This window comes from Triturus cristatus, chromosome 12, assembly GCF_964204655.1.
Source record: "Triturus cristatus chromosome 12, aTriCri1.1, whole genome shotgun sequence".
In the NCBI taxonomy this organism is placed as follows: Eukaryota; Metazoa; Chordata; class Amphibia; order Caudata; family Salamandridae; genus Triturus; species Triturus cristatus.
The window spans coordinates 686,678,510-686,822,688 of NC_140595.1; the positions used below are offsets into that span (position 1 = coordinate 686,678,510).

Consider the following 144,179-nt stretch of genomic DNA (forward strand, 5'->3'; position numbering starts at 1 on the left):
TTGGCGGTGTACCCCACGGCTCATTTCTCAGTCCCACCCTCTTCAACATCTACATGACACCACTCGCAGACATAAACAGATCACATAACATCAACATCATCTCCTATGCTGATGACACCCTACTCGTCCTCACACTCTCAACGAACCCCACCGAGCCAAAAAACGACTTCCACAACTGCATGAAGAACATAGCGACATGGATGAAAGACAACTGCCTCAAGTTGAACACGGACAAGACTGAAGTCCTTATCTTCGGCAGACACACCGCCCTTTAGAATGACTCCTGGTGGCCGCTGAAACTCGGACCTACCCCCATACAAAAAAAATATGCTCACAACCTCGGCAATATACTGGACAGAGAACTTTCCATGAGACACCAAGTCAACTCCGTCACATCTGTCTGCTTCAACACCATCCACATGCTCCGAAAGATTTTCAGATGGCTCCCCACCAGCACCAAGAAAAGGGTGACACAAGCCCTCGTCACCTGCAGACTCGACTACAGCAATGCACTCTCTGCTGGCACAAACTCCGAACTCATGCAAAGACCCCAGACAATCCAGAACACAGCAACCAGACAGATACTCAACCCGCCCAAGAGGACACACATCACCTAACACCACAAAGACCTCCACTGGCTCCCCATCCACAAGAGATGCCAGTTCAAGCTCATGACCGACGCATACAAACCCTCCACAACATTGGACCACACTACATGTACCAATGCCTGACTTTCCACCAACCCACCAGAAACTTGCCCGCCACACCCTGCCCAGACCACAAGAATCTGCCATAGCCAGAGGATGCTTGTTCACTCACCTCGTCGTCAAAGCATGGAACACCCTCCATCTCCACCTGCATAACTCACCCACGATCAACCACTTCAGGAAGAAACTCAAGACCTGGCTCTTTGACTGAGACCTAAGGCACAGTGCCTGGGGACCCCCCGGGGTGATAGGGTGATAAGTAGCGCTTTCTAAATATTATTTGATTGATTGATGGACTGGAGTTAAGATTGGAGTGGTGTAGATTGAAGTGGAGGGGTAGATTAGGGTGAAGTGGGTACATTGAAACGGAGTAGACAGGGTGGATTGAACTAGGGTAGAATTGAGTAGAGTAGAATGGAATGGAGTGGGTTTGATTGAGGTAGATAGGAATGGGATAGACTGGTGTGGGGTAGGTTGGGGTATATTGGATTCGGGAGTGGAGTAGAATGGGTTGGGGTAGATTTGAATGGCTGGAATAGGGTAAGGTGGAGTGGTGTAGGTTGGAGTGGGGTAGATTGTGGCAGAGTGATGTGGGGTAGTTTAGAGTGGAATGGGGTAGACTGGGGTATACTGAGTGGAGTAGATTGGAGTGGAGTAGACTGGGTGGAGTAGATTGGGTGGAACAAAGTGAAGTAGACTGGGTGTAGTGGAATGGGGTAGATTGGATAGAAGTTGGGTAGATTGGAGTGCAGTGGATTGAAGTAGACTGTAATGAATTAGGGTATATTGGAGTGGCTTGTGGTAGACTGGAGTGGGGTAGATTGGAGTGGAATGGGGTAGATTGGAGTAGAGTGGGAAAATGGGTGTGGAGTAGAGGGCCGTAGAGTGGAGTGGCGAGATGTGTCAGTGTCTTACAGTGGAATGTCGTGGAGTGGCATGACATGGCATAGAGTGGAAGGGCATAGAGTGGAGCAGAGTACTGTAGGGTGAAGTGGTGTAGAGTAGTAGTGTAAATTGGAGTGGCTTTGTGTGGAGTATGCATGGTATGATAGCGCACTGCCATTACAGACAACACATTTCCAATCAAAATGGCCATTACATGTGTACAGGCATACAGTTTTACTGCACACACAGGATATTGTGTGGAAATGTCATCACCTAGTGTATTGGTCCTATTTAAATATTTGCTTCCACCACACTTCAGAATTACAAAAAAAATGTGCTTTATTTCTACTTTTCTCATTCTGATTTATTCTGAAATATAAGCACAGTTCATTTTTGTAGTGTGCTACAAAAAATAACATCCTACAGCATGTCCTCTCGCAAGGGTACTCAGCAGGATGGATTGTCACATAAATTCTCTCACTTTGAAGTCAGTAAAAGAAAGACAACCACCACGCTCCCTTGGAAGACACAACTTGGCATTTGACCTCTGACTTTGAATGCCCAGCAAATGTGACAAGGTAAGAACAAAATGTAAAGGCCTGTTGACAGAAAGCGAGTTTGTGGAAGAATACAGTAAACTAGGTATGGGCAACGTGAGGGATAAACTCAAGCTGGACAGCCTCAAGCAAATATAGGCTACAAATAGAAAGGCAGAAAATCGGAGTTACAAACCACAAAACGGGCAGAATGCAATCCTAGGTCAACTTTCTGAATCCCTCCAAAGTGTCTTTAACAAACCAGACAGCTGTGCTGTCTGGTAGCCTGCGACCTAAAAAATGGCTTAAACAAACCGAAGACATCGAGCACAACTTTTAATTTTCCTCCTTTTAATACAGAAAAATAAAAGGTAATTGCATCCACAGTCACACGTAGCAGTAAAACTGCCCTGTTACTTTAGGGCAGGCTAAAGACCTCCATAATCCCACAATACAGCTGATTGACAGCCACTAGTTTTTTTCCCCCGCTGCGAGTAGGATCCCTAAGCATATGGTTATATACTCCTTTGATCTGCTATTCATACATATATTTATTTTGAATGGCATTTTGTACATTTCACATAACCAACCGAGTGCTATAAAAATTTTCTGACAGGTGAATGTTGGAATTAAATTGTGCTTTCCCTGTTCCCCTCAGACCCTGTTTCTCGAGCAATAATGTTAATTGAGTGAGACCTAAGTGGCACATTTGAAAGAGATAAACACGGAATGTGGTGGCACGCATACAAAGCAGCACATAACCTTTCACAGATGTGTGTCAGCAAGGGACTGTGGTAGATGTAGGACTTGCATTTTCCATTTAATTTTTCAATCTTCTTTTAGAAGTAACATCCTGGCCAAGTATTAATGCGGTCACTTGCTACCATTTAAAGAGTACACTATAATTTCCTTAGATAATTTCCTGACGACATGACTTTTCATTGTCATTAAAGCACTTAAGAGGAACTTAACCTTGTTAGCTTGTGCCGACCTTTAATGCTTCCAAACAGTTCAAATGGTTAAATACCAAATTACTTGTTCCAGCAAGGGAGCAATCCATTGCGCAGAACTCTTTTGAATGGGGTTCCTCAAAGGTTGGTTCATGGTCCATTGTTCTTGTTTATTCACACCTTTCCTCTGTTCTCTGCAATCACTTCCTTTGAGATGCAAACCCATTTCTGATGATACGCAATACATTTTCTTTCCCTCTCCCCGGAGGGATCTTCCTAGTTGTTCTCCAGCTTGTTAAAACCTGTTCAGGCTCATCTTCTTTCCATCAGTCTTTCTATATCCTGCTATTATTATTTTCGTCCTCCGACTATTCCTTTCACTCCACCTGTCCATGATCTTGTATTCCAATTTCTCCAACTGCTTTCATTTAAGGAAATACTGTGCTTCCCACAAGACGATGTCGTCTCCAATTGTTCATCAGCAAAGCCAAATGGTCTGCTTTGATCACTAACCTTTTGACTTTGTCAATGATCATTTTGTCATGGTTTTTGCGAAACGGTATTGTTGTAGAAGCTGGAGGGCACCAATCAATCTGTTTTCCTTGTGAAAGTGCAGAATGTTGTCATTCACAGTCAAGTTAGCCATTGGCTGAAGTAGGCTGAGCCACTGCCCTACGCTGTATGCTGTAGTGGGCGGACGGAAAATGGGAATGACACAATAACAGACCAATGGATGAAGAGAGCTGGCTCAGAGCCCCTTTAAGTATATTGTACATATAATTTTAGTAAAATCAAAGAGTCGTGATTCTTAGCTCTTCACTAATCTTCTCCAGATCATGGTTCTTTTTAGTCTCAACTACTGCTTCTCACCTAATCCGTTCTTTATTTGTACTTTTTAAATATTTTTCCTTCTGTTTCTATCTTCTCAGTATCAATATAATTTCCCTTACATTGTGCTTATGTGTTAATAGACAGTCCTTTATCTCTAATATTACTACGATACATGCTGTGTGTCACAGTGTTAGAGCGCCGTCTACATCTCCTAAACACACCTCCGTTAGCCTTGTGGTACCAAAGTTACGCAATGCCCGCTTTGCCCTCATATCTTGCCTGCTGGTGGCTGGTTTAAAAATAATGCTTAAAATATACGTACCCTTAATTGCCATGCCTATTTCTACAGTGCACAGACTGCGCTTTTTTGTGTGCCAGGGTTTTTGTTAACGCCAACCACCAAAGAATGACGGGCATGGTTCCCCTCCTCCAGCTAAAACACCATAATGAAATCACCAAAACTTTAGTGCTGTCAAGACTGGGCTACTGGAACATAATCTACAGCAGCGCTCCCAAAAAACAAATCCAAAAGCTGAAGAGGTTGCAGAATAAAGCAGCAAGCCTGCTTGAATATGAAGAGCTTTGGCTACCAATAACCAAAAGAGTCAAGTGCTAACTGCTGTGGTAGTTGCACAATGACAACAGTCCAAACTATCTACAATAATTAACACTGCATTACAACCCCAATCATGACCTAGCCTAGAGTAAGAGAAACATCATTACACAATGTAGGTTCAAGCGGAAGACTCGAGTAGGCAGAACTGTGAGGGTCACTTGGCCCAGATATGAGGAGTCAACTAAACCGATGTGCCTTAAACAAAACCCAAAACAGAAACCAAGCCTCTTCATACAAGGCTTAAAGAGGACAACAGATTGGGCCACACTCTCCCATCATGCCATTCCTGTAGACTACCGTAAATGTTGGCAACCCCTTCTCCAGAGTGCCTTTCAACTACCGACTCACTGAGAAGGCATTGGCTAGGGGTATCCAACTTTTCTGTAATAAGAGGTACTTATGTTCAGTGAAAATCATCCCGAGCTACCAATATCATTAGTCTTGTAATAGTGACCACATCAGAGAAGATTACAGTAGCGGCAACCATATATAACGTTACCAGCGGTAAACACGTCAGTGCATCAGGCAGGGTTGCCAGCAGTAATGTAAAACAAAAAATGCTTTGCCAGTTTGGAATGCCTCTACATGGGTAATACCTAACGGCCATAGTTGCAGTGCCCCTGGCAGCAAGGTATTAATGTTAGTAATACGTCTCCTCAACCCCTCAGGATTTATCACTCAATATCAGATTTAAATATATTTTGGAAATTCAATAATTTTTCACCAAACATGAGCTAATGAAATCTGAAAACATACAAGTTTTAAATTTTAATACAGGCTTTTTAATTTTGGTATACTTCTATTAATTCAGCCCAAAAAAACCGTATAATTTATTCGGCCGGGCAGTAAACGGGAAAGTTACTTACTGGTAGTAAAAGAGCTACCAGTAGTTGATGAGCTACTCGTTGAAGAAGTCTGTGATGGACTATGTCTAGCACTGCGGAAAGGTGGCTGATCACAAGCCAGATGTATACACATTAGTAAAAAAATAGATAGAAGTGAAGTGTACATCAAATAAAAAGGGAATGGACAAACTTCCACTGGCCTTCAGAAGGAAACCTACATATGGGTCAGAAAGAACCACAGAAGGCTCAAGAATGCAGGCTATCGAGTACTCCCTACCGCAGTGCATCCCATGTGATATGGATTTATACAGTTGTACACTCAGCCTTAAAGGGGTCTTGCTTACCGCAACCCTACCTGGAAATGAATTGCAGAAAAACTAACTAATTGCTTACAGTAGTTCAAGAAACCTAAATTTTCTTTTTTTTTTTTAGTTTTATAGAGCACGTACTAGACCTTAATGTATCGGAGCGCTTTACATGAGCACTAGTTACGGTACAGACAAACACATTCATTTTTGTTAGGCACGGGGCGATGAAGTGATTTGCCCAGAATCACAGGATGTTGAGCATCCCTGCCGAGATGCGAACCCAATTCCCAACCTCCGAGGTTGACCGATCTAGCTGTTAGGCCATATCCTTGACCCATGTTACATTGCACTCTAAAGCGCAGCTGAAGCAGCCACTCATATATGCATTTGAAGGTGTCCCAACTAGTGTCAGGTTAGCACTTTTCCAGAAGCATAAGAAACCAAGCAGATTCTTATGACTCCACACTCCCTCTCATCTCAAAGGTACTCCAGGTAAGTGTGGGACTATACTACATGGTGTAATGAGGGGAGACTGATGGCTCTGGAGTTAGAGATTGTAAAGATGAAATTCTGTAAGACCATGATAAGACTATATTGAGCTTGACCAACAGCACAACAGTTTGAACAGAGTCACAAAGAGTGTGGTTTCCTACCAGATAAAGTATCAAAGAGGCTCTAAAGGTCGAAGAAGTGTTCATAATAGGAAAATAAACACAAAGTTACTGACCTGTAATCCCAGTTCTTCTCCAGGGGAATCCTCATCATAGTCACAAGCACTGAATTGTCCTACCCGTGTGTGTCTGATCCTGAAAGTTTATCAAAAGTATATAAAAATATATATATCCTTTCTACAATGGCTCCACTCTGCGCTCTTTTTGGGGGTGCATGCTGCAGCAGGAGAGCCTCCCCCTCACATATACAACCAGTTTTCCACAAATGTAAAAATGCGCACACTCACAAGCCTTTCAAAAAAATATTATTTCATAATGAGCAGGACAGTGTTAAACGAACACCCCTGAAGCGTTTCGGCCTCCCTGGGCCTTGTTCACAGGGCAGGTCCTTTTGCTATGTTTGGTGAGTGGTCACATGAACAATGCTGTTTCCTATTGTGGCACTATGGGAGATGTAGTCTTTCATGTATTGAGTGCGCAATTTGCTATAAAGTGCTATGTGCAAATGACGACTTACAAATGAATGATGAAAAACCCTCAGGCACAGGCTATATCTTTTTCATCATACCATCCTTCCTATTTCATTCAGAGCGACATATTAAAATTATATTGTTTCATAGATCGAAATGATTTCCATTTGCTTCAATATCCACATGCATATGTTACAAGAGCTAAAAAATATATATACAATTGCACAAAGCTTTTCAGTAGAAAAGTGCACCTAAACAGAGGGAAAAAACTACGGCGGTGAGAAGCACGCCAGACACTACGCTGGGCTTAACAGCCATTATGAAGTACGGCTGCATATATTAGGAGCGGTTCTAAAAGATGTGCAGGTTCTAATGTACCAGCACATTTCCTATACAACCGAGGATATTACATCACGCTAATCTACATACCCTCATGACTTTTTGAGATTGGAAACTTATTGGATAACGACTCGATCCTTATTTGGATCAACTTTCTGATACACAGATTAGATCAGGGCCGGACTGGCCGTAGCGGGCACCGGGCAATCCCCCGGTGCGCCGCAAGGGTGGGGGCCGGTTTTGGGCCCCTGGGGGCCGTTTTTGTTACAGGGGCGGTTTTGCAGCATAGCTGCAAAATCGGCCCTGTAACAAACTCTGCTGATAATCGGCCCTGGCAAAGAGCTCGGTGGCAACCCAACCCCCCGCGAGGGGTAGAGGGGGGCGGCCGAGCACTTTGCCAGGGCCGGTTTTGGTTCCCAGTCCGGCTCTGGATGAGATATGAGATTGCTACTTTTGTTTGAAAAAATTAAGTTTCGCAAGGCAACTACCATATGTACTCTTTCTTCAGGTCGATTTTGACTTATGAATGCCCTGAAGAAGTCCTACGCTACAGGGCGAAACGCGTTGGCTGTTGCTTTTTAAGAACGAAATAATAAAGAAGAAATTGTCTCAATTTGCGCCTTGCTGAGCCATAACTATTTATATGGACTTGTTCACTTTAAAGTGGTGCAGCTCTGATCTAGTTTATATAGAGGAAAAACACTTCTCCATAGCCCAGCAGGGTAAAAGTAATAAAAGAAGCCAATTAGAATAGTTGAAATATTTATAACACTGTGACTATAAACATCAAAGAAAAGAAATGAAGGGCAACGTTAGCAGTCAGGATGCCATGGACATGTGCGATTGCAGAAGAATCCAGTATGAAACGGGTGCATTGAAGGAGAAAAATGTTTTTTACTTGCTGTTTGCTGCGGCGGTTGTTTGGTTCTTATCAGGCAAAGGTGCTGACTTCCAGTGCACCTCTTTGGAACCTGTCACTACCTGTTTTCTATATTTCCCTTTGCTTTTTTACACCATTGGATCACCCGATTAAAACAATATAAGCATGCTGGATCATTCAAATTAGAGAATTATTGTTCCTACCTATAGAACTTTTAATACCTGCCCTGTGTTCCTTGTCCCCCAGATGTCAGGTCTTCCTTTTTCCTTAGAGGATTTTGACCTTTCCTCTGTCCTGTGCGAGATACTTTTTGACTAGTTTGCGCACGGAACGTTTCAGGGTGATCCGTCAAGAGAGCTCCAGACAAAGGTAGGCAGGGGTCTCAAAACACATTTTCCCCATTTATTTTTCAATTGGAACGTTAGACACAGCTAAAGCCTAAACCGCTGAACGGGTTTACTCCAAATTTAGCAGAAAGCTAAATCTTGGTCCAGAAAGAGTGCTTTTGTGGTTTGGTGTAAATCAGTTCAGGTGTTTTTGAGCAGTTAAGACACAAAAAAACCTGCATAGTTCATGCCGTGGAGGCTCAGTGGACCCAAGAGATGTGCTGAAATCTGATTAATGGAAACCACATCAACAACAATGTAGTGCCCCTCTGCCCCATTTGAATGCCATGTGGCTCGGGGGGATTGGGTGACAGAGGCCTCTATTGGCTTGGGGGGGGGGGGGGGGGTTGGCTGCCTGCAGGGCCAGGCCTGTGGCCAACTCCCTGCTGCGAATGGCGGAAGGCCGTACACAGCATGGAGTTGGCTGACTGCACGTTGGGTTGGCCACAGGGTCTGAGCACAGGCCAGGCCCTGTGGCCTCCCTCCTGCTGCGCATGGCCAAAGGCTGTGACCAGCTATGGGAAGGCTGCATGCGGGGGCTGGATGCAGGGGCTGGGTGCAGACCCTGCGGTCAACCCCCTGCTGTGCATGGATAAAAGCGTGCACAGTGTGGGGTTTGCTGCCCATGGGGGGCTGGAAGTAGAGCCGTCTGCAAGCCAGGCCCTATGGCCAACCCATGCTGCATATGACTAAAGCAAAAACAAGCATTTGCAATGCAATAGGTCTCGCATTAGGAAAGTTTGAGCTATTGGTATTGTAAATTCCATACTTTGTCTTTATGTGTTGGTTTTGAAAATAGCTAAATTAATAGCTTTGTCATTTACAATTCCAATAGTTGTAACTTTCGCAAATGTGACACCTATAGCATTTGTAAGGCAATATGTGTTGTATTTACGTGACTTAGATGTATTGATATTACAAATAACAATGGCTTTTAATTTTTTTTAATAATTAATACTTAAATAAAAGTTATTGTAATTTATAATGGCAATAGCCTAAACTTTTGTAAATAACTTTTGTGAAGATTATGTTTAGTGTATTTTATTGTGACAAAGTGAAATATTAACATCTTTTTGTGACATTTGTAATAAAGCTTGAAACATTGACAGAACATATTTGAACCAGTTGTTGTTGAATAGTTGCACAGATTGATGGTGTGGCGGCGACGAGTGAAGCTGTGGCGGTCAGTGATGCTGTGGTAGCGCATAGTGATGTTGTTGTGCCCCTGAGTGATGCTGTGGTGGTGCTGAGTGATGCTGTGGTGATGTGATAGATAGAGTGAGTGCGATAGATAGAGGGAGGGCGATAGATAGATAGAGGGAGGGCGATAGATAGAGGGAGGGCGATAGATAGAGGGAGGGTGATAGAGTGAGGGAGGGCGATAGAGGGAGGGCGATAGATAGATAGAGGGAGAGCAAGAGATAGAGGAAGGGCGATAGATATATAGATATATAGATAGATAGATAGATAGAGTGAGGTTGATATCTAGATAGAGAGATAGAGTGAGTGTGATAGATAGATAGAGTGAGTGAGTGTGATAGATAGATAAGAGTGAGTGCGATAGCTAGATAGAGTGATAGATAGATAGATAGAGAGTGAGGGCAATAGATAGTGTGAGGGCGATAGATAGATAGATAGATAAATAGATAGATAGATTCTGTGTGATAGATAGATAAGTATTTAGAGTGATGGTGATAGATAGATAGATAGCTAGAGGGCGATAGATAGATAGAGCGTTGGCGATAGATAGATAGAGTGTGGGCGATAGATAGTTAGATAGCTAGATAGATAGATGTGTGGTCTGTGTGAGAGGGGGGCAGTGTTTGTGGTCTGTGTGAGAGGGGGGCAGTGTGTGTGGCCTGTATGAGGGGGCATTGTGTGTGGTCTGTGTGAGAGGGGGCAGTGTTGGTTAGTGACTTGTCAGTAAACTGTATTTCTATTTTCTTTAAAGGCTGTATTAGTATTGAAAAAAAATACACAATCTGACAGTGGCTCACGTAAATGACTGCAGTGCCTTGGAAGTAAACTGTATTCTTATTTATTTGAGGGTGAGGGGGTGCAGAGTGTGAGGGGGATAATGTGTGTAGGGCAGTGTGTGAGTTGGCATTTTGTGGGGTCTAATGTGTGTATGGCATTGTGTGAGGCAAAACAGAATAAAAGGATAAAAGTGCTGTTTGTAGAGAGAGTGACTTTTTGTTTGTTTTGCATGAGAATGTAAGCAGGAAACTCAGACAAAAGCATTCGTGTTTGGATGCGCAAAGCAGAACACAGAGGCTGGAAACTATTGAAGACTAGGGCAGACAGCAAAACACAGAGAGGCGAGACAGGATAAAAGTGCTGTTTGTGGAGCGAGTGATTTTCTTTCTGCATAAGAATGTAAGAAGTAAAGGAAACAATGAACGTGTTTGGGTGCGTAAAGTTAAATAAAAAAAACATTAAAAGTAAATAAATATAATAGACACATGCAAAACTCATAGGCACGAGGTCAAGTAGTCAGTCGCACAAAGCCCCCAAAAAAAAATGCGAGAAAGAGAAGGCGGGGCGGAACTACACGGAAGGGGAGAGACGCGTGGGCGGAGAGGAGCCTGTGAGAACGCGCGACGGAGATCAAAGAAAAGGCGTGCGACCATATAGAGAGTGAGGGGGTGTGCAGCCTGGTGAGATGAATGTGTGTGGCAACAGAGGGAGACCGCGGCGCGCACGCACGAAGTGTATGGTAGAAAATGGAAGCTCTAAAAAATGCGCGTGGTTGTGGAAGTTGTTGACAATGCGCGTGATTGTGTTCACATGCGTGATTGTGTTCACATGAACTGTACGCGATCCGCAGCTAGGTAGACTTTTCGGACTGCTTACTATAATCTCGCCTATCCATCCCTGCGGGATACAATAGGCGAGACCTAACAACAATTGATGGACAGAATGCAGAACAATATCATACATTCACCCCAGTACAGAGATCTGGGCCTAAATCCATCGTTTTTTTGCTCACCATGCCATTCCAGTTTTAACCCAGCCATATGCAAATCAGTCTTGACCCTGTGACTCATGGGAACAGTCCAGCCCGAACTGCCAAGCCAGGTCCTCCCTGGACTGGAAACAAGAATCCTAGGACCGGTTTCGGGGTTTCACCCCTCTTCAGCCAGGATAGCTTGATTCCAGTGGCATGGAGAGCAAGGGACAAACGTCTGAGCATACCCGACCCACTCGGGGTGACAAATGCAAAAACAACAATTGATGGACAGAATGCAGAACAATATCATACATTCACCCCAGTACAGAGATCTGGGCCTAAATCCATCGTTTTTTTGCTCACCATGCCATTCCAGTTTGACCCAGCCATATGCAAATCAGTCTTGACCCTGTGCCTCATGGGAATAGTCCAGCCCGAACTGCCAAGCCAGGTCCTCCCTGGACTGGAAACAAGCATCCTAGGACCGGTTTCGGGGTTTCACTACTCTTCAGCCAGGATAGCTTGATTCCAGGAAGTTGAAGCAAACATCCCTCACCCTCTTCCTACTGGCTCCAAAGTCTGCCGGACAGCCATGGTCCTCAACGTTTTTGGAGATGTCCATCGGCCCTCATGAGAAGCTTCCAACAGGCTGGACTTTCTCACACAAAACCATGGTAATGTCAGACACCAAGTAGCTAGACCTGGCAAATTGGCTCCTGAGGTCCAAGAGTTTGGTTATCTTGGCCTACCTCAAGAATGCATGGACATACTCAGGGAAGCCCGTAAACCCACTACACGTACCTGCTGTGTTGCTAAGTGGAAGCATTTTGTCTCCCACTATACTCGAAAACACATAAACCCTCTTATGCCTATGTTACAATACATTATTTGTTATCTCCTACACTTACAGAAGTCGCGGTTTGCATACACATCAATTTGGCCACCCCTAGTTGCTATTGCTGCACAAATGCAGAACACGAAACATTCCTTGCTTAATCTCGGTAATTAAGGCTTTTTTGAAAGGTCTTAAACACGTCATTCCACCAAGAGTACCTCTAGCCTCAGTCTGGACTCTCAATATTGTCCTCACCAGTCTTATGGGGGCCCCCTTTTGAGCCACTACATTCATTCCCTGTGCAGTTTCTTTCTTGGAATGTTGCCTTCCTGGTAGCCATAGCATCTCTTAGACATATCAATGAACTACAAGCCCTCACACTGCAGGAACCTTTTTTCCAGGTCAACAATGACAGAGCGGTTCTTATAACCAATCCGAAGTTCTTACCTCCCCATTCCACCTCAACCAGAAAATCAAACTCCCAGTCTTATTTCCTCCACCCAATTCAGTAGCTAAACGAGCACTCCACGCACTTGGTGTCAAGAGTGCTCTCATGTAGTAAATAGATGGGATCAAGCCCTTTCGCAAAACACAACAATTTGTAACCTTCTCATCAGGGTACATCCAACCTGACACCTTTTGCCATTTTCTGCTATTTCATTTGATCCCCTGGGACTGTTCTGATAAATGAAAATGACGGGCGCAACTCTCTGCACAAGTTGCGGCAAGCCAATCAAGGCTTACCTGTTGGCGCGCGCATTTGCGAATAGTCGCTAAATATTCGTGAATTAGTTGGGGTTATAGATATACAAATTTGGATTTCCTTATATTTGTCGACAACTACTGAACGGGTTTACACCAAATAACAAAAAGGACAATCTGCAGAACATAATCTAGCTTTCTATCAAATGCAGTGTAATTCAGTCTAGCGGTTTAAGCTGCAGACGTGTCTAAAGACTCTATGAAAATGAATGTGGGAAACACACTTTTTTTTTTTTTACCCCCTCCTCACCTTTTTCTTGGCCCCCTGCTTGACGGATCACCTCGAAACTTTCCATGCACAACTAGAATTACCGGTGCACTTTTTTGGGAACATTCGTCAAACTGCACCAAAGTTATAGGCAAGTAAAAAAATGCTTTTCCTATGGAACCAAGGTCCTAACTATAACTACGTACTGGCAACCGCCAGTAACATTATACTTATCTCTGGTAACTATAACTTGTGCCCTAAGGTAAAAATAACTCGCACCCACGCTATGCACTGTTCTCTTATCAATTATTTCATTGCAATTATTGCAGTGATGTAATATGTGGGGTAATTAGCAGTGCATGGCACGGGCACCAGATATAGTTACCAGAGACAAAATAAAGTAATATTTTTTTACGGTACTTAAAGGCAACACACTGCCACACAAGGCCTTTGGCCGTGTGCGGCAGGGGGTTGGTCACTGGGCCTATCCCTCTGGCCAAATGCCTGTTGGCAGCCAACTCTATGCCATGCACAGCCTTCGGTTAAAGCTTTATTTGTAAAAAAGATAAGTGCCAGGGCTCTTGTCAGGAGGCCACTTCAGCTTGCACAACACATTGCCCCTTCCATGTTGTCATCGATAGTAAAAACACTACTAGTAATCATCACACTTCTACCAGTGTGACAGTTTTGGATTATTTCAGGCCCCCAAAGCTATAGGAATGGCGTGGCTGGCTGGTAATAGTAATTTTAATGTGTATTGAATTAATAATTCACCGTTGTTAAGCTAATTTCTAAATTAGTGAAACAGTGCCACCTTGTGGCAGACTGTCACAAGCACGGGTATTGAACAATTAAGTGTCAGTGCCGAGTACCTGACACCACAGGCTTAAACTAAGCACTGCCTTTCGTCATACGCAAAACACATAAGATGATGGACGGAATGTTGCAGAGATCTGGGTTTAATCCATCGTTATTTTGCTCACCACGCCACCCCAGTTCAGACATGGCCATATGCAAATCAGTCTTGACCGTGTGCCTCATGGGAACAGTCCAGCCCGAACTGCCAAGCCATGCCTTCCCTGGACCGGAATCAAGCATCCTAGGACCGGTTTCAGGGTTTCATCCCTCTTCAGCCAGGATAGCTTTCAAATGGTCATAAAGAGCCTCCCCGCTGTCCCTTAACAAATTGGGTTACATAGGACCACAAACAAAAAGCGTCTCCTAGGTCAAATCAATCTGCTGCACTTATGAACAGTGGACCGTATGCACTTTATTAATATATTGTTTGGCACCGTGTATAAGCAAAAATAAAACTGTGTTTTTTGTATATGATCAAAACATTGGCATGTACTCTTACCTCATGAGGTGTCACTGAACCATTTGTGCTTTTTAAAAAAAATATACCCAGGTTCCGGTGCTAGGACAGACTGGGTTTTGGTCCTGTGTTTCTTTTATCAGTTCAACCACAGAGCATTGCCCGTTGACTGGGATTTGGACACCTGCCGGGGACGTTTATTTATGTTCTCTTATGTAGTGAAAAAATCTATGTTTGGGGAACCCCATCTCTGAAAGTAAAGAAGTAAGATTTGAAGGAGGAGCTCCCATTCATCCACTAGTTGCTGTGTCCTGCTGAGCAGATCTTCAAAGTCACTGTCCACTCCCTGAAGATACTCCGTTAGAAGATGTTCTTGGTGCTAAATTGTCCGGCACCAGATTTGCTGTACTAAGGTTGACAGCTGAGGGGAGTGCGCGGCCCCTTGCTTTTGTAGGTAGAACATGGCGGCCATGTTGTCTGTGCGCAGCAGAACTAGCTTGCCTTGAATCTCCTAAAGAAAGGCTTTGAGGGCTAGGTGAAAGGCTAACAGCTCCAAGTAGTTGATGTGGAGTCCTCGTGGACGAGGAGGCCGCAGACCCTGGACTGTCATGTTGTTGAGAAGTGCTCACCAGCTGGCTAGAGATGCATCCATAGTGATGGTCAATTAAAGAACTGGGTCAGCAAAGGGCCTGCCCCATAACAGATTGTTGCTATTCTACCACTGCAGAGCGATGGGCGCTGGCCCCTACCAACACTAGATCTTCCAAGTGACCCCCCCCCCCCTCCTTGTGATCACTGATCTGACAGGCACTCTTGAAGCACGGGCATCTGAAGCCATGCATGAGGCACTATGGAAATGCACTAGGCTATCATTCCCAGGAGGCGCATTACCAGGCGAACGGGAAGTGTCTGTGTGGCTGGAAAAAGAGGAAGAAGCTGTTGGGATGTCTGTACCTTTGTGTCCACAACCCGGGACACAGTGATCGGCCGTGAGGGTTCCCTGGCTTACACGCCGAAGATCTCCCACGTCTTTGGAATTATCCGTTACTTAACAGTCTTCCTCACGGCGCCCCGCTATGCAGGCTACAGATACCCTGCTCGTCTATTATTGATTCCTGCACATTAGTGACTTATAACTCTGGTCCACCAATCCAGATCTTTGTTAGAACGTGCCGGATGTTCCTATTCACGGCACGTCTGATACCTACAGAGCAACCCAAGTCTACTTGAGTGTTAAGCCCAGCCGGGTTGGAATTATCACCGGCTGAGCGACGACCAAGACATTCATCCTTTATATACAGCCCTGAGGAAGTCGCGGAATAATTTTCCAAATGCGACGAAACACGTGTCGACTGGTTTTCTTCTGTTCGTTGGCTCTAAACTAAAGAAAAGTTAAAAGACAGAACAATATTCTACACATCGGAAGATATTTCTCTCATTTATGGCTACTACACTGTAGTTCTTGTATTTACTTACATACTGTTTACCTACTATTATGTGTGCCTAGGTTGTAGTTCTATGTTATATTGTGAGGGATTTACCCACACAAAATTGAGGGGTTACAGGGCTCATCCCCTCACCTAGCTGCACCATACTGATTTAGTTTTCATTCAGACATTTGCGTCTATTAAGCAGAGCGCCAAGTAATTTCCCTGACCACTAAAAACCCTTCGTTAGAGTATTCTCCGTTAGTAGAGGTTCTTGGTGGTGAATTGTCCGGCACCAGAATTGCTTTACTAAGGTTGACACTTGAGGGGAGTCCACAGCCCCTTGTAGGTAGAACATGGCGGCTATGTTGTCTGTGCGCACCAGAACTAGCTTGCCTTGAATCTCCTAAAGAAAGGCTTTGAGGGCTAGGTGAATGGCTAACAGCTCCAAGTGGATGACGTGGAGTCCTCGTGGACGAGGAGGTCGCAGACGCTGGACTGTCATGTTGTTGAGAAGTGCTCACCAGCTGGCTAGAGATGCATCCATAGTGATTGTCAATTAAAGAACTGGGTCAGCAAAGGGCCTGCCCCATAACAGATTGTTGCTATTCTACCACTGCAGAGCGATGGGCGCTGGCCCCTACCAACACTAGATCTTCCAAGTGACCCCCCCGCCACTTGTGATCACTGATCTGACAGACATTTTTGAAGCACGGGCATCTGAAGCCATGCATGAGGCACTATGGAAATGCAGTAGGCTATCATTCCCAGGAGGCGCATTACCAGGCGAACGGGAAGTGTCTGTGTGGCTGAAAAAAGAAGAAGAAGCTGTTGGGATGCCTGTACCTTTGGGGCACTGGGGTAGACTATGCCCATGACTGTTTAAGACTGACCCTCTGAAAGGTAGGACTTGGTGCAGTTCCAAATGTAACTTGGTCGTGTTCACTGTAAACCCAGGCTGTGTAAGAGGGAAAACGAGGCCTGGGTGTGAGCTAGGCATTTTTGTCTGCTTGCGCCCTTTATCAGCCAGTCATCTACATAGGGGGAAGATGGGACTCCTGAGTTGAACGGCTACCACTGCTAAGCACTTACTATCGAATTGGTAGTGTTGACCATCTATCATGAAGTGCAGGTAACGCTGATGAGCCGGATGAACGGGGATGTAAAAGCATGCATAGTTCAGATCTAGGGCGGCCATGAAGTCACCTTGCTGCAGCAGGGGGATGACATCATGCAGAGCGACCATGTGATAATATTCCAACAGGATGTATCTTTGATCAGGGAGGTCAAGGATTGGTCTGAGGGAGCCATTCTATTTAGGAATGAGAAGTATAGGGAGTAGATGCCTTTGCTGTGGTGTGGAAGGGGCACTGGCTGTATGGCTCTCTTGTGTAAGAGAGCCTGAACCTTTTCTTGTAGTATAGGGAGATGTTCTGGGCTGAGGGTGTGGGTACAAGGTGAGATGTTATGTGGGGTTGAAACAAGTTCCAGGCAGTATCTGTGCTGGATTATACATATAAACACATATATTTGTGATGATCTCATACTGAGGCTGAAACCCCTCAGGTCACCCCGCCTGACTGGTGTAGTGTGATAGGGGAGGGGTATATGAGACAAGTCCGTTTTTGGAGGTAGAGGCTCCCTTACGGGGAGTGCCTCTGCCACTGGCCTTGGAACTGTTCCCTCTGAATGTGCTCCATGCATAAATTCTGTCACCCTGCCCTGTTGCCGCCACTGGTAGGACTTGGCTGGTGAAGCAGCTTTGGGCCCACTTCTTGCCTGTGGCTTCCAAGAGAAGCCCCTGCTGAAAGGGACCTTGAGGGCACCCATCACCTTGGTGGTTTTGGTGTACTTTTTTTATTTTGTCTTGCATATTGTCAACTTGCGGTCCAAACAGTTGGTCCCTATCGAATGATGGACATGGCCTACCCCATCTCAACTATTTCTTCCCCTTTCTTGTAGTATTGGTCAGGTAGTCGTTGGAGGAGGCTCTCTATCGCCTCCCGGTGAGCTCTATCATAGTGGGAGAGGAGGCCTACCGAATTGGCAATGCACCTATGTGCGGCTGCACCTACTGCTACTCTTTTACCTGCAGCATTGATCCTTTTGCCCTCCTTGTAAGGAGGCAGAGTGTTGCCCACAGCCTGGCCTGCTGCCCTCGTGATGGTGGTGACAACCAGCGAGTCCAGAGGGATGCAATCCCTCATGTAAAGAGGATTGGAGGGTGCTTGTTTGTATTTTGTTTTCAATTCGGGGTGTTATCACCCAGGATTTAATCGGGTTGTTGAAGATCTCAGAGGTAGATTTTATCAACCACTTGAGCATAGGGAAGTACTGGAGAGAAGGCACTATTTTGGAAAGTGTTGTGCCATCAACCTCAGTGGTGACATACATTTCCACCTTAAGATAAGCAGCTGTGTGTTTGAGAACGCTGTGGTATGAGTTGTGTCATCTGCGAAGGAAGCCCATAAAGGAATGTGGTTGAGAGCTGGGTACCCCTGAGGATCCACATTGTAATCCTCCAAAGAGTCTTCAGTGAAGTGTGGGTAAACTGGGGAAAAGTACTCAGCAGGAAAGTAGGGACTATCACTGCCTGTATCACAGTAGGACCCTGGAGACCCGAGGGGAAGCCATAAGACGTGAGGGAGCAGGTGGTGGCAGGGGTGGAGGTTTATGGTGGAGAGGAGGGAGAGGAGGAAGAGGAGTAGAAGGAATAGAGGCAACAGCTTTGTCCCTAGGAGGCCAGTGGAGGTGCAGAAGTGTTCACAGGCCGAACGTCCTTCAAGACAATCCTGCATTTTTTTAGGCAGAGTCTTTCCGAAGCAGAGATCTTGCCTGTGCGTGGATAGATGATGATTTGCGACTGCCTCTCATTCAGCTGCTGTTGCAGTCTTTCGAGGATAGGCCTTTGCTCAGACTTTGTTGAAGACGGCTTCGACTGCGGTTTTGACCTCGACGGAGGAGTCGGCCTCGATGGTTCAGATCCAGCACGTGCTTTCACACGCAAGGCCTTGCTTCAGTGTCGACCAGAGGGTAGTGGTACACCCGATGGCTGTGGCATTACACAGGGCTCGACACCCATCCCCCAGAGGGGTGCTGCTTGGCTCTGGCATATTGCCATTTTTTGGGGTTTGGAAGAGGCTTGGGTATCGACTGTACTCAAGTGTGATTTGCTTTTCAGACGAAGTCTGGGGTCGACAGACGTTCATGGAATTTCCTCTGGTGCCTCTACATCGTCTTGAACCTCTTCGGGCTTCGAGATGTCAGAGCTGATGATATTGGGACTGGGTTGGCGGGTGGGACAGTCAGGTGATTCACGTGATTCTTCTTCCTCCCTGAAGATATTTGGCGTTTCCGAAGAGGACCTGCAAATTCTGCTGTGAGATCATCATTGGTCTAGTCGCTGACGCAGGATTTTCTTGCACCTGAACGCCAAGCAAGAATTGCATTGGTTCTCATTGTGCTCTGGTGAGAAGCATAAGTTACAGGTGTCATGGAGATTGACCCAGGGGTATTTGAAATGGCACTGTGGGCATCTTCTGAAGGGCCTCTGTTCCATTACTGCATGCGCATTGACATTCTCTGAAGATGGTCGAACGGGTCCTCTGCCCTGAAAATCCTCGAGGACAGAGTCTCCTGGTTGCTCGATGATGATGAACTCAAGGAATAGAGCAAGCGTTGTATAATGAGAAAAGGTGTTAAACATTTTGTACGCAATGGGAAGGAAGACAAAAGACTTCGGGTCGCAACAGGAAACATTGAACTTATGGGGATAGAGAGCAACGTAGATACACATCCAAACCCGATGGCGAAGAAAAATAATCTAACAATGGAGTCAGTGCCCGTGCGCATTCACAACTAAAGGAGGAGTCACAGAAACCTTGTGATTCGAAAGACTTCTTCTAAGAAAAACAAGTTGCAAATGTTCGAGCCCAAGAGAAGATGGCAGGAATATTAAGAGTATGCGTATTTACAGCCAAACATGCTATGAACTAAAAGTTCAAGAGAAAGGAGCAACAGTTGTCTCATCTAATGAGTCACCAAGATTGTATTTATCTTCGGTGCATACACTGTAAGAGCAAGCTGAAACAAAGACAAAAGAAAGGTCAATACACAGATGATCCAGAGGTATCAAATGGTAAAGGGAAGTCTGGAACACAAGTAGACACAGGTTCCAAATCAGTATAATGGAAGTCAGCCACCTAGTCAGATTAGAAAGTTTAAACTCCTTCAGGAAACTAGAGCAAATCAAAAACACATTTCTCCTTCAGTGCACACTTTTCATACTGGATTATTCCAAGATGCCCCTATGGGTGTCAGGAAGCACTAGCGGTTTCCTCATTTAAAAGTGCCCAACTTCTGATGTGCATGTAGCATTGTTCAGAGGAGGGCCAGCAACATCCAAGATAGCTGCCTATGGGGCTATGTGTATACTAGTGCATTTTGAGAAACTGGAACGGAGTTGCAGCAGGACATCAGACAAGTGGCACAACAACCCACAATATACACGGACATATTAGCTGAATTTCTAGTCCTCTACAAGCGGTGATACAGTCTCAGGTGGCAGGCTTACAAGTGCAGCAAATCGTGGCATATGTAGGATTACTGTGATTTGTTCCCTTGAAGAGTTGGCTACATGAATATGTCTCTAACAAAGACTATATAGTAGATAAAGTATTGCAGAAGCAGGTGCAGGCAGATTGGTGTACAATGTTCAATATATACTGCTGGAAAATGCAGATACCATTTCTTTGGAATTGTGGTCACTAGTAAGGGCCCCTCTTCGTTACAAACTAAATCCTGAGTACTGTTAAATCAGATAAATATATTCTTATATCATAAAATAATATATTATAATAATTATAGTATATTATTGCATTGAACTGTGATTATTGCCAATTAGTTTTTCAGTATGGGAATGTGATTTATAAAGTATCCACATTTTGAGATTACCATCTTGTGTCAGAATCTGAACCTTCTACTCTGTATGGCAATCTAAATAAGATAATAAACTTACCTAAAGCATTTCACACTGGTTAGGACAGCTTGGGAAATCAAATCCTAGAAAAGTTCGGCTGTTAGGGTAAAACTCCTCTTCATGGCTTTATGAAGCTGTATCGCACCCACTATGGTACGTCCTAGAGAGTAAAGTATGCTGTCCCCGTGTGAGCTTGCCAACCCTGCCAGTTTACTGGAGGTACTCCCTTTAACATTTTGCTTTTTTAAGACATCAAAGCTGGGCTCTGGTTTCGATAGTCACCCAAAATGAACCCTCTCTTATCAGTCTACATGGCTGACAGTGGCAGCAGTATATTTTGAGTTAGTTCAGACTCCTGTAACAGTTGCCCCTTGACTTCATCATTTATGATGGCATCTCTCGAAAATGGCGAGAGTGTGTATGCTAATTTACTGTGTTATGAGTGGCCTGATGAGTACTGGAGACATTTCAACACCAAGTATGTGTGCTGCAAAAAATAGTGGTTTCCATTTTGGTGTAGTCCTTTTGGACATCTCAGTCTTCACATGCACATCTTCTTGCCGACTCTTCTAAACTGGGTATGCTGGGAGAAGAGTCACAGTCAGCCAGTTATACTTTGAAGTGGATTGTGTCCTCTGCCACAGTAAAAACCACACCTTCCACTTTTTCTGTTCCAGGCCAACATCCCCCGATATACAGCTGCCCTGATGAGGTCATTCCACATCCACAGAGGAAGCCTACGCCAATCTGAGAGGAGCTGCAGGGCAGATAACTGGCACGTTTAGACCCCAGATGAAGGTAAGATGCTCCCTGGGGACTGGGGGAGCAATCTGACTTTTAAAAGGTGCTTGACTGACTAGACTCAGCCATCAGAAGAGAAGTGTGAAGGCCTCCCCATCTAGTCCTTTGTTCATTGTTTGACTCCAGTATTAGGAGAAATCAATTCCTAAAAACCAAGAGTGAACCATTTACTGTGGTTGTGCCTTTGTCATCCAAGTACCTGCATGATCGGCTTGCTCTTGGACTTGTGGAAAGAGGGCTGCCCTATCTGCCAGAATCAGAATCAGAAGCTGGACTGCACCAGCTAGGTAAGTGACCTGATACACAAGGAGAAAATCAAGGACCTCAGTGGAACAGTTGTCCACTGACCATGAGCTGTGATGTTGCTCCAGCCCAGTCGAGTCCGATCCAGCTGCACGGGATCAAAATGCTGACATTTGGAATGAGGAGATGCTCCTTCACGTGCACATTCGAGAGGCTGATCCTTCCTTGTTCTTGAAGGTCCCCTCAGCCACTGGCTTCCTATAGCTACCTCATCTCCACCCTCTAAGGTCTAATGAAAGCTGGACTTTGACCCCTGGTCAGGTGTGTCATCCCACTGGCTGGAGCAGGCTGTCCTGATTCCCAAACTATTGAAATCAACTTCCGATCTGCTCTGATTCTAGAGCTATTGCTGGCTGAAGCCAAGCTCAAGATTCCATGCCAACGCCCAGTAGCCGAAGGCTACCATCCCTCGTGGTGCATGCTGTGAGTGCCCTCAACCTGATCCCTCCACCCACCACCAGAAAATCTTGGCCAGGACTGGTGGTTCACAAGAGTCATGCTCCCATGCCGGAACTAATACTTGAGTGACACTTAGGAAGCATTCGCGTCTTGTCAGGCACTGTCTCCAACATTGAACGCAGTGGGCACTGGAGTCTAGACGCCAGTAAACTCCAAGTCTTCCCCATGCCACGCTACCGATTTCTTTGAAACACCTACATAAAACATTAAGAGTGGGATCCTGTTTATATGGGTAGCGGCCTATATGAGTAGAGAAGTTACAATCCTAAAACAAATTATCCTCAATTTCCACCTACTAGTACCAGACATATCAGTGACAAATACTACAACATAGTATCTTTCTTTCTGTCACCTCACCACCACTGGCTAACACTGCAACCAATCCAAAATGCTTCTGATTTCCCAATAATAGTCAATGTGGGATATGGGATTTAATGTTTACCAGATTTCTAGTGCCCAGCAAAAAAGAATTTAAAACTTGTGTGGGGTTTTCGGGCTCAGAAGGTTTTCCTTGTATGTTAAGTATTCTTTTTACTTACCTTTTATCAATGTCCTGTACGGACAATCTATTTGTTAACTGTTATCTGTTGTATTACAGTACATTCTGAGTTTATAAGTCCCTCTACCTAATCTGGTAAATGTAACTGCTCGACCCTGACACTCTGAGTTAGCCAAGTGCTAAATGATAGTACTTGGACATTTCAATTGGAGAGCAACAGCATTGTGGCCCTTGGGCAGCAGTGGTAAATGTTCCTAATCCAGAGAATGGGTGTCCGCAGCCTCTAACTGCCCAGAACCAGAAGAAAAGGTCTTGCATCATTGCAAGAGGTTGTATAATAAATATGTCACAATTTACATGATCCCTGACAATGCAGGTGACCACAAACCTGCAGCAGAGAAGATGACCCTACAGTCTCTGGCAGTTCAGAGGCTCCTCAAAAAGGCAGACACTTCAGCTTCAGAAATAGCTGTGCCCACATTGCTAGACAGTGCACATTCACTTATCACATGCAGCATATTATTCTGTAAGAAAACAAACACGTTACCCAAAAAGAGACAAGACATAACCCCTGATAAATCACCATCTTCACAAGACATACAGTGCAGAAACACCATCATAACACCTGACACAGCAGAGACCTCAATGAACAGAGATACTAAGACTTGCAGCAGAGGAGCAAATATGTCCAGACCCACACAGTGCAGACAACTGAACAGCCATAGAATAAGACACACCAACCACTTATGGTACAAAATGAAATTATATGGATAAAGCACATTCAGTACCAGGAAGAATGTCCTTGGGCTAGCTGCTAGACAAGTGATAACTGTTGCACATCTTGGACAGAATAGCTGGTACAGAGACCCGACAACCATGACACTGTAGATACCAATATGCACCAGGGAGAGCAAATGATAACACAGATGCCATGACCTTTGAAAGAGAAGACATTCCTGAAACCTCAACGAAGCAGAAACACCACAGCCCTGATAAAGGCAGAGACCTAATAACTCAAGAGTAGAGAAACCTCAACAGCAGAGATCTCACAGTCATGACAATGCAGATCTCAAAACCTAAGCTAGAGATCTTACAACTCCTGACAGATCAGAAACCTCATGACCCCTGACACAGTTGAGACCTCGGACAGTACAGAGATTCCATGAAGATGTTAGACAGGCCCCATTCCCAAATCACAAGGAAAGGACACCTAAAACTCATGGAAGAGCAAAGGGTCCAGAATGCCCAACAGGATCTACCTCCCGAAACCCAACACATGATGCCTGATAGCACAAACATTGAAAAAGAGCAGAGAGGTCGACAGACCACCAACAATGCAGATAGTTCAACATCCCCAATAAGCCAGACCCTCCATGACACACAAAGGAGTGGAGAAAGCTAAATATGCAGATAGTAAGTAGAGATAATTATCAGCCACCCATGACATTGCAGAGATTTCATGTGCTCCCTTCCCCAGAACCCCAAAACTTCTACGATTCTTGAAAGGCACAGAGACCTTTGAAAGTGCAGAAAACACTGACAGTGCAACTGTGCCATCTCTTATGAAACACAATCCTTCAATACACGGCTATAAACCAATGCCAGATTTACTTGCAATAAAATAAAATAAAATATATATATATAGATGATGCATATTTAAAATATACTAGAAAGCCAGTCTTTGTCCAGGATAGATTTCACAACTTTCCCCCACAGTGTTCTCCTCAGATGGAACAGTCAGGATGGAAATGTGAGTAGCTTAATTTACTCCTACAATGATTCAAAGGTCAGTGTCTGCCAGCCAAGATTTACTCTTCGGTTTGTGGAGTCTAGCAGTGTTGCGTCAGATGCTTGTCCTTTGTACACTGGTAGTGTGGCCTCAGATGGTCGTCCTGTGTGTGTTCTGGCAGCGAACCATTTAACTCCAACCCACCCCCTCAGGAGGGTCTTGCTAGTGTGGCATCAGATTATCTCTTCTCCCAGTATCTTGGCACTGTGGTATCAGAATGTTCAATATGCTTGTGTCCTGGCAGCAAAACATCAGATGCCCTTTCCCCCCTTGGTGTGCAGGCAGCTTGGCCTCAGATTGTCTCTACTGTTTGAATCGTGGCATAAAAGAGCTCCTTATGGTGGTGCCCCTGCAGTGCGGCATAAAAAAGGCCTTCCTGATTCTGTCCTGCTGCTCAGTATTAGCCTGTTCCACCTGTCTCACCTTCCTAGCAGTGTAGCTTATGCCTCCTGGCAAAGGATGCCATTTCCCTGTACGTCCTAACAGTCTGGCATCAAATGGCCCGTTTGTGTGGTCATCCTGCTTGGGAGGCAACTGTATCAGTGTCTTGACAGCACAGAATCAGAAAGAATTCCCCAGATGGGCACCCCGGCAGCACTGCATTAAAGTTAGTGTATCCTGGCAGTGAAGCATTAGAAGGCTCCTTGGGTGAGTTCTGGCATTGTGGCATCATCAGATGGCACCTCATGTGCGACTCTCCTTACAGCAAAGCATCAGATGACCCACATTAGTCGCTATCATGTCTGTGTGTAAGATGGGGGTGGTCACTGGCCTCACTGGTGGGAATTTGGCAGGAGGAAGCCAGTGGTTGGTGAAGCCTGTAGGAAGACAGTGCCCTTGCCAGGTGAATCTGGGGCATGTGAGAAATCAGCTGGGCTGCTTCGGTCCACCAACATTCGGACACTGAGGAAGTAAATGGAAGAGATAGGTGAGATATTGAACCATACCACAGGTACTGAAACAATGTAAGAAACACAAGCTCCGGTAAAGCAAGCACAGGCATCTCAGGTCACTAAAGATGCAAGAATTGCAGGCTCAATCAGCGTCAAGCAACAGGCAAACACTACAAGAGCCCAGAAATGTAAGAGGCGCATGCTTCATAGATCACCAATAATATATGAAGTGCTGGAACAAAAAGACCCCAACAGTGTAAGAAGTGCAGACTTCACAGATCTCCAAACATACATAGAAATTGTAGACACCACACAAGCGGAATAAAGGTGCAGATGCCCAACAACGCAAGAAGCACAGTGTAGTGCTAGAGGCACACCTATGTTTGGAAACATGATGATCTTTGACTACCATTGTTTTAATTAACTTTTGGCGCTTTACTTTAGCCCAGCTTGAATGTACAACATACTTTTTCCCTGCATGTGCTTTTTTCCTTGAAGATGTCTCTCGTGTAATCTTGTAGTTTTAAAGTGGGAGCTGTCACACAGCAGAACAGTCTTGCCAGGAATAGAACGTGTGGGATGTGCATTTGAAAGGATGAGAGAGAGAGGTGTGGAATGTACTTCTTGGTCTCGAAGTGCAGTGTTATAAGCAGTGGTGCTCAAATGTGCATTATGTTGTAAAATGGGAGATGAATTGTGTGAGGCTGTAGGCAGTGGTGTACAAATGTGAATTGTGTTGTACATTGGGAAGTATTTTGAAGTTCTTACTATTGGCTTTGACATGCCCTCATGTTATCTTGAATTCTGACTTTGTCTTGCTTGAGATTTTTGCGAGCACAGGCACGCCCCCAAATCACTCAAGTTGTTTAAGTTATTCCCGTTCAAGGTTGTTGTGTTGACTGTACTGCCGGAGACTTTCGAAAGCCGTGTTAGGATAAGGGCTGGAACATGTGAGAATGCAGAAGGAACGCAAGAACTCCTTTGCCTTTGGAATGCTTGCATAGAAAGTGGCCAATTCTAATACGTTTCCTTGGCGCAGAGGAAGGCCTCTCGGAACCTTCTGGTGTGTTTTGAGACTATAAAGCTGGGGTTTTTTGACTTAGAAACTGGAATTTGAGCCTGAACGGTGGAAGCGTCTTCAGTGCAGGAACCTGGTTGCTTAATCTCTTGACCCCGGCTGTGAATCCCCCTGTCTGGAGTGGGCCAAGATGACGTTTGCACCACGTGATGTGTTTTATTTTTTATTGTTGCCATTGTGGTGTGTGACTGTGTGTGCACATTCAAGTTACCAGGGGCTATAACTGTCCTTGTGATGTATGAGTGTCTGTGTGCACTGGCGTGTGATCAAGTATAAACTGGAACATTGCACGTAAGAGGACACACCTAAGAGGAAGGCAATATGCTGAAACGCGTCAGGTGCCTCTGACACGTGATTACCTGTGCTAATTGAAATAAAGCACCTTTGTCCAGGAACCGGGTTTTGGCGCATTTCTTGTTTGGATGTTATTTGCGGGAATTGCTGTCTCCCGTATTTGCCATGACCGCCCTGCAGGGTTGGGGGTCTCCGTCGACGGCATCTTGTGGATGATTTAAGTTGGGGGACATGACCCGCTCTCCCCATCACAAGCCTAAGGAATGCCAGCATTGTGAGCAGGGGTGAGAAAGGGAGCAAAGCAGGGCGTCTTGCCTTGTAAAGCAGGTCCTGGACTCAGCGCTGATTTTAAACTGTGTGGCAACTACGTGTCTAGTTTAGTGCACCAGTCTTTTCTCCCCCGTTGTGCCTTACTCACCTGGTGATATCGAGACTTTGAGACAGTAATTGTTAAACATCACGAGGATTACACGGAAAGTATGCTGTCTCACGAATTGCATGTTGGGAGTTAGAGTGTGGCCATCAATGAGGCGTGTGATCAAGTATAAACTGGGACATTGCACGTAAGAGGACACACCTCAGAAAAAGGCAATATGCTGAAACGCGTCAGGTGCCTCTGACACGTGATTACCTGCGCTAATTGAAATAAAGCACCTTTGTCCAGGAACCGGGTTTTGGCGCATTTGGCTATATGGATATAGCCATATATATCCATAAACATTTGAATGTTGCTCATTTGACATCTGGGAAAGCCTTTCTGTTAGAGAGCATTGCACAAATAAAACCCATGCCTTATTCTTTATTGTGATTCATTTTAGAAAGTGAAATCCCTTTTCAGGTGCTGTTGGGTTGTTTTTATTGCTTCGTCGTGTTTGAGCCTCCGTGTGGGAGGGCAGTATTTTCTATTATCCGGGAGTGCGAAGCAATACACACAGTTAACATAACTGCTCCACTATCACAGAAAATAGAGAAATTACAGCCATCACCGGTTCCCTATTAAGGAGAAATCAGGAACAAGTGACCACCAATACAAGAAGCACAGGTGCCAGATACTGCAAGAAGAGGAGACATCAAGATATGCATAACAAGGCTACAAGCATAGACACCACAGGTGCCTAAAATCCGATATGCAAACATCATAGGTGCATAGCAACACACTATAGGTCCCCCCCCCCCCCTTTAATGCAAAATCAGCAGATACCGTAAGTGGGAAACAATTACATCAGTACAGGCACCAAAGAACGTCAGCAGTGAAACGAGGGCAGTTGTCCAAGGACCTCAACAAAAGAATTGCAAAAACCACAGAACGTCACGTGTAGGCACAACGCGTGTTCAACAATGAAAATAATACAGGCACCACAGTTCCCCAACAGTGCAAGCACTGTAGCTACATAACAATGGAATGAACACTGTTCAATAACGCTGAAAGACCGGGAGCTACTGAGGGAATCCAACATTGTAAAAAGTAGAGACTGACAAGGTGTTACGAAGATCAGAGGCACCACCTCAAAACAACCACAGTACGTGACAAACAAGCACCACAGGTTCACAACAAAAGAAGCAGCTCAAATACCACACATGCCCAACTATATATTGAGCTCAGAAATGGCAGGAAAACAATAGGGGAAGGGGCACAGGCACTGCTGAAGTCCACCAATGCATTAAGTGCAAATGTAGACATTTGAGACTGGTTTACACCTTGAATTTATCTGATGTGTGGTACTCCCTTTTCTCTTTCTGATGCTCCTAAATGGGAATGGGTAATTGAAGATTCAGTGGAATAAAGTGGGATAATAGGTTTTAGTCTCTAACAGTTCTCCCAAAACTCCAGAACTGTGAAAGGTTTCCCTTGGAGAAGAAGTCAAAAAGAAGGGACTGAGAAGTTGTTTAATGTTACAAAGTGGGTCTGGTATATCCTCCCACATACCAGGCCTCCAAGCAAACCTTATAATGACTCCCCTACTTAGATATGTGAACCTAGTATCACAGAGATGTCTGATGGTTAAGAGACCTCACTGATGGTATCATCTAAACAAAGACAGTCAATTTCACCTCACCCCTACCAGTGGCACACTTCATTATTGGTTTCTTCTCACCACTACCATTCTGTTGGCATTTGGTGGTCTCCCTTGGGAGCTTTTTGTAAGGTAAGAGGTCTGTGTTCTGTTTGGGATAAATAAGGACATTGTTAGTTGTCAATCCTTGGATGTATTTTATAATTTTCTAACACTCCTCCTACAGCTTGATAAGTGGACAAATGTATGTACAAGTGTGATTTTGGAATAGCTGGGGAACCTCCTGTTCCTGCTGTGTTAAACTTCTTAGTGTTAAATTTGATGTAGACACTACTAGGGTCTCCGTGCCATGGTCAGTTCATGCTTTAACATTTCTAAACTTTGCAAACATTCATAATTTCTTTTTTAGACTCATCCCCACTCATTTCTGGAGTTGTTTGGTACAATTCAATGCGTCATATGCTTTTTTGCGGGATATCTGCTGCTGCATTGTGGAACACCACACCGGAAACAAATGTACTTAAATTTAGGCAAGGCTTCCAATTCTAGCTTTATGCTTTCTAAATGTTCTATCTGACAGTAATTATTGCCTCAAAGAGAATTAATGTTCCCCCATCGGGCCTTGATACCTTGGGGTGATTTGTGTGGGTGTTATAAGTCCCCAAAACACAAATAAAACAAACGCTGGTGTTAACATCATTGTCATGGTTTCAGTAGATTCATTTCCTTCTCCAGTGACAAGATATGATTTTTATTTGTCCAACAAGGAGCATGATAAAATGGCTTGTGAGACCTGACTTGGAAAAGGGCTAAAGACAAAACACTCCAACCCAACTTCTTTTTGGCTGAGTTGTGTAAGATACAAAGGAAGTATGAATTCCCCAGTGAAATTACTGGACAACTGTAACAGGCACTGGACTACCCAAACCGACAACTTCCAAAGACTAGTGTGAGCATGCACACCTCATGGCGCTTATACATAAAGCATTGTGGAGAGTAAGGTGGCAAATGTGGGTAGACTGCACTTGGATGCTCTCCCAGGTCTCATCGGAATCTATTAGGTCTACTGTGACTGATAAAATTCCAAACATCTCTTCATTAAAACCCAGGCAGCTGGCTACTGTTATGTCTGGTAAAATGTCTTACATTTCTGGTTATAATCTTACTGCACTGTGTGCCCTTTCAGGAAGGTGTGCTTTACTAGGTATTTACACCTTTAAAACCACTTTTTGTCAGCCGTTTTAACTAATGGATTGTCTGCTTCATGAAGTCCTCCGTATCTGAAGGCAGGATGGTGGTCAATTAAAATTCAATAAAGACAATCTGTGAAAGGCAGCCTAGCAGACTACCAGGTGAAACTGTAACATTATCTTGCACAGTGACTCTCTACAGTTTTAATTTGCTGCACTTACTCTCTAATTCCGTCTTCAACTCACTCATGACTTCCTTTATTCACATAAGTGTTTGACATCCTGACGCAATTCCTACTTTTTATTATTTTTCTCCGGTATCTCTGTACTTTTACTTTGCTGCACCTTCTCTATAAGAATATCTTATATTGTTTTAGGATGATTTTTACTCTTGCAAGTGTCTGATTTTCTTGTAATGCTCCATAACATCCTGTGGTTTGTTTTCCATGAGCTTTTTCTTCAAAGACTCTTGAACTCCAGTAGTTTCTTAACATCCCAGGTTTTTTCATTTTCCTAGGTTTACTAACTCTACAATGGTGTCACTTTCTTTGCCAATAAATCTCACTCTAATAAGGCTGATTTATTACCAGAGATGCCTACTCCTGGTCCAAGATATTTCTTGCAACAGGGTGAGGTGGATTTTTATCTGTAAGGAGTCACTTTTATGTCCAGTGTGGCCAATTTACAACTGCTTATCTCTGCGTTACTAATAAACTGCTTAGCTTTTTGGCACAACCTTTCATTTCTCAGCTATAATCATGCATTTTACCCACACACTTTGTCTACCATTTTGGGGACGCGAACTTAGTGTTTAGAATATATTGTTATTTTCTGTAACAATATTTCTGGTGGATATTTTGGCCCACATTACTAATTAAGAGCATCTTGTGGTTTGTTTTTCATGAGCTGCTCACCCTCTTTTTCTTCTAAAGACTCTTCAACCCCAGTAGTTTCTTAACATCCCAGGTTTTCTCATTTTCCTAGGTTTACTAACTCTACAATAGTGTCACTTCCTTTGCCAATAAATCTCACTCTAATAAGGCTGATTTCTTACCAGAGATGCCTACTCATGGTCCAAGATATTTCTTGCAACAGGGTGAGGTGGATTTTTCTCTGTAAGGAGTCACTTTTATGTCCAGTGTGGCCAATTTACAACTGACTATCTCTGAGTTACTAATAAACTGCTTAGCTTTTTGGCACAACCTTTCATTTCTCAGCTATAATCATTACCCACACAGTTTGTCTACCATTTTGGGAATGCAAACGTAGTGCTTTAGAATATATTGTTATTTTCTGTAACAATATTTCTGGTGGATATTCTGGCCCACATTACAAATTAAGAGCTCAATTACGATCCCTATGCAAACTCTTTTTTGCACAGGAACCAGAATTGAGTTGTGTGATAATTATCAGACTCTCACAGCTCACCCCCCACCCCCCGATACAGTCTGGAAGGTTAAATCTGCTGAAATTTATCAAGGTCCAGATAAAAAGAAAAACAAGCCTAATTTGTTGTGTTAAAAATCTATTCTACATGTCATGCCTCACTTTCCGTCTCAAAACTCAGAAATAGGAAGTATTTAGAACATGAGTGAAATTGCTCACCGTGGGGATATGGTATATACTAGGTGTGCTAAATACCCCACCCTATTTGTCACAACTTGCAGTAAGTGAAATATCTTCTTACAATTTCCTTGTGAATATCCACAAGCACCAGACTAGACCCAGAGACATTGTCCACAGCAATAGCTCTCCACCATCGGCAGTTACCACTAAGTGGCTCCAGCCATGGCCACGCCCATTTAGGATGTGTCGACATCGCTACACATAAGACGTTGACTTGTGTGCTGCCGACAGTTCCTGGTAATTTTTCTGTGCCGCAACAAGGAGTGCGGAAGGAGAAAAATATCTAGCTTTTATAACAGCCATAAAAATAGCACACTATATTTGCATAATTTAGTATCTTATTTGTCACAATACTAACTCATCAGGAGAGTAGGCAGGTGAGTCAGGAATCTGCAGTAAGAAGTAGTATACCTCAGATATTTTAGATTTTTTTTTACAGAAGGTAAGTAAATTCTCTTCTGATAGAAACGTCTTGCCCCAGATTTCTCACCTTATAAATGAGTCCCAAAGCATTAATTCCCTTGGTAATGAGACTGAGTACAGAATCGGCAAAGAATATGTCATTATGTGCTTGGGATGTTAGAGAGTAACATTTTGAAAATATATGCATGGAAGAATAAGTGACCACCCAACAAATGTAAGCTCCCGAGGGACCACTGGTGAGAACTGTGGAAGCAGCCATAGCCCTCGCGGTTGGGCATGTGGAAAGGGTATCTTGGCCAAGGCAGGGTAGATCTTTATACCAAGTGTAACCCAAAGCACAATGATGTGTTTGGTTATCACTGTGCCTTTCTTGGCTGCAGCAACCCCCACAAAAAAAAGAGGTAATTTACTCTGTCTTGGCATGTATTGTTGATGTAAAAAGAAACTGCATGTCTGGAATCCAAGCTGTGTAGTCTCTCCTCCTCCCTGGTGGGATAGAGAGGAGGAAAGATGGATGGAAGTGTGACAGATTGTCCTATGTGGAAGTCTGACACCACTTTCGGAGGAATGAAAGACAGGCGAGTATGAGTTGAGGTTATAGCCACAAGGAAGACTGTTTTCGGTACCTGAAGTCAAACTGAGCAAGAGTATATCAGCTCCAAGGAGGGTGCTTTGAGCACTGTTAACAGAAGTTTAAAATTACAAAATGAAAAAAAATAGATGGAGTGGGAGGAAAGATGTAGGGCAAATCCTTTAGAAAACGCACAGCTATGGGCGACTTAAAAAGGAGTGCTGATCAGGGAGACAGATAAAGTGGACTGGGCAGCCAAGTAACACTGGACAGAAGCTGCAGTCTCGTCATATTGGTCAAGAAATGATGCACATCATAGAATGCTGAGACTGTGGGACTGAAAGGGATTAAGACCTGCGGACTTGGATCAGTCAACAAACTCAGTCCAGCGTCCCATGAAGAGGGTTTTCTAGCAGGTTTCTTGGTGGCTAAGATAACATTCCTAAACTCTGGGAACAGGCAGGCGGACTGTAACTAGCAACGCTTAATGCCTATGCGTGCTACTGCAGCATCAGGGAACAGGGATGAAGGACGTGACCATCCAGCTTTGAAAGCTGGTACACTCTGCAAGGGAGAGGGAGCGTAGCTCAAACTGAACAGTGTTCCTAATCCTACTTCCTCAGTCTGGGGTAATCAGATCATCCGGGCTTGATTCTCATGTACCATCTATAGAACGTTTGACATAAGGTGGATCAAATGGAATGCGTAAAACAGTCCCCATGGTAATTTTTGCCTGAAGGCAACCACCCAGGGAACAAATCGGAGGGACATGAGTAGCACAAAACTGAGGACACTTCCTGCTCTGGGTTCTATCAAATGTATCCATGCATGGACACCTCCAGATGTAGAAAATAATTTCTGTCCCTTAGGATGAATTTCCCACTCATGCTTCTCTAAAGACAGACAGCTCAGAGCATCCGCTTTCACACTGAGGCCTCGGAATCTGGTAGATGGGCCGCTACTGGGATGATGCCCTTTCTTTGGACCTACTATCTTACCATATCGCCTACCAACACATGGTCCAAGACACTATACTAAGCAGTCCGTTGATATAATGGACAGTGGGAGGATTGTATGACAGAACTTGAATGGTGCTCCATATGGTGCTGCATTTATGCAGGTGTTCCACTAATGTGGACAACAGCGCCTAGCTGTGAACTCATCCCGTTTGACACCCCAGTCCAACAAGGAGGTGATAATAATCTGCAAATGTTTGTAGATCTCCACCTAAACAGGGACTATAATCTGATGCTGGACCCACTGCTTCTTTAAGCACCAATGAAGGGCCATTGTTTGCCGTCTGGCTTGTGGTACCAGCAAAATGTTTGAGGACATCAGGCCTAACATGAGTAGTTCTTACAGAAGTGGGATCGAGCTAGAAACATCTGCAATCCTTTGTGGAGGTGGAAAAGGCTTTATAGATGTTGAGTGTAGAAGGTCAACCTCTATGTAAGAGATGAGGTGGGACTACAGGGCACGGATCAAAAAGCCTGCTCCGAATCTCCCTGGGGAGGTACCAAACCAAAACTGTCTGACCCAGAAAGTCATCAAAAGCTATTGCAAAACATTCAAGAAGTCAGAACTAAAATATCTAATGTGACACATTGCAAATCTGCCACCTGTGAATATAAGGTTTCCAAAGCTGCTGACGAGTGTCTCATCAAAGTTCCAGAAAAGATTCCTGATAAACAAGTATTTAGGTCATCTTACAGACCACCTGTTCCAGTGGAGGGGACTGGAGCTGCTGTTGTTGATGGCATTCTTTAGCTCCAGCCCTGTCCCAAAAGGAGCAGTACATTTGGTTGCTTGCTCGGATTGCTTATGAGGGTTGTCACTGATGAGACTGTTGCACTCTGGAGAAACATCAAAACTTCCTGTACTGTTGGTAGAACTGCTTTGCTGGGAAAACCCAGCAAGCATGTGTGTTCTTGAAGCACTCCCAGGAGGAGTCAGCCCTCCCTTCCTATGCTACGCATCATCAAAGGGCATATCCACAACGGTCACATTAGAAGCCAGTGGAATGCATCCAAGCTTTACGACGTCGGTAACAAGTTGTGGTCACCATATCCATAGAATCCATGATTTATTAGAAGACATCAAGGCCCTCATTGAACAGATCAGAAAAGGGATCTTTAGTGTTATCAAGGCTGATGACGGTTCTTTTTGCAAGCTCCCACATATCGTTGACATATTGGCCTATACAGGAATTTGCAGTGTGGAGGACTTGGCTGCCAGAGGCAATACACATTCAGCCTATAGAGTTCAGCCTTTCAAGCTCTTGGTCTGGAGGATGCCAGAGAAAGGTATAGAAGTTCAGCATAATTGAAGAACTTTGGACCACAAAGAATTCTAGGGACAGATGCAACAGCAAAAGTTCGGGATCACAAACATTTGCTCTCACAAGGAGCAGGGTTATTTATTGAGAGATTTGTCAGTGACTACCGGGCCTGAGAATTTCTCCTAGGCTGTTAGAAAGTCTTCAACAGTGCCTCACTGAAATGTAGGAGATACTCAAACTGCAGAAGAGGGTTGCAGGATTTCAGTTAAAATATTAGACTTGGTCTTAGTAGTGGAAGGATTTAATTTCAGCGCTTCAGCTACTTTCCATACCACTGAAGCAAACAGAGAGACTTTGAGTTAGATTTGTAGAGTGTGCTTTATCATCCAAGGGGTAGCCAGGCGCTGGGCATGTGAGTAGGAGGATCAGGCTCCTAGCTGAATAGCCAGGCCTTTCGTTTCTTGCAGGATTCGAGAAGGGATGGGGAGGTCCTGGTGTTGTCATTCCAGGATTGGGCGACGATGTAGGAAAGGAAAATGCTACTTACCCAGTATGCATCTGTTCTTGGCATGTAGAGCTGTAGATTCACATGCTTTGCACAGCCTGCCTTCTAGTGTTGAGTCTGGATGTTTGCACATTGTTTTTCTTCGAAGAAATCTTTTCCAGTCTCGAGGTAGGTGACTCCTCCTTTTGGTGATAGTGCGCATGGGCATCGACTCCATTGTTAGATTGTTTTTTCGCAGAGGATGATAATGGAGTTAGCAAGAGTAGTAGAATAGAGATGTCCATGTTTATGCATCTAAGTAAGATATCACTGCAACAGGTATAGGTACCCGGGGAGGGGGGGTGGGCGCATGTGTATCTACAGCTCTACATGCCAAGAACAGATGCATACTGGGTAAGTAGCATTTTCCGTTCAAGGCATGCGAGGTGTAGATCACATGCTTTGTAGATGTCATCTATGGGGATGTTTCCTAAGGAAGCCATAGAATCCCCTAGTTTGCGAGTGGAGTGAGCTCTCGGGGGAATTGTTAATGTTCGTTTTGCTTTTGCATAGCATGTCTGAATGCATTTGACTATCCACCATGCAATACCTGATTTTGAGGTGGGATTGCCTTTATGAGGTGGGGCAAAAGCCACTAAGAGTTGTTTTGACTTACGGAAAGATTTTGTCCTTTCTATGCAATAGAGTAATGCTCTTTTAACGGTGTGTAGAGCACGTTCTGCCACAGAATCTGGTTGAGGGAAGAACACAGGCAACTCAACTGATTGGTTAATATGGAAGGCAGAAATCACCTTGGGTAGAAATTTAGGATTAGTCCGAAGAACCACTTTGTTTTGGTGTTCTGGTAAAAATGGTTCCTCTACGGTTAGTGCCTGAAGCTCACCTACTCTCCTCAGTGATGTAATACCTATGAGGAAAGCGACTTTCCAAGTGAGGAATTGCAGCTCATATTTGTGCAATGACTCAAAGGGTGGACCCAGAAGTCTGGTGAGGACAATATTTGGGCGCCGTACTTTTCAGCGGCAAAAGTTTCGGTTCCGAAGCTTTCCGCTCCGAAGATTTACTCTTCGGTAGCGTGGGAATGGCCACACCGATGTGCTTCGATTTCGATGCCGAAGGTTTCTGTTCGGCATCGGGATGAGCCTGACTCGACCCCGAGCCGGAAGGCTTTGATTTGTATATCGGTGCCGGGCGGGGCATCTGAAAATTTTTCTCGGTGCCAACCTTGGCCCGAGGGCAGAGGAAGGACTGGAGCCTTTTTCTTCAACACATGTTGGGACAGGGGGGTGTCTGTACTCACGGTACGCTGACCCGGTGTCACTTGCTCTTGTTCTTCCATGTCGGAGTCGGCTTCGGATGCGGAGATGCGTTCCCCCTCTTCTTCGGCTCCTTGTGCGTGGAATTCTTCCTGGTCGTTATCTTCACCGAAGATGTCCGGTGCGGAGCCGCTTTGTTCGTGCATTTCGTGACGTTGAGCCCGACGGTCATGGAGCGTCTTCTCGGATCGAAACGATCGGCACACGTCGCAGTCTTGCTCGTCGTGTTCTGGGGATAAACTGAGATTGTACACTTCGTGCAAGTCGGAGCGCGGAAAACTTAGCGCGAAACCCCGGGACGTAATTGCTGTTAACGAGCCTGACGCTGGAAGGCCCAATGGCCCTCCACGAACCTTCCGATCGAAGACTTTGACTCGAAATGATATGCAGAGAATGGGAAATGAGATTGAGATACAATACAGTTGAGGATAGTGGATTGCGCGTCGAGGGGCACCCGAGGAACAGTGTCGAACAGGAGTGCCGCAATTCACATCCGGATCCGATGGCAGAAAAAACAATCGAACAATGGAGTCGATGCTCATGCGCACTATCACCAAAAGGAGGAGTCCCCTACCTTGTGACTGGAAAAGACTTCTTCAAAGAAAAACAAAATGCAAACATCCGGACCCAACACTAGATGGCAGGCTATACAAAGCATGTGCTCTACAGCTCACGTGCCTCGAACATGAGCGTCCTCCTGACTTGCTCCTGTGGATGCAAGGTATTTGCATGGGGTGGAGTGATTCTGAGCTCAGTTGCCGGGTGGGCTAGTGGAAGTTGTGGCAATGGTTGAGGTAGGCAGATCTGATGTTGTGGAGGGGTTTGTAAGCGTGGGTGAGCCGTTTGAATTGGCATCACTTCTGGATTGGTAGCCAGTGTAGCTCTCTGAAGTTGGGTATGTTTAGGATGAGTCTGCCAGCGGCGTTCTGGGTGGTCAGAAGTCTTTGTATGAGTTGATTAGTGATGCCGGCCGGCATAGAGTGCTATGCTGTATTCTAGTCTGCTGGTTACAAGGGCCTGGGTGACTGTGTGTCTGGTGTCAGTGGGGAGCCAATGTAACATCTTGTGGAGCATACATAAGACGAAGAAGCAGGTGGAGGTGATGGTGTTCACTAGTTTGGCCATCACAAGTCTGTTGTCCACATTGATGCTGACATTTGTGCCATGGTCGCTGGGGGTGGGTGTGGGTTTCATGTCTGACCAGGAGGAGTCCCATGTTGAGCTCTTGCTCCCAAAGATCAGGACTTCTGTTTTATCTCTGATGAACTTTACATAATTTTGTTTCATCCACTTTGCTATGTTTGACATGCAGGTGTTGAAGTTGGTTCTGGTGGTGTGATTGTTGTCTGTGAGGGAGAGGATGAGCTGGATATTGCCTGCGTACGATACAATGTTGATTCAGTGGGATCTTATGACATGGGGAGTGGCGCCATGTAAAAGTTGAAGAGCATAGGGCTCAGTGAAGATGCTTGAGGGACTCTGCAGATGAGGTGCTTGGGTTCGGTGGTGTGGGGGTGGAATCAAGACTGCAAGATGTTTAGTAGGTGATTTTGTTCAAGATGATCAGAAAGTTGTTTGTTGATAGCTTTCTCCACTACTTTGAATGAGAAGGGCAAGAGTAAGAAGGCTCCGTAGTTGCTGAGATCCTTTAGGTCTGGTGTGGATTTTTTTCAGGAGAGCTATGATTTCTCCATGTTTCCAGTTGTGATTGAAGGTTCCACTTTGGAGGGGGGTGTCGATGGTGGTGAGGTGGGAGCTGAACAGATTTCCTTCTAGATTACAGATATGGTATGGTAGGGGAAGGAGTTGGTGGGGGCTCCGGAATGGATTGTTCTCATGATTTTGGCAGTGTCTCCTGGGGTGAGGGGTTTCCAGTTGGCAATGGTGGGCAGCTGGTGGATGAGTTTTTTGTCTCTTGCGTCAGGGATCAAAGTTGCTGTAGATGTTAAGAATTGTTCTGTTGAAGAAATTGGAGAGGTTGTCACAGAGGTTTTGCAAAGGGGTGATGGAGTTAATGGCGGCTGTGGGGTTGGAAAATTCTTTGACGATGTTAAAGAGCTCTTTGCCGTTGTTGAAGCTGTTTTCCAGTCTGAGAGCTAGGGCTGTTCTTCTTGCCTCGTTGATTTGTGTTTGGTATTTCTAGACCCGGACTTGTTTTTCTAGCGGTGTTGTCCCAACTGGTTCTCTGGCTTCTCTCCAGCTGTGGGCAGTGAAGGTGTTGGTCCAGTCTGTGTGCTTTAATTTGTTCCAGCTGAGATTGTAGGTGGTCTTGACAGGGCGGGGGGGGGGGGGGGGGGGGGGGGGTTTGGTTGTTGGGGTGCGGGGTGCGTCGATGAAGAAGTGGACGACTGAGTGTTCTGTCCAGGTGAAAGGAGTGAGGTGGCTGAACTTGATCTGTTCACTGGCTATGAAGATGGTATCGAGGGTGTGACCTGCATTGTGGGTGGGGCCCTGGACGATCTGAGTAGGGCTGTGGAGATGCGATCTCTTTGGTCTTTGAGATAGAATCTGAGGTCACTGAGTGGGATGATTTAGTTCGAGCTGATGGTGATGAAGTCTATGAGGGGATTGCTGAAGGTGGCGCATGGTCCGGGTGGTTGGTAAGCTAGTGTGCCTTTGATGGAGGTGTGATTGCCGGTCTGAATTTGGAAGGGCATGTGTTCCATTAAGATTGTGTCCTCGCCGGTGGAAGCGGTACAGGTGATGGAGTCCTTGTGTTTGACGGGGAGTCCTCCTCCTAGTTTGTTCGGTCTGTCCTGGCAGGAGATTTTATAACCCGGTGGAATGGCTGTGGCGATGGTGGGTGCCGATGTGTGGTTTAGCCATTTCTCTTTCAGGAAGATGTCCGGGGTGTGCATCTCGATGGTGTTCCAGATCTCTGTGGCATGTTTGGCGTGGGATCTGGTGTTGAGGAGCATGCATGCCAGAAAGGGTGAGGCCTGTGTGCATGTCGGTGAAAGTCAAATGGCAGTGAGTGCATAGAAAGGGTTCTAGCGGGGCAAAGCTCAGAAGGCGTCATTCGGTGTGGCGTGCATGCAGGCTGGAGGCTGTAGCGTTCGGTTGGACCAGGGTCCGTGGCGCTGGGCGCAGTCCTGGCACGGACAGGCGCAGTCAGGGTTTGTCTTTGATGAGCTAGCGGCGCGATCGTGCAGTGGGCGCAATTAAGTATTTCCTGTGAGGGGGAGGGATGCGCGGGGGCGGGGCTAGGGAAGGACAAAGCACAGGAGGCAGGAGAAGACATGCAAGGAGATGCAGGTAAGGAGCGGGGGGCAGGAAAACAGGCTTGAAGAAAAAGCAGGCACTAGAAAAAGGGAAAAAGAGGCACAAAGAGAGTGTGGAGAGTTGAAAAACAGGCACAAAACGAGAATGGAGGGGGCAAAACAGGCAAAAAGAGAGAGGGTGGAAAATGGGAAAAAAGGTCACAGAAAAGGGTCACAAGGAGGCATAAAGGATGAGCAAAGATAGAGAGTGTAAAAACTGTCACAAAGAGAGAGCGAGAGTGCAGAGTGAGGAAATGGGCACAAAGAGGCCCAAGGGAGGAGAGTGGAAATTCAAAAACGGGCACAAAGAAAGAGAAAAGGACGGCGAGTAGGGCGAGAGGAAGGAGCAGAGAGCGAGCAAGAAGGCGCGCAAGAGCGAGGTGGGGTCTTGAGGCAGCAAGGCTAGGTCCTTAAGGATCTTAGACTGGTCAGAGGATCAGTCCAGTTACGTGGGAGCTGGGGCCTAGGCACCGGGTGAAGGGTGTCCGGAGGGAAAAAAGATGTCCCTTCATGAGATGATTTTAGACCAGTGGTTGTTAACTTTTTGATTTCTGCTGACCCCACTTAATCATTGCTGGAATCTGGGAACCCCCACTGAATCATTATTGGAAGCCAGGGACCCCCACTAAGTCATTACTGAAAGCAGGGGCCACCAGTTTAAGCAATTTTGATGATTTGAACCGAAAAATGATACACAAAAATACAGACAAAAGCATTCATCAAACAAAATAAAAAATGATTAATTATTTTATTTTGCTTACAAATTTAGGAAGCTGGCTCTTTATATAATGGACCCAAACAAGTTACATGGTGTAAAGAGTCCAGGCACCCCTTGTTGGTTTAAAGAGGCAAAAATGATGACACTAAATGCTCTCTTATGTGGTAGTGGGGGTGAGCAGTGTAGGCATATCAGAGGGTAGTGCTAAGCATTTGTTCTACTCACAGACGAGATAAAGGAGACACACACTCAAGAACAAATCCGAGACCAATTTAGAAACATTTGTCATATTTTTATATACATTTTGATACCAAGAACTTCGTTATCAAGTAAGTACTTTCTAAATATTGGATTTCACAGGTAAGTAAGCAGTTCACTTAAATGCATCTTAACGCAACAATGCTTTGCTTGGGTAAAAAAGGTATATGTTGCATACAATTATTCATGGTCGGTTTCTGTGAGGCTCCTTTGGGACTTAGGGTGATGGGGGTCAAGGTCCAAAGAACCACCAGCAATTACTCTTTACCTGCCCTGGGGCGTCCAAGAACAGAGGTGTTGGTCAGAATGGTAGCTTTGCGGGCTACGCAGGTGGAAAGAAGCGGGGTCCACCTAGAAAGAGGCGGCAGAGGGAGACTTGGTGACAAGTCCGAGAGCTCCAACATGGGGCTCGGGTTGTCGGTACCCGGCCGGGGCACTCGGGTGCAGACTGGATAGGTCGGCTGGCCTCTGTGCATCCTAGGTCCTTGCGGTTGTTGGTCTAGCCGGCTGAGGGTGCAGAAATCAGGACAGCTGGCCTACTCTGGAAGTGGGTCTCTGCTGTGCTGACGTCCCCCGGTCTCAGTGCTGTAGAGTCCCAAATGGACTTAAACAGGCCTGAATTGCTGTAAGGGGTTCAAAGCTTCGGGTATTGGTGCTGTGCAGCTCTGGTCAGTCATGGTGTCCTCTCACTCGGTGTGGGGACAGATCTGACCATCGGGAGCACAGATAATTCTCTTGGGAGGGTGCTGCATCAGGCTGGTGGGGGAGCGACAACACGGTAAACTGGACTCTGCTTCTTCGGTGCCTGCAGACTGCGGGGAGTAGCTCTTCTACTCAAAGGGAGATTGCTGGCAATTTGTGAAAGACTGACAGTCTACCGGGGTTCTTGGTAGGTGCACAGCCGCAGGATGAGTCACTCGATCTCAACTGTCGAGACTGGTGCAGGCAGGCAGGGTTTGGCGCCAAAAGTTCACAGCAGTCTACAGATCTCATTGTCTTACAGCTCTTCCTGGTCTTCTTCTTCTGGATCTGTCAAATCTAAGTTCGTGGCAACAAGGGTGCCTCCTAAATACTCAATTTAGGGGTGTTAAGGGGAGTGACAGGTAGCAGCCAATGGGCTACTTATCTTTAGGACGACTACACCCTAAACTGTGGGAAGTGGGCATAAGCCTGTTCCAATGAGCCTAGTTCCACCAAAAACCAAGATGGTGTAATTCTAAGGTTTGTGTTCACCACAGGTAGCCCACCATAGGAGTGGAACTAGCCTGAAAGGGAACACACCCCCTGACTAGCTAATTTTCCTACGTGTCCTAGTGCCAAATGGGCTCGGGGAAGGTCTGTCTGTGGAAGCTTTGTGTCGCACATCAAAGGTGGCAAAGGCCTTTGAAACCTCCTGCCTTGATATGCGGATTACTTGGTCATCCTGCTTGGAGGAGGTGACAACACCTCCGGCCAGAGTAGGCATTGTTTCTGTCCTCAAAGAGTGCGGGCTCTCACCCGCAGGGGGTCAGAAACCTGTCTGTGGTGACCAGGCTGGTCTACACCAGTCAGCCAGTACACTAGTAGTTGGTAGGTTTTCAGGGGTACCTCTAAGGGGACCCCTGGGTGCATGTATTAATAAATCCATCATTGGATACAATGTGGGTTTAGTAATACAACATTTTGATACCAAACATTTCTAGTTTTAGTGACGCCATCATGTAGCTGGGAAACTTGTGATTACCAGTGTCCAGCACAGGTACTTAAAATGGCTTCCCTGTTCACTTGTATTATACAAGAATCGACTTAGATGCCACAGGGGCATATCTGATCATGCAGATATGTCCACACATGTAGAATAGTGCACCCTGCCTTAGGGCTGTAATGCATGCTGTAGGGGCGACTTATCTATGCTGCATGCAGTGTCTGCAAGCATGGCACACAGGAGATGTGCCATGTCGAGTCCTCACTTTTCTCTGCATCATGTCACGCAGACTGCAATGGCAGTGTGCCAGAGTGTGCCGAAGGGTCCCTTAGGGTGGCACAATATATGCTACAGCCCTTAGGGACCCTCTTTAGCCTCCCTGCCTTAGGTACCAGGGGTACCATTTACTAGGGACTCACAGGGGGTGCTAATGGTATTGCCAATAGGGGGAACAATTGTACAGTTTCAAGGAAAGAGATCTGGCACTGGGGACCTGGCTAGCAGGATCCCAGTGCACTTCTGTCAACATTTCATTGAATACCAGGCTAAAACTGGTTGTGACAATGTAAACAATGGGCACTTTCCTACAACAAACAAATATCAGGGGATAAAAAAATCAAAATGTTATTTTTAATAGGAAGGTTGGAGCTTTTCTAAATTCAACTGATGCCACCGATCATCCATATTATATTCTGCTTGAACTTACACTGCTTCCACAAATCGATCTAAGGATTAGTCTCCAATTTCAAATTCCTTCACATAAACCGAACGTTTTAAAATGTTCAGTTGTGCTTCTGTATTTACATACACTTTATTAATCTGTTCATATTATTTAATGTTTCAAGCAGTCGCTGACCTCCTGGGTAGGCTTTGTGGACTTCTAGGGATTCCCATACCATTAGTTAAGAACCACTGATCTAAACCACAGATGTCTTTTTAAATTCAAGATAAAGGGCAGCAACAAAATGTAAGCGGGGAAGAGGTTGTCAGCGTTTGAGTGATCATCCTTTGTGCAGTTGTAATATTTGTCATGCATGGTCAGGGCATCAGAATCGGACCTGAAAATAACTACTATCCAGTAAATCTCAGGGACTTTGGGAGGTGCTCAGCCAAAGGTACATTGTCAAACAAATGTGCGGCTTTTTTCCCTGGCCACTCGGTCTCTGCTGAGGGCAGATGGGGAAGTGAAACTGACTCCCTGAGCAGAGTTGGCAATGGTATTGAGGACAGCATCAAATATGCAGGGATTGGTACCCTGAAAGGCATTTTCTTCCTTGGAAGCAGCACCAAGGCTGGAGCCTCTTGAGATGCAGAACTGGGTGGCATCGGGATCAGACCCAGAGAGTCACCAAACCTGCAGTAGAGTGGGGAGTGGCCCAGCGGTCACAGGGCCACCCTGAAGATCTGCAGCATGGCCTTCTGTTAAGAGCTTGACCTCAGCAAGTTTGGACGAAGGAGTAAGAAATTCTTACTTATTCTTTTCAATATTGGAATTGGCTTCAAATTCAAGAAAGAGACCAGCGGAGGAGGAGCCTAGCGCGCAACCAAGATGGCCGCGTAGGTGCGAGGCTCCCGAGGACCTCCGCGACCTCCTATGATTATCCTGAACATATCCTGTCCCAGATGAGGGGACTGTGTTGGTGAGCCCGAGCTGAGGTGGCGCCCTTTTTCCGCTTCCAAATCGGACCTCGGACACCGACTTTAGCACCGATTGAGGTTTGCGGCCTTCTCCTAGCCGAACCCCGGATTTGCGTTGTGGGGCGATCCAGTGACGAAGTGAATAACAGCGGCGGACAGGGCTTGGTGGCTCGCGTAACCCGAACTTTCACTTTCGCTTTCGCACCCTCCTTGCTGTATATGCGAGGTTGGGTAGCGGGGCTTTGTGTGTTGGGGTGGCCTCGCTGGGGGACCCTGCCTGCCCGCCGGCTGTGATCCGCCCCGCAGATCTGGGGTGGCACCCCACCGGAGCCCGTGGACCGGCTTGCCCGCCCTTCACGACGTGGCTGGTGCGATCGGGAGACTGGGACCATGGCCACGAAACAAGATGGCGATCGGGCAAAGGTAAAATCGACCCGGCGTGGCGCAGCCCATCAGTGCAACAGCATGGATCGCTATACCCTCCAGAAGGGATCTCCTGAGGTGCCACGCAGGTCCCCTGAGGGCCCTACTGATGCCCCCGATCTGCCCACGGATCTGACTCTGCGGGATGTCATGGGCGCCATCGCCGAGATGAAGGCCTCTGTGGGCCAGCGTTTTGACACACTGGCGCAGAAGATCGACTCGGTCCTCGTAGATGTTGGCCTGATAAGGGCCGATCTCTCCAAGACCAACGACCGAGTCGATTCTTTGGCCCACACCGCATCGGGCCTTACGACAGATGTGGCGGCCCTGCAAACGGAGGTGCGCCGGCTCGCTCGGGCGAGTGCGCTGATGGATCGTCGCCTGGAGGACTCCGAGAGTCGGGCCCGGAGGAACAACATCCGTATCATCGGGGTGCCTGAGGGACGTGAGGAAGCGGCGGCGGACCTTTTCGTGGAAGACCTGATTGTTACCCATCTCCAGCCACGGGGGCTGAGTAAATTCTTTGCTGTGGAGAGGGCCCACAGGGTTCCCGGGGGAAGGCCTAAGGTCGGAGCCGCTCCGAGACCTCTCATCGCCCGGATTTTTAATTTTCGGGACAGAGACGCTATCCTCCAATCCTCCAGACTACAGGGACCGATTAGACTTGACAATATGGACATTAATTTCTATCCTGATTTCACCCCTGCGGTCCAGAAGCAGAGACTGAGCTTCCTTGGTGTCAAGCGCCGTCTTCGGGACCTAAATCTCAAATACGCCATGCTTTTCCCAGCTAAGCTGCGAGTGGAGGTGGAAGGTCGCACACACTTTTTTGATCGCCCCGAAGCGGCCGGGGACTGGCTGGATACTCTGTCTGGAGATCGGGATCGGGGTGGCGGGGGGGGAGCGGCCGGGGGAGAGGGCTCGCCGGATCAAGACTGAGGGACTAATATTAGGCCTCGCTCGGGACAAAAATGATGCCACTTTTGACTATACGTCGGATTGCTTAAGTTCCCCTCCTATGGAGGTTGTGTGGGGTCTCTTGGGGGTTCTCCCTCCTCCTCTGGGGGTCTAGTTAGTTTAACTATCTATGGGGCGACAGGCACACTGCACGTTGGGGGGGCTGTCTGGGCTCATGCAGGGGTGCAGGGAGGGGGGAGTTTTGTTGGGGTGGGTGGGCAGGGATGGGGTGTTGTTCGTTATTATCACAAGGCAACCCTTTTTTTGTGTTGGTTCTACTGTGCTCTCGGGGGGACGAATGATGGTTGCTGTGTATGATGGGGGGTAGGGAATTAACTTTGTTGTCTTGGAACGTCAATGGACTGGGGGACAGGATCAAACGAGGTGTGGTCCTACAGTATCTGAAGCGACTCTCGCCTGCTGTGGCCTTCCTGCAGGAGACACACCTTATTGGCAATTCCTTCTGCGCCATGAATCGGCGTGGCTACCGCCTCGTGGCCCACTCGGGCTTCACGTCAGGCTCGAGGGGTGTGGGTATCATGGTAAAGAACTCGCTCCCTTTAGAAATTGATGAGGTGCTCCACGATGACAGGGGACGTTACACTGTCTTGGTGGGGAGAATGGAGGGCAAAGTGGTTGTCTTTGTGTCAGTGTACGTCCCACCGGGGTTGCAGTCGACCACCTTTGCAGATCTGGGGCGCCTCCTCCTTGGCCTTCACGGGGGGGCTTCTGGTGGTGGGGGGGGATTTCAACGCGGTGGTTTCTGGGACTGTGGATCGTCACCCCCCTAGGGACCTCCCCCGGGCACAGGCGTGGCTATCCGGCCTCTTGGATACACTGGGATTGGTGGACTGCTGGCGCTTAAAACATCCCACGCAGCTGCAATACACTTTCCACTCGGGGGCCCATGGTAGTTTCTCATGGCTTGATTATGTCCTTGTCCCGGCGGCCCATGTCGGGAGGGTGGGGGAGGTGCGCCATTTGGCACGGGGTATCTCGGACCACTCCCCGCTATTGTTGCATTTTGATGTCTTTCCGAGGGCTGAGAGCAGGGTGGTCCCAATCAATTCCTGGTACCTGCGCGACCCCACCATTCGCGCTGACTTGATTAAATCCCTCCAGCGCTATTTTGAGGAGAATGTGGGGTCAGTGCCTTCAGCTATCTCCCTGTGGGAGGCCTTCAAAACAGTACTTAGAGGGGAGGCCCTATCCCTTATTTCCCACGCCCGGAGGCGCGAGCGGGAGGAGGTGACCCGGGTGGAGGCTGAAATAGCTGAGCTGGAGGGTAATCTAGAAGATGGGGTGACGGATGCTGCACTACATGTCCTCCAGCTCAAACAGGCGGCTTATAGGGCCCTCGTTACGGAGGCGGCCAGGGGCCTTAGTAGAGAGCAACAGGGGCGACTGTATGATGTGGGTGATAAGGCGGGTAAACTGATAGCGTGGTTGGATAAAAAGGAGAGAGCGAATCGTGTGGTCCCGCTGATTGAGAAAACGAATGGTGTGTGTGTAACTGAGCCAGAAGAAATTGTCTCCTGTTTCGCGGAGTATTTCCGCGAGGTGTATTCCCCGGTCTCTTCTTGCTCGGAAGAGGATTCCCGTGCCCTGCTCAGGGATATCGCGCTGCCTTCCCTGTCCGGGGAGGACAGGGTGTCGCTGGACGCCGCTCCCACCTCCGACGAAATCGCCCTCGCCATACGCTCGGTCGCTTCTGGCAAGGCCATGGGCCCGAACGGTATCCCTATCGAGCTGTATAAGCTGCGACCGGATACATTGGCGCCTCACCTCCGCGCAATGTTCCTCGCGGCCCACTCGCTGGGCTCCCTCCCGCTTGACCAGCGTCTGGCTACAATCGTGGTGATTCACAAGGAAGGGAGACCTCGGGATCGGGTTACTTCTTATCGGCCTATCTCACTACTGAATGCGGAGCCCAAAATTCTCGCTAAGGTACTCGCCAATCGGCTGGTCGGTGTGGTGGGAGATCTGGTTCATCAGGACCAGTCTGGCTTTATTCCCCATCGCAATACAGCCCTTAATCTGCGGCGTTTGCATGGGGTGCTTGCGCGCGTCCCATTTATACGGGAGCCGGCCATTTTGGCGTCCTTAGACGCCACCATGGCGTTTGACACGCTTGAGTGGCCATACATCTGGGCGATGCTTGCGAAGTTCGGATTTGGCCCAGGATTCATCAGTTGGGTCAAATTGTTGTATGCGGGCCCATTGGCGCAGGTGGTCGTGAACGGAAGAGTATCGGCCCCGTTTGAGCTGGGCCGGGGCACGCGACAGGGCTGTCCCTTGTCGCCGCTTCTTTTTGCGCTTGCCTTGGAGCCCCTGGCGGAGTGGCTGCGATGGGAGCCTTCCATCCGTGGTCTCCGTTGGACCCCCGAGTATGAGGACCGCGTATCCCTATACGCTGATGACATCCTTCTGTACCTAGCCTCCCCACGTAAATCACTTATAGTGCTAGTTGATGTTTTACACTCGTTTGGTCGTAACTCCGGTCTTGTCATCAACTGGGCTAAATCGTGTGTGTATGTTCTCTCTGGGGAGGCTCCTATTCTCCCGCGGGGCTGTCCGATCCAGATCGCCCCGCAGGGATTTCGGTACCTGGGTGTCTTCATTACTCTGGACCCGGAGGCCCGGTATGAACGGAATCTGCTTCCCCCCCTCCAGCGTCTGCGGGTAGATGTCGCACGCTGGTGGCGCCTGCCGCTTTCGCCGCTCGGCCGGGCGGCATTGTTCAAGATGATGTCTCTGCCGCGTTTTCTGTACGCTTTGCAGAACACTATGGACTTGGTCCCGGCGCGCTACTTCCGCGAGGTGGAGAGTCTGCAACGCCGCCTGTTCTGGGACGGGAGGCCGCGTATTGCTCTGGCTAAGCTGACGCTCCCATGGTTTGACGGGGGGATTGCCCTCCCGGATATTAAACGGTACTATTGGGCCTCCCAGCTCGCTGCCATTAACCATGGCCTCTACGGGCCCGCCTTAAACCCGGCATTTGAAATGGACAAGATGCTCCTGCCAGGTGGCGACTACAATCGAGCGCTCTACTCTAGCGCGCCCGACGCTCGTCTGACGGGCCCCACGCGTGTCATGGTGCAAGTCTGGCACGCGGCCAATGCAGCTATGGGGTGGAAGGACCGTTTGACCCGGGCATCACCACTATACGCGTCTGAGCGGTTAGGTTCCCTGTGGACCTCTAAGGGCTTCGAGAAGTGGGACATAATAGGTATCAGTAAAGTGGGGGATCTTTGGACGAGGGGAGGATTTAAAACGTTCGATATGCTGCAGACGGAATTTCAGTTGCAGGGCAGTGAATACTTTCGGTATTTGCAGGTCCGTCATGCGCTGGGCTCCGTCTTCTCGGACGTTGCCTCCATCCCGGAATATTCCCCCTTGGAGGATAGAATGCTGGATGGGCACGTCCCGGACAGCACGATCTCACTTATATACAAAAAGCTCATAAACGACCGCTCGGGCCTGTTGACTGCCCTTCGTGCGGCTTGGGTTGCCGACGGGCTGGAGTTGGACGACGAGGACTGGACCTCCGCGGTGGCCTCCCCGAAGGAGGTGGCCATACCGGCTCGCCTTCGCTTCGTCCAGCTCAAGATACTCCACCGGGTCTACATGACGGGGCCAAAGCTTCTGCGTATGGGCTATGCTGGAGATGGGTTGTGTAAGCGTGGGTGTGGTGCTTTGGGGACCTTTATGCATATTTTGTGGGAGTGCCCGGAGGTAGAGGGGTTCTGGCGTGGTGTACATGAGGTGCTGCGACTGGTTACGCATGTGGCGCTGTTGCCTGAAGCGAGGAGATGCCTGTTGAATGTGTGGGAACCGACTGATTACTCGGTGCCGCAGACGTGGTGGGTGACTCTGGGATATATGATAGCCAAGCGTGATATTGCTCAACTGTGGGGATCCCAGAGGCCCCCGACGGTCTCGGCCTGGAAAGAACACATGGACTGGTGCATGTTTCGCGAAAAGGTGGTGTATGTGGCGAGGGGTAAGCCTGGGACATGGGTGAAAGTATGGGGCCCCTGGAACGCCTACCGAGGGGGTATCTGCGCACCACCGCTGCTGCCTGATGCCTCGCCAGCCCCATCCCCTTAGCCGACTCATTCCCCCGCTGCCGGGCATTGGGTTCCCCCAGTCCTCGCTTTGTTCTCTTCCCCCTCCTCACACTTCTGTGTATAGTTGGGATCCCCCCTCTTGGGGAGCACGTGCTGCTATTTTTGATTGTGGGTTGCCTTGTGGGTGTGGTTTTAATTTTTGTTGTTTTTAATTTAAAATGAAACCGCATAATGGGGCCTGGATGATGTGGCTTTGACATTGTTACCTACTGAGAAATGCTCCTCCTGTAATACCACGGGTTCCATAAATGTATGTCGTATGTTCCTACCATTGCTAGCGGCCGGCCGGAAGGTTGTGGGCCCATACTTGTATACTTTTAAGACCTGTAATAAACGGTTTAAAAAAAAAAAAAAAAAAAAAAGGAAAGAGACCAGCATTGAGGTTAGGTGTCAAGTTTACTAATGGTCCCAGGAATAGGCCAGTTTTCTAAAGGTGGAAGATGACTTTTCATTCCCATGGAGTTTTTAGTGTGTTTTAGGGTTAGATGTCTTAGGAGGTTGTTCACTATCAGTTGACTTACCTGATTTGGATATGGACTGCTTACGCATGTTCTTGCGGCTTTGAAAAATTACTTGGCCTTTCTCTCCCAGATTTCTTTCAGGTGCATCACGGAACAAAAGTCAGGGGCCTAGGATCTGTGTTTGGATCTGAGACACCACGTGGAAATGTCATGCTGGTCCATCGAGGATCACCACAAAGCAGTTAACAACTCCAGTGCCTTAAGACCCTCACAGGTGATTGATTGATTGATTGATTGATTGATTGATGAGGACATTTGGTTTTGGCATCTCCTCTAAAAGGGTTTTATTTTTCAAGGAGATATTTAACCTACTTACTGTCAAAATAGAGAAACTTTGTCAGTGATACAATGAAAAGAGCTATGGACCTGTGTTGATGAATTGCGGGAAAAAGGAAGTTAAGCTAATCGGCACCTTACATGTCCTGATATGACTGCATCCTAGGCTGGCATAGGCACAGATTCAGCCGCACAGTGCCACCTGACAACATTGGACAGCTATTCCTGGGGGGAAAACGTTCTGGGTCTAGTCTGATGCCAGAGGTTATTTGTAAGGTGAGGAATCTGTGGGAAGAAATAATTTACCATCACCCCTTATTTTAGTCCCCTGTCTACATACCTCTCTTGTGAATTTGGGCCAGGCAGATGGACTCCTGCGACAAACAACTTGTTAGGAGGGGAATCCATTTCAACACCCCCTGAAAGGGAGAAAGAGAGACCGAATTAAGGAAAGAATGTTTCCAAGGTGATGGGAGGAGAGTCAATAGAGTGAAGGAGAATGATGGTGCCCTTAGTTCAAAGGGGGAAATAAACTATAAAGAGAAGGGAGAGCATAACAAGGAAAGTAAGTATAACAGGGTACTAGGGAGACAGAAGATAAAGAATGCAAAAAAAGTGAGCAAAAAATTGATAAGAGAAGGAAATTAGGGCAGAGAAAGAAAAGGGCTAAGGGAAAAAGTGGAGTGATATTAGAACAAAAGCAAAGGCAAGAAAGAACTAAATGAAGCGGATGGGAGCAAGATAGAAATTTAACAGGAAGTAACACTGGAGATCATCAGAGAACTATTAGGTAGTGTAGGAGTGCTAAAGAAAGAGCACACAGTGGACCATCCACACTCACCTTTCCTCTTCAGTGGAGTCTGAGCAAACTGCTGCAGCCCAAGCCTGGCAACTGTCCTATGACAGAAAACAAATACCAGAGACCATGAGCAATTTACAGGTGGAGAAAGGGAGGCCCTGCACTACATATCTCCCCCCTCATACAACTGATCATCGACCATGGAAAACACACGTCTACCACTTCAAATTGATGCACATTCTAGCACTTATTAAAGTGCATGGAGACAAAGTGACAGTGCCTGGAGAGAGATGGTGAGTCAGAGTGGAAAACAATTTGGCAGGGGCTGACAGATGAGTAAGATGTATGTCACGTTCAGGATTTGAAGCTATAGCCAGAATAGAATGATCACAGCTCAGGGCTTGGAAGTCAGTGGAAATTTGGTCCAAAACCAACATAGCTTCAGTTGAGATGCTGCACACACAGACCTTCCTCTCACGAGGCCCCAGCGGTGCTACTTAGAAAGCTCCAATGCCAGAAACTACAATTCTCCAGACCATTGATGCCAAGATGCTGGAATGTAGCTAGATGTGCCTCTTCAACATCTGTTGAGTTCTATGACTACACACTGACTGACAGTGGAGGCAGGCACGCAAAGGCCAAATACATTTTTCTTCAAGCCACAGGTTAATCAATAAAAAATATTACCCCATCAGGATAAATGATGTAGGTCGGCACAGCCAAGATCTAAATTTATCTCCCAACAGTGCAAGGCACCAAACACCTTCCCTCTTGCAAAAAACACAACAAAGTACCCAGGTCCAACAACGTATGGAAAAACACTACTCCAACAAACCATGGTGGACATAGAAAATATAAACATCATAAAGCATGATCAGTGGTGAATCTACGGACAACCAATATATAGAGGATAACCCGCAAAACCACCATCATGCCCCCCAATTACTAATTAACACACCGAGGGTCATCGAGGGCATACTTTCACAACAACACCCACACAGGGAATAACATGGACTGTATTCACACAGGCAACAAACAGGAAACACAAATCCTTTGTGAGGCTAAGTCAGACAGAGAACCCTCACCAACTAATAGGCAAACAACCCAATGGAGCCATACCCTCCACAACTCCCTAGAAATGGAGCCATGAGCACACAAACACGCTGCATCCCACACAGAACAGCAACCTATAAATCCCAAATATAAGCACACAGAATATAAAATAAGAATTGTTCCACAGATAACAATAAGCATTAACAGAACCACTTACATCAATATCTATACCTCCTCCGAGAGGTAATAAAAAACATCAGGTTAGAAGAGAAAACAGTAGTAACATTTGTTCTAAGGGCGGCCAAGTGAAGATGAATCTCCGAACAAAATGAAAGAATTCAGCATAACAAGGTCATCCTGTTGAAGTAAACAGTGGAAGGTTCCCGGAAAAACAGAACAAAAAGTAATATAACCAAGACCAGGAAATGTTGATGGCAAAACATGGCACTAGCAGCAACTCATGGGCAAAACTGAGAACAAGCCATATACAGCTAACCAACAGAATGGGGAGGTGGCGGGATGATAAAACCAATCCCACAAATCAACATCAGTGAACAGCAAAAAAAAGCCCAATGCCCTCATGATCCATCAGCCCAAGTTCTCCTACTTTATGAGTGTGGGTGCCCCGGGGTGACCAATCCCCTTACCTGATCAGGTTCAAAGTCTCAGAATCGAGAGCAAACGAGAGAGGCAAGGAGTCCAAGCCCAATGTAGGCTTCTGGGTTTGGGTCTGGCTGTTTCAATTACTGGCTTTCTTTGAGCACCCTCTTTCAGAAATTGACTTGAAATGTTTTCAATCGTGTCATAGCACATCTCAACTACAAATGCGTAGTTCTTAACCTTTGGACTTCCGTCAGCCCTCAATTAATCATTGCAGGAATCAGGAGACCCCCCACTGAGTCACTATTAGAATATGGGAACCTGGCTTAAGCAATGTGGATTATTTGAACAGTAAAACAATATACAAAGATACGGCAACAAGCATTCATCATATGGTGAAATATTTGATTTAATTCACAAATATAAAACACCTACATTTTAATTTTAATGGGAATGTAGGACCTTTTTGTGAATTCAATTGAGGTCACCAGTCCATACTATATTCTGTTTGATGCACTCGCACTGCTCCAACAAATCAATCTGAGGATACCAACTTCATTTTTAGCCTCCAATTTTAAATTACTTTAAATTTACAAAACGTTTTAAAATTTTCTATTTTCTATTTGGCTTATTTATTTATATACACTTGATTAATCTGTAAATATTATTTAATTTTCTAACCAGTTGCGGATAACCTGAGAAGGCGTCATGGACCCCCATGGTTCACGTGACCACAGGTTTGAAACAGCTCATTAGTGCATTTAACCCAGGCCTACTGGTTTTGCCAATGCTCGTTATTAAATGTTACAATATTGGACTTTGTTTGCTGAAGAAGCATAATAATTTGTCTGTGGAAACCGACATCTGCTGTAGGCCAGAACAAACTGGAGGAACTATATGTGGAAAAGGGCAGTCCACACACACCCCATTAGATGCTTTGAGAATACCATCCACCACATTGTAGAACCATTCAGAAACCAGGAATTACCCAGTGCATTTTTATGGAGCCCTAGACAAGGATACTGTAAATAGTTTCAGATGCCAGAGAACATCTAAGGCCTATACCAAGTCTTCGGATTACCACAAGCTTAAAAACGAACTACGTGCCAAGACACACAATTACTACTTTATAGAGTTACACAGGAGCTACCAGAGAGTCAGAAAGTAAGGCTTCTACCAAACCAAGCAAACACCAGGTGATCCTTGAAAAGGCTCTCAGAAGCTAAATCTCCTTAAGCCCTCCTACCCTTTGTTGCTTCAAGACGCAAAAACACAAAGAGCAGGCTCTGTTAATATTAAACCTTAAATACCTAAGCATTCTGTTCTCTTCGAAGACAATGAAACAGGACGAGGGAGTAGCATCTGCATTCATGTCGATTAGAAACTAGGTTTATGATTTATAAAGCGCCTGGCTGCCCTAACAGGGTTCCCCAGTGTTGTTGATCAACCCCCATTACACTTAAAATAGCCAGGTTTTTAACAGTTGTCTGAAAGTAGTCTTGCTAGTGCTATGGTGGAGCTGAGGAGCAAGGGAATTCCAAAGATTGGCAAACTGAAAATTAAATAATTGATCCCCCATATCCGTCTCTTCTAAACTAAATGGGAGCTGGTGGATCTTGGTGCTCTAGTAGGAAGATGGCCGGATCAAATGTCTTAGATACCGTGGGACAGATCCTGAGAAGGCCTGGAAGGAAAAACAATGAGACTTAAATTGAATCCTATTTTTCACTGGTAACCAGTGAAGGGTGGAGAGCTGGGAGGACACAGATTTTTTTTTCAGGAATGTGTAAGAGTAGCCGGCTGCAGCATGCAGCATTATGGATGGGTGTCACTATGGGTGTCACATGCAACTCTGACCACAAGACTGATGGGAGTACAAGCTGAAGTCCAGCAGTTACCACATAGCGGTGCCACGGATTCAAGACTCTGTTCCTTTCACAACAATGTAGAATACCACTTACATGAGTTTGGAGTAGAGTGAGACTTAACAGGAGCTATGTACTGAGCACTGAACCTAAGTGATCGGTGCCTTCCACAAATATGTGAACTACTATGCGTGAGAGAGCAATTGGATGGGACACAGGAGGTAGTCAGCACAGCAGATGCCATTGTGGCTTGAGTGAAAATCACATCTACTTCTCTCACTATCATATCAAGGAATCCTCCTTTACTCCCACATAAACCCACTAAGGCTACACAGATTTTTTATTTTTGGGTAACACAATAATCAGACATCATACACTCTTTCAAAGAGAAACAAAGTGTCCCTTTCTTGTGGTCATTCCCATTTTTTTCCTTACTGGTATTGCTGTTTTTTTAACTTTGCACTCTGGGGCACTGCTGACCAGTCCCTAGTGTATGTACTCTGACCCTTAAACTATGGTAAGACTGGCCAATCCCCAAATGGCCTATATAACTTTCCAGGAAAGCCACAGTATATGGTGCAGAAAAATACATCAATGGCATGGAAAGTTCAATCCCAACAGCGCATATTGTGAAATCCACTAAGCTGACTAGGGAACCCTGGTGAGAACCCAAAATGTGTGTATACTATGTTGTTTGTATTAATGGTGATTTTGTTTTTATACCTTCTTACCGTAAAGCCTCAGCTTTATCGTATATGCATTGTAAACACACTGCTATTTTGTTATTCCGAAGCGAGAACCACAGAAATTGGTGAAGTGAGACCTTTTACCTTAGCTCAATTTATCAAGCGTCAAGGTCTTCTCCCATTCTCCAGAGCAGAGCTCAGAAACTCCTCAGCGCCACCCTAAAGTACTGTTTTATCATATCTTCTCTCCTCAGTTCATTTGTGTCAAGTAAAAGTATATAAATGTAGCATGAAATATGTGTGATTTTTATCAAGTGCTCCAACTGACCACAGGGTGAAGCTCTGGTCTATTTATTTTTTTTAAATAATAATAATCTTTATTGCTTAGTTAATAAAAACCATTGCAATCAGATTCATCAAACGACACATATAAGAATGCTTAATTGATAAAAAAAAAACATTTCAGTCAGCAGCATTGTTGAATTGCATGAGAAAAAGTGCCTAAAACCACCCTTTTTATAAGTAGAGTTCATTAAAAAAGTTTGAGTAATTACAATTATTCCCCAAAAATACGAGAGGAATATAAAAATTGACATTTATTGCGTGCAATAAAGTGCAAAAGGAGGCGTGATGAAGTGCAGAACGTTGAATTTGGAGTCCATTCTCCTACAAGTTCCTAGGGCAGTGCAAGTTTCTGTAAAGTTAGCTTTGAGAAACATTGCCGGGCTAGCATGGCAATCAGAAGGTGGTCCTCCGGAAGAATGTGTTGACTAGTTGCAATCAGCTACATCAGTTCTGGTCTATTGAAATGGCATTTTGCCCGTAATCTTTTTGTCATAGTTGCTGGCTATTTTTCATTAAGCATATATTAGACTTCTATGCGCTGTGACTGTTTCTTTGACCGTGCTTCTGGCCTACAAGTGCAGCCTGACTGCTGCGGGTTTTAAACCTTAAGGTGAACCTGTCACAGTAACCTTTTTTGACAGGAAGTAACCCCACTTTTAAATATTAAGTAAGTCATCCCTAAGAAGGCCATGTAGACCAAAAGGTAGGGTGCCTAGTATTTAAAAGTCCAACTTGTAAGAATTCCATGTTGACATGTTCCCACAATTACTAACCCTTGAAAGCTGTTTTCACTATTTAGGGCTGTAGCTGTTCCTATGATAAAAGCTAAAGCACAATTAAAATATGATTTTTGCTATCTTTTGTTTTGGATAAGTTACAAATTCATTCAACCACTGTTATTGATATTTAGCAAAAATCCAATTCAACTGTAAAGTTTGATTTTTGATTAATATGCTCTAAAAGTAACTTTTAGAAAGTTTGTTTGTCTGCCTGAAACACCAGTAGGTTAATAAGCATTAGCCTGCCAACAGCTGCCCCCGGTCAGTGTGTTCTCCTTCATGACGTGTGAAAACTGCTCCGAGAGCAGAAACAAAGGCCCTGGACTTTTGACAAAAGACCTCTGTGTGAGGAATGCGACTCAACCAGGAATGGTAGCTGGAGAGGGCTCAGAAACTTTATTAACCTGAAAGGGATCAGGGTGAACCTTGCCTAGTCATAGTGAAGTGTAATGTGAGCCCTGGGGAAGAGGAATCTATTGATCCTTTGCCCAAATGTAGCTAGCCTGGCTTAATTTCAGTGGAGGGGGAGCAGATCCCAGAACCAGTTTGGTGTGGTGAGGAAGAGAGGGCTGCTCATTTCCACAGACATTGTCCAGCTGTGTCAACAGCCTCCTCCTGGGGCAGAAGAATTCTGCCATGTTGGATTACAACAAGAATAGTGTACTATGGGATAGTTTGCAAGGCAAACAGTGTGTACAGAAAAGGGGGAAGATTTACCACTGGGACCTTTTTACCCGTTGGCCCACACCTACTTGCTAGTGATTTCCACCAAAATGTCACCTCACCCTCAGTTCATCAGAAAACAACTAGATCGGTGGAAGAAAAGCAGCGGACTGGAGCTACTGTATGTCACCTGTGTGGGGACCTCAAGAGCTCTACCTGCACACAATTGTATACCCTCAACCAAGAAGTATACTCCAAGGGTCTGTTGGGTGACCTGTGTGGGAAGAGGCTTTTTTGTGGAGAGAAAATCTGGTCGCAACTGAAACTGGACTGAGCCCCGCTGGTGGCCTCAGCTGAAGGGAGTTCAGGCTCCCAAGTTTTGCCCGAGGTCCTGGAGCCTCAGAAATGACCAAGAGGAGTTACTTTAAAAAGTTGAAAACATTGAGACTTAAAAAATGCTCAATCTGCGGAGAACTGGGAAGAACCACCTAAGGCCATCGGCCTAAAGGACAACTTTAGCAGGTAAGAAAAACAGGTTGGTCCCACTCACTGATTTCTGCCACACTAAGGAAGAATTCAGCATATTCTCGCGTTTAAGGAATCTGGTGAGATTTGCCTGGCTAAATCTTTCAGGTTTGCATCTTAGGGGGTTTTCAAGCTCCAAAAGAGGCTAAACCCCAGTGTAAAAATCTTGACCAGGTGAAGGCCTGAAAACTATCCGGCCAAGGAGAGGACTTCAGCAGCCATGAAATAAGAATTTTTCCACTTGGAGATTTTCCTGCCAAAACAAACAGCAGCAGTGGGACTTTGGCCAACGGGTTTCCAACTCAGAGTTGCTCTCGTCAGAAAAAGATTTTAACCTTGCCCCACTGGAGGATTTGAACTTCCATAAAATGGAGTCAGAAATTAAAAACCTTGACCAGGACGACATGCTAAGTGCATCGGACCTCGGCTCCATCGCTGCGTTCTGAAAGTGCACCTAGGTCCTGGCCAACCTTAAAAAAGCTTTGGATTTCTTAAGATGATTTTAAACATTTTTTTTTGTAACTGTAATTGATCTTTAGAAATTGATTGTGATATGTTATTCTGTTTGATTGTTTTGATATTGCTAAATAGTTAAGATATTTTCTTCAAGGTTAGCCTGCCTGCTCTGTGCCATAGCCACCAAGGGTCGAGTATAGGTTTCTTTTATTGAACTTGGGTGCTAGACATGACAAGAGTTTGGACTTTATTACTTGGGAAGGACTCTCATCCTCAAAACTAATAACCCATTTTTCTTTAAAAAGGAATAGAGCCCCACTGGCGAAAACCCTTCTCTCCTCATAGGAAATCAAATAGGTTATGACCAGGAAATTTCACAAAGCTACAATTAGCAAGGCTAAACCTTTAACTTAGTTTCAGAACTCGTCAACCTAGGTTGTTTGAAATTCCAGATTCCTGCCTCTCACATTCCTTGTTAGGAACATGTGTGCAATTTTTCTCCATAAAATTAGCTTATTCATTATTCCTTTCCTTCCCCAATTTTTGACGCATTATCTACTGACCCTTAACTATTTAACTATTCTACTACTAGATCAAAGTTAATATTTATTCAACTTTATTACTAGTATTCTTTCTGATACACCTCTTGATTCAAGCCCTGCTAATTTTTTCAAGCTTGACAAGGAGGAAAGACAAGACAAGTGCCTCAGTCAGAGGATATAAGCAATTGTTTGCTTATCAGTTAGACTATTTCTAATTTTCCAGACAATGGCCATGGTTTCAGAATGGCCAAGAAAGCTACCATCAATCCCAAAATGTGTTCCAACTATCACAGTATTTCCCATCTATCCTATTTTCTAAGGTTGTCAAAGCTGCTGTTTATGGATATCTACCAACATTTCATAAAATAACTTGACCAACCTCAAGCATGTCAGCCCGAATCAAAGCTCAGAACATGTGCCAGTAGCAGCTCTGGATAATCCATGCTGTAGCTTAAGACTGTGAAAACCAGTAATTCTGGCTCTTCTCGATTTGTTCATCGCTTTTTACACCTTCTCCCAGTTCCTTTTGCTGTCTGTTATACAGACAACGGAGAAAGTGGGACAGGGCCCTTAAACGTGATCATATTTATTTTTTGGAAGGCAGTGCACAAGCTGTCTCTTTGTCACTCTATCAATCACCATGTCATCCAGAATAGAGTTCCTTAGAGCTCTGTCCCAAGTTCCACCCTTTTCAAAATGCCCGATGCTGCTCCCTTGCCTCATAAGAAGGCATGCCTTTGGCTTCTACGGTTATGCTGAAACTAATGTGGTTGTTCATCTCCATACTCGCTTTCAGAAGGGTCTGAAGTTTCCACCTTGATGTTGCAAAACCAGCAGAAGTTTAACTCCGATAAAGTGAGATAATTGTTTTGAATTCTTAGACAATAAGATAAAAGTATGTAATAACCTGGAGGGTAGGCTTTTCCGCAAGAAAATTGCAGGGAACAGTTTATTACATGCAGGCAGTGCTATCCCAGAAATCTGATTGAAAGTATACCCTATGGAGAACTACTCAAAGCAAGGAGAAACTGTAGTTCGGAAGAAGGATTTAAGAATGAAATGATGGAGATGAGACAAAGGTTCATAGAAAGAGGATACTTTCTAAAAGTGATTGATCAGGCGTGTAAAGGGCGATGGAGATGAAAAGGGAAGCTCTATTAATACCAAACGTCAAGATAAAGAGGAGCAACCAATCAGATTTATAACTGAATCTAGCACCCAGGCCTGGGAGCTTAAAAAAAGCCACAAAAAATGTTGGCAAGTTTTAAAAACAGATTAGATCTTTACCAAATCCTTGAGTGAGAATACTTAAGTAACATTAAGGAGATGTGCATCATTGGAAGATGTTTTATATAGTAATTTGGTACAAGATAAACAAAATACCATTTACATAAGTGTTTGTGGAGAATGCAAGGCCTGCAAACACAGTGCAAGTTTCAAACATGTACAATTGTCTAAGAGAAAAAAAGCTTACGTTATTACGAAACACCTCACATGCAATTCAGATTCCTGTGTGTATTGTTAAAGCTGTCCATGCTCATTATTTTACATCAGAAGCACAATACATATAGCTAAGTAAATTATTTTAGAATATTTGAGAGCAATTGTGAATGAAGATAAACAGTATCTAATAGCTAGGCATTTTAAGGAACAATAGAACAAAGCTACAAGCCTGCTAAAGTTCTGTGTACTGGACAGGGTTCCAATTTTGGAAAGAGTGGGCAACAGAATACAAATGTTGTGCAGATTAGAGTCCAAACTGATAGTAAAATATGAAACGAAGTATCCAACTGGGTTGAACAGAGACGAAGAATTAGCAGTGCACTTAGGATAGATTAGAACTAAGTCTTATAGGCCCACATGCATCAAAGCAAAAACCGGTCGCAAACGGGCAGATTCTCAGAATCTGCCCCTTTGCGACCGGTATTTTTGCATTTGGGATGCATAATCCCAAATGCAAAAATCGCAATTTAAGTAATCTCTAAATTGCGATTACTTAAATTGCGATTGCATTTAAGGAATCTCAAATTGAGATTCCTTAAATGCAATGCATTAAAGTAAAAATATTAGCGATTTTGCTAATAGGGGGAGCAAATTACCATGAAGTTGAACTTCATGGTAATTTGCTAAAACTTTGAAAAATGCACTAAAGTGCATTTTTCAAAGTTCCATTTCACACACACACACATGCCCTTGGGGCATGTGTGTGTGCAAGATGTACTCATATACAGATTTCAGGGGTGCAACAGGGTGTCCTTTGGACACCCTGGCACCCTTGAAATTGCATGAGCAACTTGCGATTCTCTAATTGAGAATCGCAAATTGAGAAAGTCTTCCCATTCATTCCTATGGGCCTCTAGGGAGGTATTCCTTAATTGCAAGTCGCAATTTGCGAGTCGCAATTAAGGAATGTTTAGAAATCGCTATTTTGTAAGCGATTTCTACATGCATAGCCTTTTGCTATTCCTTATTAGCGAATCCTTATTTTTCGCTAATAAGGAATCGCAAATGGCATTGTTGATGCATGTGCCAGATAGTTCTATATCTTAAGAAGGAATGTATGGTAATAGGTTTATGAGAGTCTATGAGAACAAGTTTATTTGTTTTAAAGTGAGAAAAATAAGGTCATGGTTGACTGTTTTAATATTGTAGGTAAAATGGAAAAATGGGGGGAGAAGAAAGAAATGCAAAAGAGCAAATGTATATCCAGGTTGACTTGAGAAAGCAGAGTAACAATGCATTGAAATTAACTACATGGAACTGGTTTGCAGTGGTACAATAATTGGTGAAAGAATTCGAATTATGAAAGACAGTAAAAACAACTGAGTTGGCTTCAAGGAGCACACTGATTTTGGGAATGAATAATGAGCATGAGACTGTAGTAACAGTTGAGATAATTTAGAAATATTCAATGCCCACTGGGCAGTAATATGATTTGAATGAAATTAAGTTATAGAATGATACTGAATCATGCAATTCGATATAGGTGTGTGAATCCTAGATAGGTATTTATTCTTTTTAAAAATATTGAAACAATGTAGCCAGTTATGAATGATATAGAATTGACATGCATGCAGTATAAATTGCTTAAGTAGTGATAGTGTTTTCAGCTTGGAAAAGTATAATACAATGAAATGTGTAGGACTTGTAACAGAAAGAATAATGTTATAAGATGGCCACCATGAAATTGCAGAGAGAATGACTTTCCATGTAGTCCTACTTCGATGGTGGTGGGGTGTCGCATGTTTATATGACACTAGGAAGTAAACGCAAATGGCCCGTGAACAAGAAGCGAAGACTTCGGAACGCGCAAGGCGTTAAATTGCTGCTTGGTTGAATAATTAAACACAAAAAAGTAAATGAGCCCTGGCTGTCTCCGTTTTTCTATGTGGACAACATTTAAGAGGAGAAGATTGTGGTGAAGAGTTAAGAGGTTAGCCACCCCGCCGAGGGCTCGCCATCTGAAGAGGCAAGAGAAACGGCTACTTTTGTGATGGATATATTATATATCACTTTTCACTAATGTCTGCCTCTACATCTCTCCTCTAATACTCACCACTTAATGCAAGTAGAAATAATCACTTTTCTGGACTCCTTTTGTTGTCTTTGTGGTTTATTAAAAATGAAAATGTTTTCAGTAAAAACACAATAGAGATTTTCTTGAAGCACTGGGAAAAATAGAGTGATGGTGGACTTCCAGGTAGGATGGTGGCTGAGAGAGGCCCATTGTGTTGAGCTCCTCGCCGACCCACTCACCCCGGGATGCGAGCGACCCCGACGTAAGCCTCAGGGAGCACCGGGTACAGTTGACCACCGAGAGTGTGGAGATACCCCAGAGCACAGCTGTGACGCCGGAACCTAATGCTGGCAGCCGCGAGTAGAGTGCTGGGAGTGGCTTGCATGTGGCACTCCTGAACCGCGACCTGGAAGACATGATGAGTCGGAGGGCCCAGCATTGGTGATCACACTGGTACGGCAGAAGTGGAGGAGCTTGTGCTCACTGTGTGATCTCACTGGCGAGGGGCCTGCAGTCCAAAAAAAAGCTGGGCATTCGGTCAGAAGCAGACCGGACACTTTACCAAGCAAGGTAGTACCTGACTGGACCCACAGCCTGGAGATGGGGGATGGGATTGCTAGCCAAGGCAGACTCAAGGACTGAGTGGAAGACCACAGACGTTTCAGCAGGGCTGAACCGCTCCAATGAAAACAAACATCAAAACCTGCCTAATGGAAATGAAAATTAACTTAGACAAACCTTTTCAGGAGGGCCTCCAAAAGGTGTGATATGAAATTGGGAAAGATGTATCTGACATAAAAAATGACCCCAAATTCATGGGACAATGGCTCGATTGAACTGAGGAATTCATGAACACTGTAGATGACACTGACCAGGTAGTCATGAAAACAAATTGCCATTTGAAAGCGTAAAGTGGCTGATGGCTAAGTGTGAAGACTTAGAAAACGATTCTAGGTGGGAAAACATTAGGATTTATAACTTGAAAGAAGGAACAGAGGGCGGCGATATGACCAAATGTGTTACTTAACAGTTTACTGGGTCCTCCAGGGTCCCGTGGTAAAACAGTATGGACTATGAGGATGGACGTTAGGACTTCACATGCTTTAACAGGTGAGGGGCAATGATTCTCATATTCTCTTGTAGTTTAGACTTAGAGGGGCGTTTTGTTGGCACTACACTGACCTTCTACGTTTGTTCTACATATACCATTCTTGCTGACCTTAATTCATACTTCTGATCTCAGTTGCATGGGAACGTGTGTGACCCCTACCCTCTTTGGGGAAACTGTTTGACTTAGTTATGTTTTGAGGGCTACAATTCATCACACAACACTCACCAGGGTGGTTGCATTGGACATTTATCCTTAGTGGTTGCATACCTGATATAGCATCACTAAACTGTTTACTTTGAACGTGAGGGGCCTTAACTCATCAAGGAAGCGATGCGTGGTTTGGGGTTATTTACGACACCAGCAGGCAGACGTTTGAAATGCAGGGGTTATCCCGCTCATCATTGGGTCGCAAGTGAAAGCAAGACAAGGAGTGTAGAAGCCTGATGCTGCCCTCCTTGTAACTCTTAACATCCTTTCACACTTATTAAAATGTATGCTCCAATACCAAACAGGAGAAATTTCTTTCCCATATCCTTACTTCCTTAGTAAGCGCTGCAGAAGGTGAAGAAATTCGGGGAGGACACTTCAATATGATTTGGGATGCTGAACAACACAGAGCACCACACACTACATATGCAGAGAGCAACCTTGATAAAGCGGAGGGCACACTTTGATGAGATGGGCATAATAGACAGTTGAAGGCACCTGCACCCAGGAAGCACGGACTACGCATTCCACTCGCAGTTGCATAAATCATACAGAGGCATCAATATGTTTTTCATATCCAGGGACCTGGTGTGGAGGGTAGTAGATACACAGATCAAAGGAGGTACCATCTCAGACAATAGTCAGGTTGATCAAATACTAGAGGACACTGAAATGGAAATGGGAGGGAGAACATGGATATTTCAACCCCACCTCATTTGAGACAGGGTACATAGGGAGGAACTAGCCCAAATCATATCCAATTATTTCACTGAAAACAACACTACCTATAATAATCACTGGGATGTGTTCAATCAACCTCCAGAGAGCGGCTATATCCCCAAAGTCTAGCAAGCGCAGGGAGGAAAAACATAAAAATAGCGCCTTTTAACTAAGCTAGAATGGAGTGGATGCTGCAAATACACGCCCGCCCTCAAAAAGCACAGAAAGAGAACACAAAAAGAGTTCAGGGGCAGCTTATGGTTTTTGGAACAGAAAAAATAGAGACAATACTACTCAAGCTAAACCAACAATTTAATGAAAAAAAGAAATAAGATTGATAGGATACTGGCCAGTGAACTGAGGGCACACAAAATGAGGGTGCACATCCCTGCTCTGCACACAGAGGGTAGGAAGTTTAAGGATGAAAGGGGAAAGAGGAATACTTTCCTTGATTGAGATTTCCTTGGGTCGGGAATATATGGTGGCTATAGCTCTCACTGCCCATGGTCCTGCCAGACTGGAGAACACAACTGGATCAACCCACTTCACCACAGGATATCCTAAAAACCCTTAGATTCCTTAAACCACACAAGGCACCAGGCTTGGATGAACTAATAGGTGCTTTTTATAGAGATTTCTCTGCACTGCTCCTGCAACTCCTAACAGATGCATTCAACTCATTTCAAGAAACGGGGAATCTGACACCCACCATGGAGGTGACTGATGTGGTTAAAATCCCTAAAACAGGGAAACCCACCGATGAGGACAAATTGTATAGGCCCATAGTACTTTTGAATAAGGATGTCAAGATTGTAACCAAAATATTGGCAGACAGTCTTAATAAAGTTCTTCTAGGCCTTGTTGAGGCAAACCAAGTAGGCTTTTTCAGAAGCAACAAGATGCATACAAGGTGCAAAAAGTGGCCCATATTGCAGAACATTGCAGGAACAAACAGATTCTGGTCTTCTGATGTCACTTTATGCAGAGAAAGCGTTTGACAGGGTGAACTGGAAGTTCCTGAGACACATTTTGGACAGAACAGACTTAGATCCACATTTCAAACGCTGGATATGGCCCAACTACGTCCAGCCTGAAGCCAGCATACAAGTTAATAGGATCTCCTCCGACAGATTTACACTATAGAGGGGCACCCACCAGGATTGTCTGCTGTGACCCAAACTTTTCACCCTGACAATTAAGCCCCTTTCTATACGAATACGATCACTACCTGAAATAAAAGGTGACTTTTGGTGGGGAGGAGCATAAAATCAGCTTATTTGCCGACAATGTTCTCCTGACCCTAACGGTGCCTGCAATCTCAGCAGAAGTCAGGAACTGCTTACAGGAATACAAGAGAGTCTAAGGCTTTAAGATAAATACAGATAAGTTGGAATTCCTAAACACCTCAGTCTCCAAGCATCAGGAATCGAGTCTGAGGGAGACCTGCCTAAAGAAGTGGGTCAAACACACGCTCAAACACTTGTCAATTTACATCACAAAAACAGTTGACACATGGACCAGAAGTAACTGGCCACGCATGAAAGCTCAGGTGCTGGCTCACCTGGCTAAATGGAAAGGCCAATTTATTTCCTGGATGGGGAGAATTAATGGGGTGAATATGAAGATATTACTGCGTGTGATTAATCTAGTTCAAGTTATCCCTACGATTATACGGCTCACTGAACTATAAGTACTACAGCAACATATTATCAAATATGTATAGGGAGGTGAAACAGTGAGACTCCTAAAAAGCAATACTGACGCCCCCCTTAGCGCAGGGAGGTTTAGCACTCCTGAATGTGATTAATTATTACCAAGCCACCTATCTCAGAAAAGTGGTAGACTGCTCAGCACAAGAATCAGAAAAGTGAGGGAACTCTATGGATGGAGGAGTGTCAGGCGAGGATGTCTGGGATTTACCATGAATATTTCGAACATGGCGGCCCAAGTCGTTGTATGTATCTGATGTGACAAGACAGTCTTGATGATTTGGGACAGTGTATCTGCTTCACAGGGCCTATCCACACCGATTCACTTGGACACTGAATTCAGACCAAGGTTGGATATAGGGAGGATTGGGTTATGGAAATATGAACGAAGCGTGACATGTTCAACAAAGGAACAATGAAGTCTACTGAAGACTGCAAAAGAGAATTCAACTTGGATGAGATGGATAGAATGCAATTCGATCAAATACGGCAATGGATCACACATCTGGAGATTAAAGAAGCCCAAAACCCTGAACTCCATTTGAAAAATTGTTGGACACGTACTACACCACAAGTGTCTTATTGCGACATTATACCAAATCCTGACGGAGAGATCACATGGACCCAAGTATTCCTATCAAAAGTCCTGGAAAGCCGACCTAGAAAGAAACTACAGAGCTATGGAGTGCCCTTCCCATTGGTATAACCTCCATAAGAACTTTAAAAGACTTCAACAGAGGGAGGCGTAATACAAACTGCTTATGAGGTAGTCTGATGCCCAGTAAACTTAAGAACATATATCCTGCCACCTCGAACAGCTGCTTTCCTCCACATCTAGTGGGAATAATCCACACTTCAGTTGTATTAGACAGAAATACTGAGCCATATAGACCCTATCTTGGGTGATCGTATACTGAGATACTGGTCGATGGCACTGCTGAATATGAAAAGTGATCATATGAGTGTGCTTTACAGACTTTGACAATTCTTGTAAATGTTTGCTCAGTTATAAGAAAGCCCATGATGGTTTAAAAAATAACCTCATGAAGTGAGCAACAGCGAAGCCCCACAACCTTTCCTATTGCGGCGTTAAAGAACAAAGCCATTAAGTGAAAGATAGTATAACTTCTCTCTGCCCCTCAAGAGCACAGGCCACCTAGGCCAGTTCCAAGGGAAAGCAAAACTGAGTAGCTACCTATTAGTCCACCAGCAGAGTGTGCCACATTCTCATTAAAAACTCCAAAGTTCATACTCTGTCATTTTACAAGCCCAGAAACAATGATTGCACTGTCCTTATCTGCACCAGAACTACACTTACACATCTAACATGCCCCCCAACACAGAGGGGCTTTTGTGCTTCCCAACAACACTCTTGTTTATCTATGAGCAGCAGTGTGCAGATCCCGGACACGAAAGAGGAGCCTGATAGGGAGATCTAAGAGTATGGTTAAAGAGGTGCAGAAGCTGGACATGGCTATTACTTTGCAGGAGCCAAATAGGTCTCATGTGCTGTTCATCAGAGTGGGAATTGAAAACACAAATAACACAGAGATGGATAAAAAATATTCAGTGGGCCAGACTAGTGCCCCTTCCCATTAAAGAACGAAACCCTGGAAGGAAACCCCTTGCTTTATAACCAGGTGTAGCATCTGCAACTATAAAATGGAATCCCTGCTACATTTGCTGTGCTGTTGCCCCGGCGAGTTACAGGGCTGCCAGAAGCTGCTCAGACCGATGTGGTTATCTAAAGGAGCTTGGACCTGTAAAGAAGCGGCGTCGGTTCTGTTCTCCTGCACTGCACCAGCAGACTTGGCCAGATTTGGGAGATACTTGGCCGAGCCGCACATCAGACTTATCGAGAAAGAATGTTCGGCAGACACCAGAGGAGTTTGAACAGCAGCAATCAATGAAACAGAAAACAGACTCGCTTTTAAATGTTTACATCATCGATTTAAACAACGCATGGCACCTTGTCACTTTAAACCCAGCGGCGCTCACATATCATCGGGACTAACATAGAGGTATTTTCTGTCCTAAAAGTTGGTTGTACAATACACTTTGCCATGGAATTTGATATTAATTTTCTTTTTTTAACTAGTAATGTTGCTTATATATCGGTTTTTAATATGAATAGTGCTTTTCTTACAACTGCAATCGGACAGAATTCTACTTGTGTTCTTTTTACAGATGTAAGATATATCGCAAACGAAGTAATTGCACAACAAAACAAAATGTCATTCCTTCAGAGGCGATTATCTTTCACATTTTGGGGTGGAGTATTGTCAACATATTACTGAAATAAGCAGTGATTCCACTCATCGCATGCCAATGTGCAGATTTCCAAGGACCTGCTTAAAGGAACCTTTTAAATGTGCTTAACCAGATTCTCTTGTAGCAAGTTCAGATAGCCTTGGATTCAGCAACAGTCAAAATACACGATGCACTTGGTTTTGTTACCCAGATGAATTCAGCAGGTGCCCCTGGGGCCTAGCCTGCTGCATCACAATAACCTAGTGGTCTTTAGAGGCATAGGGTAGTGGATACATCCTAAACATTATGCTTTATAACCGACAGGTCTTGCAGAATTAATAGAAGAGAACCTGGGGATTCAGGTTCACGAATGGGCTGTCACAGGCCCAGAGTGGTTGAGTTTAGAAACTAGAACAGCAGTCAGGTCTGGTAGAAAGCAGGTCAATAACTGAACATCTATCCAATCTCACCTGTCAAAGTTAGGAGCACAAAGCGATGAAGAACTGGGATTCTCTCCACTTGAATGCGGACCCCGATGCTCCTAGGGCAAAAACATAGCTCAGTAGGGAGAGACACAAGAAAGGAGGAACAGAGAGAGAGTAAGGCCAGATATTTGCATTCCCTGAAGAACATCGTAGCCCTTTCTCACTTAATTGTTTAAACAGCAATAACAAACTTAAGACCTAAGGTTACATAAAGGTAGTAGGTTCAACGAAGATATAAGTAATGGGACATGGGCCTCATGAGTAGACATTTCAAATCAAACAGGGTCATACGTACAGGCACACATTCACATATCCAGGGATGTCTCCTCAGAAGCGGGTCAATACTATTAGCAGAGTCTTTTCAGGCCCAGAAGGTTTGATTAAAGAAGGCGCTCAAAGCCCAGGGCTTGGTTTGCTCTGTGTGAGATGAGAGGGTTTCTACACAGGTTGAATAGTATGCAGATTGTAATATTGCAGATCATTTTGTCTTGTGAGCATGCAAAATGGTATAGACAAACGAGTAAGCTTTTGCAGTAGTACAATATTCTCATTGACAATTTACTGCTTAGGGACTTGACTATTTTGCAGAATGTTATGATGGACTTTCCCCTATATTTAACAAGTGGAATTATTCTGCTGTAGGAGAGAATTATATGACAGATTCAAGCTGCACTGTATTGTTCACAAGCGCTCCTAGATTCCCGGCTCTAGGCGAGGTGGTTAAGGTACATAAAAGATTTCAGTTTTGGTCGAATTTACTATAAGAAAGAGGAGTCCTACTTAATGTGTGAAGACGAAATTATGCCGCTTATGGAGGTGGTATAAAAAGAAAATAGGAGAGGCACAGCATTTTGAAACGCCCAGAAACGTCCTGAACTGTCTATAGTCCCAGGGGTTGGAGAATAGAGGGGAACCTGGGGACGAATAGCACAGAGGATGGATCTGCCAGCAGAAACCAATATGGACCCACTGGGCCTGAAGGTGAAGGAGAGATGACCAACACCTGCTTGAACAGCGCCATCATGAGACTGAAGCAATGAGCTGGATTGCCTTCTGGCGCTGGAAACTCATGATCTGTTGGCATCAGCACAGAAAACGGTTGAGTCAGCAAAGAGCCCAGAACAGGGTCCGTGGTGGGTGCGGCAGTGGGTGGCTCCACGTGGAAGGCTCCTCGGACACAGTAATGGCCATGAGCTCCAGCTCAGAGGAGGACTCAGCATGGGGGCGGAGTACATCAAGATGACCTACCGCTCGACTTTGAGTGATGCAGAGGTGAATCACAGTGGTAGTCTTTTTACCTCTCAGTGATTTTGATGGAGAGGAACGTAAATTTGAGGGAGACCTCGCCTTCAAAACACGACCAGCATCAAGCGAGACACTCGTCGCAGGCCATAAAAACTTTGGACTTGCGCTCTTTGATGGTTTGGGGTACATGAGGCTGCATTTGTCACACAATTTCAAGTCGTGCTTCAAACCCAGACACCACATACAGACCTTGAGGGCTCGGAAATGGGCATCTGACCATTGTAAATAAAACAAGATTTAAAGTCTGTTGTATTTGGCGGGACATCCCAACAAACTGCACTGAAGAATGTGTGAGAGAATTTTTTGAAAACCACAGGAAAAACATAAGAGAAAAAATAAATAGCGAACGGCTGCTCTTTATCCACTTTGAAAGTCACAGAAAAAATGGAACTGATGATGCCAGTGCACTGGTGTGGGCGCTATATGCTCTGGTGACATCACTATGGCATAATTTCTGGTGCAGAAATGGAGCTAGCGCCCAAGAAGGCATTGAGAGTTATGAAACTATTTCGTATCAGCTCTGGCATCTTGGTATATTAAAGGATTAACGACAGGGGGTATGCAGTTCTTGGGGAGATAAAGACAGAGAACAGGTTGATGTATAAGAGCTGAGGACCCAGATGGGGGACACCTGAATGCTCAGGAGCAAAAGCCCTCACACACCCAGAGATGGGTTTCAGGCTTCATCATAGGGCATGCTCCTTGTCGGGCCGGCGCTGCAATGCCAGACGGGCACCCACGAGGAGGCTCTATGGCAGAGATCTTTTGTTTTTTGCCATACGAGAAGTGTGGGTATACGTGAATGGGCTCTCTGGTGTAGATATGAGTGAGTTAAAATAGGCTAAGGAGTACCCTAATAATCTTTTTATTAAGCAGGTTCCCTTGTCTAGATCAAAATAAAAAATAATGGCTGCAACCATGGATGATGGTCTGTATCAGCTCATGAAATAGTGCGTAGGTTGGCCACCATGTTTCTTGCCACAGTAGTTGAAATCTATCAAAGACAATTTATCAGGACCTGGTTTACTAATCTGCACAGTTATTGGGAATATTATCTTGATATAAGTGTGTATTTATCCATTATGTTTGTACAGACATACAGTTTTACTAATAAAACTATACAGTGCACAAACAAAGATGCGTGGAAATTGCATCACCTAGTGTAATGATTTGTATTGATCATATTAAAGTATTCACACTTCAGAAATAACAAAAAACATGCTTCATTTGTGTTCCTAATTCTGATCTCTTCTGAAATACTTACACGGTTCATTTAAATGTTGTCGTGTGCTAGAAAAAAATTATTTCTTACCCCCAGTATCCAGCAAGATAGTCACATACATCCTCACACTGACATCAGAGAAAGTAAAGTAAACAAGCGCCCTCAGAAGACAGCGCCTGACATTTGACCTCAGTCTTTGAATGTACAGCAAATGTCACAAGAGAAGAACAAGATTTAAAGGCATGTTTACAGAAAGGGAGTTCGTGGAAGAATACAGTAAACACAGTTTAGGCAACGGGAGGGAAGAACTGAACCTGGAGAGCCTAAAGCACATAAAGCCGGCAAACAGAAAGACAGAAAATGTAGTTACAAAGCCAATGGTAATCAACAGGTGGAATGCATTCCTAGGTCAACTTTCTGGAAGTCCCCAAGATGTCTTTAGCAAACCAGACGGCTAAACTGTCTGGTAGGCTACGAAGTAAAAAGGGAGATAAGGCAAAGCAAACCATTTGAAGATAAACAAAGTTTAATGTTCTGGGAGATTACGGGTTAGTGGGGTGAATAAGGGATTTGTAGTGTGGTGGATAGCAGAGGTTGCTGAGAAAGACTCCATTAATACAGTTTGGGAAATAGACGGTGATTGTTAATCTGAGCAGGAATGAGGTGGTTGCCAAGTGTCTCTGATAGAAATATGTGAGGAAATAAGACTGCAGCGGTACTAGCTATAAGGATGTCCTGCCTAGTATTAGCAGAAGGGGTAACAGGAGTGAGTTAATAGTGAGAGATAGCCTCAGTGGGGGCAGTTTGAGCGAGGAGATATGGTATACACAGCTTGCTGATTTAGCAAAAGGAAGTCTAGAGATTAGTTCACTGAAGGCTTTTTCAAGGGGAAATAATCTGCTGTGTGTAGAATTTGGTTCACTGGCTGCGATGCTTAAGCAGGAGGGATTTTTGAGAATTGAGGGTTGATGTGATCACGAGTTCCTAGGAAGAGGCACAGGAGGTGAAGGTGGAAGTCGGATTAAGATTAAATCAACTAGTTTGGTGCAGACAGTTCAGACCAGAGTCGAAAAGGGATTTTATTTTTGGGGACAGGGTTTGTAGATGAGGGAATGGAGGGTGTGTATGTGCAATGACGTGTCGATAATGGAACAGTCACCGTGGGAGATGGCAGGAAAGTAACTTATGGACTAGAATAAAATAAAGCTGATTGCCATGGGAGTGGGAGGGGAGAGTCTGCGTGCTGGGCGGTGAGTCGTCAGACAGGAGTGATTGTGTTGATTGGTGCAAGGACCATAAAAGAGCCACAAAATGCAGTTGCTTTGAGGGTGGAATCAAGGTCCTCTAAGAAGGTACCTGTGAAACCATAAGAATATTATATTATAATGTGCAGCTGAAAAGGGGCATTGATAACTACTACAGACTGCAGAGGATGACTTGACAGCAACATATTTAAAAGGATTCCAGCTCTGCTGCCTTTGTGGAAGGACAGCAAGACCAGTATGGAGGGTAGCAGTGTAATTTTGGGAAATCCATATATCAAAAATTGAGATAAGGGGATGATAATCTCTGTAATCAGTAATATATGCAGTTCTGTTGCATACTGAGTATTGTTTCACAGTCAACATGAGAGGTAGGCTATGGTGGGGTTGGACTTCAAAAGAGAAATGGACAGAACGAAGAAGAGAAAGGAGAAAGGATGGGATATCGAGAGAATGCATTTAAGAAAATTATCTCTCCTCCACATGCAGTATCCACCGCCTGTTTATGCTTTCCTTCCTGAGTCCAATTGTTAACTGAATGAAGGATGGTGCCATTTCCTTTTATGCACTGATTACTCACCAAATTGTAGGGGCTTGGCCAGCTGGTGGTCGGCTGCAATGTTGGAGGGGCCTCTCTGCGGGAAGAGGTAAGCCAGTAAGAACCAGGATGTTACTTATAGACCACAATGGAGGTGATGAAGAAAAAGGGTTGCTGCATGACACCCAAACTGGTGTGAAAAGGACTGGATGCTTGATTCAGATTAATTGACAGTATCTCGCTTCCTTTCTCCATTTTCCAATTCTCTCCTTGTGCGGAATGGTTAGATTGTAAGGATCATGGAAATGCTGAGTAAGTCTCCTATAGGCAGAGGAATTTTTGATTCTCTATCACAATGGGAGCACCTGAGAGGTGCCTCTGATGTGTGCCTTAATACCTGCTGATAGGATGAGTGCGTATGCTTGACATGGAAGGATAGAAGTGTAGGTGCTCACTATCCAAAGCAGTCTGTACACTACTGAGAAACAAGTATACTCTACCACCGATGGCAGAGCACTGTTGCGAAGATGTGCTGGGACTCTCGCTTTAAATTAAAGGAGGTGAAGGCGCTTTTAGCAAGACAGTACCTGCCCAGTTATTACATCAGTGAGTAGGAGGAGGTCTAATTCGCACTGGATTGGAAAGGGCCCCTACCCTGGCTGAAACACTCTGTTTGCATGATTAGTCAGCATGCCTGAAGCCAAAGTAGCTGGCAGAGGATTGGCGTCCCTGAGCCTGTATATTAAACATGCTGCAGCTCAGTCTAGGCTCGTTGGTAGCACTGAGGGCTGATATCTGTCTCTACTGTCTGCCCTATTTCCTGTAACACTTCTTTCAGTAGCGCGGGCACCAGACATGCTAACACAGTGTTTCTGTGTGACCCACATGGAGCTCGAGGCAGCAGGTAGAGTCCTGTGTGCTGCTTTAGAGGCTGTTTGTAGACTTTCCAGAGAAGTGTTTCACCACACAATGCCATGGGCTTTGGGTAATGTGCATAGACTGATGCATTACTATGGTGTACAGGAGCGCAGAGATGGGTGTGCCATTTGTTGGCGTGCAGGGGCAGACAGCAAAGAAATGCGTTTCACCAGGGTGGGCAGGAGCTGTGCGCAGCTTGCATATCTTTATCTGTCACTTGTGTGGGCATGGGCTGAGCACAGAACTTTAGTGTGCAGGAGGTGTAAGTAGAGGTAATAATAAAGAGGCTACATGCATAGTGTATGGAGATATGTGTGTGGCATTATGTTGGAGATGGTAAGCTCAGAATGCATACTGAATATTTTTCTGAGCCACTGTAGTATGAAGGGCCTCTGTGTAGACAAGTGTCACTATATTGCGCTGAGACTGGGTTCAGAAGGCATACTTCTGCAAGGCATTCTGGCACGTAGGGGCTTTATGGAAAGCGCAGACACATGTCTATCACTAAAGGGAAGAGGCTATGTGCAAAAAGCATATCATTTTCAGGCAATCTAACCTTTGGAGATGTATGCAGAGTGGACAGTGGTGTGTTTCTGGCTCTATCTTAGGGAGAGGATGCGTGCAGAGTATGGAACTTAGAAACCTCAGTTGCCTGGAGCGGCTTTGTGAAGTACACATAGAAACGTGTATTAACACTTTGTTGGAAACTCTATTTCCTCTTTCTAAATGCTTTTTTCCCCTTACTTGCTCATCTTCATCAAAAATGTGCTTTTGCCTACTCATTTTTGTGCTCGTTCTATGACAGTTTTAGCATTAGAAACAAAGAACATTAAAAATAAAATTCATTTCACCCACCCACTGTTTTCAGCCCAACCTAACAGGGGAGCTAGCAACAGAAAAAAGAAGAATATTAGAATAAGACAAAAAGCATTTCACTGAATATTTGGTATCACGGTGTTTGCAGGGGTCTTCCCAGGCGTCACACTGAATGAACGGTGCTGACTTTCTTGCACTGCGTGTTTTTGGAAAAATGTCATACCTGATTTTGTTCGTTATTAATGTCCGATGCATGCAGCATTCTGTTTTTATATTCCCTCTAGTGTCGAGCCTGCTTTTCTCCCACCCAGTCCCACGAAGGGTAGCTAAGGACTGGCGCAAAAGTAAATAGACCACCTTTCCCTTTTTATTCAGCCTGGCATTTCTCTCGCGGTCTGTAAATGATTTCTATTTTCTTCCATTCTCTTCATCGCCTTCAAACAGGTTTGATTACCCAAGGAAGGACAAACCATGTCAGATCACATCAAATTAGACTTAATGTAATAGATGGGTCTAGAGAAAACTGGGCATTCAAGCTGAACCTGGCAAATGACAGAGGAAGAAAGTTGGAGGTGAACGCCAAAATACTATGTATGGATCGGGTATCATTTGAAAATCGTTCCACTTGCCTCATGCCTTTGACATGAATAATAGGCTTCAGATCCTAGACAAGACCAGCTACATTGGTTTATACGAAGAGCTAATTCGGGGAGTAGAATTGGCAATTCAGCAACAAGGACTGTAATACTATTCTGCAACTACAGTTGAATTCAAGCTGTGTTGACTCTTATCAACAGTTTTAAGAACCTAATGCATGTATCTCGACCAGGCTTGAAAAATACTTCTAACTCCCTTTCAAAAGAGTCTCTACTGTGCTATTCTCCAACGTAGTAGACATAGATTGTATTTTCTATGATTTTAAGGTTTAAAACACAAAGGGTGTGTGCATGTGTTTCTTTAATCTATTTTGTTGGTGCAGAGAGTGGGAAATGGTACCTTGGGGCTAATGCCTTTCAGTGGCCTCGGTGAAAGAGTGTGTAAGAGGTGTCTTTTACTGTCCTGTCTGTGGCTGAAGCTAGCTAGTCCGTGGTGTGACTGTCTGTAGCTTAGTGTTTTTTTTATGTTCAGATACCAGAGTTGAGAGCAGGTTCTGAAGTAGAGCAAAAGCTTTCCCAAAGTGATCTGAATGGACCATGCTCTTACCTGCTTTGGCCTACACCCCTGGGATATGTTCCTGTGAGGCCTGCCTGTGGAGACAAAGATATAAGAACAGTTAGGGGCAGCTGAGACACGCATAACTGGGGCATATCATCAACATGAGGGACAATTCTGACCTGTTGCCTGATCCCCTCATGGCTGTGGTGAGAAGGTGTCCGTAGTGGGGAGAGTGTGAAGGGCTAGAACAGAAAAAAAATCCCAGGTCAGAATTCGCACTGATAGTGGTCGCCAGCTATCTCAAGAGCTCTGGAGATGGCTATTGGCATTCTCTGGGTATCTGGAGATAGCGGGCATCCATCCCTATGCCTCGTAGTTGGCCAGCGCCTGGCCCCTATCGGGGTTCTTTCCTCTTGGATCTGGAAATGGCAAGCACCGGTCTCTACACCTGTGACTGGGGATCTGGAGATGGTAGGTACATTTCAATGCAGATCTGGATACCAAAGACACTTATCCCTGTGGGTCTGGAGACAGCAGACAAATTACCCTAATGATGTGTAGATGGCAGGCACCTTGTTTATGAGATCATGGGGAGGTGGGCACCTTTTTCTCAATGGCCTATTACATGTGATTATGTATTGTGAAATATCACAGGCCATCTTCTCTCTCCTGGCTGAAGTATATGAAAGCCCTTTTTATCAGCCACTGGTCTGGAAAGGTTCTGGCAAAATGATGAATACAAATTGGTTGCTAAAAAAGTATAGTCATTGGTGCTTGACTGTATAAGGTACCATATGGAACTATGAGGCGAAATCCACAGGTTGGAATTATGCAAAAAAACACTGTGCCACACAGAGAATTGTCGTTTGGTCATGTGGAAACATTTATTAGGTAATGTTGAGAAGGAAACCTTCTTCTAGATGTGTCACATAGCCAACAGTGCCTTCAACAACACATCTGAAAGCTGTCGACTTTGTGTATCTAAGAAATACAGTGTTACTCTTCTGTTTTTTACTGCCCTCAGTTCGAAATAACTGCTAAATCACCGCCTGAACCCCTATTTGCAATGTCAAACACAACTCCATACGTGCCCGTTATTTATAAAAAAGGATTAGACAATACTTGACAGTCAAGTTATCACATGCTTGCAGACCTTTCAAAGACAGGCCAGAGCAGGTCTTATTCAAACTCGCTTAAGCTGAAGGGGGTACGCTTGTGCAGGCAAATGGCAGGCAGGGTCAAGCAGGCTCGGACAGAGCAGGAAATGGCGGGCACGGTCGAGCAGGCTCTGGCCAAACCATTCATACTGGGTGGTCTGGCCAGACTTTTTGTAAGAGGGCCTGGCTAGGTCTTCTGAGAGAGGCCCTAGCCAGGCCAGTTGGGAGAGGCTGGGGCCAGGCCGGCTGGGAGAGGTGGGGGGCCAGGCCGCCTGGGAGAGGCGGGGGGCCAGGCCGGCTGGGAGAGGCGGGGGCCCAGGCCAGCTGGGAGAGGCGGGGGGCCAGGCCGGCTGGGAGAGGCGGGGGGCCAGGCCGGCTGGGAGAGGCGGGGGGCCAGGCCGGCTGGGAGAGGCGGGGGGCCAGACCGGCTGGAAGAGGCGGGGGCCAGGCCGGCTGGGAGAGGCCGGGTGCCAGGCTGGCTGGGAGAGGCGGGGGGCCAGGCTGGCTGGGAGAGGCGGGGGGCCAAGGCGGATGGGAGAGGCTGGGGCCAGGGCGGATGGGAGAGGCTGGGGCCAGGGCGGATGGGAGAGGCTGGGGCCAGGGCGGATGGGAGAGGCTAGGGCCAGGGCGGCTGGGAGAGGCTGGGGCCAGGGCGGCTGGGAGAGGCTGGGGCCAGGGCGGCTGAGAGAGGCTGGGGCCAGGGCGGCTGAGAGAGGCTGGGGCCAGGGCGGCTGAGAGAGGCTGGGGCCAGGGCGGCTGAGAGAGGCTAGGGCCAGGGCGGCTGAGAGAGGCTAGGGCCAGGGCGGCTGGGAGAGGCTGGGGCCAGGGAGGCTGGGAGAGGCTAGGGCCAGGCCAGCTGGGAAAATCTTTGGTTTACTCAAACAAAGGATAGAGGCATGTGAGGACAATCTTTTAGGAGTTCTATGGGATTGAGACTAACTGTAAGGAGAATTTTAGTGGCACCGAGCAATTACTTCTGCTGCTTCCTCCAATTTGATGTTTTATATGCACATGTGCACTACAGGGGCTGCATAATTCTAAATACTACCAATGTATTCGAGAACCAATGGTGCAAATGGAGAATTTGTAGAGGAAACAAAACAGATGGACCATGATAGAACCATGGGCAATACAAGAGGAATCTTAAATGCTTACCAGTCCGGGGCAACCCAAATTCAGAGATACACTGCTACGGCGACACCGACTTCCAAACGTCTGGAACAACACTGATGAGTCACTAGGGAGACAGAAGCAAAATATTCCAAAGCCATCAGTCCTCTGACACACATGGCAGCAGGTGAAATAGCACTGAAGGTCAAACATGAGGTGCAGGAACACAAGTAAATATTGAGTAGCCAGCTATGTTCCCCACAATACTATTTTGTTGGTTGATGAGGGTTGAACTGCACCTCTGCACTTGGTTTAAATCCAAGGAAGTAAGGTTCTGCAAAGTGCATTGTACTTCCACTTTAATAACCCTATATTCTACAACCACTACGTAACAAACTCCCAACTTGAAGAAGTGTGATGGTTCTAAACGCTATGCAATAGGCCTCCATCTTAAAGCTAGAAAATGAAAGTCAGTTTGCTGTACACTTACACGTTAACGGAGATAGATATCTCCACCTGCTATAGAGTGAGCCTCTGCAGGATGCTGGACACTGACTTGTCATTATAATTTCCACTGGTCTGTTTGCAAAGGCGATACAAAAAAAACACATCTACGACTATGGAGCTTTTTTGCATCCTTTCCAGCCCCTGCTGAACCACTATCATACTTTTTCATTTAGATAGTCTCCAAATTAACTCTTTCTAGCAGGCTTAATTTCAGGAGGAAGGTTATAGGAAGTGTGACTGCTGCAAGATTTAGAGCGAGGCAGAAATTCATGACAAACTACAATGATTTCCAGCTGCAGCAGCTGCCACGAGATCATTCCAAGAAAGAGATTCCTTGTCAGCCCTCTAAATAAGAAGACTCATATTTGAAAAAAAGTGTTCTGTAGTAGGCCACCCACATGAATAGAACACTATCCCACTAAATCAATAATTCCTTCCAACTGGACTCCTTTTGTCACAATATGCTTATTGCAATAGGGAGTGAGGTTATTCATTTTCTTTTGTCAACTGGATTTTGCTAATTATCACATCTTCATGTTTTCCTCAGGTCAAGCAGGTTTCACAAATGCTTTCCATTATGCCTTCAACGACAGCTTTCAAATTGGAATGAGTGCCTACCACAAGAAACACCTGATTCCCCCTGCCAGAAATGTCGTCCAAATGACCAGCAGTGGCCATGTGGATACATGATGTTCATCTCAAAGAGAAAGCTATGTGTCACACTTCGAGGGGTAAATGTGGATATTTATGACAACAGGAGCATCCCTATATAATGAGGTGATGATCTTTACCCTTCGTCTCCTTGCCAAGCGACACAATGGATTTTGGCCTCAATACAGTTGCGAGATTGCGTAGCAATCACAATCAACTCAAGGAAAAGCATTTCCTTCAAATTAATGGACTAAATTAGCTAATCACGTCTCCTTTCAATTCCCATAGGGAATTTAACCTGCCTTCATCCTATCAAGCAAATCTTGTGATGACCGGCATATAAGTAGGCAAATTACTTTAGAATATGAAAGTTGACACTGAACTCTTCCTCTGTAATTTCACAGCCATGAAACCTTACCTTCAATCTCTCGCCACAGTTCCACTGTCAGAGTCGATAAGATATCAAACATATGTCTCTTTTTGAGGAGTGCCACCCTATGGCATATGTGTGGAGGATAATATGGTTTCACTGCAGGGTGTCGGCTAAAAGCTGTGATATGCACCTAATGTCTTTGCTGTACCCCAGACTACTGCAAGGACCATGACAGAGAGATTATCCCAGAATTGCTAATCTGGGTAAAATATGAACACTGTGTGCAGATACTGCAATCTCTCTGAGCAAGGTCCACAGCACTAGCACTACAGAGGCTGGATTCTGATGAGCGAAAACCCTGGCAAGTCCATTAGGTGTAAAACTTCTGAGAAGCTGGTCAAACAGTCAGGTTTCTGAAAGTATCTAAATCCAGCTATTAATGCGAACTCCAGTTCACAAATAGAAGGGGGATCAAGCTTTTATGAATTTTAATAGGAAAATACACCACACCTCTTCAGTTCATACTTCGCATCAAGAGTAAATATGTAACCGTGCAAGAAGATTTGGTCTACACAAATTATATTATAACCCATCAATATACAATGTAAAGACCACCACAAGCTTTCAGTTTTCAATGTATTGTTCTTCACATCAACTTGCATAGATTTCTGAAAGAAATTATATATTTTCTCTGTTGGGAAAAGATCTGGCTGTTATGTGCTTTATGACAAGTGAGGTGGGTCTCTAAATCCTGATCCATTAAAAAGGCTGGCTAGCTGCCAACACTACCAAAACTGTTTACTCTCAGAAGTGGAACCATCAGAAGAGTTGCGAGAGCAAATTGGCCACACTTCCTGGAAGGCTGGAGTGGCCATCTGGTCTTGTAAATCAGCGTTCTGCTGTTCACGCCTGAAGCCCAGAAGGAAAAAACTCGAACTACGGTAACACCTCATTTATCCCAGAGACAAGAGATTGAATAGCAAAGAAAATCAATATTTAACGAATTGTACCTCCATATGACACTTCTGCATTGTTTGTTCCATTGTGGTAATGTGCCATGGCTCATCCTCTCTGTTCAGAGGAGGTTGTAGTTTTTTCCACAGAGCCACAGACCTTCGACAAATTGAAGTATTTACAAGGACTGAAGGGCTGTCCTCCTGTCCGAATACATTTATTGGTCATCCGCACATGCAAAGCAGGATGCTGGACACTGACTTGTCATTATAATTTCCACTGGTCTGTTTGCAAAGGCGATACAAAAAAAACACATCTACGACTATGGAGCTTTTTTGCATCCTTTCCAGCCCCTGCTGAACCACTATCATACTTTTTCATTTAGATAGTCTCCAAATTAACTCTTTCTAGCAGGCTTAATTTCAGGAGGAAGGTTATAGGAAGTGTGACTGCTGCAAGATTTAGAGCGAGGCAGAAATTCATGACAAACTACAATGATTTCCAGCTGCAGCAGCTGCCACGAGATCATTCCAAGAAAGAGATTCCTTGTCAGCCCTCTAAATAAGAAGACTCATATTTGAAAAAAAGTGTTCTGTAGTAGGCCACCCACATGAATAGAACACTATCCCACTAAATCAATAATTCCTTCCAACTGGACTCCTTTTGTCACAATATGCTTATTGCAATAGGGAGTGAGGTTATTCATTTTCTTTTGTCAACTGGATTTTCCGAATTATCACATTTTCATGTTTTCCTCAGGTCAAGCAGGTTTCACAAATGCTTTCCATTATGCCTTCAACGGCAGCTTTCAAATTGGAATGAGTGCCTACCACAAGAAACACCTGATTTCCCCTGCCAGAAATGTCGTCCAAATGACCAGCAGTGGCCATGTGGATACATGATGTTTATCTCAAAGAGAAAGCTATGTGTCACACTTCGAGGGGTAAATGTGGATATTTATGACAACAGGAGCATCCCTATATAATGAGGTGATGATCTTTACCCTTCGTCTCCTTGCCAAGCGACACAATGGATTTTGGCCTCAATACAGTTGCGAGATTGCGTAGCAATCACAATCAACTCAAGGAAAAGCATTTCCTTCAAATCAATGGACTAAATTAGCTAATCACGTCTCCTTTCAATTCCCATAGGGAATTTAACCTGCCTGCATCCTATCAAGCAAATCTTGTGATGACCGGCATATAAGTAGGCAAATTACTTTAGAATATGAAAGGAGCTTGACACTGAACTCTTCCTCTGTAATTTCACAGCCATGAAACCTCACCTTCAATCTCTCGCCACAGTTTCACTGTCAGAGTCGATACGATATCAAACATATGTCTCTGTTTGAGGAGTGCCACCCTATGGCGTATGTGTGGAGGATAACATGGCTTCACTGCAGGGTGTCGGCTAAAAGCTGTGATATGCACCTAATGTCTTTGCTGTACCCCAGACTACTGCAAGGACCATGACAGAGAGATTATCTCAGAATTGCTAATCTGGGTAAAATATGAACACTGTGTGCAGATACTGCAATCTCTCTGAGCAAGGTCCACAGCACTAGCACTACAGAGGCTGGATTCTGATGAGCGAAAACCCTGGCAAGTCCGTTAGGTGTAAAACTTCTGAGAAGCTGGTCAAACAGTCAGGTTTCTGAAAGTATCTAAATCCAGCTATTAATGCGAACTCCAGTTTACAAATAGAAGGGGGATCACGCTTTTATGAATTTTAATAGGAAAATACACCACACCTCTTCAGTTCATACTTCGCATCAAGAGTAAATATGTAACCGTGCAAGAAGATTTGGTCTACACAAATTATATTATAACCCATCAATATACAATGTAAAGACCACCACAAGCTTTCAGTTTTCAATATATTGTTCTTCACATCAACTTGCATAGATTTCTGAAAGAAATTATATATTTTCTCTGTTGGGAAAAGATCTGGCTGTTGTGTGCCTTATGACAAGTGAGGTGGGTCTCTAAATCCTGATCCATTAAAAAGGCTGGCTAGCTGCCAACACTACCAAAACTGTTTACTCTCAGAAGTGGAACCATCAGAAGAGTTGCGAGAGCAAATTGGCCACACTTCCTGGAAGGCTGGAGTGGCCATCTGGTCTTGTAAATCAGCGTTCTGCTGTTCACGCCTGAAGCCGAGAAGGAAAAAACTCGAACTACGGTACCACCTCATTTCTCCCAGAGACAAGAGATTGAATAGCAAAGAAAATCAATATTTAACGAATTGTACCTCCATATGACACTTCTGCATTGTTTGTTCCATTGTGGTAATGTGCCATGGCTCATCCTCTCTGTTCAGAGGAGGTTGTAGTTTTTTCCACAGAGCCACAGACCTTCGACAAATTGAAGTATTTACAAGGACTGAAGGGCTGTCCTCCTGTCCGAATACATTTATTGGTCATCCGCACATGCAAAGCAGCGGATTCTCTTTAGGACCTCAGTGAAAGAAACACTGCAGGAGCATGAAGGAAAGTCCACTACCAACTAAGCAGCTATTTAATCAGATTAGTGTGCTGGTCAGTAGATCCTATCTCCAGGCTGTCACATTGGCTTTGTGCTTTCTTATTTCTTCAGCAGTCTCCCAAGCATCGAGCCTAACCTTAATTCAGTACTGACCTATGACAGCCCGAATCACCACAACTGGTTTGCCAGTTAGTAACAACTTTACTAACTCCTTGGAACTGAATCACCAAAGGTTTCAGATCACCTTATTCACATCTTCTAACTAGTGACTTGCATATTACATGATACTTCTAAGACCACATGTTCAAAACGTCAATATTGTCTGAGCCAAATCTTAACTGATTCCCACTACTCTTGTCAATGGTCTGTTAATGAAGTCGTGAATGTGACCTAAATCCTGAGACATAGTTGGTTCCTGCTTTTCTAACCGAAGAACCATTGTCATTTAACTTGTGACCTGATTATAGCCAGCAGAATGAACCACCATAGATACAAGATCTAGTGTGTGTTGCAGGAACCTCAGACCACACCAGCAGTATCCACGAGGACTCCTCATTTTGCTCTGTGAACAGAACTCTAAAACAAACAATTTGCTCATTCCATTACAACTTCTTCCTTAATCCTTTCTGGTTTAGTCCAAGGATTAAATTCGGTCCTTTCCACCTCTCTTTGACGCATCAGTGCTTCAATGGGTTCCATCCATTGCAGCACTATCAATAAAATGTGCAGAGTACAGCCAGTTGATGATTCGGTGATGTCAATTTCCTATGCACCACAAGAAATTCCTTCCATGAATACATAACAGAAAGCCACTGCACTGCACTTCTGCATCATAGTAGCAAAGCTCACTAGGGGCCCAGGAGACATTCATGTACATGCACGGGCAACAGTACTACTGTCTTACTGGATAAAGCAATTCCGTTTGCTTCTTGGGTCATGTGCAACTGATTTTCGATGTCCAAGAACTTTCTGATTTGCACAAGTACATGCACTGCCTGAACTCACTTTGCTACCTCTCTTCCTGTATGCCTCTGCGGTGGGGCTGTTTGTCACTTGAATTGAGGCATATTTCTATTCAGACAAAGTGCTCCACTAGTTTATCCCCACTCAAAAGGCCCAAGATTTTATGCTTCTATATCTCTCAGCAACCTTCCCGTCACCCCATGGATGCTGCAGCTTGCTGCTGCTTCTTGTTGGATGGCCAGAAAAGCCTGGCTCCAAGTCACCTTGCATTGGAAAGTATTGTGGGAGCAGCCAAGCAACTTGGGCATGGTCCCTACCACCATCCGACTGCATTGTGACATGATCCTCATCCCTAGCTGGCTAATCATTGGTGAGCCAAGATCCTACGGACTAATGGGCCTAGTCAGGGTGAGGTCATAAATGAGTGCTGGGTCTGTTCTAAAGAATTATTTAAGCTCTTTAGGGTCCTTTGCTAACAAGCCCCAACAGCTCCTCCAACCAAAGGGCCCTGGGCCTTTAGGTAAATGCAGTGGTAAATAACTGGCAAGGAGCCCTCTCCAACCCATTGATCCACTAAGCTGGCATTTTCGGGTGGGTGCTGGGCCGAAGGCAATCCAACAACACAGAAAATGTGAGAGAAGCAGCAAGCAGAGAAACAGTACACAGAAAGGGAGTTGCAAAGTAAGTAGAAGGGTATGAGAATGTAGGTATCCAATTTCTCTGGTCTCTCACTATTAGGACCAGGCCTATTGCTATCTCTCCATAAGGTTGTAGGATGTTCTATCTCGTCGTTTTTCAATTAATTTCTCTTTGATACCCAGATCATGAGCACTTCTTTCCTAGTTTACCTCTGAAAGGCGCAGGCCCTCTCAATCAGCCATTGACACTCTCGCTGCCATTCTCCCTTGTCTCCCATCAGCAGATCAGTCGTCCTGGTCCCTGGTTTCTAAAGGCCAAGCAGGTGCTCTCTTTTCACAAGGCTATGCACCATATCTCATTTTACTCTAGATTCCTCTTTTGGTCATTAGGAGTGGCATCCCGTGTCTTTCACTCGCTCCTGCTGCCCATCAATCCGTCTTCCTCCAATTTCTGAATTACTTTCACCCCAAATCTGTCTTCCATGCTCAGCCTCCGCCCAGAGTGTATCTTCCTGGGGGCTAATCCCAATAACATTTTTGCTCATAGAATGTACAAGTCAAGAATACTATTGAATATTCATAATACAATACGGTAAGTCCCACCCAGAAAGTCAAGTATAAACCTACCGTTACAGAGCAGTTATCAAGAGGTGTTGTTTCCTCAGACTTAGCAACAATAGGAAATCACTTTTTCAAGAAAGAGGCTTATGGAAGTAGTCCTTTTTCTTGGGAAAGGCCGGGAATAGTTTCTAGAAGAACCTAACAGGATTTCCAACTCATACTGAACAAGTCATCCAACTACTGCTCCGGAAGCTTGCAACACCATCTATAAAAGTGGTAGTTGTACCCTCCAGCACCACTTTGCCAGGGAAATGAGGGCACGCCTAGATGTCACATGATTTGCAGGAAATTTCACTACATAGCCATCTTAATTTTCACATGTTAAACCCAAAACAGACACGTTGTTAGGGGAGAAGGGTGCTTTTAGTTCAAACACCTCATTCCACCTTGAAGCCGTATTTCATTACACAACGTCTAGGTAAGAAAATGCCAATTGAGGGACTGGCATGATCAAGTTGCAGCAGGATGAGGGTTGCAAAGGGCGTTCAAATCATATCATATAGAACAGAACAATGTCATCAACAAACTCCGAAGTACAAGATTACGCCGAAATCCTGGTTAAAGGAGAGATGCAATGAATGGGATTCAGCAAAAGGTCTCACACGGAGTCTGTCTCAATGTATGAACGAAAGCTCCCTGGGCAAAGAAAGGCATTACAAATGTGTCACAGGAGGAGGAGCCTAGCGCGCACCCAAGATGGCCGCGTAGGTGCGAGGCTCCCGAGGACCTCCGCGACCTCCTGCATAAATCCTGACCGAATCCTGTCCTAGATGAGGGGACTGTGTTTGTGAACCCGAACTGAGGTGACGCCCGTTTTCCGTTTTCAATTCGGACTTCGGACACCGGCGGGAGCATCGATTAAGGTTTGCGGCCTTCTCCACACCGGCCCCCCGTACTGGAGTTGTGGGGCGATCCGGCGACAAAGTGAATAACAGCGGCGGGCAAGGCCGGGCGACTCGCGCACCCCGCGCTTTCACTTTCGCTTTTGCGCCCTCCTTGCTGCCAGGCGAGGTAGGGTCGCGAAGCGGTGTGCGGCGGTGTGGCTTCGTTGGGGTGCCCTGCCGGCCCGCCAGCTGCGGTCCGTCCTGCGGAGCGGTGGTCGCCCCCCCCCAGAGCCCTTGAACGGGATTGTCTACCCCCTTTTTGAGGAGATTGGCTCGATTTGGGGACCGCGACCATGGCCACAAAACAAGATGGCGACCGGGCTAAAGTGAAGTCTACCCGTCGTGGCGCGGCCCATCAATCCAACAACATGGATCGCTACACCCTCCAGAAGGGGTCTCCAGAGGCGCTGTGTAGGTCCCCTACGGGCCCGACTGATGCTCCTGCTCTGCCCACGGACCTGACCCTCCGAGACGTCATGGGCGCCATCGCCGAGATGAAGGCCTCGGTGGACCAGCGCTTCGACACTCTGGCGCAGAAGATCGACTCGGTCCTCGTGGACGTGGGCCTCGTGAGAGCCGATCTGTCAAAAACAAATGACCGGGTCGATTCTTTGGCCCACTCTACCTCGGGCCTCACATCTGACGTGGCGGCCCTCCAACAGGAGGTGCGCAGGCTTGGCCAGGCGAGCGCCCTGATGCATCGTCGACTGGAGGATTCCGAGGGTCGGGCCCGGAGAAACAACGTCCGCATTATCGGGGTGCCGGAAGGACGCGAGGCAGAGGCAGCGGATCTGTTTGTGGAGGACTTGGTCCTCACCCATCTCCAGCCTCGGGGGCTGAGTAAATTCTTTGCAGTGGAACGTGCCCACAGGGTCCCCGGGGGTAGGCCTAAGGCCGGAGCCCCTCCGAGGCCTCTCATCGCCCGGATTTTCAATTTTCGGGACAGGGACGCTATCCTGCAGACTTCCAGGCTACAAGGGCCGGTCAGACTTGATAATATGGATATAAATTTCTATCCTGACTTTACTCCGGCGGTCCAAAAGCAGAGACTGAGCTTTCTCGGTGTCAAACGTCGCCTACGGGACCTGAATCTCAAATATGCGATGCTTTTTCCGGCTAAGCTGAGGGTGGAGGTGGATGGCCGCACGCACTTTTTTGATCGTCCCGAAGCGGCCGGGGACTGGCTGGACACTTTGCCCGGGGATCGGGGCCGGGGGGGTGGGGGGGGAGCGGTTGGTGGGGAGGGCCCGCAGGATCAGGACTGAGGGACTAATGGTAGGCCTTGCTCGGGACTGTGTTATTGTCACCATTGACTGTTAGGGTAAGTTCCCCTCCTGTGGAGGTCGTGTGGGGTCTCTTGGGGGATCTCCCTCCTCCTCTGGGGGACTAGTTAGTTTTCTTTCTATGGGGCGACAGGCACACTGCACTTTGGGGGGGCTGTTTGGGCTCATGCAGGGGTGCAGGGTGGGGGGAGTTTTGTTGGGATGGGTGGGGTGGGGTGGGGTGTGGTTCGTTTCTACCGCAAGGCAAACCCTTCATTGTATTGATGTTTTTGAGATGCTCTCCGGGGGACAAATGATGGATTCTGTATGTGATGGGGGGTAGGGACCTGACTTTGTTGTCCTGGAACGTTAACGGACTGGGTGATAGGATTAAGCGGGGTGTGGTCCTGCAATATCTGAAACGGATTTCGCCTGATGTGGTCTTTTTGCAGGAGACGCACCTCATTGGTAACACCTTTTGTGCCATGAATCGGCGTGGCTATCGTTTGGTGGCCCACTCGGGCTTCACATCTGGCTCACGAGGGGTGGGCATTATGGTCAAGACCTCGCTCCCGCTAGAAATAGACGAGGTGCGCCATGATGAGAGGGGACGCTACACTGTCTTGGTGGGCAGAATGGAGGGCAAAGTAGTCGTCTTTGTCTCAGTGTACGTCCCACCGGGGTTACAGTCCACCACCTTTGCGGACCTGGGACGCCTCCTGCTTGACCTTCCGGGGGGGGCTTCTGGTGGTTGGGGGGGACTTCAATGCGGTGGCCTCTGGGACTATGGATCGCTATCCCCCTAGGGACCTCCCCCGGGCACAAGCGTGGCTGTCTGGCCTTTTGGACACACTGGGATTGGTGGACTGTTGGCGTCTAAGGCATCCCACTCAGCTGCAATACACCTTCCATTCGGGGGCCCATGGTAGCCTTTCGCGGCTTGATCATGTCCTTGTCCCTGCGGCCTATGCCGGGAGAGTGGGGGAGGTGCGCCATTTGGCGCGGGGTATTTCAGATCATTCCCCACTCCTGTTGCACTTTGATGTCTTCCCGAGGGGGGAGGGCAGGGTAGCTCCAATCAATGCCTGGTACCTGCGCGACCCCACTATTCGTGCGGACTTGATTAAATCCTTGCAACGGTATTTTGAGGAGAATGTGGGGTCTGTCTCGTCGGCCATCTCCCTGTGGGAGGCATTCAAGACAGTGCTTAGAGGGGAGGCCCTCTCCTTTATTTCCCATGCCCGGAGGCGCGCACAGGAGGAGGTGACCCGGGTGGAGGCCGAAATTACTGAACTGGAGGGTGATCTGGGGAGTGGGGTGACTGACGCTGCGCTGCACGTTCTACACCTGAAGCAGGCGGCATATAGGTCCCTCGTCACGGAGGCGGCCAGGGGCCTCAGCAGAGAGCAACAGGGGCGATTGTATGATGTGGGTGATAAGGCTGGCAAGTTGATTGCGTGGTTGGATAAGAAGGAGAGAGCTAGTCGTGTGGTCCCGCTGATTGAGAGAATGGATGGTGTACGTGTTACTGAGCCGGAAGGCATTGTCTCTTGCTTCGCGGATTATTTCCGCGAGGTATATTCCCCGGTTTCTCCCTGCCCGGAGGAAGATTCCCATGCCCTGCTGCGTGACATCGCGCTGCCCTCCCTCTCAATGGAAGACAGGGAGTTGATGGATGCCGCCCCCACCTCGGACGAAATTGCCCTCGCCATCCGCTCGGTCGCTTCTGGCAAGGCCATGGGCCCGAACGGTATTCCTATCGAGTTGTATAAACTGCGACCGGATGTACTTGCACCCCATCTCCGCGCAATGTTCCTTGCGGCCCACTCGCGGGGCTCCCTCCCGCCGGACCAGCGTCTGGCTACCATCGTGTTTATCCACAAGGAGGGGAGACCGCGAGACCGGGTCACATCCTACCGGCCTATCTCGCTCTTGAATGCGGAGCCTAAAATCCTCGGAGGAGAAAGCGATTCCCTTAACTTGTCAGTTTAGAGTTTAGTGGATACTTGTAATTTCATAGAGAGATTGAATACTGAATCAATGGTTCTATGTTATTACAACACTTTATTAAAAGTTATATATATATATACATTGTATTTAGTCATTGACCAAACACATACAATAAAATACAATCACATAAAAAAATTAATCACAATATAAAAAACAATCGTTCACGGAAATATGCATTTCATATTCAACAACAATGTAAGTGTATAATACATCACAATTATGACCAACCTAATAGAGACAGACATATACGTAAGACAAAAAGAGAGTTACTATTCTTTACGGATACACATCCAATTTGGACTTCAAAACATAGTTCCTTGATACACAGATATAATCAGTATTCAGTTTCTCTATGTTGGTCCTTGGATTGTGCCTTTCAAAAGCGTCGACGCGTTTCGATGGCCTCAGATTATTCGTACCATCTTTATCAAGACACCAATTTGTCTATCTCTTGACTTCGGTCCTAAATAAGACAAACATACATAGTCATATATAGTCTAAATATTATTTCATAATCTTTTTCTAACAGTGATTCAGACTCCTGTCTATTCTATGTAACATGCTATTCTTCTAGCACTTATTCAGATTGGGGGTGATCTATGGTAAATAATTTACCAAGACAATAGGGTTCTAGTTGTTTAGGGAAAAGATGAGAGGTTGATCCCTTCTCTGTGTAATGTCTAACGTGTTGACTAGTTTTTATTACTTGTCCATATCTTTCAAGGTTTCTATGTTGACCGTAAATGTTCAATTCTGTTTCTTAAACCCCCTTATGCCCCACTTTGTTCATCCTTAACTATGCTGGAATTCTATTTCTATTTTTTTAGTTGGGACACTAGTTGATGTAAGTATACCATCTTCCTTTATATATTAAGGTTCGTAAGTCTCACCTCTATTTATTATTGAATCAGGATCTGATTTTATTTTTTCGTTTGATAGAACCCTATTGTCTTGGTAAATTATTTACCATAGATCACCCCCAATCTGAATAAGTGCTAGAAGAATAGCATGTTACATAGAATAGACAGGAGTCTGAATCACTGTTAGAAAAAGATTATGAAATAATATTTAGACTATATATGACTATGTATGTTTGTCTTATTTAGGACTGAAGTCAAGAGATAGACAAATTGGTGTCTTGATAAAGATGGTACGAATAATCTGAGGCCATCGAAACGCGTCGACGCTTTTGAAAGGCACAATCCAAGGACCAACATAGAGAAACTGAATACTGATTATATCTGTGTATCAAGGAACTATGTTTTGAAGTCCAAATTGGATGTGTATCCGTAAAGAATAGTAACTCTCTTTTTGTCTTACGTATATGTCTGTCTCTATTAGGTTGGTCATAATTGTGATGTATTATACACTTACATTGTTGTTGAATATGAAATGCATATTTCCGTGAACGATTGTTTTTTATATTGTGATTAATTTTTTTATGTGATTGTATTTTATTGTATGTGTTTGGTCAATGACTAAATACAATGTATATATATATATAACTTTTAATAAAGTGTTGTAATAACATAGAACCATTGATTCAGTATTCAATCTCTCTATGAAATTACAAGTATCCACTAAACTCTAAACTGACAAGTTAAGGGAATCGCTTTCTCCTCTCTGGTTACAAGAACCTCATTTCCCTTGACATTTTAAGGGGTCCCTCTTATTTTTCCCTTGAGCCTAAAATCCTCGCCAAGGTGCTTGCCAACCGGCTGGTCGGCGTGGTGGGCGATTTGGTCCACCAGGACCAGTCCGGCTTTATTCCCCATCGCAACACGGCCCTTAATCTGCGGCGCTTGCACGGGGTGCTCGCGCGTGTTCCGTTCGTGCGGGAGCCGGCCATCTTGGCGTCCTTAGACGCCACCATGGCGTTCGACACGCTCGAATGGCCCTACATCTGGGCGATGCTGGCGAAATTTGGATTTGGCCCGGGATTCATCAGTTGGGTCAAATTGCTGTACTCGGACCCATTGGCACAGGTGGTGGTGAATGGTCGAGTCTCGGCCCCATTCGGGCTGGGACGGGGCACGCGACAGGGTTGTCCCCTGTCGCCGCTCCTTTTTGCACTGGCCTTGGAACCCCTGGCGGAGTGGCTGCGGTGGCACCCTTCTATCCGTGGTCTCCGTTGGACCCCCGAGTATGAGGACCGCGTGTCCCTCTACGCTGACGATATCCTTCTGTACTTAGCCTCCCCGCGCAAGTCACTGATTGTCCTGGACGATGTTTTGCGCTCCTTCGGCCGTAATTCAGGCCTTGTCATCAACTGGGCTAAATCCTGTGTCTATGTGCTTTCCGGGGAGGCTCCTGTCCTCCCTCGGGGTTGTCCGATCCAGATTGCCTCGCAGGGATTCCGATACCTGGGGTCTATATTACGCTGGACCCGGTGGCCCGCTACGAGCGAAATTTGCTTCCCCCCCTCCAGCGCTTGAAGGAGGACGTCGCGCGCTGGCGGCGCTTGCCGCTCTCGCCGCTCGGCCGGGCGGCATTGTTCAAGATGATGTCATTGCCGCGCTTTCTGTACGCTCTCCAGAACACTATGGACTTGGTTCCGGCGCGCTACTTCCGTGAGGTGGAAAGCTTGCAGCGCCGTCTGTTTTGGGACGGGAGGCCGCGTATAGCTCTGGCAAAATTGACGCTCCCGTGGTACGACGGAGGGATTGCCCTCCCGGATATTAAGCGGTATTACTGGGCCTCCCAGTTAGCTGCAATTAATCACGGTTTCTATGGGCCCGCCCTAAATCCGGCATTTGAAATGGACAAAATGCTCCTGCCCGGTGGCGACTACAATCGAGCGCTCTACACTAGCGTGCCCGATTCCCGCTTGACGGGACCCACGCGTGTCATGGTGCGAGTATGGCACGCGGCTAATGCAGCTATGGGATGGAAGGACCGTTTGACCCGAGCGTCACCGTTGTATGCGTCGGAGAGGCTGGGCTCTTTGTGGACCTCGAAGGGCTTCGAGAGGTGGGACATGATAGGCATCAGTACAGTGGGAGATCTCTGGACGAGGGGAGGATTCAAAACATTCGAGACGCTGCAGGCGGAGTTTCAGCTGCAGGGCAGTGAATACTTTCGCTACCTGCAGATCCGTCACGCACTGGGTTCCGTCTTCCCAGACGTGGCCTCCATCCCGGAGTCCTCCCCCCTGGAGGATAGAGTGCTAGATGGCCACGTTCCGGACAGTACGATCTCCCTCATTTACAAGAAATTGATAAATGACCGCTCAGGCTTACTGACTGGCCTCCGCGAGGCTTGGGTTGCCGATGGGCTGGAGTTGGACGACGAGGACTGGATTTCCGCGGTGGCCTCTCCGAAGGAGGTGGCCATCCCGGCTCGCCTTCGCTTCGTCCAGCTTAAGATACTCCACCGGGTGTATATGACGGGGCCAAGGCTTCTGCGTATGGGCTATGCCGAGGATGGATTGTGTAAGCGTGGGTGTGGTGCTTTGGCGACTTTTTTGCACATTCTGTGGGAATGTCCGAGGGTGGAGCGATTCTGGCGTGGTGTGCATGAGGTCCTGCGAGCGGTCACGCATGTCGCGCTGTTGCCTGAAGCGAGGAGATGCTTGCTGAATGTGTGGGAACCGACCGATTACTCGGTTCCGCAGACGCGATGGGTGACTCTGGGATATATGATAGCTAAACGTGACATTGCTCAACTGTGGGGATCCCAGAGGCCCCCGGCGGTGTCAGCCTGGAAAGAACACATGGATTGGTGCATGTTCCGAGAAAAGGTGGTGTATGTGGCGCGGGGTAAGCCTGGGGCATGGGTGAAGATATGGGGCCCCTGGAACGCCTACCGCGGGGCTATTTGCGAGCCGCCGTCGTTGCCTCCCACTTCACCAGCTCCATCCCCCTAGTTGACCCCCTCCCTCAGCCCCGGGCACATTGTCCTCCCAGTCCCGGATATGTTTCCCTTCCCCTCTCTGGATTTCTTTGGATGGTTGGGGTCCCCCACTGGAGGAGCACGTGTCGTCATTTTCGATCGCGGGTTGCCTTGCGGGTGTGGTTTTATGTTGTTGTGTTGTATAAAACGAAACCGTATTGTGGGCTCAGAGTCATGTGGCCTACGTTGTTGATAACTCCTGCTTTATCGTCTCTGCAAAGTCAGGTGCCTTATTGTATGTATGTCATTTGCCTCTGTCACTTTAGCGGCCGGCCGGAAGGTTGTAGGCCCATACTTGTATATAATTGAGATTGCAATAAACGGTTTCAACAAAAAAAAAAAAACAAAAAAAAACAAATGTGTCACAGTCTGCCACTGAAACAATGGTAGTTGAATAAATATTTTAAAGGATACTTACGGCCACAACATCCAAATTGTGCTGGTATTACACACCCTAAGAACACTTACTACTAAGGTCACACCCTGACCTATATGGAAAGTGGATGACAGCAAAATAGGATGAATTCCAGTAATCTGAAAAATCCTAAAATGCACAGGGGGCTGTAAAATATATACCCATGTGACTGTATCACAAGAACTGGCATACAATCTTCTCTATGACCCATACTTCCAGGTGGCAAACGCAGAGTTCCACATGTCAGCCTTATCTATCCCACCCCTCATACAATCCTTAATTCAAGCTTTGGACTGGAAAGTCCCGGGGCGCATGCCATTGTGATCATTTGTTTATGTGCAGGAGCCACTGGTGTCTTCTTATTTTTAAAGGATATGGGTTTTTGTTTTAAAAGAGTTTAACTATTTTCATCAACTATAAATAGTACTTCAAGGAGTGGAGGTGTAGTGACCCAGCACTCAGCATTCTACAAAATCCTAAAATCTGTAAACGACTGAGTCCAGAACACCAATTGCACTTCCCAGCAGAATGGCTTAAGACGTTTCCGCAGAGTTTCTATCAGAATTTATGAACAATTCTTCTGTGGTTGCTTTGGATGGGATTTCATTCAATACAAACTTTAATTAATTCTTTAACAAGGTTTTTCAAAGTTCTCTATTTTTCATCATTTTTTATAGACCGTTTGTGTTCAAGACAAATTACTAAAAGTGCTCCTCAACTCCGCCTTTGATGGTCTTGATCATGAAAGAGCTCTCATGCTGAGGCATTTCTGTGCTGCTCTGCTTATCTTAGTGGGGTGATTGTATAAAAAGCCCTCGATCATGAGCAAAGACCAAACCCCTATCCCCGCGGATATGCTTTTGAAAGGGTACGGAGACAACTGGGACTCCCTTTAACAGCCTGACATCCAGGTCCATTAATTGGTACCAGGTCTGACTGTTGTATATTTAGCACTCATGTACCATGTGTTATTAGTAGTTTTGAAAGAATAGTAAGTAGATGAAGGAGAATTAACATTGTTGGAACCAGCAGACACCATTGTTGGTAACATTTTGAGAACAAAAGGGTTGTATTGCTCCTGGGGCACCCACATGTTGACCAAAAAGTGCCCAGAGCAGGTAGGGACCCTGGGGCGAAAGAATTTTCCACCTGTGCTAAACAGCTTTTGAGCTGTTGCCATCTAACAATTTCTCAGGATCACTGATCATGAGGCTTCCGGTATACAGAGACCTCAATGGCACTATAGAACCTGTTACCTGCTACTTATGGAATACTCTTCTGGTAAGACTACCCGATATCTCTAGATCTAATTGCGAGGTTCCACCAACCCATGGGCTCCACAGAAACTGCAGCTAGAGTGCAGTTGTGATATACTGGCCAATTTCTTTATTATTGAAGCTCCTATCGGAAACTCCGAGCAAAGGGAAGCTCCAGAGTACATGTGACATGAAAACACTCTGCAGGCATAGCTCCCAAATTCTCAGTTATATAAAAAAAAAAGCTTTTTAAATCCTAGTTTATTTGGTTCTTTTAGACATTTCATCCAAATACCAACACCAGCAAGAAAATGAACTGAGCTGCGTTGGGAGTCTTTACCAAGCTTCCAAAGGCTGTTGTACTACACCTTTCTGGTGCTCACATATTCAATGCATATCTGGTTCTACTATAGGATGTTTGTAAAGGAATAACGACTCCCCAACAACACCTGAGTGTTTCTGGGCAATGCTGGCAAGTACAAAATATACGCAGTAGCTGCAATTCTGTTTATGTTGTATTGTGTAAGCTCGATTTGGGAATTGTTTTTCAGGGAGTGTTTTCTAATATGGATTTTAGTTTTGATTGCTGCAGTGCATTATTACGTGGTGATATTTAGAACCAAGTATTAAAGAATACCTGTGGCTGGACAGTGACATTTATTAACTGTCATTTGTCTGTTTTAGGTTTCCTCCGAACCAAACCTTCTCATCAATTTCTTTCAGTAGGTTATGAGTGCTCAACCAGAGCTACCACTCAATAGTCAAGGAAACTTTGAGAGTAGTGACTAACCTTCACAGGCAATTCAGTTCCTGGTGAGAAACTCATCACATCTCTGAATCTGTCCAGTGCTTCATATAAACCCCAGGGCCCGGAGAAAAAGCTGACACCCAAACTATGGCCCTTCCTTGGCTGGTGATAAGGTTCTGCAGTCCAGTCTGGGAGAGGATCACACAAGTTGGTAGTCATGGACGTCCTCAGCCCTTCCTAAGGGCTTTACTTCAAACTTATTGTAAAAGTATGTAGTCAAGGCTCGTCTGTCCCATTCCTCTCTATTGCCTTACTTTAGACTGGGGTAAACATAGGGGATGGGCGTGGGTCACAAAATGCTATAGTACAGCTGTGCATCTTCCTTCTTTGCACTCCTTACTTCAGCAGTTCAGTCTGATCTATATTGTATACCCTGGGTGGAACAGGGGAGTTCTCCCAGTTTCGGCTAATCATTTTCTCTGCGCACCTTATCTTTGATCACTCTCCCTACAGGTTTCTAGGAGTCCCACAAGGGTCTTCAGTATCTCCGACACACTTCTTTTTTGAAAGATGCAATAGAGGGATTAAGTCTAGTTTCTGGGGGTAGAGCATTCCAGATTTTGGGCGCCATCCCTGAAAAGGTTTGGTTATATGTTTTCTTCTTGTTGAATCTTTGCTGTTTCAGTAGCAGGTTTTTAGCACTTCTTGAAGATCTGACCCCACATGAGAGCGCCAGTTTATGTGCGAGATAGTTGGGTGTGTTGTGATGAATGGCTTTATGTGTCATACATGCTATTTTGAAATGAATTCTGGCTTCAAAAGGTAGCCAATTAAGGGATTTTAGGTTGCGGGATATGTGGGAGCTTCTTTTCGGGCCAGTGATAAGTCTCGCTGCGGCGTTGATTGAGGCTCTTAGAGGGGCCGTTGCAGCTCTGGGCAGGCCGTAGAGAGAGACACTCCCATAATCCACTCATGGGACGACTAGAGCTTGTACTGCCAGCTTGAAGTCTTTTTCCGGCAGGAAAGGTTTCAGCTTTCTCAAAGTATCTGAAAGTTTGCTCCTTTTATTGCGTTGCTGATGTGTTTTTGCATATTGAGGTTTCTGTCCAGTGTTATTCCCAGCGATTTCACTGAATCCACGATAAGAGGTTGGCAGTTTAGTGTAGTAAGGTGTTTGATCCAGCCTTGCAGTATGGGTACTTGGGCGGGAGGAGCGATTAGGAGGAATTCGGTTTTGAGGGCATTCAGTTTTAGATGGTTTTCTGCCAGCCAGGTCTGAGTTTTTCCGAGAGTTGTGTTGAGCGATTTGATGTCTTCTAGGGTATGGATCTTAAGGTATAGTTGTGTGTCATCAGCGTACATGTGATATTGCACTTTAGACGAGTAGAGAATTTCGGTGAGTGGTTCCATGAGTGGGTTGAACTGTGTCGGAGATAGTGAAGACCCTTGTGGGACTCCTAAAGTGACTGGGACGGGTTTGGACAGGGAGTGGTTGACCTTGAATCGTTGTGATCTGTTTCGGAGAAACGAAGTAAACCAATTTAGACCTGATCCCGATAATCCCATTCTGTGTTTCAGAAGGTCTATCAGGTTATCGTGTTTGACGGTATCAAAGGCAGAGGAAAGGTCTAGCAAGATGAGTAAGCAGGCTCCGTTCTGATCTAGGATTTGTAGAGCATCGTCAATTATATGTGTCGAGGCTGATTCAGTGCTGTGACTGGCACGGAAAACTGATTGGTATTTGTTGAGTAGGTTAAAATGTTAAATATGTCTTATCAGCTGGAGGTGTACACATTTTTCTAAGAGTTTGGCCAAGGTAGGGATGTTGGATATAGGGCGGTAATTGTTTAAATCCGCAGGGTCAGCCGTAGGTTTCTTTAGAATGGGGGATACCTGCCCGGCTTTGAGGGTGTCGGGGATGTAGCCTTGGCGTAAAGTTATTTATGATCTTGGTTCAGAGAGGTAGCAGCAGCGGGGTGAAGTTTTTTACGACGCTTGCTAGGAGAGGGTCAGTGAAGTGATTGGCAGGGTTCAGGGCAATAAGCTGATCTCCATGTGCGTTCAGTTGTTCTTAGGGATCGTCTGTCCTCGTTGAGTCTTCCATTGTACCAAGGCTTAGAATCTTTTGTGGAGACTCTCTTTAGTTGAAGGGGGGGCTACCTCATTTAGTATCAAGTTCATGGAAATGAAGTAGTGGTTGGTGAGATCATGAACATTGGATATCCCTTCGGGAGGAAGAAGTAGGTTATAGCTGGAAGTTGTGATTATGGTAGGGTCAATGTTATTCACATCCCTCTTCCATACTTTGGGTCTTGTGGGTTGAACCGAGTTAAGATTCACTGTTTCATTATGAAGAAGGTGATAATATGATGATCGGACCAATCACATGGATGGATCGTATCTAACTGGATGGACTCAACTTTAGAAATTACTAAATCAAGGATTGATCCTTTATCGTGTGTAGAGCTGTTACAAATTTGGGTGAGGTCGAGGTCAGAGAGGACGTTTTTGAGACTATTGACCACTGCATCATTGGGGTCATTCCAGTGGAGATTGAGGTCTTTGAGAAATATTTGGGTATTTTGATGTCCGGCATCAGAAGAGACTATATCCATGAAATGTTCGGCAAAGGAGAGGTTATCACCTAGTGGATGATAGAGGGCGTGTAGAGAGCATACTGGTTTGCCACTGCTAGTGATGTTGAGGCATATGTATTCACAAGAATGAGGTCGGCTATGTCGGCTGCGTGTCTTGAGGCCGATCTACAGTTTAGGAGTATACACTTAAGACGGGGCGTGATGTGGGATGTATTGGGTTCCTGAATGAGGGGAATTTGTCTAAGGTTGTATTCGATGATGCCTTTAGGGTTGTGTTTAATGGGCCTTTGAGTGTTAGGGGGAATGGTTGGGATTGGAGCCATTTTGGGCGGTTTGTCTGGAGACATCGTGTTGTGAGGTTTCATAGGATTGGAGTAGAGAGTAAATCTGCCTCCGATAGCGGATTAGTACTGCGGATTGGGCGGGTTGATTTATTGTGAAAAGGAACTGATTTCCACCTGGGGGTCGAAAATTTCGAAGTGACTACTCAGTGGGTCAGGTGCAAGTTTGATTTAGTCTGTCGTGCAAATCTAGTGTACCAGGGTTGGCTCAGAAGAGCCTCAGATAAAGCTTGTAGATCTTCTTTGATTTGCCGTAACAAGAGTATGATCTCGTTAAGTCTGGGGTCTGAAGAGGGTGGGAGCAAGATTAGAGGATTATTTAAGGGTGTGGGAGGAGTGCTTACGTCCAGTAGGTGGTAAGCGGGAGGCACTTCTTCTGAGTTGTTGTGGGGTGTCCTATCTGGTTCCTCTCCAGATCGGGGAGTTCTGTATATCTGGCTGGTCTGCCCTCTTCTTTATGGAGATTGCCTCAGATTGACGTTCTGTACTCAAAAGTATACGATTAGCTCCCTGATCCATACCTCAAACTGGTTACCATAAAATTCTGTAAACCAGTCCAGTCAACATTTCTATGATCCTATTATCAACTATGAATCACAGAGTTCTGCAGTTGAGGCATTTTCATCCTTCTCTCAAGGCCATACACCCTGCTGCATATCAAACAGCCCAGCAGTCCAGGTGTCTATATTTTTCTCTATTGTTTTTGCCTCCGCATAGTGAGCATGGCAGAGTTGCTATATCACTCCAAAGCATGAGTAAACCATATATACAGTTATTGGCGTTCTTTTAACAAATAGCTGAGTTCTGCACTGTGGAGTCTTTGCTTGCATCAACTAGACTAACACATCTGATTTTTTGCAAAAAGGAAACAGATACAGGGTGCTCTACTGACTTTAAGCATGGACATGAAGTATTTGGCTTATGCTGGATTGTCCTCCGCTCTATGGTTTTTTAACTGAGGCCAATAACTAAATCTAATCCGAGACTATCCACAACAGAGGCCGGTTATCACAGAATTCAGTACGTGAGACTTATCTAGCCCACCTCTCAACTGTCCTCTCTTTCAGGCTGGGGCTAGAATACTGCAATGCATGTCATCATGTTTTTCTTTCTATGCCCTTACCACAGAATGCTGGCCACATCATTCTATATTCCCTTTCTCAATGTCCCTAACTCAGGTTGTTTTCTGTTGCATTCCATCTCTCAGGAATGATGTTCTTGATGTGCAGGAAAGATAAATGAGCTCTCTACTGGTCCACACCAGCAAGCAGAATATGCAGCCGCTGCTGATGGCAAGCAGCACAGAAACACAGATGGGCTAATTCATAGAATTTACCTTGGATCCCAGTTCCCTCTCAAATTTCAGACTCTTACCAGTTTCCTCCTATCCCAGTACTCCTTACTGGGCTAAAGACAAAACTACAGGTCACAACATGGCACCCCAATTGACCCGTTCATGTTTGGCACCTTCAGGCAATCCACATTCTGAAGCTGGTGGTTTTGCTTTTCCAACTATACTGATAGAGGCTCAAGTCGCTGTACGCCAAAGGCTTATGGTGTCACGCATTATACAGACTGACCTGGGAGCTATGGCCCAAAAAGCAGCGAGCTAGAACAGTTCCACTGACTGAAGGCCAGTGGGAGAAATAATGGCGACTAGGTCCCTTATCATTACGTTTAACAAAACTTTGTACTGTGAGATGAAACTACAAAGGCCACATCTTTAAAGCCAATACATCACATACAAGATCCTCCCTGGATACTGCCAACAACCAACTGAAACAACTATCTGAAGTATTTAAGGAAGCCAAAAACCCTCTCTCTAACCCCTCATCCAAGGCATCCGTGGTCTTATGCAATAACATTGCAATGTTCTTCACCAAATAGTCGTAAAAATTAACATCTCCCTTCTGCTCAAACTCATCAACATCATCGAGCAGATACTGTTTTTCAAGGCACTGCAGTCATTGTCCTTCCTCCTCCTCCCCAATCTCAGAGGCCAATCTACTTCTAACTCAACCCTCTAACCATCTTTGCAACACCACCCCGGACCCCATCTGCAAATCCCTAGCTAAACTGCTTCTCCCCATCTGGACAATCTTGATTAACTCATTACTGCATCAGAACAGGTTACCAGGCGGTTTAAAAAGGGATCAAATATCTCCTCTCCAGGAGAGAGAAAAAACAACCACTGGACCCTTACGACTTTAACAACTTCCACCCAGTATCCACCCTGCCTCTCCTAGACGAAGTTGCGTAGCCTCCCAACTGTCATCCCACATCTAGGATAACAACCTCCTTAACTCCCTCCAATCTGGATTCCATCAGGGCCACAGTACTGAGACTGCAATTCTGCAGATTGTGGACAATGCCCTCTGCATCCTTGACACAGGTAACTCCTGCCTCCTTTACTCCTCGACCTCTCTGCTGCGTTTGACACAGTCAACCATGAGTATTTTTTAGACACCATGAAGTATTTTATGGATATTTAATAGTGTTGTCCTTCAGTTCTTCACCTCATATTTAACAAACTGCTCCTAAATTGTAAAAATTGGTTATGGTGTCTCAGATCCCGTCAGCCAGCAATAAGAGATGCCCCAAGCTTAAATTCTCTCCCCAACCTCTACCTCGAACTTCTCTGCGCGATCCTCAGGAGTCCTCTTCTACCTATATGCCGACGACACCCAAATCTACCTGAAGGTCTCATGCCTGGAGGACTTCACCTGCCTATACAACTCTCTGAATAGAATTGGAGTTTGGATGGCAAACAAACAACCACACCAAACTAAACCCGGTGAAAACAACATTTCTTCTCATCTCTCCAAAGAAGCATTTTCGATCCAAGTCTAGAAGATCTCCGCCCGGAGATTGAATACCACCCCTCCATCATTCAGAATACCAAATCTATTGGTTTCACCCTCAACAGATTTCATTACCTCCAGAGCCATTATCTCCACCATGGATAAGTGCCCGGTTCCTGCTAAGGCTGCTTTGGGAAATCAGGAATCTCATCCCAGCACAAGACCTTAAATCTGTTGTCCAGGCACTTGTGCTCTCCAGACTAGACAACGGAATTGTACTCTTTTCCGACATTCCCAAAGTCCACCTAGGTCCACTCAGAAAAGGCCAGCAACCTACTTCCTGACAGGTCACAAAAAATTCAATTACATCTACCCCATTCAATTCTTCCTTCAGTGGCTTCCCATAGAGTCAAGTGCTCAATTTAAAAATGTCTAGACCACTCAAACATCTTCACTCCTCTTTACCCTTGTACTTCTCTGAGAAACTGAAAATCTCAGGCTCCGGCCAACATTCAAAGAACGCTCAATTGCACCTCCTCGAACCACCCACCTTCAAGCACAAGCGATACATGAACCAATCCTTCTCGGAAAGCACCACAAGAATCTGTAACTCCTTCCCACTGAGCCTTTGCCTGACTGCGTCATGTCTCCTTCAAAAAAGACCTAAGAGCTTTTCACTTAGAACGACACCTGGCATAAACCGCTCCTACCTCCTCACGCTCCCTCCAATCGCATACCAACCTCAATCTGCACTTTCGATTCATGATCCTTACATAGTACTGTGCTGTCTGCTTTTCAATGTTATGTCCTGCCAAGAATGAATGTGTGATGGCTAACCTTGCAATCACTCCACTTTTAATGTACATGTGTATTTGTTATTGATATGTTCTGGCCTAATTGTGAAGCACTCTGATGCCTCTGGTCCATCTCAGCACTACATAAATTCGCAAAAAGTAAATAAATAGGTGTCACATATGGACACTTGTCGGCTGTGGATTCTATGATCACTGCCTGCTTGTTGACCAAGGAGTTCTTTAGCTCAGATCGTTCTCTCCCACTTCCTCTCTTTGAGCCTCACTTTGGGATGCAGCAATCCACACTTATCTATCCTTACTTAGAAGGCTCTTAGGGATATTCAGCATGACACTATGAAGCTGGGGCAGGTCTGCAAATCAATGGTGCTAACTCAAAGCTGGTAGTCAGAGCGGTCTGTAGATCAAGCTTCTCTTTTCCGGTCTTTCTCATATCAATTTGGGGCCCATGCACCATGGTTTTGTGTTCCAAGCTTGTCTCCACACCTCTCTATGGTCGCCACATCACTCAGACTAGAGATTCTTCACTGTAGCTCATTATTCTAGTCACGTCCTCTCTATGGTTCTTTACTCAGAACATCCCGAGTTAGGAAGTCTAGACTTCTCTCGCCCAAGTCACCCCTCATTACTCTACAGTCCTCACCTTAGGCTGGTGATCATGGGGGCACTGTTGGACCTGCGCAGAGGCACCCCGCCCCCCGCGCCTGCGCACTGCTCCACCTCCATGCGCTCCATGGCGCGGCCCGGGAGGGGGTCAGTGCGGGCCGGGCGCGGGCTTCTCCGAAGCCTGCGGAGAGAGGCTGTGAGGGCTCAAACATCGCATGGAGAGCTGGATACAGCGCCACCTACCAGCTAGTACAATGACACTGCGCATGCGCCAAGATACCTTGCTCCAGTAACAAACTGCGCATGTGCTGTTAAAGAACACCGTGGAGGTGCACATGCGCTGTTTAAAGGGGAGTGTAGTTGGGCCGCTCCTGCGCAATAATACCAGCTTGAAATAGATGCCGGGGTTCGTTCTTTTGAATCGCATCTGAGAGTTGTAGCTGCTTACTGCACAAACAGGCATTGGCAAAGCCATTAGGTCTAGCGATGGCCACATTATTTTCGCTTTCGACTCACATACATACATGCCAATACCCCCGATTCGGGCGGGAAGCTCACGATTTTTCACGTTAAAATGGCTTTGTTTTGGCCGTATCACGCCTGAAATTGCTTTGGTTCAATAGACGTCTAAGGAGGAAATACATTATCCCGATTTTTTTTTATCCCACTTTTTTCCTCTGCTAGAATGAATGTCAGTGTTTGTTTTTTAATTCCTATATGTCTGATGTTGCCTGCTGTCCTCTTATCTTTGTAAAGTATTGTTTTGTTTTAACATGATTTTTGCAAACAAATTTTGTTTGGGGAAGCTCTTATTGAGAAAGAGATGTTAGCTACTGTCTGGGCAATGGAGAAGTTTAGACAGTTTGTTTGGGGGACAAAATTCACACTGCGTACTGATCACAAACCCTTGCTAAAAGTATTAACATTTGAGGGCATACTAAAAGCTACTCCCAGACTAGCGAGGATGAGTTTAAAGTTATTAGAATTCAATTACGAAGTTGAATACTCACCAGGGAAAAGGAACCGAGTGGCTGATTATCTTAGCAGATCTCCTTAACCTGCACAAAATACTGCGTGTTCTGATTGGGATGACTTTAATGTAGCTATTGTGTATGACTCTGCCAATGCTATTACTAAAAAAGACTGGGACATGGAATATGAACAAGAAAAAACTTTAAAGGATGCTGCTAAGTATGTAATCAGTGGTTGGCCTAACAAATGCGATCTGCAAGGTGACCTTAGAGCAATGTGGGAAATTAAAGAAGAATTGTCCATTGATAATAGTAACTACCTATGTAGAGGTGAAAGAATTGTTGCTCCTTTGAATTTACGTCCCAGAATTTTAGAAATCAATCACGAAGGCCATCTAGGGATCGTTAAAATCAAAAATAAAGTACAAATGTTTTACTGGTGGCCCGGGATCGATAAAGATTCTGAAAATTTTGTAAAACAGTGTTCCTTTTGCAAAAACTTTGACAAAAGCCAGCATGTATTTAAACCTAGTATTGGCATCAGACCATCCTTGGGAAGATCTAAGTATTGATTGGCTGGGTCCCAGTGGCGGCTCCCCCATTGGGGCGTCGCCCACTGCTTTCTCGCCGTGCGAGAAGGCAGAAACATAAATGGTAATAACTACCATTTTATGTTTCTGCTTTGCGCATGGAGAGAAAGCAGAAGTGCCTTGTTGGGGGTGGGCGGTCCTGCTGGAGGGCAGGGGGAGTGGCTTGCTCACTGTTGTGGGTATTGACAGTTTGGTCGACCCTGGGGCCGACCAAACAGTCAATACCCACAACAGTGGGCAAGCCACTCCCCCCCTGCCCTCCAGCAGGACCGCCCACTCTCCCTTGCAGCAGCCTACAGAGAAAATGGCCCGGGTGGGGCGCGCTCCGATGCGCCTCACAACTCACAACGCTGCCAATGCAGCATTGTGATTGGCAGGGGGAAGGGAGGGAGGCTGCCTTTCTGAGGAGAGCTGCAAGAATTGAACACGCAGGACGGCGGGAGCAGGAGTCGGGACCCTTCCAGAAGCGGGATGGTAAGCTTTATTTAATTTAATTTTTTTTTCAGTGAAACGAACCCCTCTCGCCTCCCCCATCCCCCTGCGACGACCCCATTCCCAACCCCCCACCCGCCCGTGACTGGTGGTGCAGTTGTAAAACTGTAGGGGTGCAGCTGGATGACGGAAGTAAACTGCACGTGCACAAAGTACGTTAGAGACAGTCAGAGGCAGGTTCCATTTATAATGTGCTGAACTGTCAACAATAGCAGCAGGTCTATGTCTCTCATCCGTTTCACAGACAGCAGGCATCAGTGAGCAGCGCACGTGTTGTGCACTACAGAAATTACTTGTGAGCAGAGGGTGCACTTCACACTGGTGAACGCTCTTTACACGAGAACGTCCTGCACCGTGTCTGCTTTAGAAAAAGATGTAATACAGGGTGTGAGGGTGCCATGCACGGGATGCCTAAACTAATAGCAAACACTGTGTTTACATTTACACCTTCATCGTCGAGCGGGTGCACTTTCAATCGTCCTTGTAAATACTCGTGACGTGCAGGCTTCTTGGCTCTTCCTAACACCAAAGATTCTTTTCACTGCAGCCAATGGATTAAAAGCTGGTATCTGGGTTTGTTGGAAAGGGTAGGGCGGGGGAGGCTTGAGCGGGGGGAGGGGCGGTTCCGTGGCAGAGAGCTTGAAGTCTTTTTAAAAATGCTGGAGTTTTTCTGTTCCCTTGGATTGCTGGCCCCGTTTTTGCTTTAAAGCGCAAAACTTGCACTTCTTATCCTTTCATGTGTGGCACTTTGAGATGTCACAATGACAATCAGTATGTGTGCAAGCATTGTAGCACCATTCTTATGAGGTAGGTAGTATTCTTGTGAGAGGCTTGAGTACCACCTTATACAGTTCTCTGCCCCCAGGTTTGTGCTCCACTACTAACCATTTGGCTTTCAGGACGCGCAGGAAGACTTTTCCCTTTTCTCTTTATTAGTTCTTTTCTTATCAAAACAGCGATTTTACCTCTGGTGAATACATCAACCAATTCCACGTTATTTATTTTTTAGTTGTCGATTATCACCTCGATGCAGATAGCTCTTTGTAGTCTAATCCCTTACTCGGAGCTCGTGTTTTCCCCAGGTACGTTTCCACGCACGCACCTACCGCCCACAGTGTTCCCTTTATCCGTAAATGTGTCTGCATTAAAAGCGGCAATGACTTGAAGCTGTGGCTTTTCTGCCGAGGCTTTTAGCATCTCTGCGCATAAACAGGCTTTCTTGAGAGAGTGATGCCTCCTGCCTGCGCTCAAAGGTCTGGGGTGCTCACAAAGTCATCAGAAACGCATACATTTTGGGATGCTTTTCAGTCTATTTAATTGAGAAGCAACCTTCTTCATCCCCGCCCACTTTACCACCTTCAGGCTTCATTACTGTCTCACTTTCCAGGTGACAAGGGTGATTCTGCTACAGAAGATAAAAATAAAGTCTCTCAGCGCAAATCTTGCAGGACAAGTGTCACCCTTGTGACTGTAAAGGCGGGCCCCAAGGATGCGTACTGAAAAGCATTTTTGTGCATCCTACCAAATTATTGCACTCCGGGGCTTACATGAGGATAATTGTGTTTTGATTCTAGTTTATCCAGCATTAAGCAGCCTGTGGGGAAAATGATCAAAGTTATCTTAGCATGGTAATGTCAGATGCACATTTTGTTATTCACTTCAGCCATGAGCAGCACAAGTCAGGCTCGCTTGCTACGCTTGCTCGCCATAGTGCGCTCAGCCACAAATTGTACGCCTCTCCACTTTCAAATGTCACCAACCGCCACTGCTGGGTCGTATCGTGGATGAACAGGGTATTGCTAAACAGCATCCAGCCAGTAATGGCATAGTTGAGCGCTGTAAAAGAGCGATTATGGGGAGTATTCAAGCTTCTCTGAGTGCTGGAAAAGATTGGGAAAAAGAATTGTTTAGTACTATTTGGGCATACAGAATTACTCCCATGTGTACGAGTTACAGTCCATTAAGAATTTTAAGGGGCAGAGAACCCTCCACGAAAGACAATGTGGCTTGGAATTGTAACAGTGTGTGTGGAAAATGGTCACCTTCTGTTGTCCACTCTAACTCACGCAAAATATATGAATGCCACAGAATCAATTTTGAGAAAAATATTGCACTAAAGAGGTGGAACTAAAAGTTGGAGATTTGGTTAAAATAAAGCTTGGTACAAAGGTGAAACAAGGGGAAAGCAGATATTCTGCAACTATGAAAGTACTAGAAACTTATTCTAAATCAGCCAAATTAAGTTATCCTAAAATATGGCATTACAGTAGGATGGCAAAATGTGATAAAGATCACATCTATTCAGCTTCTGGTAAGGAAAACAAATCATCATCCATGAATTGGATGTGGGATGATGTTACTGAAATTGAGAAGGTTCATTCTGCTTCTCCACATCCTACTTCCTATAGAGGAAGTACCACTGTAAGGGCTGCACAACCTTCGTGTAGTGGCATTAAAAGAACACGTGTGGGGAGAGAAGTAAACTTACCTGTAAAATATAGAAGTTATGTCATGTAATTCTAAATAGCGTACAAGAGGGAGGTAGGGTGACTTATGTTAATTGTGATAATATTGTGTCCATTTTCGCACCTTGTTCACACTTTTCACTATAATGAAATTCATGTATAATAATATTGTTTAGTATTTTGGTTCAGTGTAAAGAGAGAACATGTGACATCCTTGGTATGATGCTTCCAGTGTCATGGTACCTGGAAGCATATTACATAGCAGAATAGGAAGATAGAGTCAGTTGGTGTGGGGCTGTCGTTGTTGTAGGACTGGTACCTGCTTGCTCCTGAATAAAGACTTACTCTTCAACCCTTCGTCCGTGACCCATCTTTACACCATGGTGGTACCTGGCATTCAAGGGAACTATTGTGTGTGTGGATGCGCTCCTTATGAAAGGGCAGAATGTAGTACCTCATACAGAGTATTTTCAGATGACTTTATTCCTCATACTATTTGCCCTTTTAAATCAGGGGGAGGAATCACTGTAATTTATAAATCTTTTCCCCATGTGTTCAAATGGGATATGATTTCACTTCAAGATTGAGAATCCTTACCTATGACAATTCTGATTAATCTTCAACTTACGATGCGAGTTCTGCCAGTATACTGCCCTCTCGACAGTACCATAAAAAAACTTTCTCCGTTCACTTTAAGAATTTGTGTCTGACCAGCTTGCTCATTCGTCCAGTTTAATTATTTTGGGTTAGTTCAATCTTTACCTTTTTCAAATTGATACCCGTAATTCACTACACCTGTCACGAAATGGGGTGGGGACCAGCCCCCCAGGCTTCAGGCCTGGGAGTGCTGGCCTACCTCTAAAGGCCCAAACAAACTTTCTGTCCCCCAGTGAGCAAATTGGAGCTTTATCCTCATATCCTAAATCTGATCTTAACCGTGCAAATGCCATCTAATGTTTTCCCTTGTTCATTCAGTGATGGATCGGGAGCAGTGTAGTCCAGAGACATACTTTGGTGCTCCCTGCTGGACCCGTCTCAATTTAGGTAGTTAAAGGTTACAATTCCAAGTTATCAGAATTGTGGGCAGCATTCAGTGGCGTAGCAAAGATAGCACAAGTTTCGGGAGCAGCAGAACAAACCCCCCACTTTCACCTGCGGCCGCGTGGCAGCAAACATAGGGACAGTCACCCCCCGCCCCGCTCTTGCCTGCGGCCGTTAAGGGGCGACAAACGCCCGAGCGCCACGGGCGGCAAAAGGTCTAGCTACGCTGCTGACAACATTTGGTCCTACAAGAACAGCAAACTCTGAAGTCTTAGCCTCAAAGATTTCATTGTTAGAAATGTATGCATACAGAAGTTAATTCAATATACTCAAAATCCATTTGTCAATAAGGCAGCATGCCAATTTTCATTAAGTACAGAGTCCCTTAGGAAATCAGTAAAGTTCAGACTATCAAAATACGGAGTATAAATGAGATGGAAAACCAGCATGGATTCACCTTCTAAGAAGGTGGAAAGAGGTCTCCTCTGACACACTGAGAAATCACACTCTTTTATAGGCTTCTAAACAAAGGATTTTATACATTTAATACAGTGGTACATGCTTCATATGTGCTGAACTTGTTAGAATGCTGCAGAAGAGACACATTTAAAATTGAATACATTAGACAGGGTTCTCCTAATTCCACCATATGGACGTTCTCACAAGCAATTGTCTACACTTGGAACAGAAAATGTTACATAATATGCTAGTCTGCCTGGGACCGATAGGTGTGACCTTGTCCGGGGATATATTATTCTGAACAGTCTGTGAAAGTTGAGGTCTTTCTCTACAAGATACAGTAAATCTTTATTCTAGTGAGACATGTAATACAAGTTTATTTATGGGATACAATGAAACGTCAAAATAAAAGATGGTCTCTATGGCCTAGCTTGTCTAATGGTAGCTCAAGCACGATATTCTATTACAGTAAAGCATTAAATTCAGATAAATGCAACATTAGGTAAGGCATGCACTGGCATTGAGCCATACCCCACTGCTAAAGGCACCAACAGTCTTTTAGCCCCTGGGCCGGGTTGGGAGGGCAGCATAAGAATTTTGTGGATCATCACAGATTCCGGAACTTTCCTTCACAGAAATGCAAGGACAATCTCGGATTTTAGCAAAAGTTGCAGAGCATTCTGGGAAAGTAAACATAGTGGCATAAACACTAGTCACACCATCCCAGACTCCCCAGGTGTTTGGTTTAAACATTTTTTGGGGATTGGTGGGGGTCCCTGGGTGCCAGCTGATCCCGTGGCCAAATCCTTTAGCTACCACATCACCAGAATGGGGACTTTGAAAAGCGAAATCTTAATTTTACCTTGATGCATTTTGGCGCCTTTCCTTTCGCATATGATAGACCCAGCCACACAAGTGTGGTACCATTTTTATTGAGAGATGTGCAGGAATACAGAATAATACAACATGTTTTTTTATTAACAATGTAATTTCTCTCTGTTTTTGGCTTCCAAATGTTAGCTAGTGTGCAAAACATATTTCACAAAATGCTCTCTGATTTACATGCTATTATGACTAATGCCAAATTCAGTGTCACACAAATAACCATTGTTACTAAACTCTTTATCGGGGGCACATTTAAAAAATGCTTGGATTTCAATTATACCCGATTTTCATTTCCTAGAATTTCCCATATGAATTGAAGCATGATTGTTGCACAACGAAAATTCCTTATAAGTTGCAACTCATTTGTTGGCTTTGGGTATCATTTTTTTTGGACAGCTAATAAACACTATATATCGCGACAACCAGAAGAGTTCATGGACGTGGCGGCATTTCACTTTTGTAAATCTGTCATCAAGGTAAAAATTACAGATGAAAATGTTGTAATCTATTACAATGTTTTCCTAATTATTTTCCTTGGTTTTTGATTTCGGCAATGAATTTCTTTGAGAAAACCAGGAGCGACCTACACAAATGACCCTCGCTGTATTCTGAATTTTGCCTACTTTTCAGACATGTATAGCTTTCCAAGTTGAGCTAAAGGTTTCACATCTCTTTTCACCACAAACTGCAAATTAGTTAGAAACCACAAAAACATGAAAAATCGAGCACTGCTTTAAGAATTACAACAACTGCGGTGAAAAAATGATTTATTTAACAACTCTACCTTTCCTGAATGCTGTGAAGAAGATGATCTTAGCACACCTAACCTTTTGTTTAAGTCATTTTTAGAAAACAACATGCATATTCTTGCACAGAACTTTTTCCCATCCTTCACCACAAAAAAGTGACAGTTTGGCAATTTTATTGGCTTTCTCTGTGGGAATCCGCAAACCCTGGGTGACTAGAATCTTTAACACGTGAAGAAAAGGAGGCACATTTGGCCCGGATACCTTTTATAGAAAAATGATGTGAAGGCTTAAACCCAAGATGCCCCTAAACATAAAAAAATATCTTAGCACTGGGGAAGGGTGTGTGATGGGCTCAGCATTTAAATGTTTAATGAGGTACCAATGTGTTCAATAGTTTTTGGGGTAGAACTTTCGTACTTTGACTGGTTTAAAAAGTGAACAGCAAGACTCAATCTCATTAACATGAAATGTGTCTACCAGTTACCAAAGATGATGTATATCTGAGTTACTTTAAGTTTGATTATCAATGTATATGATTAACAACATTTTGAAATATAAATCATAACATTAAAGGGGTACATAGCTTGAAGAGTGGTGTTTGAATGGAATAAAAATAGACTTTATGTTTGCTGGGATAGATTTTGGCCTGAATAATAATGGAACTGAATATCATACCCTTAAGACGGTAAATCTAGAAATTCCTGTTAGTGACAATACTTCACCTTTGGGAGTCATTTTAGACTCCAGAAATCCAGATTAACATGCTAATTACATCATTGCCACGTCTATTTTCCACCTTATTTTTTTTTTAAGGAGGACCATATTCCTTTTAGCAGGTAAATATTGAGTAACAGTGATGAAAGCCATAATTGTAGCAAAGTTTGATTATCTGAATGCCATGTTGGCAGGTAATTCCATAGCCAATGCAGGTATCTTCAAGCCCTTCACCTGTCTTGGGGCTCTCACAACTCCAAGGCATTACAAGAACTGTATTGGCTTCCCATGGAGTCCCACACACAGTTTAAAAGTTTGGTTTTGAACAATAAGGCTTTAAATAGGAAAGCTTCGACTTACTTGATCAACAAATGTTTACTATATTTGTGGATCCAGAAATCTGATATAGGCCAAGAAATATCTCTTGATTCCACAAATGTGTGTGAGGAAAAACGCTGGTGGACGTGCTTGCCTAGCCATAGCCAGTACAAGCTGTAATGCTCCATTTGAGATTCTTTCAAACACCTAAGATCTCCTGTCTTGCAGAGAGGCATTGAAAAATCACCCTTCATAAGTCGCTCTGCCCTCTCATTAGCGGTTAAATTCCAAGTACTTGGTTTTCATTGCTTTCTGGGTTACCTAGCTGATTGAGTGACAGCTTCCCAAATCAGTCTCTACAGTCCTTATTTTTTTATTTAATTACATAGCAGACATATACACGTGTTCATTATTTCATACTATGTAAATTATTAATTGTTTATACATTTATGTGTGCAGGCCATTGTTGGACTGGGACAAAAATAGGCCTGGGGGCCAACATAAAAGAGGCGACTTTTAGCAAATCTAATGGCTACACAGTGCCCCACATATGCAAGTTAGGGTAGTTTTGAAATGCTACACCAGTTCACTTTTTTTCCACACAACCAACGTGGTCTGGAGCACTTACAGAGATTTTTTTCTCAGAAAAAATATTTCATTTGTTTTCACACGCAAAGTGCAATGGTGAAAATGTCACCCCTCAAGAAGTCAAGGTTTTAAACTGTGTAAGGACTGTGGGGCTCGATCCCCATGGCATTTGCCCCTGGTGTCTTGACTCTAGTAATCACTTGCAGGCCTGCGAATCATACCAACGAATTTAAAATCCCCACCAGACCATAAAACAGGCCCAGCCACAACTGGCCATAATAACTGCTACACACAGCCCTTTTGGTACTGCTAGCCTACCCTATAGGCCAGCCTGACCTTGCTACATGCATCATTAGATTACTATCGCCCAGAAGTGTCTATGGGCTGTTACAAATGGTGGTGAATGCGCTACAAAAACATTGCAAAATAGATGTGAGCCCATACATTTAAGTTCAACATTTATAGTTCAAAGTTTGTATCTCAGCTTTGATTGTGGAACAGACCAGATGCCAATGAATGTAATGATAGCCCCACACCATGGACAATGCTGCAGTGCTACACTGCTGGCCAATTGTGCACAGACAAAAGTAGGATTGTAACATAATTTCCTGTTTCGTCACTTTCTGTGATATCACTGAATATTCCCCCTGCTTATTTCTTAGGTCTCGCCTGACCCAGCGCATGCGCTGGTCTGGCGAGACTTATTGAGAGGGCTCCAAAAAGTGCTACCAGGCCAGCCTGGAGCTACAGTGCATGTGCGCGGGCGCGCGCGCCGCGCTTTACCGAGATTACTTTCACTTTCGCGGCCGCAGGGCCGCTTGGCATAGCCAATAGGTCTCGCTTTTGGGACCTTATAAATATTTAGTTATGCAACTGTTGCATGGCTAAACACTTATAAGGTCCCAAAGGCGAGACCTATTGGCTATGCAAATACTTGTTTATGACTAGTGCCTAGGTCTGTTGTCATGTGATTGGCTTGTTCCTGCAGTGGAGTTACTTTTCAATTTGCACTTATAGGCTCTGGAGGTTTCCAGAGAGGCATAACATTTTGAGAGAGCTCAGAGCTAAGGGCAGCTCTGTCAAGATACTTTGGGCTCACCCATATTAGCCAATCCTCAACAGGCGCCGAGATCCCTGGAATACAGAGATATCACCAGAGTCTGGGCCCGCTGCCTCAAGTCATTGGCCAACAATCATTAATATGCTTCATGCTAGCCACAAAAGAAACTCTAGGCAAAGCTTGTTATTGAGTTGGGTTCTCATGGGTGCCCAGTATGGACTGACCTCACAACTGCTTGTATGTTCTCATTGCTGCCTTACTATCAGTTGTGCTCCTGCCCCAGTATTCTATGGGACTTAAACTGGGAAATAACATTTCTGACTGCTCCAAAAAACGTTGCTCCCTCTTTACCAATCTGTACAAAACTAATAAACTAAAATGGACTGCACATGCGACATCCACATTTAATTTACATTCGTAAAACGGGACGAAGGATGTTGGCAGATCAGAAAAAGCATTTTCCCAGGGAAAGTGCAGCTTAACCATAACTGTCAACTTGCCAAGTCGCTGTCATCGACTCTGGAATAGATATACATACATAATAAACGTGGTATTAGGAATTCACATCATATTTAATAGCCTGTGAATAGTAAGGAAATACTTCTGTATATGCATAGGCAGAGGACTGTTTCTCAATGTTTACAAACAGTTAAGACATTACAATATTTTTTCATTTTCATACCTTGTCAGGATGCAATAGCTAGTGTGTGTATAAAGTGCTTTAAGTGCTTGCTACAACCAACTATGTATAACAATTGATAATGTGCAAGGAGAGGCCACAAGTATAAATAAACAACAAATAAATGTGTCTCACAAAGAAATACACTTGAATAATTAGTTTATCCAGGCACTATAAATCAATAATTTACAATGGTTTCCCATCATATTTAAAGAAACCTAATTTAGCCTCAGCATCATTGTGGCTCTTGCGGATGACTACATTGGTCTATGCGGGGAGTAGTTACAGTAGTAGGCTAAGTTTTTAGTTGATCAAAGAATTTGTTTCTAATGCAACATATTGAATTGATTAAATTGATGAGAGGGCACGATCTCTGTAAAGTTATGTCCAAGTAGGCTGTTATATCAATCTGTTGCGAAGTTGTCAGATGCAATCCACGAACCCACACAAGTGGGCTAATGCCACTGAGTGGATGAAGACATCTTTTCAATAGTCCCAGTTACAAGGACTATTAACTGCATATCAACTGCATATAAAAGACAGTTGTGGCACTATCATTTTGTTCCTGAACCCATCTTCCCCACATCTTGCCGGGTGTTAGAACAATTTCCCCCAGACCTCTTCTGCCTCCCCCCTTTATTTTGTTTTGTGGCACTAACAAGTGAGTATTGCAGGGTCATGCACTTAATAGACTTTTTTTCAGAATTTATAATCTCTGACCAGATGCATTTTTTTCATTTTTAACATAGGTTTTACCATTTTTGGCATCTCCCTGAATACGCCTTTGAGTAATTTTCCTGCTAACTCAATATATCCCAACAATTTGTTTCTGGAGTCGAATATATCTCAACAATTTTTTTCTGGAGCCGAATCTTCTAAATTCTGCATCATGCACTGGTGGCCTCCAACACAATTTTCAAATGTTGGCATCATGGAATGGTGACTGCAAACACAATTTTCGGTCAAAGCCAGATTGCTTTTTTTTTTCTTCTTTTTTTACACTCAGAACTAAATGTGTAGATATCAAGTAAAAAAAGGCAAAAGCCACAACCTTTTCAAGTTCAGCCTGGGCCTTTTTGTAACACAAATGTTTCCAAAACTATGAATGGATATACACCAGATGACAAAAGGGACCTACTTGGAGACAAGATCTATCTTCTGACAAGTTTGGTGTAATTGCATTCAGCAACATTAACCATAACTGCCAACTTGCCAAGTCGCTGTCATCGACTCTGGAATAGATATACATACATGATAAACGTGGTATTAGGAATTCACGTACTAATTCACTTGCATTCACACAATATTTACTAGGTCAAATTGCAAGATATTCCATAATTCAGCCTCACTAATTTGCAAAAACACTGCTGATGGAGATTGCATTTTGCAGGGAAAGGAATATGCTACTTACCAGTACGCATCTGTTCTTGGCATGTAGAGCTGCAGAGCTACACACTTTTGCATAGATCGCCATCTGGTGTTGGGCCCGGATGTTTGCAGTTTGTTTTTCCTCTTGGAAAGTCTTTGGAAGTCACGAGGTCGGTGACTCCTCCTTTGGATCGTATTGCGCATGGGCTTCAGCTCTATCCTCAGATTGTTTTTCGCCAGCAGGGAAAGATGGAACGTAGTAACCACAGTGAAGAAACCCATGTGTGTTGTATCTAAATAAGATAGACTGGAACAGATACAGGTAGCCGGGGAGGCGGGTGGGCGTGTGTAGATCTGCAGCTCTACATGCCAAGAACATATGCATACTGGTAAGTAGCATATTCCGTTCGAGGCATATGAGCTGCAGATTACACACTTTTGCATAGACTATATAGCAGTTCCCAACCTTATCGGCAACCACCGGTATCTGTTGCAGTGGTTTGAAATAGTGTTTTCAGTACAGCCTGGCCCACACTAGCTTGTTGCTTGGTTTGCACATCTACACAATAGTGTTTAGTGAAAGTGTGCGGTGTTGACCATGTAGCTGCGTTGCAGATATCATCTAGTGGGATGTTCCCTAGAAATGCCATGGAAGCCCCTATCTTCCGTGTAGAATGGGCTTTAGGGGGAACGGAAAGCGTTCGTTTTGCTTTGTGGTAGCAAATCTGGATGCATTTTACAATCCACCTAGCTATCCCTGATTTTGAGATGGGGTTGCCCTTGTGTGGTGGAGAGAAAGAGACAAACAGTTGTTTGGTCTTTCGGAAAGGTTGTGTTCTCTGGATATAGTAAAGTAAGGCTCGTTTAACATCTAGCATGTGCAGAGCCCTTTCTGCAACGGTCTGAGGTTGCGCGAAAAATACTGGTAATTCTACAGATTGGTTTAGGTGAAAAGCGGAAATGACCTTAGGTAGGAATTTTGGGTTGTACAGAGAACAACCTCATTCTGGTGCATTTGAAGAAAAGGTTCTTGTATGGTAAGTGCTTGTATCTCACTGACCCGTCTAAGGGCAGTGATGGCTACAAGGAAAGCTGTTTTCCATGTGAGGAAATGCAGTTCGCATTTATGCAAAGGTTTGAAGGGAGGCCCCATCAGCCATGTGAGAATGATATTTAAGTTCCACACAGGTGAGGGTGGTACTCTGGGGGAATTATTCTTTTGAGGCCTTCCATGAAGGCTTTAATGGCAGGTACTCTGAAAAGCGATAGGTGCTGCCTGTTTTGTAAGTAAGCTGTAATTGCTGCGAGGTGTAGACGAATGGATGTATAGGCTAGATTACACCTTTGTAGGTGGAGTAAGTAGCATATGATGTGTTGTATAGACACGTCTAGAGGATTGATTGTGTTGTTATGGCAATAAACAACAAATCTTTTCCACTTGGCAGCGTAGCAGGCTCTAGTGGTAGGGCGTCTAGCTTCTCTGATGACGTTTATACAGTCACGGGGAAGTCTAGGATTTCAGGAGCCAGATCACAAGGTTGAGCTGAGCTGGGTCCGGGTGCCTGATCTCTCCATGGTTCTGGGTTAGGAGGCATGGTGAGAGGTGTAGCTTTTGGTGCGGTACTACTGAGAGTTCCAGCAGCGTGGTGTACCACGGTTGTCTGGCCCACGTTGGAGCTACTAGGATCAGTGTGAGGGAGTGCTGTTGTAGCTTTCGCACCACTAATGGAATGAGTGGGAGAGGCGGAAAAGCATACGCAAATTTGCCTGACCAGTTCATCCATATCGCATTTCCTTTGGACAATGGGTGTGGGTATCTGGCGGCGAAGCTTGGGCATTTTGTGTTTTCGTGGGTGACGAAGAGGTCTATCTGTGGATGCCCCCACATTTGAAAGAACGGATGAAGAACCTGTGGGTGAAGTTCCCACTCGTGGATCTGTTGTGTCTGTCTACTGAGCAGATCTGCCACGGTGTTTTGGACTCCTGGGACATGCTGAGCTAGGAGAAAGATTTTGTGGGGAATTGCCCATCTCCATATGCTCTGTGCTAGTTGAGAGAGCTGTGGAGAGTGTGTGCCGCCTTGTTTTTTAATATAATACATGGCCGTCATGTTGTCTGTGCGAATGAGGACTGCCTTGCCTGAAATCTGTGTTTGAAAAGATTTCAGGGCTAGAAAGATTGCTAGTAACTCCAGATGGTTGATATGGAGTAGCTTTTGTTGCGGCGACCATGTGCCCTGCACTGTGAGGTGTAATAGATGAGCTCCCCAGCCGGAGAGCGATGCGTCCGTTGTTAGTATTATCTGGGGAACCGGGTCCAGGAACGGTCGACCTTTGGAAAGGTTTGTGGTGTTCCGCCACTGCAGAGAGCAATGGGTGCGACCGTCTACCAACACCAGATCTGTCAGTTGCCCCTGGGCCTGGTTCCATTGGTGTGCTAAGCACTCTTGGAGTGGACGCATCTGGAGTCTTGCGTGGGGCACTATAAAAATGCAAGAGGCCATCATCCCTATCAAATACATAAACACTCGTGCTGGAAGGGAGTGTTGAGGCATGAATTTTTGTCGCAAAGCCTGAATGCTTGCAATCCTGGCCGGATTGGGGTAGGCTATTGCTTTTGGGGTGTCTATGGTGGCACCAAGGTATTGTTTTATGTGGGATGGTGTTAGCTGGGACTTTTGGTGGTTCACCGTGAAGCCTAGTTGGTGAAGTAGTTGGATTGTGGTAGCGGTGTGTTGTACACATTGGTTGTATGAAGTGGCTTTTATCAGCCAATCGTCCAAGTATGGGAAGACGTGAATGTGCTGTTTTCTGTGGTGTGCCGCCACCACCGCTAGGCACTTGGTGAATACCCGTGGTGCTGTTGTGACTCCGAACGGGAGCACTTTGAATTGGTAGTGTTGTCCGTCCACTACAAATCTGAGGTACTTTCTGTGAGCATGGTGTACTGGAATGTGGAAGTATGCGTCTTTCAAGTCCAGTGTGGTGAGAAAGTCGTTCTGGGAGAGGAGCGGAAGTACCTGCTGAAGCGTTACCATGTGAAAATGGTCTGAGTGTATGTATGTGCTTAGGGGCCGGAGATCTAGAATAGGTCGTAGAGTCTCGTCCCTTTTTGGTATTAGAAAATATAGGGAGTAGACCCCCAAATTTTGCTGATTGACAGGAACGTGTTCTATTGCCTGTTTTTGTAGGAGGGAGATTACCTCCTGCTTCAGCAATGTTGAATGTTCTTGTGACATTGGGCGTTGCCTGGGTGGAATGTTTGGGGGGGGTAGATGTTAATTCCAGGCAGTATCCAGACCGAATTATTTGGGTCACCCATTTGTCTGAGGTGATGGTCTCCCAGACATGAAGGAAATTTGTGAGTCTGCCCCCGACTGGAGTGGAATGGTCTGGGGGGAGCGGGGGGAAGTCATTGGGTAGTAGGTGTGGCAGAACGGGCGTTGTTTGTTTTGCCTCTGCCCTTGTTGTTGTTACCCCTGTAGCCGCCTCTTTGGTAACCTTTTGTAAAGGTGGTCTGAGTGGGGGACTTGTACGATGTGGACGCTGTGTCTGAGGAGTAGCCTCTGCATGCACTCCGAAAGGATGAGCGGCGAAAGGAGCGTCTGGGCGGGTGAGACTGTAAGGCCCCAAGGCCCCCATGGATTTTGCGGTATCCGTGTCCTTTTTCATCTTTTCTAAGGCCTCATCCACCTTTGGCCCGAATAGATGTTCCTGGTCAAAGGGATGGTTAAGGATGGAGGCTTGTACTTCTGATTTAAACCCAGATACCCTTAACCAAGCATGACGACGGAGAAGGACGCTGGTGTTAATGGCCCTGGAGGCTGTGTCTGCTGCATCTAGGGCACAACGTATAGAGGTGTTTGTGATTGTTTTACCCTCTTGAATCAACTCGTTGGCTTTACTTTTATATTTTTCAGGGAGATGTTGCATTATGCTCTCTAATTCGTCATAATGAGCCCTGTCATATCTGGCCAGCAGTGCCTGAGTGTTTGCTATACGCCATATGTTGGCAGCCTGGGATGCTGTGCGTTTGCCTGAAGCATCTAGCAGTTTTGACTCCTTGTCAGGTGGTGGTGCATCACCTGACGCTTGTGAGTTTGCCCTTTTACGTGCCATAGAGACCACTAAGGAATCTAGTGGCGCTGGTCCTCTGATGTAAGAGGGATCTGAGGGAGCAGGTTTGTACTTCTTTTCGATATGTGGGTTAAGGACCCTGGCTCTAACTGGGTCTTTAAAAACTTCTGCCGCATGCTTTACCACCCCTTTGAGCATGGGCAGTATGGAGGTGGACCTCTGTGTAGTACCGAATGTGTCTAGGAGGAAATCTTCCTCCACAGGGTCATTATGCATGTCCACCCCATGATAATGTGCTGCTCTTTGAAGAAGATGGTTAAACCCTAATGAATCTTCTGGTGGAGATGGTCTAGAATGGTAAATATCGTCTTGTGGGATGTTGGGGATCTCTGGTATATGGTAATCGTCCCATGGATCTGGAGATCCTGTAGGGGTGGGGTCTTGTGGCACATCCCCTGTATCATAATATGGGTCCCCGTGATCATCATTGTCTGGAGACGGAGAAGGAGAACGATGAGGTGGGTGTGGAGAGGGTGGAAGGGGTGGAGGTGGGGAAGGAGGAGGAGGTGGAGGAGGAGGGGAAGTTATTCTAAACGGAGAGGTAGCAGAGTCTTTCCTCTTTGGAGGGGGAGGCGGAGCAGGCTTCTCCAAATGTCTCTTCTTAGTAGAGAGTGTCAAATGCCCAGTTTTTGGATCCTCGGTAAGAGTTTTTTGTAAGGGATCCGGTGTAAATAGCTCTGGTGAGGTAATTTGGTCCGTCGGCGCCGAAGGCGTCGGGGCCGATGATTTTTTAGGTTTTTCCGTGCCGGTTTGATGTTTAGAACCCTGCTTGGGACCCTCCGGTCTCTTGGTCGGCGCCGGGATGGGCTTCGGCTTGGAAGTGTCGGTGCCGGTGGCCTTGTGTGGTTTGGTCGGCACCGAAGATGGCGTCGGTGTCGAAGGGCTGGGTTTCGACCCCGAGGGCTTCGGTGCGGAGCTCGGTGTCGAGGTGGAGGCCGTCTTCTTTTTCGGTGCCAAAGTGTGTTTCTCGGCACCGCTGGCAGGCTGGCTCGAGCCCGAGCCGCCGGAAGGCTTACTTGGCTTCTTCACCGGGCCCGAAGGTGGGGTGTGTGAAGCAGTGTCTCTGGTCTTGCCTAGGCCCGGAGGCGAAGGCGTGACCGAAGCCTTTTTGGGTGTCGGCGCGGGTGTGGGAGGGGGTAGATTGGTACTCACGACCCTCTGCGCCGGGGTGATGTCCTCCACATCTGACTCGTCGGCCTCGGAAGCGCTGACGAGGTCCTCTTTGGTACGATGATGTTCCTAGATCGTCGATGTCGTCTCCGAAGATGTCGACTGGAATGGACGTCGCGGAGTGTGCCATGTTCCTTCTAGCTCTTCGGTCAAGAATAGTCTTTTTGGATCGGAAAGACTTACTGGCCGGACAGTCTCGAGCCTCGTGTTCTGGGGAGAGGCAAAGGTTGCATACCTCATGAAGATCGATGTGGGGAAATTTGGACCCACATCGAGGGCACTTTTTAAATGGAGTTCTTTCCATGAGCCGGGACCGGAGCCTGGGTAGGCCCGAAGGCCGCCGTCGACGACTGGAACCGAAGGTTTGTGTCGATGAGAAGGCGCATTGATTGAAGAGATCGTGATCGAAACAATACAGCGATTGGGGTGAGGATTGCGCGTCGATCGTCGAACTGGAAGCTGTTCGGAACCGGAGCGCGAAGTATCACATCCGAGCCCGATGGCAGAAAAAAAACAATCTGACGATGGAGCCGAAGCCCATGCGCAATACGATCCAAAGGAGGAGTCACCAACCTCGTGACTTCCAAAGACTTTCCAAGAGGAAAAACAAACTGCAAACATCCGGGCCCAACACCAGATGGCGATCTATGCAAAAGTGTGTAATCTGCAGCTCATATGCCTCGAACACACAATTTTGATCAGTCGCAGTAATTTTTAAATGTGCCTATAGGAGATTTCATCTCGTCACACAGATTTAACATCCTATGCACCTGTGATTTTTAGTAAGTGACATTTATAAGCAACTACTCAACGTCAGTGTACAGTGAGTATTTTTCTTAAAGTAGGCTCTGTATACCAAAGGCTTGATATATTCCTTGTGAATTAACCAAGCTCCTCTTTATAATTCTACAGAATTATTATTTGTAAATGAGTCTATTGTTTTTTTAAGATCTACACCTAGAAAAAATACAGCACAGGATAAACCATACGTACCTTCTGCTAAGTGCAATGTGCTATTTATTTCCGCTGTTGTTGATGCAGGGGAGGGTCATCATGAACCACTTGAATCTTTGAGTCTTGTGACTCCTGGCCACTCCCAACCTGTCCTTGGTATCACCTCTTTTAGAATCTTGGTCAATCATGGACCCAATCATTCTTTTAGGAGGGAGTTGGGGCTCCTTTGATTGCCCTTACACCCTCCTCTGTTCTAAGGTGGAAATGGATGATGTGCCCTTGATGTTTCTTTTAGGTACTGGGGCTGATTGGTTATCCTGGTATCCCGCTCTTGGGTGGGGGGGTTCTGTGGGGTACCACTGACCCTTTTTCTGGGAGTTGCGGTCTGTTTTGGTTCGCCTTAGATCATTCTCTCTTAGGAGCAGAGGTTGGATGGGGTAGACTTGCAGTGTCCCCTCTTGGAAATTGGGATTCCCTGGACTGAGGCATGATCTCCTCTCTCTTCAGAACTGGGGTACCCAAAATCTCTCTGCTCTTGGAAGCCGGGTAGCCATGGGGTACCCATACTCTCTTGTTTTTTGGGAGCGTAGCTGAAATGGGTTAGCCTTGTTGCCTTCGCCTTTTAAAACTGTTGTAACGCTTTTCGCCCTAAGTGGGATGGGTATTCCCAGACGTGGGACCCGTGCTCACTACGCCACTGGAGTCAAGCTATCCTGGCTGATGACGGCTGATAGCCAGAAAACGGTCCTAGGATGCTTGATTCCGGTCCAGGGAAGACCTGGCTTGGCAGTTCGGGCTGTACTGTTCCCATGAGGCACAGAGTCAAGACTGATTTGCATATGGCCATGTCCAAACTGGGGTGGTGTAGTGGGCAAAAGAACGATGGATTTAACCCAGATCTCTTGACTGGGGGAGAATGTCTGCATTGTCAGCATTCCGTCCATCATTTGTTTGTTGTAACGCTTTTCGCCCTAAGTGGGATGGGTATTCCCAGACGTGGGACCCGTGCTCACTACGCCACTGGAGTCAAGCTATCCTGGCTGATGACGGCTGATAGCCAGAAACCGGTCCTAGGATACTGGATTCCAGTCCAGGGAAGACATGGCTTGGCAGTTCGGGCTGGACTGTTCCCATGAGGCACAGGGTCAAGACTGATTTGCATATGGCCATGTCCAAACTGGGGTGGTGTAGTGGGCAAAAGAACAATGGATTTAACCCAGATCTCTTGACTGGGGGAGAATGTCTGCATTGTCAGCATTCCGTCCATCATTTGTTTGTTGTAACGCTTTTCGCCCTAAGTGGGATGGGTATTCCCAGACGTGGGACCCGTGCTCACTACGCCACTGGAGTCAAGCTATCCTGGCTGATGACGGCTGATAGCCAGAAACCGGTCCTAGGATGCTTGATTCCGGTCCAGGGAAGACATGGCTTGGCAGTTCGGGCTGGACTGTTCCCATGAGGCACAGGGTCAAGACTGATTTGCATATGGCCATGTCCAAACTGGGGTCGTGTGGTGGGCAAAAGAACGATGGATTTAACCCAGATCTCTTGACTGGGGGAGAATGTCTGCATTGTCAGCATTCCGTCCATCATTTGTTTGTTGTAACGCTTTTCGCCCTAAGTGGGATGGGTATTCCCAGACGTGGGAACCGTGCTCACTACGCCACTGGAGTCAAGCTATCCTGGCTGATGACGGCTGATAGCCAGAAAACGGTCCTAGGATGCTTGATTCCGGTCCAGGGAAGACATGGCTTGGCAGTTCGGGCTGGACTGTTCCCATGAGGCACAGGGTCAAGACTGATTTGCATATGGTCATGTCCAAACTGGGGTGGTGTAGTGGGCAAAAGAACGATGGATTTAACCCAGATCTCTTGACTGGGGGAGAATGTCTGCATTGTCAGCATTCCGTCCATCATTTGTTTGTTGTAACGCTTTTCGCCCTAAGTGGGATGGGTATTCCCAGACGTGGGACCCGTGCTCACTACGCCACTGGAGTCAAGCTATCCTGGCTGATGACGGCTGATAGCCAGAAACCGGTCCTAGGATGCTTGATTCCGGTCCAGGGAAGACATGGCTTGGCAGTTCGGGCTGGACTGTTCCCATGAGGCACAGGGTCAAGACTGATTTGCATATGGCCATGTCCAAACTGGGGTGGTGTAGTGGGCAAAAGAACGATGGATTTAACCCAGATCTCTTGACTGGGGGAGAATGTCTGCATTGTCAGCATTCCGTCCATCATTTGTTTGTTGTAACGCTTTTCGCCCTAAGTGGGATGGGTATTCCCAGACGTGGGACCCGTGCTCACTACGCCACTGGAGTCAAGCTATCCTGGCTGATGACGGCTGATAGCCAGAAACCGGTCCTAGGATGCTTGATTCCGGTCCAGGGAAGACATGGCTTGGCAGTTCGGGCTGGACTGTTCCCATGAGGCACAGGGTCAAGACTGATTTGCATATGGCCATGTCCAAACTGGGGTGGTGTAGTGGGCAAAAGAACGATGGATTTAACCCAGATCTCTTGACTGGGGGAGAATGTCTGCATTGTCAGCATTCCGTCCATCATTTGTTTGTTGTAACGCTTTTCGCCCTAAGTGGGATGGGTATTCCCAGACGTGGGACCCGTGCTCACTACGCCACTGGAGTCAAGCTATCCTGGCTGATGACGGCTGATAGCCAGAAACCGGTCCTAGGATGCTTGATTCCGGTCCAGGGAAGACATGGCTTGGCAGTTCGGGCTGGACTGTTCCCATGAGGCACAGGGTCAAGACTGATTTGCATATGGCCATGTCCAAACTGGGGTGGTGTAGTGGGCAAAAGAACGATGGATTTAACCCAGATCTCTTGACTGGGGGAGAATGTCTGCATTGTCAGCATTCCGTCCATCATTTGTTTGTTGTAACGCTTTTCGCCCTAAGTGGGATGGGTATTCCCAGACGTGGGACCCGTGCTCACTACGCCACTGGAGTCAAGCTATCCTGGCTGATGACGGCTGATAGCCAGAAACCGGTCCTAGGATGCTTGATTCCGGTCCAGGGAAGACATGGCTTGGCAGTTCGGGCTGGACTGTTCCCATGAGGCACAGGGTCAAGACTGATTTGCATATGGCCATGTCCAAACTGGGGTGGTGTAGTGGGCAAAAGAACGATGGATTTAACCCAGATCTCTTGACTGGGGGAGAATGTCTGCATTGTCAGCATTCCGTCCATCATTTGTTTGTTGTAACGCTTTTCGCCCTAAGTGGGATGGGTATTCCCAGACGTGGGACCCGTGCTCACTACGCCACTGGAGTCAAGCTATCCTGGCTGATGACGGCTGATAGCCAGAAACCGGTCCTAGGATGCTTGATTCCGGTCCAGGGAAGACATGGCTTGGCAGTTCGGGCTGGACTGTTCCCATGAGGCACAGGGTCAAGACTGATTTGCATATGGCCATGTCCAAACTGGGGTGGTGTAGTGGGCAAAAGAACGATGGATTTAACCCAGATCTCTTGACTGGGGGAGAATGTCTGCATTGTCAGCATTCCGTCCATCATTTGTTTGTTGTAACGCTTTTCGCCCTAAGTGGGATGGGTATTCCCAGACGTGGGACCCGTGCTCACTACGCCACTGGAGTCAAGCTATCCTGGCTGATGACGGCTGATAGCCAGAAACCGGTCCTAGGATGCTTGATTCCGGTCCAGGGAAGACATGGCTTGGCAGTTCGGGCTGGACTGTTCCCATGAGGCACAGGGTCAAGACTGATTTGCATATGGCCATGTCCAAACTGGGGTGGTGTAGTGGGCAAAAGAACGATGGATTTAACCCAGATCTCTTGACTGGGGGAGAATGTCTGCATTGTCAGCATTCCGTCCATCATTTGTTTGTTGTAACGTTTTAAAACTGGAGACATAGAGGCTAGGCATGTCCTCCCTTCTGTTTGAAACTGCAGTCTTATTGGGTTCCCTGTATCTCACAGGCCTTGAAAGTTGGGGTCCAAAGGAGGAATCCTTGACCTTTGCTTTCTTGGAAGCCGGAGTCATATGGGATTCCCTTGAGAACGGGGATCAGATGGTGGCATTTATCTTCGCCCTCTAAGGACAGCTTTAAAGTTTCTTGAGCCAGGCACTAAGCATAGAATCAGGTTCATATTGGTCTTAATCAGTACCTGAGTAACATTACTCAACTGCTCGGTTTGTGGTAGCGGGACCAGGCACCAGGCTTCCCTTCAGAAGAGAGGACACGTGAGTGATTCAAGGAACACCAGTCAATGCAGTTAAAATGAAAGAAGGAAAACTCAAACGTGCATACATTAAAAAAAGAAAATGAATACTAAGCTGCAAAAACTTGTAAAATGTATCAGGGTTACATGATGTAGTTAGTGGGGCCGGCCGGCATTATTTGGTGGATCAATGAAGTACAAGGTCAATGGTAAAGACCTACATGTATAGTTCTAAGGGTTAAAGAGGCGTGCTTCCATCCCTGAACTGATGGCCTACCACATGGAGCACCTCTAGTTGGAATTAAATGGGTATAAGTCATGGACAAACCACCTTCTCTGGTCTGTGGAATTCTTCAGCTTTGGTAAATGTTGTCGAGGGGAAACTTTAGAATAATGTCTTCAAAACATACATGGCCCTTCTTGGGGTGCAGCCAAAGAACTCAAGAAGCATTGTAAACTGACATGATTTTAGAATAGTGGGTGCTGCACCATTCCGATTATGGATCCAAAGCAAGACTTGGCAGCGGGGATCAGGCAGCCTCACCCAGAAGAGCTAACCTCTCTAGATGGCTCAGAGATGCTTCACCTGGACCACTTTTGTCAGAGATGAACCACCTCTGAATGAGGTATAGCCTACTGCAACACTCAGAGGTGTGCAACTTCTTAGTTGGACCTCCTTGGTACCCACTGACAGCCTGACTTTCATATCCAGTGACCCACACCTGGCCATTTTTGTCATTTGTGTGTGTCCCTAAACCCTGTTTCTGCACCCTCTTGTTTTGTGTAAATACACACAGCTCTATTTCTATGTACTGTGCATGGCACTTTCAGAAGCTTCAAACAATTTCGCCTGGAGCATTCAGAATGGATAGCGCTTGCCTTGCCTAAGTCACTGAGTAATGACATAACTGCCATTTTCAGTTTTCCATCTCTGTGCACACATCATAGTTCCACTACTATACCAAGCAAAACTATAGAATGTGAATGGTTTGCAAGTAGTCGACTAGTATCCCTGGAATGCTACAACTCCGCTGTAGTCCAGATTTTCTATCTTGGTTAGATTATCCTATGGGCGACTGCCCAAAGGATGCTGCCAACTCCCCTGTGTGGTCTTTCTGGCAGAGTCCTGGTAGTATTTCTGGAGCCATTTGAAAAGACCCAGCAGATTGGCTTTCATCTCAAGAAAGTACTTTGTCACTCACCCAGAACCCAGTATCGTTTATTCGTTTTTGGAAGGGCTTAGTTGGTTGCCCTGGGGAGAGCACAGGCCAGACAGAATAGGAGCTTGTGGCTTGTGGCTTGAGCAAGAAATCTCCCCTCCTGGCATACTGGAGCATAACATTGGCATTTGGCAAGTTTGCTGGCTTATAGGAGCAGCACTCAGTCATTAACTAACCACATGGCATAATTGAGCAGCACACTGACACTGGCTTCCATGCCTTCGCTTAGATAAACAGGAAACTTGCTTTGTGCAAGTGCTTAATTTGAGCCGGTGGTTTTCGGTGCTCAGCACTGGCACTTAATTGTCAACACTTATGACAGTTTCCCACATGGTGATGTTGTCCATCTAATTTAGAGATGAACACAAGAACAGTTGTTTAATAATTCAGTATACAATAAAATACTAATACCTGCCACCCAAGCTATTCTTATAGCTTTGAGGTCCTGAAATAGTCTGAATTGTCACACTTGTAGGAGTGTGATGGTTAGTAGTTGTGTCTGCACTGTCATTGGCAGCCCTGGCAGGAGTAATGGGTGGTGGAAGCTGTTTTAGCCTCCTGACGAGGGTACTGGCACTTGTTATTTTACACTGCTTTGGGCACACCATTTTTTCTGATGCATCATTTATCAGCCCACTAATACTGGGTAACCCCATGGCATTCATGAGCAGGACCCGACACTAGGCAGTCTGACAGGAGTTTCTTTTTCTGTTGCAAGAAGGCCTTGTGGACATGATCTTAGTTTTAGAGTGACTCTGGTTGTGTCCTTTAACTGGCAAAACAAAGCTCCTTATTTTCTGTGGATCCTCTTTGAAAGCATGTCTTACTTAAGGCTCTCTGGAGGTAGCCAGGTTGGGGTAAAATGCAGAGGAGCAGAAGGTGGAACAATTACGAACAAATTAAGAGGTCCAATGGTAGGTATGTTGTGGAAAGCTGCTTTTTAATACTACACAAGGTAGGCAGGAAGAATAGAGTACAAGGGATTAGTAAATCCTTATCAAACGGATATCCTTGTGAGAAAGCGTGCTTTCTCGTGCACTAATTATACCACAAAGGAACACCCATTGACTACAGCAGTGCAGTGTAGGTCTACTGGGAATGGTCCATGTGTCTCTGACCATGTATGAGCTCAAACATAAAGCTTCAGCAAAACCAAGATCTTAGCTCAGGCTAGCAAGAAGGTACCTGAGTCGATAGCGGGTTCTGGTTGGACCTGGGCCTGGAACATGAAGACATTAAATGCCATGAAGGGAGTTTTAGGCAACATAAAAAGTCACAGTATCTATGCATGGGGTGGATTTCGATCTTGGTGCTGTTCAAGAGTGCACCTCAAAGGTTCACAACTTTCATCAGTGGTCACATCTTGCACCTTGTGCTCTGCTTGACGCAGGAATCTGTCTTGCTGGGAACAATGGACATGACATAGAGTTATTCACCCAAAATGCAGGAGCTCTTGCGCAGAGGTGGAGAGGGCTTGTAAACCTACTTGCTGTCAAATTTTCTCCTTGGCCCTGAGGATTCTGCAAGCACTGTCGATTAGGGCAAATGGATCACACTACTGCACGCATGTGAAAGCAATTCTGTAATACCTGGCAAATGCGTCGCTTAATTTTGTCACAATCCATTGCAAGGCCCCATAATTTCTGGACTAGACCAATCACTTTGCAATCTTTTCTTAATCCTTCATACCACACATTTGGATCTAAGTCACACAAAAATACATACTAGGAACATTCTTCTCTATCAATTTCCAAAAGGGGACCACCATGAAGAACTCATCATCCCACCTAGTTCCTCCAGCCCACTTCATACATCAACACAGTCCTGGACTTCTACAAAAGAACTCTGACAAACCAGACAGAACTCAACACTCCATTTAAAAGAAGATTCTCCAAACCTAAATCCTCAGCATTATAGTATGCTAAAAAACTGAGTAGAATTGAGCCACATGCACATAAATAAGGAAAAAGAGACAAATTCTTCTTCTTGAGAACCCCACACAACGTAAAGCACTTTGCTCTGCACACAGATCACCTATTGCCACACATGCCACAACTAAAGCCACCATCTACGAGATTGCCATCAACACAGTGACTAACAGAAGCAAGACTCTCTTCAAGGTGACCAGCACAGCATTAATCCAATTCCAAGTCCTCTAATCCCATTCTCAATCGACAAATCGACCATTGAACAGTTATTTACAGCGATGATTAAAATCAGATCTCTCAATGACAACACAAGACTGAAATCCACACTACCTCTCATCGCCCATTGCTCCACCCCAATATTTTCTGCCTTCAGAGTCCTCTTCCACATCTATCATCAATTTCTTAGGTTCACTTAAGAGTATTGTGGATTTTGTTGTGGGGATACTAAGGGGCCATAATCTCTGACTTCCATCAGTATCCCTGCACCAAAACAGGCAATTACAAGTTGTGTCTCTTCAATGGGGAATAGCCACACAGACCCATGATTTCTGGTTCCTTCTCTGTATGTTGATCCCAGATTCTGTGGACAAATCCCCTGCTGCATACAGGTGAAAAATGTCAAGGAGAGGGCCAGGTAGGTGAGTATGGGGTTGGGGACAGTGGTTAATCAGCACAGGGGTGTCCCAGGAGAGTTTTGTTTGCTCCCCTGTGCTATTAGCAGGATGGTGAGAGTTGCATTTGGCCCCAGGCTTGCCATTGGCTCTGTGCTGCCCTTTTTCTGGGGGTAATAGGATCCGGGAACCTACTTGGGTCGAGGGTGGTCTGTCCCTCACTCCAAGCTACTGCAGTGGTTTGTCAGGGGCCAGACTGTGATCCTGCCCTCATTCCCTACCACAGTTTCACCGGGTACACATCTTCACCCACTGAAAGAGGGGCTTGTGTCTCCGGGTTTGTAAATATCAGATGCAGAGTTTGTGGACCTGGGATTACTGGATTAGGAATTTGCAGACCCAGTAATTTAATTTCGGATCCAGAAATGCCAGACCACTCATAATGGCGACTGGTGGAATTACAACTGGAATTACTGCTCTGGGTGGACCTCCGCCACTCGACATGAGGGCCCTAGTGGAGATGTCCTCATACCCCTCAGCAACATAAATTCTTCCCTCAGCCAAGGACGCCTCCTAAATGTCCGCAAGAAAGGACAGATGCTTCCCTTGCTGAATAAAAACGTTCCTGGACCGAGATGATCTTGGCACCATCAGTCCCACCATTTAACCGCCCTTCAAAGGAAAAATCATCAACAAAGTAGTTTCCACCCATCTACAAGAGCAGAACAACAAGAATAACTTTCTACAGGACTATCAACTGACTGTGGCCCATGTTGCACCATGAGGCGGCTACTCTTCAAGTAGTCACGCATTTCTCAATGACAGAAATAACCCCTGTCTCCTGATCCTGGAAATGTCCTTGGTTATCTGGACACAGTCCTGCAATGAGTCCTCTTTCATCACCCTATCTGCTACCAATTCATAGACATAGGATCTACAAGATCCCAGAAAATCCTTGTCTCCTGCACAGTACCGTAGTGCCCCATTGTGACCCCTTCCATCATCTTCAACCTCTATGTCAAGCCCCTTGGAGACATACATAATAACACCAAGATAATTAATATGCCAATGACAACAACACTTCAGAATCTCCTCTAACGCATATTTAGCTGGTAAAAACCTTATTAAGCTAAACTAGAAGTTGATGTCGGGTGATATTTAAACCTAATTCCTTTTGTTTGCTAGCAGCTCCAAAGGACCACAAGTGACTCTCTGACACGAAACAAGGCGGCTTCATCCCACAACAGACGGCCAATGCAGAATCACTTGGACCGACTGACCCTTGACACTGACATCTCATTCAATGAACACATCATCAAGAAAAACAAAACAACACAATAGCAGCTCTCTTTCCTGCAAAATGTGAAACTCTCTCTTCCACAAGCCACATTTATAACATTGTAAGCCTAATCCTCTCCCAACTGGAAGGTGGAAACATTCTGCTCATGATCCTCCTAGACACAAGTTGGAAACCAGTGAAGGCATCCTACACATTGCATCACATCTCTATAAGGGGTTTTAGAACTATAACCACATCACCCTAACGTTGTTGGAACTCCATTGGCTTCGCATCCAGACCTGCTACATCACTCACAAGTCCATCAGGAATGACCCTCAGTATACCTGGCCAAGAAACTACCAACCTCAGGAAGACACTACCATACCAGGCGTCATGAATGGAGGCAAAGAAGAGCAAGATGGAAAGATATCTAAGATGTTTTTTCTCCATTTATGGAAGTAGTATCTGGCACAGAATTGCCAAAGGCATCAGAACTACTTTGGCTCTCCAGCAATTCAGAAAGAAACTGAAGACACATCTCTTCAAGGAACATTACCGGCCACACAGTATTAGTTGTGACTTGTCACTTTTTGCAGTCTGAATCATACCCTTGGGCTTTCACCTGGTGTTCACAGGGAGGTTTGAGCAATACAAGAGTAATTACATAAATATATACAGTACATAGACGCGTCTAGAAGCTGGGCACAGATCGCACAATAATGTTTAGGACGTAGTTTCACACCAGCATTGGAAGCATCATAGTGCATTTACAAGTTCAGGAGGCCGGCAATCAGACAAGGCACACTTTATCGGGGGTAGGAACATGGGATGTTGAGTTGGATACAAGTGGTATGGGTACTGGGACATCTTGTATCAAATGGGGTGCAAGGGCACAATGCATACAACTTCGCACCGCTCTCAGAGGTGTAGGGCATAGGGTGCAAATATGCACTGCAATGAAGTGGAGGAGGTCATGAGCGTGCAGGGATGTCACACTGTCAAAGAGGCAAAGGTCATCAGTTAGTGACAGATTGGCTGGTAATCCTGGTTGCTTCAGAGCAGCCACAAGTATGGCCAAGGAAAAGGAGCCAAAGCAGCTAAATGGTCTCAAGGTGACAAAACAGTCTAAAGACACTGGACTTTGCACGCTCTGGACATGTGTCATGTGGCAGAGTGCTGCTCTTCACAGTTTTTAGGTCTTGTCTGTAACAGTGCATGTGCTACATGCGCACTCATTTATGAGAGATATTGTATACAACAAGAGGCTTGCAGCTCACCCATTGCTTAACATTTGTTGGTTTCATTGTCACTGTTATTTGCTGCCTTCTAATTGGCCAGCACCTGCTGGTGTCACTTCCTCTTCTTTCTGCTGGAGCACAGACCAAGTACTGTTTGCTTCAACTTGATTGCTGTCCTTTCACTGATCACACTGTGATTGTAGCTATGTTTTACTATGTCACATGCACTTCCAAGAAGCCATTTTCTCATTTGGAATGGATGCTTATTGTGACAACAGATATTATATGCTTCCAAATGTTTTTTTCACTTAGAAATGGGCATGGTCCCTATTGCTTTCTCTATGTGATTTTTATTTTTGTCAAATGTCAGCTTGCTTTTTTTTCTTCACTCACAGGGAGATAAACTGATTTGCCCAGAATCACAGGGGTGTTGTGCTGAGACCTAAAAAGCATTTCCAAAGCCAATAGACCTTGTCTTTCAGACCATTGGTTCTGCCATTGCCTTTTGTTCATGCTGTACAGCATGGCAATTGCCAACGTTGACAATGATTTCTATCTCTGTTGTATAGAAGTGTGGCTGCTGTGCAGCACGGCTAAAAATAATAATAGAAAAGACTACAATGCATCCAGCGCTAAAGCAATAAAAAAAAGCATATTAGCTCTGGCTACATCATAGTGCTTTTTTAAGATTCGTTTTAGCCACACTGGAAAGCATACACGCTGCTGTACATCATGGCTACAAAACATTGTCAAAGCCAATAGCGCTAATAGGCAATACATATTGGCTTTGTCAATGCTTGTTTTGTTTTGTAGTGTTTTCTGGTGGGTGGTGAAGCATTCTTGGGTTTCCTTTCCTCTCGCATCCTCCATATTTTTCACCAGCCCCCTCCCTCAGCACTTAGGGCAAATGTAGAGTGGCATAAAGTGCTCTACAACTAAACAACAGTATAATTTGAGTAGTGCTGCAATTCAATACCTATATTTTGGATAGAGATCATCTGTGTAATGGAAGAGGGTTCTAAGTTGCTGTGGGACTTTGCTGTGAAACAAAACAGTATTATGAATGGAGGTAGCACATTATGCAAACACTGCTTTTGAGATGATTGTTGTCAAGCTGTAGCTGGCTTTCTACCATGGAAAACAAATGGAGACCGAAGGGGCTGCATTACACATGCGGCGCATTTTCCTTCATTGTACCGTATGCACCTTTAAAAGGTTGTACCCGGTGCAATGAAGGAAAATGCACCGCATTATGGGGAATGTGCTACCCCCAGAGCAGCCTCAAACTCATGCTGCCCTGGGGTAGATCATTCATGTGAAATACAGAGCGGCTGCTTTATACCCTTTCTGCGTTTCACTGTGTAGGTGGCAAACCGCCTGCACTTTTAAAGGGGGGTAGGGATCCCCTTGCAGGCGGGTGCAGTCAGTGACTGCACCCGCCTGCAAGGGAATGTCTGGGGTGGTTCATAGGACCCACTTTACCCCTTGAAGAGGGCAGTTCTGAGGAGGCGCACTGACAGAGCACCATCTTTCAGGTGGCACACTGTCAGTACGCCTCCTGAGGTCTTCTTTGCCGCAGCGCCTACATCGGTAATGTGGCGCAGGTGCAGAGGCAAAGGGATGCCCTAATTTGCATGGAGCACGCCCCCATGCAAGTGAGGGAACGCCCCCTTGAAGATAACGCTGGCGCTTTATGTTCACCAGCGCTATTGGTATTACAGAAGGGGCCACACAAGAGTCTGCGGCCCCTTCTGTAATACCAAAGTGCCCTGGGGCGCGCAAAGTGGGCGCAAACGGCCGTTGTGCCCCCGGGGTACTTTATGTAACATGGCCCAAGATGAAGTTTGTAGAATGTGGTGGAGAGATACAACTCCATTCCTTAAACATGACCCGCAGCTAAGCTGATCACATGCCAGCACTTTCACATGCTACATCAGGGACTTTAGTTCATATTACATCTTCAAAAATATTTGTATATGAATGTCACATGCAACATTTAGAACCCTAATCCTACACATGATATTGACCGTTCTACGTTTGGAGTCAAGTTGTATGTAATACTTTAGAGATTCAATAGTGGAACTTTCCTTCTGCCTCACTCTAATAATTGAGTAGGCCACTTGAGCACCTTATTTTTAGGTTGAGTCTACCTGACAGCCCAAGCTGTCTGGTTGTGAAAGATCTATTGTGGACTTAACAAGAATTCATAGGGCTTAGAGCCAGCCCTATTGGTTGGGATTTTGTCATGATAATGTGCTTGCTTCTTATTTGATGGCTTTCTCGTCCATCTTATGCTTGCCCCTCCCCTGGAGCATAGTCTCTTAATTTATGCTATTTTTCTCTTTGCTTAAGCACTTGCTCTTTCTCCTCCGTGTGCTTCGTTTTCACCCCGGTGTTTTTCTCTCCCTCAAGTGAGTTTCCCCTGCCTCCATGTTGTTTTCTTCCTCATCTGCTTCTTATCCCTTCCTCCTACTCACAAACTAGTCAGATCGACTCCTGTGTTAACCCCCTCTCCCTCCTCAACAGTCACTGTTTAAAAAATGTTTTGATTTTCTTGGTGGGCTGGGCGCTCTACTTCATTTTTTTTTTTTTTACATTTATCGTTACTCTGCCCGTGCCCATCTCTCTGAGAGTGGGAGCAGGCCTACCTAATATGAAAAGCATGCAGTGACAGAACGATCTATTCATTAGCGCAGCAAAGCTCAACCTTGAATAATAAAGAGAAACAATCGAGGCTGTTTTCTGCTGAGGCAGGCAGTATGAAGCAGAAGTTTATTTTCAATCCTGGTACAAAATGGCGGCTGAATACAAAATGATGTCGCAAATGCTAACTTAATTCGCACAATGCTAGATGGAGTCGACTAGACGCATTTTTCAGCCCAACACCATGCATGTGCTTACTAAATTACTTATCACCCGTAAAAAATTACCGAGACTGACAGCGGCCATGCCATTGCACCTGTTTTTCTTTTGTTCGTGCTGCACAGCAGAAGCATGTTTGCAGATGGTGTACAACATAAAGAAAAGGCATCAGCAGAGAGTGAGATCTAATGACCCCTCTTGTTTAAAGTTCCATTGTTAGATACCCAGACACTTGGGCTGATGTTCCATGTATATGTGGAGTGTGACTGTGCAGTCAGTGTTTAGCGCATGTATGGTAGAAGGACTCTGTGTGTTATGCGAGTACTGGGGCCATCAGGATCCAAGTTGGACACCCCTGTTTTTACCTCCCACAAATGAAGGACAAGGACAGCTTAAGCAGATGGTTGAAGGGATTTGTTTGCATTCCTGTGGCTGGACGGTGGAGACCCAGACACTGAAGTGAGAAGTGAAACAGGGCTCCATTTAGAAATTCCCTGAAGTCCTTGTTAGCAACAAATTGCTGATGAGTTCTTCATGAGCACAGCCATTTGGTATACGGTAAGGATTAGCGGTGAGACTGTAGTTTCTGTTGTTGAGGCGAGAAAGCCGCCAGGCAGGGCCTGCTCCTTTGTCTCCAATTTCTACTTCAGGAAGGCTGGTGATTGCAAGGGGCAGAGAACTCACACTTATTGTGCCCGTGTTTTGGATTCTTCTACTTGAAGCCAGACACATTCCTATCTCCTGTGAGTACCATCACTATGCATAAAGGCTGTGTCTGGAGAGCAGCCTGGTAATGACGATTAAAAGAGATCCGACCCAAACCAGTTTTCAAGTCTTAGAAACTGGACCCACACACCCTCTATAGAAAAGATGTACAAGAGTGGGATTAGAAACCATACTACTTTGTTGAAATCTGAAGTTCTTCCAGACCAAGGAAGAGGGTGCTGTGCAGAGTACTCCCCATCACTGACAGGCGCTGGAGAAAAAGCTTTACGCACTTATCTTGCGGCTGGAGGTAAAAAGGGCATCCACCAAAATATTCAAATACCACGTACACAGAACTCTCAGTTTCCCTCCTTCACAATAGGTGGTGGAACTGCATTATATTCAATGACAGAGACTGACACATCTATTCAATTGAAACACTTTCCTGTGGGTTAAGAACTGCTTGATCCATGGCGTCTGAAGTCCTAGCTTATTTAGCCGTGCGGCCAAGAGAAAGAAGTACCAGGCACTGGCTCTTGTCGCAACAAAGCAAGGCAATGGGAAGGGGTATATTTTCGATCAGTAGGAAAACCATAGGACCCATCAAAACCAGCAAATCAGGCTCCGCCGAAAGGATGGCATATCTCCAAGTTCATGCGTTTAAGCACACACTAAAGGAGTCTTTATCTCACAAACATGCATGGTTGTTGAATACAAATGATACACCTTCAGTAAAAGGACATGAGGAATATTCAACATTTCAGATATCTTTTCATGCAAACTAGCTCCCTCAAGGGACTGCATACTTCAATAGATGTCCATCTGCATTATGTCCTTGTCCTGAGGAGACTCACAAAATAAACCATGGGTCGAAACGTGTTGACAAATAAATAGGAGTAATCAGAATCTAAAGAAAGAAAAAAGTGTGCACTATTTTCCTCCTGAGTACATTATTCAGCCTCCCATTAGAAAATATTAAGTACTTCAAATAGATTTCATCAATTGGCCCCACAATTAAAAATACTACAGAGGACTGGTGTTATATTCTTTAACATTGAATACGAATGCACAATATTTTGCTAGGTACTTTTTTCATTTATATATGAAAATGAATCTTTTGTTTATATCACATTTCACTTTTACTCATGGTGGAATGCACAACCTTTTCAAATAAAGTGATCTATTTGTCTATGTATGATACACATTGATTTTTTTTAAGTAGAAGTGTTTCAGTATAAAAATAAGCCTATTTGCGTTTTTATGCTTGATGCTTTTACCTAAACATATTTTAAAAACTAATAATATTTCCTAAAATTGCATCAGTGGCTTGATAGAATTTATGTTGTGAAGCATAACTGATTTGTAAGTTTGTACCATGGTTTAAAAGTTCTTGTCAATCAAAAGGCTTGAGTATTTTTGTTTGTCTTCACGTAGGGTCAGAATGGATGTACCTTCTCCACCCCTCTTGGTTATCGAAGTGCCTTTACTGCTTCTATTTATGGGAGATGGTAGTCGAGAGCTTAACTTATCTCCTTCTTTTAGGGACTGAAGTCAAATGGGTGCTCTTGATTTCTCTTTTCACAAGAGCTGGGGGCAGGCCCGGCTCCAGGAATTTTTTGTTGGGTGGGCCAATGGTGCATTTGGGTGGGCCACTGCGGGCCCAATTTGTCTTCTTCTAGCCTACAAGCCCTAGATTACATTATATTTACTTGCGAACAGTCACCAGTATACAACAGATCAATTCTGTGTGTATACAGAGCATGTGGAGAGTTATTTGAAAGTAAGAGTGATGTCTGGATGTAAGTGCAAACCCTCAAATTCCAAAAGGCCAGGTTTCAACACAAGTACTTCCAGGCCCGATTATCCACTTTTCGACCATCCCTCTCCTGTGCACCTTATCTCACAGCTGACCTTCGGGCCCCTGCCCCATATCAGCCACCATCCAGCTCTACTTTCATTATTCCTATTAAAAACATTAGTAAAATCACCTTCAAACTTAAAACATTGAATATAGCAGTAACTATAATTAGCACACACTTTAAAATATGTTCCACAGTTGCCCTAATGACCTGATTGCTAATTAAATAAAATCAGAAAGGCAATGACAGGACCGTTTTTATCACTAGTGTGAAAGCCTTTTTTGGCGCCTCACCAATGAACTTTTTCTCCGCAGATACCATTACTACCACCCTCCAACAGTACCCTTCATGTCTCTGTAGCCTCCTCTCATATACATTTCATTTGGCGTATAGCCCTACTCATATCAGTGTAGGGTATCACAGTACTTTTCATCACACTCACATTATACAGAGACAATGAATCATACAAATATGTAATTCAGTCTATAGGGAATGTCACATTAGCCAATGAGGATTACAAGGTGTAGGAATTACATGTCATCCATACTGGCGGGCAGTATATTTTAAGAGGGTTTAGGCTGGGGAAGCACAAACTCAAGATTTAAAGCATACCCTAGTGGTTGGGGGTTGGCTTTACTAATACAAATGTATATCGACCCAAACTCTTTTTAGCAACATTAAAATAATGAAAAACTGGGGAATTTCTAACTTTATAGTAACACAAAAAAATGTGAAGTTCTAACTATACCATTCATGTTTGTATGCAGCTCTTTGATGACAGTTCATAGGCCACTGTCCTATGTTAGGATTGTAACTTTTGAACTGCAAGTAACACAAGAATCTCTGTGACAAAGGCAGTAACCCACTGAGCTATCCAAATAAAATACAGCTTATCTGCATTTCAAAACTACCAACAGGCAAAGGACTGCTCTCCAGCAGGATCATTAATCACCAGTTCTCTGGACAGGTTTTATTGTTGCCTTGCATCCATGGCTATGATAATGATGTGCCTTGCTGGGCCTGTGCAGATTTTTAAAACAAAAACAAACAGTAACACATTCTCTTACCTACTCCTTGTGTCACAGCCTGATCTGATAAGCAGCTGCAGGAGTCAGGAAAAGTGAATCAGAATAAACAAACTTATTTTCTCAAATGCTGAACAGAAATGGAAATATCCACGCAGCAGCACAATTTAGTAGGCAAAAGTTACTCGGTGTCAAATAAAGAATTTGTTCCCTTTGCCATGCCCCTATTGTACGTGCACGACACAGCCCACCCGAGCCCAGGCCCAATAACGCATCTCCCAGAATATGAAGAAAAACAACGTTCGGAGGAATGTTTTAAATTAAAGTGCCCATTTTCTATTGGCCATCATATCCTCACTGCGAGGGCCAAGGCTCATGTTTGGGTGGGCCAGGCTCATGTTTGGGTGGGCCTGGCCCACCCAGCCCACCCTCTAGAACCGGGCCTGGCTGGGGGTAAGATGGAGTTTGTTTTCTCCTCCATGCAGCCTGGATCAGATGGAGTGCCTGTAAACCTTTCTTCCCCACCTTCTCTCCCCGGTGCATCTGCTTCCCAGAAGGTCCAAGGAGTCCCTTTGCTAGTTTGTAAATATTTACTGCTGGCCCAGGCCCTGAATGTGCCACTCTGGCACCCTTCACCCCGGGCACTGCAGTTAACCAGTAACTTGGCGCGGAAGGTGCAGTGACCCGCAACTGAACTGCCTTGTGCCAGTTTCTTGATGACTTTAGGAAAAGCTTTTTCCTGTAGGGCTTCCAGGACTGGATCCTCCTCTCAAACCTCGGGTCAGGGCTCAACAACTCCACGGAATCTTGTCAGAACCCTAAACTCCACCTCCCAGAATGCTCACATGTGGGCTGGACATCCCTCTGAATCTTCTTGCAGGGGACAGGCACCCCCCCTTCAGGTGGGGGCCAAGGCAGCTTTCTCAATGTACAAGGAGAGCTGACCCTTGACTGATTTTCAGACTGGTGTTCCAACTCGTGGACTCTGAAGTAGGCATTGCGGGTCTGACATCTCTACCACCCTCGATTCACGGGCGCGGACTGGGAACTGCAATGTATCCTCAGGACGGTGCCAGGCCACATGATAACCAAACTATTTAGATTTGCTTTAAAGTGAACTCTGCACTGTTTCAGGGGTCATGAACCACCCAGATTGAACTCTAATGGACTCTCCTCCTTCCTTACATGGTTTGTCTGTATTATCCTCGTGGGCTACACAAAGCACTTTACTAAAACCCCTAAATAAATACTCGGGTGAGAGGGTGGGAGTCTGACAACTCTGCAGCTTTTAAGGCGGTGGCCTTCACCCCTTGGACCTCTGGTGGGATCATGGCACCTCTCTGGATGCTTGGGTTTTTGCCCGCCAGCCTCTGATTTCACAGCTGTGGAGTGTTGTTTCTCTGGATCATCAGGCAGATTCTGGACATCTCTGTGATCACCCCTGTAGGGGGGGGGGGGGGCGGTGAGGAGCTCTGATGGTGGCCCTGGCCCCCTATGGATACATAGGTTGTTGCCACCCCTAGGAACCTCTGTATGGGGCACTTTGGTGGGTTCTTTAATGGGGTTTGCCATCTCTTGCATTCTGATAGGGACACGACACCTTTATGGATTCTCAGGTGGAGATTTACTCTATTTGTCTTCTTCCTAGCCAGAGACAGAATACCAAAACAGCAATATAATACCTAGGTGCTTTAAGACCAGTCAACACTGGAGTCTATGGACAGGTTACTTTATGACAATGTTTGTAAAGATCTGTGGAGCTCCAGCGACCCGCTGCCGGGCTGTGAAACCACGATGGACCCTGTTCCAGGGCAGAGGACAGTAACTTAAATCACAGCCAAGCAGTCAAATCCAGTGGGTTTAGCATGATACTCTTCACAGGAAATGACGATTTAGGGGTTCAGTGGCATAGAATGAGATTTCAATGAGCGTTTCCATGAAGGTTCGCTATACACTAATTTGGTTTCAAAATTCCTGTTAAGACACCTGCCTGATCCCTTCGACTACCACAGACCACACAGAATGACGTGTCAAACTGGTTGTGTCAAACAAGAATAAATTTGTTTGGGGTTAAAGGGAGGGCATGGGCACACAGTTTACTGGAGTCCTACTGGTCCAGTCGCCAGAGGGATATTCATAGGGAATAGCATATGGTCAAGGTGCCGGTACACCTATATACCCGCGATGATGTCTCGAACATTTGGGGGAAGGTCTGTACTTCGAAACCTACTGGATATGTGGAATAAAGTTTGGTTGGTGGGGCCTCCAAAGACACAGTATGACCAAGGACAAGAATGGAGGCTATGCATGTCCTGCGGTGGTGACCCTGGGTTTCAATTGTGATATCATCTGAATCACTTGGGATTTTGACTCTAGCCCAATGCTTCTGGGATCAAGGTAACCTCCTCTAGCTCCTCAAAGAATCCCCAGTCCAGAGCATTATTCACATTCTATGTGTGTTGAGTGGTGTTCTAGTGCATTGCATTGTATTAGACAGACCAATGATCTGACCTGGAGTGGAGGGTGGACGCAGAATCTGACTGGGGTCAAAAGGATGAAGACAGAGACTTGAAGATGAAAAGTGGAACAAGAACCTCACTTGTGGACAGGAGATGGAGCAAGAACCTGATCTGGGGATGGAGGATATAACAAGAATTTGACCTACAGATGGGAGGTGGGCTCAGAAGCAGATCCAGGTAAGGGTAGGAGGTTGACCGGAGGATGGAACCAGAATCTGACCTTGAGGTGGAGAGTGATGACTGAGCCCAGTGAACGAGGGTAGTTCCTGAACATAACCTACTGGTGTAAGATGGAGCGAAAACATAGCTTGATCATGGAGGGTGGAGTCAGAACTGGACCTAAGGATGGAGGGTGGAGTGAGAAACAGATCTGGGTAAAAAGCATGGAGCCAGAAGTTGAGATGGGATGAAGGAATGAGCCGGAACTTGAACTAGGGATGGAGTGTGGAGCCAGAACTTGACATGGGGATGGAGTGAGAGAAGAACTTGACATGGCGATGGAGTGAGAGCAGAACTCGGGTATGGAGGTTGAAACCTGAAGCTGACCTTGGTGAAAGAGTACTGGTCCGAAACATGGCCTGGCACTATATATGACGGTTGACCCTAACCCATCGGACTAATTGCAGTGCCTGAACCTGATCCAAGGAGTAGGGGTGGGGCCTGATTTCTAACCAGGAAACTGAGGCCCAAGCCTAAACCTGAGGATCTGGGAACCAACTGAACATGGAGCTTGAGCTCACCTTGACCCAGGAGGCTGGGGGCTGTACCTGAACCTTGGGGACTGAGGGCACAGTGTCAACCTGGTTGAACCTGACATAGGGACTAAAGAAGGTGCCTGAACCAAATGCAAGTTACTAAGGGCAGAGGCTGAACCTGTCCGTGGGGACTGAGGTGGGAGTCGGAACCTGAAAGCCACCATGGACACTGACGGCAGAGCCTGAACCCGACCTGGTATAGCATACAGAGCCTGGCCTGCTACAAGAAACTGAGACCACAGCATCAACGCGACCTGGAGCAGATGGCAGAGCCTGACCTGACACAAGAGGAAGAGGGCAGAGCCTGGCCTGACACAGGAGGCTGAGGGCAGAGCCTGGCTTGACCCCGGAAACCGAGGGCAGAACCTGCGCCGGGCAGAGGGTTGAGTCCGACCTGACACAGGAGGCTGAGGGCAGCGACTGACATGACACAGGAGGCTAAGGGTAGAGCCTGACCTGACACAGGAGGCTGAGGGTAGAGACTGGCTTGACACAGGGGGCTGAGCACAGAGCCTGACTTGACACAGGAGGCTGAGGGCAGAGCCTGAACCCGACCTGGTATAGAATACAAGAAACTGAGACCACAGCAACAACGCGACCTGGAGCAGATGGCAGAGCCTGACCTGACACAAGAGGAAGAGGGTAGAGCCTGGCCTGACACAGGAGGCTGAGGGCAGAGCCTGACCTGACACAAGAGGTAGAGGGCCGAGCCTGGCCTGACACAGGAGGCTGAGGGCAGAGCCTGACCTGACACAGGAGGCTGAGGGCAGAGCCTGGCCTGACACAGGAGGCAGAGGGCAGAGCCTGAACTGACACAGGATGCAGAGGGCAGAGCCTGACCGGACAAAGGAGGAAGAGGGCAGAGCCTGGCCTGCCACAGGAGGCTGAGGGCAGAGCCTGACCTGACACAAGAGGTAGAGGGCAGAGCCTGGCCTGACACAGGAGGCTGAGGGCAGAGCCTGGCCTGACACAGGAGGCTGAGGGCAGAGCCTGACCTGACACAGGAGGCTGAGGGCAGAGCCTGGCCTGACACAGGAGGAAGAGGGCAGAGCCTGGCCTGACAGAGGAGGCTGAGGGCAGAGCCTGGCGTGACACAGGAGGTTGATGGCAGAGCCTGACCTGACACAGGAGGAAGAAGGCAGAGTTTGGGCACGGTCTAGGGTAGAGGGCAGAGCCTGACATGACACAGGAGGCTGAGGGCAGAGCCTGACATGACACAGGAGGACTAAGGCAGAGATTGACCTGACACAGGAGGCTGAGGGTAAAGCCTGACCTGACACGGGAGGCTGAGGGCAGAGACTGACATGACACAGGTGGCTGAAGTCAGAGCCTGACCTGACACAGGAGGCTGAGGGCAGAGCCTGGCCTGACACAGGAGGCTGAGGGTAGAGCCTGACCTGACACAGGAGGCTGAGGGCAGAGCCTGGCCTGACACAGGTGGCTGAAGTCAGAGCCTGACCTGACACAGGAGGCTGAGGGCAGAGCCTGGCCTGACACAGGAGGCTGAGGGTAGAGCCTGACCTGACACAGGATGCAGAGGGCAGAGCCTGAACTGACACAGGATGCAGAGGGCAGAGCCTGGCCTGACACAGGAGGCTGAGGGCAGAGCCTGACCTGACACAGGAGGAAGAGGGCAGAGCCTGGCCTGACACAGGAGGCTGAGGGCAGAGCCTGACCTGACACAAGAGGTAGAGGGCAGAGCCTGGCCTGACACAGGAGGCTGAGGGCAGAGCCTGGCCTGACACAGGAGGCTGAGGGCAGAGCCTGACCTGACACAGGAGGCTGAGGGCAGAGCCTGACCTGACACAGGAGGCTGAGGGCAGAGCCTGACCTGACAGAGGAGGAAGGGGGCAGAGCCTGGCCTGACAGAGGAGGAAGGGGGCAGAGCCTGGCCTGACAGAGGAGGCTGAGGGCAGAGCCTGGCGTGACAC

At 45.8% G+C, this 144,179-nt stretch overlaps 1 protein-coding gene across 2 annotated transcripts; it reads right to left on the reverse strand.

Moving 5' to 3' along the window:
* Positions 1–24,550: 24,550 nt before the first annotated feature.
* LOC146780095 (P2R1A-PPP2R2A-interacting phosphatase regulator 1-like) lies at positions 24,551–103,683 on the reverse strand. Of its 2 annotated transcripts, XM_085637691.1 has the most exons (9): positions 103,450–103,682; positions 78,645–78,726; positions 76,512–76,574; positions 76,381–76,424; positions 73,486–73,540; positions 69,102–69,172; positions 51,646–51,701; positions 51,145–51,223; positions 24,551–25,653 (listed from the first exon to the last, which is right to left on the reverse strand). In XM_085637691.1, the coding sequence occupies exons 1-9, from the start codon at positions 103,539–103,541 to the stop codon at positions 25,524–25,526; spliced, it is 672 nt and encodes a 223-aa protein (XP_085493817.1). In that variant the 5' UTR covers positions 103,542–103,682; the 3' UTR covers positions 24,551–25,523. The 2 variants fall into 2 exon arrangements, with proteins under 2 accessions (XP_085493817.1, XP_085493818.1); XM_085637692.1 differs by lacking the exon at positions 76,512–76,574 and having other exon boundaries at positions 103,450–103,683.
* Between the last annotated feature and the right edge of the window lie 40,496 nt (positions 103,684–144,179).

Excerpts from the sequence above, each read along its gene's own strand:
- LOC146780095 (XM_085637691.1), bottom strand. The coding sequence starts at position 103,541 with ATGGAGCGCATGGAGGTGGAGCAGTGCGCAGGCGCGGGGGGCGGGGTG. Across the intron at positions 69,173-73,485 it reads GGCCAAGCCCCTACAATTTG|GAGCATCGGGGTCCGCATTC; the intron begins GTGAGTAATCAG and ends TTTTTGCCCTAG. Across the intron at positions 51,702-69,101 it reads TGTGCTCCTAACTTTGACAG|GACAGTTGCCAGGCTTGGGC; the intron begins GTGAGATTGGAT and ends TTTCTGTCATAG.